Genomic DNA, 143,771 nt, shown 5'->3' with positions numbered 1-143,771 from the left:
TAACAGGAGTATTACAATGTTACAAACTGTCAAAGTGGACGCAAGCAGCCAAAATCACCAGATTCTCTGGTACCATTTTTTAACGATAACATTAGTTATTCTCCCTCATGTTAACTCACCTATGATTTAGACCTAGGAACACATAAAGACATCTCTGTATGTTCCTTGACTAAGACGGCCCAGGGTCCAAAACTAGGGGAAAATCAGTCGAGTCTGGGGAAATGTTGTGTCCTATCTCCAATGAGATGTTTTATTTTGTTCTATTTTCTATGCCACTTACAATTATGAAGTGGTATATTCACTACAGCACTATTTCAAAGGGCACATGCATGCTACCTGATTAGAGATTTTTTTTTTAAACAGTCATAAAAGGTATATGAGTAAGTGATGCATGTTTTCTTGTCACCACAAAACATGTGGTATTTTCAATCATGAGTCATGTTTGAAAATACCAGATTACTTTAAGGTGAAACGAGTCATAACTGAAATACTCCTTCTATAATGTCCTTTAAGAAATTAATACTACTGGTACGACATTGTATACACTGTTGATATGTTATATAATATTATATAGCATGTGTGGTCAATATCAACATATTCCCTTTACACAGTAAATGTAAAATGTTATTTTCATAAGTCATAGTATGAATGAGACAATATACAGTGGTGTAAAGTACTTAAAGTAAAAATACTTTAAAGTACTACGTTTTTGGGGGGTATCTGTACTTTACTATTCATTTTTTGACAACTTTTACTTTACTACATTCATAAAGAAAGTAATGCACTTTTTACTCCATACATTATCTCTGACAACCGTACTTGTTACATTTTGACAGGGAAATTGTCCAGTTCACACACTTATCAAAATAAAATCCCTGGTCATCCCTACTGCCTCTGATCTGGCAGACTAACTTAACACAAATGAGTGTTGTAGTGTGCCCTGGCTATCTGTAAATAAAAAAAATAAAAAAATATTGTGCTGTCTCGTTTGCATAATATACGGATTTGAAATTATTAATACTTTTACTTTTGATACTTAAGTACATTTCAGCAATTCCATTTAGATGTACTTTTGTATATTTAAAACTAAATACTTTTACACTTTTACTGAAGTAATATTTTACTGGGTGACTTTCACTTTTAGTTGAGTCATTTTCTATTAAGGTATCTTTACCTTTACTCAAAAGTCATACTTGAGTAGTTTTTCCACCAATGACAATATATTAGCTATTCAATGAGTGCTGTGAGTATATCAAATATAAAAAGAAAAGACCTAGATAAGTTAAAAGCAACATTGAAAGCATGAGCACAATGGTACACTGTGTCACATGCTTAGTGAAACAACAACCACCTTTCAACAAACCAATATGATTTCTGACAATGGTGCGAAGTTTTGACGAGAGAATGAGTGGGGGTGGGAGCCCAGAAACCCTCCTCAGATATGAGTGGGGGTGGGAGCCCAGAAACCCTCCTCAGATATACCGCTAAGGAGGGCTTCCCGGCTGGGGGGGGGGCATACTCATACAATGAGTGTTGGAAGCTTTGAATATAATGTAAACGATTATCATAGAAATCAAGGTTGTACTGAGTGACAGTAATGTCAGGGTGGACTGGAATACCACCTGTTACCACTGCTCATTGCTAGATATCCATTAAACAAAAACAATAGCTGTCCATTAAGATATAAAATACATAAACGTCATTGCTAACTGAATTCAGATAGGGACCAAAATCATGTCAATCAAACATATAGTTTCAAAGTAAATGCTCTAGTATATATTAGAGATTCACGGTGTTTGAAAATCCTCACATGAAGATACGCTAGAATCCCTCCCTGTTGGAAGTACAGATGTCTGGATTCAACCTACAGTGCAGACCTTCAGTACTTCCTCTGAAAAGAGGTAGAGGGATACACAGGGACATAAAAAGTAGTCCGGGTCACTCTTGGTCCTGTAAGGACATTACACGTCGACGAGAGGAAGCACTTCGCTTCTTCAGGATGAGCTTGAGCTGAAAACAGACGGGACAGGAATAGGTGAGCTGAGATTATATGAATGAAACAAAATGGCCATTTGCAGTCTGTCTGTCTGACCGCTCACCTGTTCCCCGTGGGGTCCACTCTGCAGCAGGTGTGCAGGCTGGTCGTTCTCCAGGTTGCGGATGCTGGGGTCGGCCCCTCTACTCAGCAGCAGCCTCAGCATCTCCTCCTGGTGTGGGCTGCCATGGAGACCAGCAGCCATGTGCAGTGCGGTATGACCATGGGCCTGCCGGTGAGGAGTTAAAGGGAATCATGAAGCTGTGAGTATTGACCAACACTAAGGCAATAATTAGATATGCACACACTGTCGATGAGTCTCCCTTTCTTTTCACTCTTTTCCTTTCACCTTTTCACACACTGCTGAATATGTTATACCTCTCCTTTCTCTTTTCATGGAGTCTCTCAGGACACAGGTCAGTTTCTCTACACCTTTGAAGAGCGGACAATCTCACAGCAGAACTGACCTTCATGTTGACAAAGTCCCTCATGTTGTCCAGGGGTGTTTTCAGCAGATGGCGAACCAGCTGGATGTTCCCCTCCTTCACAGCCAGGTGAAGAACAGTCTTGTTACTTTTGATTTCCTGGAAACAGAGGAAAACACTGTAGGAAGCCTTCAAAGTAAACCGCAATGTGGCGAAAGTGAGGAAAATATTCAAAACCCATCATAGATTTTTGCAGGTGTGAGATTGGGTAGACAAAAAGCTGACTAATAGCTCCAGATTTGATTTATTTTCTACCAAAATGAACCATGCCATTCCCTTGGGAGGGCGGAGGTATAGATGGTGTTTTCTACTTATTGAGTACTGGCACCTCTTGTAGAACACTGGCTCTAAAATACTAACTCTGGTACGTTACATTTAAGAGGGGATTCAGTACCTGGCTGGTCAGGGAGGCTCCGGTGTTAAGTAGCATCTGCAGCCAGGAGAGCTTCTCCTCTGCCAGGGCATGGAGGCTGGCATCACCCAGCCCGGTGGAGGAGAGGGAGGAGAGAGTCTTCAGGGTGCCACTGTGGGAGATGGCTGCACAGTGCAGAGGAGTCAGACCTGAGACAGGAGTGGGGAAAAAAGTTGATTCTATTGTTGTTACTTATTCTGTTGTCTTACTATATCATTTGTCAGATGTCTTCTGAGCAATGGTTGTGTTCGTCTCATTTAACATAAGCTGTTTGTTACCTTCAAAATTGCGAGCCTCCAGGTTCACTCCAGGCCCAATTGAGAGAATAACCTACAAATACAGATCCAAAGATTGAAAATGGTTATTCACATCATTCTGTTATTTATCTAGATTGAGCTCTAGCAGATGATAACTTTGGTTGAAGGCAGTGCTGCTTGTTTACCTGCATAACCCTGGGGAAGCCATAGGTGGCAGCAAGATGAAGTGCTGTTTGACCTTTGACATCACAGGCATTTATATCCGCCCCTAAAGACAACAGATCCTGGACGATTTCCGGATGGTTAGCAGTCACCGCCACCAGCAAAGCAGTCTGGGATACAGGAGAGGGGGGGGGGGGTGGTTAATGCTATTAAACTAAGACTCACCATGTGTGGCATCCACACATTTATTTTAGAGGAAGCATCTCATTTGGGTTGAACTCAATCCTGTGTTCTCTAAAGAAGAAGTGTCTTCTTGGTGCATACCTTCCCCTTGTGTTCCTTGGAGTCTAGCCTGCCCAGCTCAGCAAGCCTCTCTGCTGCAGCGAATGCATACTCCCTCAGGCCCTTGGCTGTATAGATATGCAGAATCCTGACAAGACAAGACAACGTGACAAATTGGTTTCAGGTGACACCTACAGTCGAAAATGTTATAAAGTCTCATGAGACATAAGACACTTTATTTTTATTTGCCAAGTTTCTCTTAACATTTGTCTACTTTCTCAAAATCAGGTCACAAGCTGATGACACACACACACACTTACGTGTCTCCGTCATCATCCTGCCAGGTGGTTCTGCTGTAGTCCATCCCTCTGAGGAACATCCTGGCTTCCTCCAGCTTAGTGACATCCATCTGGCCACTAAACACCTGCTGGACAGGTTCTGTGGGGCCCAGGGCCCCCGACGACCAGGAGAAGACAGCAGACTGCAGGGGCCCAGAAGGAACCAAACTAGACACAGCCTCGGTCACTGGACACTCCGTCTGTAAAGGAAAAATATTGGTATCATCATTAATGCTATAGCACATACTGTTCATGTACTTAATAGCACGTGAACAACAAGTAGTCAAAATAATGATGTAATGTCAAATTGCTTCTGTTCGAGAAACCAGTCCTCCTTACATAATGCTGAGGCATCCTGGTGTCTGGGTAGTCCTGCATCTGCTGTGTGTTGTAGCTGGAGACCATCTGAGAGCTGTAGGCAAGAGTATGGCTGTAGTCCATTGAGGAGGATGGGCTGGAGAAGTAATTGTTCCCCATAGGGGAGAATGGACCTTCCTGTATGGCCAAGACGGCTTGGTGCTCATCCATAGGACCCCATCTCTCATACCCCACTGCCATGTCTGAGTAGCTGCTGGCTACACCTGGGAGGGTCACAAGTTAACCCATCTGTCAATGTCAATCGAAAAGTATTTGAATAATTTGACAATGTATTTGACCCAGGTCTGGTTGGGTTGCAAAGGGCTTACATGGGTGCTTCAAGCAGTACTCACCTGTTGAGGTAGACTTCTCTGGTGTTGACACCTGTTGGGAGAGGACGGTGGCAGTGGGGACGCCGGTACTGGTTGTTGCCGTCGAGGAGGTTTCCCTCTTCCTCTTCTGCTCCAGGAGTTTCTTCACTGTGGGAAGAGTGTAACACAGCTTCTCCTTCGGTGCTGTGGAGACAAAGGTGATGTTGCAATGAATGATCTTTGGTGGATAGTCATGAAATCGACCATGACAATTGTTCTCTATTGGGGTGCTTTTATACAATGGTCTACTGTTCTTATCAGACATGTATTACTACAGAGCGACACCGCTAAGGCTGTTGGTATAATGTTATGACATAATATGAAGTTATGTGGTAATTTTGGATAACGCTTCATTCTTTAGTTTTTGGATTGAAAGGATTGGCAAAAAGAGGCCATTCTCCTCCAGCTCTGTGATTTCCCATGATTCATCTATGATATCATGTTTACTATTTTCCCCCATTACTTTCTGTTCCATTCAGCAGCCAGAGGAAAGAGAGAGAGTGGTGAAAAATATAGGTATCTGAGGTTTCCAGCTTGATATTGCTTGTGTGAGGCAAAGCAGGGTAGTTTTTCCTCGAAGTCATCACCCCGCACGTGAAAGACAAAGCGACATTTCCACTGAGGAGCATAAACAGGTAGAGAGAGAGCTCTGAGGAACCTATTCCGTTAGGAAAACAGGCTGTGAGGTCAGAACTAACAGACAGATTCAATAGAACCACTACCTTGTGGAGGCTTGCCACTACACATTTTCTGTGACTCTTTCCTGTCTATCTCCGTTACGCTGTCTGTGGTAAACCACAGCACCTTCCTGTCGCTGCTGTGTGTGACGAGAGCACGTTACAACCCAGAAGTGAAGAGTGAACATACAAATGTGGGCCATGTCTGCTCTACTGTGTGACTGGGCTGGCAGCCATAACATAGTGTCTGACTATTAGCATGATGATTCATAAATGTGGTCATGGAGTAGATTGTTTCTCGCAGACATCTCACATCACCTGTCTTTTTCTTGGAAGACAATCAGGCCATAGAAAGGGGGCTTTTTAGGGGGTGAGCCTGAGATTTTAGTCTAGATGCAATAACATATTTGAATGCTACAGGAGTCTCATCTATTTCCCAAAGGGGTTCGGTGAACATAGGAAGGAGTGATAAAAACACACTTTTGTTGTGCCATCAACACAGTTTTAGTGGAATGTCAAAATCGCTGACTTGAGAGCGAAAGTATAGTGAATGCCTGAGTGAGGGCTGTGTTGCATTTTCACTTTTCGTATCCCTCTCACAAAGAGGAAAGTTTGGTATCACTTGAAGCCACTCAAATGGATACAAAGGAGGAACTGCCTTTCTGTTCTGCCATTGTGGAAACTCCAGAAGTTATTAACATTCTGTTCCTTGTCTCTCACTTCTCTTGGGCCTGAGTTTTACTTGTCTCTCATTTTCTTCCCTCATTTATTTTCTCTTTCCTCAATTTACTGTCTTGCTGAGTAAGGAATAAAAGACAGACTACTGGCACTTGCATAACTAAAAATGAGATGGGAGATGCCAAGGAATTGTAGCTAAACTAAAATGACACATTACATCAATTACATGTGCAAATTTCATATCTTATAACAATGATTATAAACATTACTGTAAGAGACTCCTATTGTATTATATTATATAAAAAAATGCATTGCTACTACTGTCATAGGCCAAATAAGAATCAATTTGCCAAACTATGAGGTATTGGTAAAATGAAACTGAAAACGGTTGTGACCATCTCAAGACTTCATTCCTATGTATCTAATGAGTTCATCTTCATACAATACATCATCAGATACTGTAAAGTCAATCCCCCTGACGTCATTTCTCAACCTTCACCACAGTGTAGGAGGGATGAATACTAATAGAGGGGATGCCTCACAGGGGTGAGAAAGAAAGGGTGATCTACACACGGAAGGGCAGCGCTGTTCACTGGTGCATATTGTAGACAGCAGATGTGCCTCCCCAAAAATAATATAATGCAAATATTTGACTAGTAGTGCATCTTGGGGGATAGAATAACCCCCTACAGATACAGGATAGGCTACAGTCGGGTATTAACCCTTAAATACAGTCTACTGTCCATGCCCAAAGCCAGTATTTCTTTTAAAACACCCACAGAGAGGGAGAACTGTCCTCAATAGATGTTCTTTGTCACCAAGCAGGCAACAAAGGTCCCAGCTGTACTCTGTAATATCACCTACATAATGATGTAGTGCTCTATAAAGCATATTTCTACTTGAGTTTGGGTACAGAATTATGCACGTAGTACTCTACAAGTCCATTTCTACCGAGTTACAGTACATCATTAGGCAGACAAATAATTATATCAGTGCAAGAAAGTTCTTTACATCAGCCTATTGCACTAAACATCTTCAAATGTCGATTTTTACAATTGTCAAAGTTGGGACGTTAGTTAAACGATCCATGACAAGGAGACAGGGCTGCCTGGGATACCCTGTCTGAACGTTGTTGCGATGTAATATTTAAATCGCGGAAACCCCTGGCCATTTAGTCATGCGCGTGGGCGGCGGGGATTCCGAAGACCTTTCTGTTTACTGGCTCAATATGATACGGTGGTGCCGAGCAGAGAAAACGAATTGAACTTCCTCAATGACTGTGGCACCGTGTAGACTAATATATTGCATAGGATTGACTAGTATGCTACACTATGTCCGTCGCCGGCAGTGGCACTCTGAGCAAAATCAAGTTCATTATTGCGTGTGTAAAATAGCCTATCCAGATTCCCCCTTCACACCCACCGTTAAAAGGTGAACTGAGGTGTAGCGAACATGGGCGAGGGTTGAGAGGGTTTCCCCGCTGTCTGTTTTCAATACGCAAAAGTAGGCTATTGTTTTCATCATCGCCTGTATTGCTGACTTAACTTCTTAATATTAACGGTTTTAATAATCTCACATTAGTTTGATGCATTCAATTGTATGATATGATATAGGCCTGCCCACTTTATAACAACCCTCATTTACTTTGAATGTTAGTCCTGACTTGTAGGCTACTTGCCACTTATTAATCAAAACAATGATGTAACTTAGACAGTACGAATGGATGTTCAAATCTGAGCAGAAAGAGAATGTAAACAATAGCTTTTGATTGTCAATGTCACAACATCCGCTATATGATCACAATATTCGTATCTAGGCTTATTAGTAGCCTGCGAGACAATGTAGTATTCATCATCAACATAATAAACACTCACATTTCTGCCAGTGCATGTCAGAATCCCTTTTTCTTTGTAGCACCTTGTCAGCTCCTCTTGGTCCAAAATCTTTGGTGTCTCTTCTTCAGGGTTTGAATTCGCAGCGATTCCTGGTCCTGCTGTAAGTATCAGACTTGTATGATCTGACTCGTGTCTCTTCTGTCACAGGCTCGTTGTAAATCTTGCTACTATGTACACACATAACACGTTGCCGGTGACGCCATCTCCATTTCCAACGCCACGCCCACTATAGTCTGTTAACATTGGGTGCGCAAGAGCACCACGTCAAAGCGCAGCGCTACGCTCCACTTGCTCAGAGATGGAGGGGGGGGGGGGTGTAGACAGAGATAATATTTGTTATCTTAGACAACTAACTTTCCAGAATATTTTCTGAATTAGCAATGAATATGTTCTGATTCAAAGTGTGGGGATGATTTTGGCTACCAGGTTACCTTTGTTTGTATGTGTTTTGTGTGTGTGGGATTTTAGCATGTAAATCTTGGTGGGGCAAAAAGTGGTATGCATGCCAGTAAAGCCACTACACAACACAACACTAAATAATACATTAATTGCAGTATAACGATGACAAACTGTGATCACAAACGGCCTACATAAGGCTGTCCCAACACTAGACCCATCTTCCCACTGCTACACCTGGCTATGAGCGGAGTCTTGTTTGGCAGTGAAACAGTCCATTCAGCCTTATTTACTGCCTTAAAAAAACATAGATGATATGGCTGACTTGCTGAAACCTTAAAATTGTGGTTTCTAATGACAATTGAGATGTACAAACTATGAAAAAAGGGGGACGACAAGCGTCGGTAGCCATGAAGTGCTTTGAAAGGCTAGTCATGGCTCACATCAACAGCATCCTCCCGGACACCCTAGACCCGCTCCAATTTGCATACCGCACCAACAGATCCACCGATGACGCAATCTCAATCGTACTCCACACCGCCCTTTCTCACCTGGACAAAAGGAACACCTATCGACTACAGCTCAGCGTTCAACACCATAGTGCCCATTAAGCTCATCACTAAGCTAAGGACTCTGGGACTAAACACCTCACTCTGCAACTGGATCCTGGACTTCCTGACGGGCCACCCCTGAGTGGTAAGACTGCTAAAAACGCATCTGCCACACTGTTCCTTAACACTGGGGTCCCTCAGGGGTGTGTACTTAGTCCCCTTCTGTATTCCCTGTTCACCCACAACTGCATGGCCAAACACGACTCCAACACCATCATTACGTTTTCTGACAACAATGGTAGGCCTGATCACCGACAACGATGAAATAACCTATAGGGATCAGGCCAGAGACCTGACTGTGTGGTGCAAGGACAACAACCTCTCCCTCAATGTGAGCAAGACAAAGGAGCTGATCGTGGAATACAGGAAAAGGCGGGCCGAACAGGACCCCCATTAACATCGATGGGGCTATAGGGAAGCGGGTCGAGAGTTTCAAGTTCCTTGGTGTCCACATCACCAACGTACTATCATGGTCCAAACATACCAAGACAGTCGAGAAGAGGACACAACAAAACCTTTTCTCCCTCAGGAGACTGAAAAGATTTGGCATGGGTCCCCAGATCCTCAAAAGGTTCTACAGCTGCACCATCAAGAGCATCCTGACTGGTTGCATCACCGCCTGGTATGGCAACTGCTCTGCATCTGACATGTAAGGCGCTACAGAGGGTAGTGCGAACAGCCCAGTACATCACTATGGCCAAGCTTCCTGCCATCCAGGACCTATGTAATAGGCGGTGTCAGAGGAAAGCCCATAAAATTGTCAGACTCCAGTTTTCTCTGCTACCGCACGGCAAGCAGTACCGGAGCGTCTAGTCTAGGACCAAAAGGCCCCTCAACAGCTTATACTCCCAAGCCATTAGACTGCTGAACAATTCATAAAAATCGCCATCGGACAATTTACATTGAACCCCCCTTGTACACTGCTGCTATTCGCTGTTTGTTTGTTACCTATACATAGTCACTTCGCACCCAGCTACATGTACAGATTACCTCAACTAGCCTATACCCCTGCACACTGACTCGGTACCGGTGCCCCCTGTATATAGCATCGTTATTTTTATTCTTATGGTGTTACTTTTTAGTATTACCTTTTATTTTAGCCTACTTGGTAAATATTTTCTTCTTCTAGAACTGCACTGTTGGTTAAGAGCTTGTAAGTAAGCATTTCACGGTAAAGTCTGCACTTGTTGTATTCCTTGCATGTGGCAAATAAAGTTTGATTTGATTTGATAAGAGACAATCCGTAATTTCGATTAGAAATTAATGAGCAAACTAGGACAGTAGTCAGTATAACTATATTTTTAGCACTTTTGAAATGTACAGTGACAGAATTCAGAATATAGGCTGTACAGTGTTCTCCCTGTACACCACGTCAGAACTGTAAGATAAATAAAGGGGCATATAAGCAGACAATGGAAGGTCTTACAACATTCAATGATAACATTTCTCTAAAACAGCTTATAGGCTACATGTGCACCACCAAGTCAGAACAGTAGTAGTAAGAGGGGTAAATAGACCAAACTATTTGGGTGAGGCACATGGGCTTCTAACAGCTTACTACACAACATACACTTAGTATTACTTTCTTAGCTACAGTATACATATCTCCCTGGCATATTGCATCATTTATGCAGCGGCATACAATACATTTCTGGACTCAACTTGTTGTGCTGTGCTCAACAGGAAGGTGGCGCGGTGGTCCTTCATGTACAAATTTTGTCATCAAAGTCTGGCATTCTCTGAATTCATGGTGCTTTCAAGACAACTGTGAACTCAGAAAAAAACAAGGTTGATTCATGATGACGTCATTGATCTTAAGGTCGTAGCTCTAGAAAGAGGCCAGAGTTACAATTACGAGTTTTTGCAGTTTCAAGTTAACAGTTGTTTTGAGCACGGCACAAATTATGCTTCATTGACAGCATGGCCAATGTTGAATGTTTATCATTATAAACTTGGAAAAGAGCTCCTTAATCCCAGATTTGGGACCACATAGCCACTCCACTGAATAGCAGGCTAGTGATTGTTTTGCAATGATTGCAGTTAGCCACGGTCACTGATTCCTTCCAAACCACCATTTTGAAAGTGTTTATTTTATTTTTATTTCACCAGACAAGGCAGTTAAAACAAATCTTAATTACAGCAACGGCCTACATCAGCCAAACCCGGATGACGCTGGGCCAATTGAGCGCCGCCCATTGGGACTCCCAATCACAGCCGGTTGTGATACAGTCTGGATTCGAACCAGAGTGTCTGTAATGATGCCTTTAGCACTGAGATTCAGTGCCTTAGACCGCTGGACCACTCAGGAGTTGACATAATCAGTCCAATCAAAGCTACTGTACATACTGTATAATGTCATTTGACGTCATTTTGTCTGTGGCCAATGACCTTGAGCCTTCTTGGATGGGCATTTCTAACGTAACTCTAATGGCAGCATCCAAGGGGCTAGAATTTTCTGCTGGCTTCCCCCACCACAGAAAGCACTGAGCTAGGCTGAAACATCTGCATTTTGGAGCTGCCTTACTCAAGAAAACCAAAAAGAGACCATGTTTGTATGCGGCTTTCTTAACTCAATGATATACAGTGCCTTGCGAAAGTATTCGGCCCCCTTGAACTTTGTGACCTTTTGCCACATTTCAAGCTTCAAACATAAAGATATAAAACTGTATTTTTTTGTGAAGAATCAACAACAAGTGGGACACAATCATGAAGTGGAACGACATTTATTGGATATTTCAAACTTTTTTAACAAATCAAAAACGGAAAAATTGGGCGTGCAAAATTATTCAGTCCCTTTACTTTCAGTGCAGCAAACTCTCTCCAGAAGTTCAGTGAGGATCTCTGAATGATCCAATGTTGACCTAAATGACTTATGATGATAAATACAATCCACCTGTGTGTAATCAAGTCTCCGTAAAAATGCACCTGCACTGTGATAGTCTCACAGGTCCGTTAAAAGCGCAGAGAGCATCATGAAGAACAAGGAACACACCAGGCAGGTCCGAGATACTGTTGTGAAGAAGTTTAAAGCCGGGTTTGGATACAAAAAGATTCCCCAAGCTTTAAACATCCCAAGGAGCACTGTGCAAGCGATAATATTGAAATGGAAGGAGTATCAGACCACTGCAAATCTACTAAGACCTGGCCGTCCCTCTAAACTTTCAGCTCATACAAGGAGAAGACTGATCAGAGACGCAGCCAAGAGGCCCATGATCACTCTGGATGAACTGCAGAGATCTACATTTACATTTACATTTAAGGGGGGGGGGGGGTGAGAAGGATTGCTTTATCCTATCCTAGGTATTCCTTGAAGAGGTGGGGTTTCAGGTGTCTCCGGAAGGTAGTGATTGACTCCGCTGTCCTGGCGTCGTGAGGGAGTTTGTTCCACCATTGGGGGGCCAGAGCAGCGAACAGTTTTGACTGGGCTGAGCGGGAACTGTACTTCCTCAGTGGTAGGGAGGCGAGCAGGCCAGAGGTGGATGAACGCAGTGCCCTTGTTTGGGTGTAGGGCCTGATCAGAGCCTGGAGGTACTGCGGTGCCGTTCCCCTCACAGCTCCGTAGGCAAGCACCATGGTCTTGTAGAGGATGCGAGCTTCAACTGTAAGCCAGTGGAGAGAGCGGAGGAGCGGGGTGACGTGAGAGAACTTGGGAAGGTTGAACACCAGACGGGCTGCGGCGTTCTGGATGAGTTGTAGGGGTTTAATGGCACAGGCAGGGAGCCCAGCCAACAGCGAGTTGCAGTAATCCAGACGGGAGATGACAAGTGCCTGGATTAGGACCTGCGCCGCTTCCTGTGTGAGGCAGGGGCGTACTCTGCGGATGTTGTAGAGCATGAACCTACAGGAACGGGCCACCGCCTTGATGTTAGTTGAGAACGACAGGGTGTTGTCCAGGATCACGCCAAGGTTCTTAGCGCTCTGGGAGGAGGAAACAATGGAGTTGTCAACCGTGATGGCGAGATCATGGAACGGGCAGTCCTCCCCCGGGAGGAAGAGCAGCTCCGTCTTGCCGAGGTTCAGCTTGAGGTGGTGATCCGTCATCCACACTGATATGTCTGCCAGACATGCAGAGATGCGATTCGCCACCTGGTCATCAGAAGGGGGAAAGGAGAAGATTAATTGTGTGTCGTCTGCATAGCAATGATAGGAGAGACCATGTGAGGTTATGACAGAGCCAAGTGACTTGGTGTATAGCGAGAATAGGAGAGGGCCTAGAACAGAGCCCTGGGGGACACCAGTGGTGAGAGCGCGTGGCGAGGAGACAGATTCTCGCCACGCCACCTGGTAGGAGCGACCTGTCAGGTAGGACGCAATCCAAGCGTGGGCCGCACCGGAGATGCCCAACTCGGAGAGGGTGGAGAGGAGGATCTGATGGTTCACAGTGTCGAAGGCAGCCGATAGGTCTAGAAGGATGAGAGCAGAGGAGAGAGAGTTAGCTTTAGCAGTGCGGAGCGCCTCCGTGATACAGAGAAGAGCAGTCTCAGTTGAATGACTAGTCTTGAAACCTGACTGATTTGGATCAAGAAGGTCATTCTGAGAGAGATAGCGGGAGAGCTGGCCAAGGACGGCACGTTCAAGAGTTTTGGAGAGAAAAGAAAGAAGGGATACTGGTCTGTAGTTGTTGACATCGGAGGGATCGAGTATAGGTTTTTTCAGAAGGGGTGCAACTCTCGCTCTCTTGAAGACGGAAGGGACGTAGCCAGCGGTCAGGGATGAGTTGATGAGTTGATCTACAGCTGAGGTGGGAGACTCTGTCCATAGGACAACAATCAGTCGTATATTGCACAAATCTGGCCTTTATGGAAGAGTGGCAAGAAGAAAGCCATTTCTTAAAGATATCCATAAAAAGTGTTGTTTAAAGTTTGCCACAAGCCACCTGGGAGACACACCAAACATGTGGAAGAAGGTGCTCTGGTCAGATGAAACCAAAATTGAACTTTTTGGCAACAATGCAAAACGTTATGTTTGGCGTAAAAGCAACACAGCTCATCACCCTGAACACACCATACCCACTGTCAAACATGGTGGTGGCAGCATCATGGTTTGGGCCTGCTTTTCTTCAGCAGGGACAGGGAAGATGGTTAAAATTGATGGGAAGATGGATGGAGCCAAATACAGGACCATTCTGGCAGAAAACCTGATGGAGTCTGCAAAAGACCTGAGACTGGGGCGGAGATTTGTCTTCCAACAAGACAATGATCCAAAACATAAAGCAAAATCTACAATGGAATGGTTCAAAAATAAACATATCCAGGTGTTAGAATGGCCAAGTCAAAGTCCAGACCTGAATCCAATCGAGAATCTGTGGAAAGAACTGAAAACTGCTGTTCACAAATGCTCTCCATCCAACCTCACTGAGCTCGAGCTGTTTTGCAAGGAGGAATGGGAAAAAATGTCAGTCTCTCGATGTGCAAAACTGATAGAGACATACCCCAAGCGACTTACAGCTGTAATCGCAGCAAAAGGTGGTGCTACAAAGTATTAACTTAAGGGGGCTGAATAATTCTGAACGCCCAATTTTTCAGTTTTTGATTTGTTAATAAAGTTTGAAATATCCAATAAATGTTGTTCCACTTCATGATTGTGTCCCACTTGTTGTTGATTCTTCACAAAAAAATACAGTTTTATATCTTTATGTTTGAAGCCTGAAATGTGGCAAAAGGTCGCAAAGTTCAAGGGGGCCGAATACTTTCGCAAGGCACTGTATATATATTGTTTATATACATTGTTTGCAAATTGATATGTGACATGTATTAATGCCAAAATAACATGCAAAACAGGCAAGCCCTCTCTTTGGTTTGGGACCAAAGGAGAGGGGGGCAGAAAGAGAGGGAGAATAAGAAAGATATTTCCTTGATGTAGTAGGAATCTTCCTATATGCCATCATCACATACTACTGTATTATTTAGAAGCCTTTAGTTCCTCTCCACTGCAGCGGTTGGTATCTGCATGAGGAAATCTAACTGAACAGTCTCATTGGCTGCTTTGGTCTCAAACCAATGACAGGAGTGGAATCCAGCATCAAAGCATACACCCACTATTCCTTATCAAAGTGTTTAGCATCGACATGCATACTAGGAAAGACATGAATCTGGCTTGTCTTATTTTAGCACAAAGTGTTTATATTGACATGTTTAGCATTTCTCAGGCATGGTTAAGATCAAGTCCATTTGAACTCAGTTTATTGGGGAAAATAATTAAGTCAGTCATTTATTTGAACAATCTGCATATATTCTTTAATTTAATGGCAATTTATCCTAGATTGACAAAATCAAAGGGTTATTCAACCCAGACCCTTTAGCCTACTAGCAGCTCTTGTTAGCTTTTCAGGACAGGACAAAGCCTCCAGCATATGATTTAATCATGTTTTATACAGCTGATTCAGTGTTTCTTTGTCCTCATGGAAAGGCTAGGATGCCCTCTAGTGTCTTTTTGATACACTTTTATACACTCACCCCATCTTGTGTAATGCAAGCTCAACTACCACTTTCCTCTGTGTTAGGAGGGCTGAGGAGCAGTCTTGACAAGGACAGCCCATGGAGTCTTTTTAACTTCATGAATTGAATTGAAGTCTTAATTAAGACACATGATAAGTATCATTGGATGGTTTGAACTGTATGGTTTGGAAATAAGGTGGCATCTGTGTAGCCAATCCCAACTCAAACTTTTTAAAGAATGTACAACTTTTTATCAGCAAGTTACCTATGTTCACAATGGCAAATACACTTTTTTTTAAATTATTAACACCCACAACCTCCTGTGAATGATTATTTTATAGTTCACTAAATAGTCTGAAGGGAAAAGTTTCCAATCAAGCTGCTCCATTTCTGCACTACTGTAATGTCAGTCAGATGTGTATAACTGCTGTTTGTTGACAAGGTGGACACAATGATGAGTTATCATTGTTTGACTTATGAGAGTGTTACAGCAGGTGAAGGGCCTCAGTAAGTGTTACTGACTCATTCAACATGCTAATCCCTGATTCAGACAGAGGCAGTATCCACTGTAACAGAAACCTTCACTGGTAACACCTTCAGAGGATGGAGAATACAGTGGTTCCTGATGTATGAAAGTGTGTGTGGATGTGTGTATATGTGTGTTATTATCTGGGTCAGAGAATGACAGCTTTCCTCTGTACCAGTCCAGCTGCACTCTGACCCTCTTGGGTTTCTGTCTCACGGTTAGGCGATCAAGTCTGTGAACACGTGGCACCATTAGAGTGTTACATACCTATCCTTTCAAAACCACGCGCCCCAGGATCCTCTACACATGCCGAAGTCTCCCTTCCTCCAGCAAGACTATGTGATCACACCAACGAACAGTCCTGTATGGTGCCCAACCTCATCGTGGTATTCCTGAGTTAAAGCCCTCAGGGGCCAGGACCATTTTATAGTCATCAAATCTCTCTGGGTTGTCTGGAAGTTGCAGTATATCATTAGACAAGATTAGATATGAGTTTGCAGTGTTGGGGTCTAGAGTCACTGGAACTGAACAGAGACAACACAAACATACCATAATTAAATCAAATTGAGGTATGAACATAATCTCATTATTCATCATACATTTTATTCACTAAGCGTAGTTCTTGTTTTCTGTGTTGGAACATTTTAGTGCCGTTAAAGTTTTATCCCAATTGTATCTAATACTCACTGTATTGAATTCTTGCCTGCATCTTCTCCCAGACTCTATACTGCAGGTTACCCATGTGCTTTGCCACATCAATCAGTCCTCCTGAAACCCTCTCACGGTCTGGCAATGTGCACTGGGTTCTGGAAGGACAGACAGGAGTCAGTGGGGTTGGATACTGAACCACTGAGAAGAGAGAGACTGGAGGCAGATCACTTACCTTTTCAAAGTGGCACTGTAGTGCTGCAGAGAAACAAAATACATTTTATCCATCTCTTATTATACCAGGTATTTTGAGAACACTTTGTTACTTATAACAAAGGCCTGGGGAAGAATGCTCTCTATAAAGTTCAGTGGTCCTTACCTGTAGGAATGTTATGATTTTAGGCCCCAGCTCCTCTTCTATGGTTCTGATTGTGTCTGACAGTGATGATATCTCTCTGCTCATCTCCTCAATCTTCTGACTCTTCTGCTTCTCTTCCTCCCTTAGTGCAACTATCCTGACCTCCTCTTCCTCTTGTAGGTACAAAGGAAGCTTCTCAAACTCCTCCTTGATTTGCCTCTCTGTGTGCTGAGCCTGACTCTGGAGATAGCAAACAAGAATGTATCTGATAGTAACATCAGTCACCAGTCTATCATCCATAATTCCACAGGGTGGAAATGTGGCTGCGATCATATGACGTTAAACAGGTCAGTTTAACGTCATTGAAGACATTCAGCTTCTCCTGTAAGTGCTTCAGTGCAGGCTTAACCTCCTCCTGGAATTAAAAAACACAGAAGTTGGGTGTAAAACATTGAATTATCAAAGACATTCAATTGGGGTGGGCATTCTTTGTTTTGTGTTCTATGTTTTCTATTTCTGTGTGTTTGGCCTGGTGTGGATCTCAATCAGAGGCAGCTGTCTATCGTTGTCTCTGATTGAGAACCATACTGAGGTAGCCTTTCCCACCTTTGTTTTGTGGGTAGTTTTCTGTTTTTGTGTCTGCACCAGGTGAAACTGTTTCGTTCGTTCTCTTTGTTATTCAGTGTTCAGTTTTATTAAAAATCATGAGCACGTACCACGCTACATCTTGGTCTCATCCTTCAAACAGCCGTTACACCTAAAAACAGGCAATGTAGTGTGTCAGACATAAAAGGGAAACAGGGGAGGAGTAGGAGGAGGAGCAGTGAAACATTTATTCAAAAGTGAACTCCTAGCAAGCCCTAGTGAAAGACAGTAACTGATCATTGTAGAAGGTCCTGTAGATAAGTTTACATTAAGGTAAGATCATTCTGTTTGCGATATATTATTTTGTTTATTCTGGTGAACTCTTTTTTTTTTTACTTGGAGTGTTGCTTCCATAGCACTCCACTAAAAGACATACGTTGAAATGTTTGTCTCAATTCAGATCATTTGATTACGTTACATTTTAAATCTGTAAATTCATATTTTTTAATTGAATGTTTATTCTTTTCTTCAACTGCATTATAAAAAAATATAAATTCTGTGTAGCATATCCAACTCTTTTTTTTTTATATTAAACTTTTAATTAGCCAGTCCTATCTTCACAATTGCAAATACACCCACAACCATGTGACTCATTCTTATGTAGGTGACCTTTTCAAAGTACATTTTCCGTGGAAAATATTTTAGTTAAGGTGCTCTACTTCTGTTCCACTGAAATGGCAATCAGATGTGTGCAGTGTCAATGCGGATAGTATGCACCGTAAGCCTTCTGTTTATAGACAAGTTGGACAAGGGAACCAATGCAACAACCAACAATTCAGAGTAGTTTGTGTTCCCATGTGAAACCCATGCATCTCATATGGTGTGAATATTGATGTTTCAATAAACCAGATGTTTTGTGTGGTGACTTTAAATGTCTCTATAGGGATGTTGTGTTTGCAAATGCAGACACAAATGATGTTAATACTGTTCTGTTCAAGTAGATATTGTACGGTGGTAATCACAGAATGTCAGACAACGCAGCATTGCTGATGGTTCTCTTCTTTTGCATCTGTGGTAAGTGATGAACTTTCACACCTATACTCACACCCCTATCTGAATTGATGTTTGTGTGTGTGTAGGTGTGTGTAAGCGCACGCTTCTGACTGCACCCTTGCACACATACAAGGTGGTCCCACACAGGAAAATAAGACCACAAAGCAGTTTGGGTAAACAGAAACTAAACTGCTGCCTCTATTGGTGTTCTACATGTATGCTTCTCACCCTCAGACATTCCAGTGAAATAGGTAATATTGTTTTTACTAAAGCTATATCTGTACAGTATACACTAAGTAACTCAAACATCAGAAACACCTTCCTAATATTGAGTTGCACTGCCCCCTTTTGCCCTCAGAACAGTCTCAATTCGTCGGGTCATGGACTCTACAATGTGTCGAATAGCGTTCCACAGGAATGGGGACAAGAGATAGTCCCACCAAAAAAAATCTAAAGGAAGTTTGGTCTGCAGTGTCTGTCCTATATCTGAGAAATACATGACATGGCCAAAAGTATGTGGACAGCACTTCAAATTAGTGGATTCTGCTATTTCAGCTACACTTGCTGACAGGTGTATAAAATCGAGCCCACAGCCATGCAATCTCCATAGAGAAACATTAGCAGTAGAATGGCCCATACTGAAGAGCTCAGTGACTTTCGGAAAGGATGCCACCTTTCCAAAAAGTCAGTTTGTGAAATTTCTGGTGTGCTAGAGCTGCCCATGTCAACTGCAAGTACAGTTTTTTGTGAAGTGGAAACATCTAGGAGCAACAACGGCTCAGCCGCAAAGTAGTAGGCCACATAAGCTCACAGAATGTGACTGCCGAGTGCTGAAGTGCGTAGTGCGTACAAATTGTCTGTCATCGGTTGTAACACTAACTACCGTGTTCCAAACTGCCTCTGGAAGCAACGTCAGCACAAGAACTGTTCGTCGGGAGCTTAATGAAATGGGTTTCCATGGCTGAACAGTCACACACAAGCCTAATATCACTATGGCAATGCCAAGCGTCAGCTGGAGTGTTGTAAAGCTCGCCGCCATTGGACTCTGGAGCAGTGGCACATTCTCTGGAGTGATGAATCACGCATTCACCATCTGTCAGTCCGACAGATTAATCTAGGTTTGGCAGATGCCAGGAGAGCGCTACCTGCCTGAATATATATATATATATATATGTGTGCTAACTGTAAAGTTTGGTGGATGAGGAATAATGGTCTGGGGCTGTTAATCATGGTTCGGGCTAGGCCCCTTAGTTCCAGTGAAGGGATATCTTAACGCTTCAGCATACAATGACATTCTAGACGTGCTTCCAACTTTGTGGAAACAGTTTGGGGGATGGTCCTTTCCTGTTTTAGCATGACAATGCCAGCTCGCACAAAGCGAGGACCATACAAAAATGGTTTTTCAATTCCATCGAACACCTTTGGGATGAATTGAAATGCCAACTGCAAGCCTGGCCAAATCGCCCAACAGCAGTACCCGACCTCACTAACGCTCTTGTTGCTGAGTGGAAGCAAGTCCCCTCAATAATGTTCCAACATCTAGTGGAAAGCCTCACCAGAAGAGTGGAGGCTGTTATAGCAGCAGAGGGGTGGCCAACTCCATATTAATGCCCATGTTCAGGATCAGGATATATATACACTACCGTTCTTAAGTTTGGGTTCACTTAGCTTTTCCTTCAAAAACAAGGAATTTTCTATTTTTTTGTTCATTAAAATAACGTGAAATTGATCAGAAATACAGTGTAGACATTGTTAACGGCAGAGTTCTTCTGTCCATTTTTTATGGAATATCTACATCGGTGTACAGAGGTCCATTATCAGCAACCATCAGTCCTGTGTTCCAATGGCACGTTGTGTTAGCTAATCCAAGTTTATAATTTTAAAAGGCTAATTGATCATTATAAAATCCTTTTGCAATTATGTTAGCACAGCTGAAAACTGTTGTGCTGATTAAAGAATCAATACAACTGGCCTTCTTTAGACTAGTTGAGTATCTGGAGAATCAGCATTTGTGGGTTCTATAACCGGCTCAAAATGTCCAGAAACAAATAACGTTTTTTTTTAACTCTTCAGTCTATTCTTGTTCTGAGAAATGAAGCCTGTTCCATGCGAGAAATTGCCAAGAAACTGAAGATCTGGTACAACACTGTGTACTACTTACTTCACAGAACAGCGCAAACGGGCTCTAACCAGAGCATCTGGTCATCTACGCTGATTAAAATTTATTTAACAGGTGACATCAATAAGGGATCATAGGTTTCACCTGGTCAGTCTGTCATGGAAAGAGCAGGTGTTCTTAATGTTTTGTACACTCAGTGTATAATAGAATTACACTGACAATATCTTTTTCATTTTTCTCCTCAAGAAAAAGGTTTGACTGACCCAGGTACAAGTATGTATCATGATAAACACACCACCAGAACTGAGATACACAAATTCCAGATTTTTCACACAATGGGGACCAAAATAATAATATTTCCTGTCACTCTTCACTCATCCCACTCTTGTCCTCCATCCCCTCCTATCTATCTTCTCTATGATTCACCCTCCTCTACCAGATAACCCGTCCTGCTACAGGATTGAGCCTGGCACCATGGCTGGCATCATCATTGCAGACGTGATCCTGACCGTTGCCATTGTCATTGTCACGTACCACTGTGCCAGCCAACGCAGACGCCGAAAAGAGAGGGGTAAAGTGCCATGCAGGGTTATTTCATGAACATAATAATTCCCAACTGCTTCCATTGGATCAAGGGCCCCTGCCCTCTGCCCGCTATGAGCAATATTATATTTATGAAAGTTTAGCTTCCCCCTTTTCTTGTCTTGCTTCCCTTTTATCCTCCTCCTAGAATTAGAAGGAACAATGAACAGCTCTATATTATTCAAGTTAACCCAATAGACTCTAACATGTACTGTTAATTAAGTGCTTGGTAACTGTAAATCACTAAATATCACTAGTATTTTGTATGTAAGAGCATTTTTGAGAGCTCTAATGGTCTCTCTCTCTCTCTCTCTCTCTCTCTCTATAGCTGATAAAGTCTACATGAATGTCAGGGCAAACTGCAAAACATGAGAATCCTCAGCAAGCACCAGAATACATATTAAACATATTTGTATATACTGTGCAATCTTGTTTTACGTCATCTGTCAATACATTCTTGTGATTTGATTTGAAGTGTCTTTCACTGCCACCTCCTGGTGAAAACTCAAATCTACACCTTCAGATGTAAAAAAATCACACTGAAAGTTTGAATTATTTCAAATAAAAAGGTGAAACACATGCACAACTTTGTGTTGACCCAGTTAGTATAGAGATGTACAGGAGGCTCCTAGCCATGATAAGCCTGTGTAGAGTATTATGTCTGTGTGGTTTTTGATGGCTCTGTCCTGTCTATGTCTCTCAAAGAGGCCCACACACTACGCTTGTTTCTCACACACTTTGTATCTCTGAACCATCTGTCTGATCAGCGTCCTGTCTCTCTCACTCTCTTTTTCCTCGCTCACACTGTCTTTGATTATTCTTAATCAGATGAATCATTTTGTATATGTAGCTTGTTTTTAAATGATCAAATAAACAAACAATGTAATGCCAATATACTCAACCTTAAGCATGTAGAAACAGCAGTAGGAATCTGGGATTTTGTATTTTTTCAATTGTTTTAAGCACAATTTTGAAAACAGGGCCCGGTTTGTCAAAACACTACACACAATTAGCACAACCCAACACCAAAGTAGCACAACACTTCAGATAATTTGCAAAATGGAACACTTGTCAAAACTATACACGACTTCATAAAAATAATATTTTGTTACCATACGAAACACACACATTTCATATGACTTCAATCTTTTTGAACCAGTTACACACTGCTGTTGCTAACCTAAAACACTTTTAGCAAGTCTAATTGTCAGTGATTAGAGTGCTGTAAATTAAGTACACAGAGAAAGTGCAACTATACAAACACTACACAAGACCAATGCTGCAGACTGAGGAAAACATAATGTATTTCTCTCCATATACCCAAATCAGTCAACATGTCAACATGGAGAATCAAAACAAAACATGTCCCAGTTTTCATGCTACTACAGTAGTGTGCATAACACTGTTAGCTCAGCAAACAGACAAACGTAAAATACTGTGTCCAGTACAGGTTACAATTACAGTAAATAACAACAAACATTAAAAAATTCTGAAAAAAACTGACAATATTGTACAGAAAATACTACAGTAAATATATTATACATTATCTCATCGCTTAGCTGGATCTGGCCAGAGAATTTCATCAACATCACACGCAATATCGTCATTAGCAAGACAACGCGGGAAGAACTGTCTTGAATGTCGAATCCATCCTTGCACAGCTGCGGCGTTGACTTGGTCACAGGCGTCGTCCATGGCCTGAATGAGGGGTACCTGAGCCTGGGGCTGGAGATCGTAAACCTTCCTGGCCTGAATGAGGGGTACCTGAGCCTGGGGCTGGAGATCGTAAACCTTCCTGGCCTGAATGAGGGGTACCTGAGCCTGGGGCTGGAGATCATAAACCTTCATGGCCTGAATGAGGGGTACCTTAGCCTGGGGCTGGAGATCGTAAACCTTCCTGGCCTGAATGAGGGGTACCTGAGCCTGGGGCTGGAGATCGTAAACCTTCATGGCCTGAATGAGGGGTACCTGAGCCTGGGGCTGGAGATCGTAAACCTTCCTGGCCTGAATGAGGGGTACCTGAGCCTGGGGCTGGAGATCGTAAACCTTCCTGGCCTGAATGAGGGGTACCTGAGCCTGGGGCTGGAGATCATAAACCTTCATGGCCTGAATGAGGGGTACCTTAGCCTGGGGCTGGAGATCGTAAACCTTCCTGGCCTGAATGAGGGGTACCTGAGCCTGGGGCTGGAGATCGTAAACCTTCATGGCCTGAATGAGGGGTACCTGAGCCTGGGGCTGGAGATTGTAAACCTTCCTGGCCTGAATGAGGGGTACCTGAGCCTGGGGCTGGAGATCGTAAACCTTCATGGCCTGAATGAGGGGTACCTGAGCCTGGGGCTGGAGATCGTAAACCTTCCTGGCCTGAATGAGGGGTACCTGAGCCTGGGGCTGGAGATCATAAACCTTCATGGCCTGAATGAGGCGTACCTGAGCCTGGGGCTGGAGATCATAAACCTTCATGGCCTGAATGAGGGGTACCTGGGCCTGGGGCTGGAGATCGTAAACCTTCATGGCCTGAATGAGGGGTACCTGGGCCTGGGGCTGGAGATCGTAAACATTCCTGGCCTGAATGAGGGGTACCTGAGCCTGGGACTGGAGATCATAAACCTCCATGACCTGAATGAGGGGTACCTGAGCCTGGGGCTGGAGATCATAAACCTCCATGACCTGAATGAGGGGTACCTGAGCCTGGGGCTGCAGATCATAAACCTTCCTGGCCTGAATGAGGGGTACCTGAGCCTGGGGCTGGAGATCATAAACCTTCATGGCCTGAATGAGGGGTACCTGAGCCTGGGGCTGGAGATCATAAACCTTCCTGGCCTGAATGAGGGGTACCTGAGCCTGGGGCTGCAGATCATAAACCTTCCTGGCCTGAATGAGGGGTACCTGAGCCTGGGGCTGGAGATCATAAACCTTCATGGCCTGAATGAGGGGTACCTGAGCCTGGGGCTGGAGATCATAAACCTTCCTGGCCTGAATGAGGGGTACCTGGGCCTGGGGCTGGAGATCGTAAACCTTCCTGGCCTGAATGAGGGGTACCTGAGCCTGGGGCTGGAGATCATAAACCTTCCTGGCCTGAATGAGGGGTACCTGAGCCTGGGGCTGAAGATCATAAACCTTCCTGGCCTGAATGAGGGGTACCTGAGCCTGGGGCTGGAGATCGTAAACCTTCCTGGCCTGAATGAGGGGTACCTGAGCCTGGGGCTGGAGATCGTAAACCTTCCTGGCCTGAATGAGGGGTACCTGAGCCTGGGGCTGCAGATCATAAACCTTCCTGGCCTGAATGAGGGGTACCTGAGCCTGGGGCTGGAGATCATAAACCTTCATGGCCTGAATGAGGGGTACCTGAGCCTGGAGCTGGAGATCGTAAACCTTCCACCGCCATGCAGAGAACAACTCTTCGATAGGGTTTAGAAACAGAGAGTATGGTGGAAGGTATAGTACTGTCAACTGTGGATGGTGTTGAAACCAGTTCTGGACCAAAGCAGAGCAGTGGAATGACACGTTGTCCCAGATGACCATGTATTGCATCTGGTGCATTTCATTAAACTGCTGTGACGATGTGGTGCAATCGATCAAAAAATGTGAGAATGTGAGGTGTGTTGTAAGGGCCCATTTTGGCATGAATGAGGACATCCCCATGCTATGAAATGGCAGCGCAAAGGTTGATGTTACCCCCACGTTGCCCTGGGACATTGATTATAGCCCTGTGGCCGATGATATTTCTGCCTCTCCTTCTTGCTTTTGTGAGGTTGAACCCTGCCTCATCAATATATATGAATTCATGCAGGATTTCCACAGCATTCATCTGGAAAACTCCCTGAAATACAGTGAAAGACCAGATTGTGTAGTTGAGGAAAGGTCTAGTATACAGTCAATGTAAAAAAGGCATGTGTGCAGTATGCAACATCACAGTGCTAAAGTGAACAATACAAACCTCCACATACTCATGCCGCAGCCGTTTGACCCTCTCTGAATTCTGCTCAAAAGACACTCGATAAAGTTGTTTCATTTGAACCTGATGTCTCTTCAGGATGTGTGCCAGTGTTGACTGAGAGACCTGATGGACATTATTGACAATGGGATGGTCATCGATAATGTTGGCTTGTAGTTCTGAGCCTGATAGCATTATTGGCCAAAACCATGTTAATTATCTCTCTCTCTTGTTCTTGCGTGAATATGGGCCCCCTTCCTCTTTGTCGTTCCCGACCCTCAATCCTATGTAGAGAATAATACACAATTTACTGTACAATGTCACAGGAAGGGGTATCACAAGTGCTGATATGGTGCAGACAATAAGCAGCTGATTACTGTAACTGTACACAGATCTTTTACCTGTCGAAAAGTCCTTATGACAGATGCCACTGTATATTACATTTTCATTTAAGTCATTTAGCAGACGCTCTTATCCAGAGCGACTTACAAATTGGTGAATTCACCTTCTGACATCCAGTGGAACAGCCACTTTACAATAGTGCATCTAAATCATTTAAGGGGGGGGTGAGAAGGATTACTTTATCCTATCCTAGGTATTCCTTGAAGAGGTGGGGTTTCAGGTGTCTCCGGAAGGTGGTGATTGACTCCGCTGTCCTGGCGTCGTGAGGGTATATCTGCTAAGATTTGGCTGAACTCTCAGTCCAGCCTCCCTCAGCGTCAATCTGTGGTTCACATGGTCCACTAGTGTTGCACGAATGTCATTTGATAAGTTTGGTCCTCTTCTTCTTAGTGCACATTCTCCTCCTGCTTCAGGTCTTTCCTCAAACTTTGGCTCGGCCTCTTCCTCTACCTCCTTCTCCTCCTCTGTGTACGTCTTCTCTCACCCTCACTCTTCTTCTGACTCCTTCCATTTTGGTTGAAGGTAGGTGAACCTACCTGCTGCATTTTTATAGTGTTTAAACCTATTTGGTGTGTCTACACTTTAGCAGTCATGTGTTTGTGCACCTGATGGCTGTGTTTAACAGATTGGCTCATAGGTGTGGTAATTTGACAGTCAGTGCTTTGGAATTGCAAGGAAGTGACATCATGATATACTTCTGTGTCTGATGTATACAAGTGTGTTTAGTGTTTTGCAAATCACTGTGTGTAATGTCTTGCAAATAGTGTGAAGCTGACAATGTGCTTACAGTTGTTTTAACCTAGCCTTGTTTTTTGCTCCTTGAGTGTAAGGTTTTGCTAATTGTGGGAAAAGTTAAATGTTAGTGTGTAAGCAATCGTAAAAACTGTAATCATAAATTTAGATTTGAGAAGAAGCAACATGTTATATAGTGCATTCTGAAAGTATTCAGACCCCTTGACTTTTTCCACATTTTGTTACGTTACAGCCTTATTCTAAAATTGATTCAATTGTTTTTTACCCTCATCAATTTACACACAATACCCCATAATGACAAAGCAAAAACAGATTTTTAGAAATGTTTACAAATGTACTAAAAAATAAAAAAAGGTTTCAGATCCTTTACTCAGTACTTTGTTGAAGCACCTTTGGCAGTGATTACAGCCTTGAGTCTTCTTGAGAATGACGCTACAAGCTTGGCACACCTATATTTGTGAAGTTTCTCCCATTCCTCTCTGCAGATCTTCTCAAGCTCTGTCAGGTTGGATGGGGAGCATCGCTGCACAGCTATTTTCAGGTCTCTCCAGAGATGTTCGATCGGGTTCAGATATGGGCTCTGGCTGGGCCACTCAAAGATATTCAGAGACTTGTGCTTAGGGTCATTGTCCTGTTGGAAGGTGAACCTTCACCCCAGTCTGAGGTCCTAAGCGCTCTGGTTTTCATCAAGGTTCTCTATGTACTTTGCTCTGTTCCTTTTTGCATCGATCCTGACTAGTCTCCCAGTCCCTGCCGCTGAAAAACAACATCACAGCATGATGCTACCAGCACCATTCTTCACCGTAGGGATGGTGCCAGGTTTCCTCAATACGTGATTATTGGCAATCGTGGTTTCATCAGACCAGAGAATCTTGTTTCTCTGAGAGTCTTTAGGTGCCTTTTGGCAAACTCCAAGAGGGCTGTCATGTCCCTTTTACTGAGGAGTGGCTTCAGTCTGGCCACTCTACCATAAAGGCCTGATTGGTGGAGTGCTGCAGGGATGGTTTTCCTTCTGGAAGGTTCTCCCATCTCTACAGAGGAACTCTAGAGCTCTGTTAGTGAGCATGGGGTTCTTGGTAACCTCCCTGACCAAGGCCCTTCTTCCTTGATTGCTCTATTTGGCCAGGCTGTTATCTCTAGGAAGAGTCTTGGTGATTCCAAACTTCTTCCATTTAAGAATGATGGAGGCCACTGTGTTCTTGGGGACCTTCAATGCGACAGACATGTTTTGGTACCCTTCCCCAGATCTGTCTCGGCCCTCTACGGACAATTCCTTTGACCTCATGGCTTGGTTTTTGCTCTGACATGCACTGTCAACTGTGGGACCTTATGCAAACTTTCCAAATCGTGAATCATCAATTGAATTTACCACAGATGGACTCCAATCAAGTTGTAGAAACATGTCAGGGATGATCAATGTTGCTCCTGAGTGTTGCAGCGGTCTAAGGCACTGCATCTCAGAGCTAGAGGCATCACCACAAACCCTGGTTCGATTCCAGGCTGTATCACAACTGACCGTAATTGGGAGTCCCATTGGGTGGCGTACAATTGGCCCAGCGTCGTCCAGGTTAGGGTTTGGTCGGGGTAAGCCGTCATTGTAAATAATACATTTTTTTCTATACTGACTTGACAAATTAAATGAAGGTAAAAAAAAACAAATGGGAACAGGATGCACCAGAGCTCAATTTCAAGACTCATAGGAAAGGGTCTGAATCCTTATGTAAATAAGATATTACTGTTTTTTATTGTTAATAGATTTGCTAATATTTCTAAAATCCTGTTTTTGCTTTGATATTATGCACTAGTGTGTGTAGATTGCTGAGATTATTTTTTTTTAAATCCATTTTTTAATAAGGAACGTAACAAAATGTGGAAAAAGTAAAGGGGTCTGGAGACTCTCCGAATGCACTGCATGTGAATGAGTGTACATGGAATTTCCCTACATCCCTCACCCTAAAATAGCAATGTTGTTGCCTGAGAACCTTTTTGACCAGTGCCATAGAAATTGTTTTTATGAATGTCCAGTGTGTAGGCCTATATTAGTTTACCTACTCAACTCTGAGATGAAAGCACTTTGAACGTGAAGTGCCATGGTCAACCCACTGCCCCTGGTATGACAGTGTATGATGTTTGTCTCTGTGGTACTCTGAAATGTGAACTCTGAGTTGACTTTTGATTTCCATCCAATGTGTCTTTTATAGATAGGCTATCTTATGTCCCTAATGTAGGGAGGTACTTATTGTGCCGACACGGTAAGCTATCATTTCAGATGAACTTGTGGTTGAGAGAATCAGGCTTGGCTAGAGCTGCAGTCATGTGTTGGTAACCACAGCCTACAGAAAACCACAGGTCATGTTAGAAAGAAGAAAAAAACTGCCAATCTACAGGACGCTGAGCGGAAAAGGTCTAGTGTGGGCGCCATGGTAACAAGCAAGGCCTTTGTCAGAAACAAATAGCAGAGCTCACATCCCTCATCCACAATTAGCAGAAGTGGACGACACTGTCTGCTGAGATCTGGGTACTTGATCTGTCAGATAACACTGTAGGGTGACAAATAAATGTCAATATTTGTCTAAAATGTGTCTCTGTTTTCTACATTATGATTTGAACTGTTATTGTTTCACTGATAAATTCTGAAACGTGAAGGTCACAGAGTGTTCCGTTGACCCATCACAGTAGTGTATGAGGTGTATAGTGTGTCGAGACTCCTCCTGTTGATCGGCTAGGTCATTTCCTGAGCTGGTGTGAGTCTAACGACAAAAATTCAGAAGTAAAACCCCTCCCTGACTTCTCTGGTTTTGGCCTGACCTACCATTCAGGGAAGTGAGGTTCTGATTGTATTTTTAAGAAATGGGTTTAGACACACTCCTGCCTCACTGGCCCCCAGAAATGGCAAACTATACCAGCATTGTATGAAGACAATATTGGTATACATTACAATACAGTAACAGTAGCTGCTACTAATTTAACACTATATAGCCTCAACATGGTCAAAAAGATAATGTGGATATAATGACTGGTCAATCCTTGCATCCAAAGCAATGTCTATGAATTTGAGAATGGTTACATTTCTCCAGCCACATCCCTCAGCTTTTCCCTGAAACAGGGGCAGGGAGAACACGTTGTTATTGTTTCAACTGCTGATTGCTGCTTTAAGCATGAATCTAAATTAATAGAAGTATATTAAGAGGGTGAAAAAGTTCTATTGGGGGAGAAAAGTTTTTAATATTTGAGCCACTGACAATGTCTTGTGTTCTCAAAACGACATGTATGTTATCAATCTGTGTGAGCTGACGTGTGTTCAACACTCATGTGGACATGACATCACAGGGGCAGAAACAGAAACTCACTCACTGGCTTCCTTGTCAGTCTGCTCCCCCTTTGCTCTCTCACACACAGACACACAGTTACAGGACACACAGACCACTGTCTCTAGCACTCCTAAGGTTTACATATTACCTTGTCTGTTTTGCTGGCTCTACCACAGAGTCATTGGCGACAGATTACCTTGGACAAAGCACCAGGGACCCGAAGCCTTAGACCTCTCCTCTCCTCTAGTCTCCTTAGTAGGACCAGGCTGAAAATGGGCAAGGCCCTCTGTATCGTGGCTCCCCTGAAAGGATTATTTGGTAAGTAGCTCTACATGTGGTCATATTATCAACAAACTATCTGTTGATAAGTAACTGCATGCTAAGGTTACTGTTAGGGTTAGGTTAAGACTAAGGGTTAGGTTAAGACTAAGGGTTAGGTTAAGACTAAGGGTTAGGTTAAGACTAAGGATTAGGGTAAGACTAAGGGTTAGGTTAAGACTAAGGGTTAGGTTAAGACTAAGGGTTAGGTTAAGACTAAGGATTAGGGTAAGACTAAGGGTTAGGTTAAGACTAAGGGTTAGGTTAAGACTAAGGGTTAGGGTAAGAGGTACGTTTAAGGTTAGGATAAGGCTTATTAAGGTTAGTAAATAGTTAGATGACATGTTACTGATCAAGTGTTACCCTTAACCATTACGTTCTCAAGTAACTGAGTTTACCTGTTTTTACATTGTGATCATATTGATAATAGAGTTTCTCTACACAACATAATGTCAGAGGCTTTAGAGAGGCATCCCTAGTTGTAAATCATGGGATTAAGTGTATGGATAAAAGTCAACATTGTGTTGCCCTCTTCATTGACCTGCCAAAGGCTTTTAATATTGTTGATCACTCACTGCTAATTCAGAGGCTTTCCTCAATTTGGCCGAGACCAGGCTGCATGTAACTAGTTTAACACTTTCTTGATAGACAGAACTCAATGTATATCTGCTGATGGTGTTAAATCAGGCTTCCTGGATATTATGAAAGGTGTCCCGTAAGGGTCGATTCCGGGTCCTGTACTTTTTACAGTTTACATTAACAATATCTACTTGTCTGTAAAAAAAATTGTAACCTGCACTTGTATGCCGATGATACTGTTATGTATGCTATTGCCTCCACGGTTGACCAGGCTCTATCTGAACTACAGTCTGACCACACTTTATTGACCTGAAATTAGTACTGAATGCAGGCATAAACCCACCCACTTCTGAGCCTGGTCCATCCACTGGGGAGCCAGGCCCAGCCAATCAGAATTAGTTTTTTCCCCACAAAAGGGCTTTGTGGGTGGGCTTATGCACTTACAGGGCACAGACCAAAATACTCCTCAGTTTCATCAGCTGTCCGGGTGTCTGGTCTCAGATGATCCCGTTGGTGAAGAAGCCAAACGTGGAGGTCCTGGGCTGGTGTGGTTACACGTGGTCTTCAGTTTTGAGGCCAGTTGGACATACTGCCAAATTCTATAAAAGGATGTTAGAGGCGGCTTACGGTAGAGACATTAACATACAATTATCTGGCAACAGCTCTGGTGGACATTACTGCAGTCAGCATGCTAATTGCATTCTCCCTCAAACTTGAGGCATCTGTGACAAAACCGCACACTTTAGAGTGGCCTTTTATTATCTCCAGCACAAGTTGCACCTGTGTAATGATCATGTTGTGAACCAGCTTCTTCCACACCTGTCAGTTGGATCAATTATCTTGGATCGGAGAAATGCTCACTCACAGGGATGTAAACAAAATTTTGTACCAAATTTATGGAACATTTTTGGGATCTTCTATTTCAGCTCATGGAACATGGGACCAACACTTTACATGTTGCATATACATTTTTGTTCAGTATAGTTAACAAGCTGAGAATAAAAATAGGCTTCTTCTATAGAAATATGTCCTGCCTCTCGCTAAATAGTAGAAAGCAGATGATTCAGCCGACGTTGCTATCGGTCCGCGACTATGGCGACTATACGAAGGCAGCTGCCACTTCATTAAAGCCATTAGATGCAGTTTATCACAGTCTACTGCGCTTTATTACTGGCGACAATGTTTGTACAAATCACAGCTCTACTGGAAAGTTGGTTGGCCCTCTGATGTCACGTAGGTTGAAACATTGCTATGGTTTCATTTATAAAGCCCTTTGACAAAAAGTCCAACTGTACCAAACATACTTACTAAACTTTAAACATAGAAGTTACCACCCCCTGTCTCAGGGATGACTAACTCCTAATTCCTTTGGTCTCTACTGAGTGAGGTATATCAGCTTTTAGTTTTCTTGCATGTTATTTGTGGAACAATCTTCAGAATGTTCTTAATTAAATGTGAGGTTCTGGTGCCTCTAGGGCAATTCAGAAAGTTGATTGAGGACCTTATTACTGATTTTGTTTGATTTCTATAACTGTGTTTTTATTTCTGCTTGTGTTTTGTGTTTATATTTTGATGTGTGTATTTTCTGTAATTTATGTATTTCATGGCTCATCTGTAATTCATAGATCATTTAGTTTCAGTATGATTCTCTGATAAAATAGAGGTTAAGTAAATAAGTCAGTAGTAAATATTTTCTAAAGGACACAGGAGCACTTTTCTAAAGGACACATATCTGTTCGAATTCATTTCACTAAACAAATAAATATGATTGTTGAAATAGAGTCTATGTGTTGACTTTTTGAAGTGTTTGTTTGTGCGAGTTGGGGGTGAATTTGGGAGTGAATTTACAAGAAATGTACCCAAAAAGAAGAAGTGTCCTTTTTTCACCTTCATTGGAGTCATTCAAGAGATATTATATAGATGTAAACAGTACATGTTCTGTTATCTGCTTTTGTAAGTGAATTACCATTCCCTTCACTTATATTGCTATTTTCTTTCTTGATCCTTGATCTCTCTTTTCTTTCAGGTCCTGCTGAAGGAGAACAAGGTATTTGGCTGCTGTTAATACCACTATCGATTTTTGTAATAATTGAGAGCAGGTGCATAACTTTAACCACTCTTTATACTATTTCAACTCATCCTATATCCAAAAACTCTTGTGCCACAACCCATGTTTTGACTATGGTCAGTAATCAGAATGCTCTCTCTCTCCAGACTGTGGCCACTGCTATCTGATAGATATGGGGGCAGTGGTGGGAATTATTGCCTGTGACATCATCTTGACCCTCCTCATCGCTCTTGCCGTGTTCTGTTTTGCTACCATCCGGAAGAAGAGGAGTCAACAGGAATCCAGACTGGAGGGTGAGGGGTGTGTGTGTGTGTGTGTGTGTGTGTGTGTGTGTGTGTGTGTGTGTGTGTGTGTGTGTGTGTGTGTGTGTGTGTGTGTGTGTGTGTGTGTGTGTGTGTGTGTGTGTGTGTGTGTGTGTGTGTGTGTGTGTGTGTGGCTGTGTTTGTGTGTGTGTGTGTGACTGTGTGTGTGTGCTTGCTTGCATCCTCCATTAATCCCTAATCCCACTCTGTTTGTCACCTCTCCTCAGGAAAAGGGAAAACAATCACAGCATCAAAAAGGAAGACAGTAGAAATCACAGAGTCTCCCTACCAGGTACGGAGGCACTAACCATAGTAGAGCACAGTCCTCAAAGCATACAGAATATACATTCATATGGAGTAACTGTTTGTCTGGTGTGATCCACTTATGATTCCTTCCCTGTTGAATTGTTTTATTTTTGCCTTTACTGTTGTAGGAGCTGCATGGATTTCAGTCAGACGTGTACAGTGATCTGCAACAGTTTCAGAAATGAGACTACTTTTTTGGACAGACTGCATGTATCTTGCTGCCTGGTGCTTAAATCTGACAAGGACTGAACTTCGCACATCTGGGATTTATATTTATACTCATCTTCTTACTGTTATCTTTCAACTTTTGTGTGTCTGTCTAATTGTAAAATGAATAGAATAGCATTTGACACATTCAAGAGATATTGTATATATTTGACATAAATAGACATGTTAATGTTTGTTTAATAGGCTACCTTTTATAGTGTTGTTTTCTATGATTTACATGCAATTGTTGTTTCATTATATATCTGTTTTATTTGACTTAATTAAGTAATTTCTGTATATTAATGGGGTTATTTTATTCTATGTTTCATAAGTACATAATTTGTATATCGCCAGAAACAGTTCATGGAAGCCCCATTAATATTGCCCTCAGGATGTTGGTGGCACCTTAATTGGGGAGGACTGGAATGGTATCAAACACATGGTTTCTATGGGTTTGATGACATTCCATTCGCTCCTTTCCAGCCATTATTATGAGCCGTCCTCCCCTCAGCAGCCTCCACTGATATTGCCTATTATTAACATTAGTCATATGATCTGAAAAACTATTAGTCAACTGGGATGAAAAACTTCCCAGAGATATTTTAAATTGAGTTTCTGTCTGCTCCCTGTTAGTCATAAGCTGGAGTCCCTTACTCACTATCAACACCAGGGTTGTGGTTAATTCATAATAATGTGGTGGTGGGGGGGGGGGGTCTCTACATCCTCTTTGAAAATCATAAGAAATGAATATAAATATTAATAATTGCCTATGCTTGGAATGTGTTAGCTTGGCTGATGTGTGGATTTAGGTGTTAGGTGTCAACCATAATAGGATGTGTTTCTCAAAAAAATGTCAAAATATTTGTTTGTTTTTTAAGATTTAACAGCTCAGTGCTGTTTATTGTATTGGTTAGGTGGTTACATATCAAATACATTGTTCAATGTTTGTATTCACAACTAAATTATGTCTCCATACCGAAAATAAACATTAACAAAACATTTTGATGAATGAAAATCCTTTCCCCACATTTTTAGACCTACTTCAGATGTGTTGAATGAATTGCATCTTTCTAACACTGACATATTGAGGTAGGTTGTATAATCAAGTAGCATATCTAATCAAAACAAAGACACCACAGTTTTTTGCCCTTGCTGTAGGGTTGGTGAGTTGTAAACAATGGATCGTGTGTCATTTTGAAATTGATTGCGCTGCCACATTTGACTGAGCAGTCACTGGAACGGGAGTAAAGTTTCACTTAATAGATTAATAGACCAGGCTGGTCTCATAGACTAGACACCACATAGTAAACAAAAATCTGGGACGCTGAAATTAGTATGTTAAGTTTCTTATGGTTACAAAAGTATAACTCAAATGTCTAGCAACTTTAGTATTTTAGCTAATTAGCAACTTTGCTCCTACTTACTACCTTTTAGCTACTTTGCAACTATTTAACATGTTAGCTAACGTAAACTCACCCCATTCCGTACAAATGTGGCAAACAGAACATTCAAACGAGGCTACGAAGAAAACGAATAGGACTGTAGCGACTGTGTTGACTTCAAAATCGGGGGTGTGAACTCGGTTTCTATTCAAGCCTTGATCGACATGGTAATGGCTCTATAGTATTGGAGAAAAGTTGAAAAAACTGACCCTCCGTTACATCTTGAAATGTCATGTCGTAACGTACAGCACGCATAAAGCAACTATTTCTGTCTTACAATCTCTCTCCACCAGGTGTAGCACTTCTATTATCCATTCAAAACAAGAAATGGTCAGTAACGGGGGGATACCAAGTCATTTTTTTCGTCATCATTGCATGCGATCATCATTCTCAAAGCCGCTGTTTACTTCTAAGATCACTTTAGCACCGCCCTAAAATCCCGATTCAAATTTGACACAAACCTTAAAATAGTTATGTAATGACACATTATATAAACTCTTTATATTGATATATTTACATTTTAGAGGCGATAAGGGGATAAATTGGACAGATCGAGTGAAAAAAAGCTATTTTCCCACACAACATTCTCCTTCTCACTATCACGCATTAGCTTCGCTTCCCCACCTGCCATTTAAAAAAAAGACCTGACGCTTGAATTATGCAGAAATGGGCAGCTTTTAGGTCATGTAATTGATTCTGTTGGAAAGGGGAGAAATTGTGCTTTACAAAGGTATTGACATTACAGTTGATCTGGAAGTATTAAGTTTTTGGGGCGCTTATAATAAGGGCAATTGTACGGACCAAGGCAATGTACCAGTTTACGTGAGTTTACGTTAACCCTTCCCCTAACCCTAACCTTAACCCTTTAACCTAAATAATAACCCTAATCTTAACCAGTGGTGTAGTGCTATTTTGTTAGGTGAAGGAGCACAAAAATAACATGTTTTCATCAATCAAAGTTTGTACTGACAGATGTAGCCAATGGAATAGCCTATCATTTTAGAATATGCATAAAATGCATCCTCCAATTGCAACATCTGGCTATGCCCACACATTTTGTTTAAAGAACATGTTCTGTTTTTAATACCATTAAACAGGCTTAGGCTACCTAATTTCAAAATAGGCTATCATCAAAGTCAATCGTGAATGATAATTATTCATGTTTTACCAGTGAAAAGTCCAAACTGCTTCTCCGTGCCAATCATTTGATTGATCATAATCATTGCTGTTTCTAAGTGAATTAGAGACGATGGTGCTAACAAACTATTAGCCTTTCTTGTATTTTGTTTCAAAATATATATCCTGCCTAGCGACGAACTCTGTTGAGTTTTGACACATCATTTTTGGGGGACTATTCAGCTCAGGCTAACCATCCTAATATCTCATTAGAGATGAGGTGGTGTTTTTGATGTAACAGTAATGATAAAGGCCTACTATGCTATAGTATTATATTCTGTTCTGTAAAATGAAAATGAATAATTATGTGATCTAGACATTGATTCAGCATTGATCTAACTACTAAACGAGCACCATTTTGAGAAGTAATAATCTTCTATTTGTAATAATAAGAATAATAAGTGATGAAAATTATCATTAGGCGTAGGCAACAGATTTTGATGAGATGTCATTTTAAGCAATCGTAGCACCCTTCGTGGTGTTGACAGGACAGCGCCAGGATCACACAATTATGTTAATAAAGTTTAACCAACTTGTGGTGCTGGAGGATAGCTGAAGGGTAGCTCAGCCATTTGGCCAGTTCAGGAACAAACAACAATAATCCTTCAGTAGGCCTGTAGCCTAATAGGCCTGTGATTACTGTATGTGGTGTAATTATTTGTAGGCTATAGCCTAATGAAAATACAAATACATACAGTAGTGGTCACAAGTTGTTCTGGGTTCCACTGTTCAAGAGGGGGTCCTTGGAGTTTTATGAATATCGAGGCAGACACACGTGTGTGCACACGGAGACTATTGTTCGGCATCATTATCGACAACGCCAGTGAGAAGACAGGGAAGAAATCACCATTTACCTACCTCTAGGCTGTTAAACAGTACCCTTCAAAAGTCTGGACACACCTACAGTGCTCATTCAAGTGTTGTCGTTTTTTTTAAACTATTTTCTACATTCCAGAATAATAGTGAAGACATCAACGCTATGAATTAACACATATGGAATCATGTAGTAACAAAAAAAAGTGTTAAACAAATAAAAATATATGTTATATTTTAGATTCTTCAAAGAAGCCACCATTTGACTTGACTACAGCTTTGAACACTATTGGCATTCTCTCAACCAGCTTTATGGGGAATCCTTTTCCAACAGTCTTGAAGGAGTTCCCACATATTCTGAGCACTTGTTGGCTGCTTTTCCTTCACTCTGTGGTCCAACTCATCCCAAACCATCTCAATTGGGTTGAGGTCGGGTGATTGTGGAGGCCAGATCATCTGATGCAGCACTCCATCACCCTCCTTGGTCAAATAGCCTTTACACAGCCTGGAGGTGTGTTTTGAGTCATTGTCCTGTTGGAAAAAAAATGATAGTCCCACTAAGCGCAAACCAGATGGGATGCCGTATTGCTGCAGAATGCTGTGGTCGCCATGCTGGTTAAGTGTGCCTTAAATTCTAAATAAATCACTGCTAGTGTCACCAGCAAAGCACCCCCACACCATCACACGTCCTCCTCCACGCTTCACGATGGGAACCACACATGCAGGGAGCATCTGTTCACCTACTCTGTATCTCACAAAGACTTGGTGGTTGGAACCAAAAATCTAAAATTTGGACTCATCAGACCAAAGGACAGATTTCCACCGGTCTAATGTCCATTGCTCATGGTTCTGTGCCCAAGCAAGTCTCTTCTTATTATTGGTGTCCTATAGTAGTGGTTTCTTTGCAGAAATTAGACCATGAAGGCCTGATTCACTCTGTCTCCTCTGAACAGTTGATGTTGAGATGTGTATGTTACTTGAACTCTGTGAAGCATTTATTTGGGCTTCAATCTGAGGCTGGAAACTCTAATGAACTTGTCCTCTGCAGCAGAGGTAACTTTGGGTCTTACTTTCCTGTGGGGGTCCTCATGAGAGCCAGTTTCTTCACAGCCCTTGATGGTTCTTGCAACTGCACTTGAAGAAACTTAAAGTTCTTGAAATGTTCCATATTGACTGACCTTAATGTCTTAAAGTAATGATGGACTGTCTTTCTCATTGCTTATTTGCTCTGTTCTTGCCATAATATGGGCTTAGTCTTTTACCAAATAGGGCTATCTTCTGTATACCACCCCTACTTTGTCACATCACAATGGATTAGATCAAACACGTTAATTAAGAAGGAAAGAAATTCCACAATTTAACTTTTAACAAGGCATACCTGTTAATTGAAATGCATTCCAGGTGACTACCTCATGAAGCTGGTTGAGAGAATACCAAGAATGCCACCAAGGTAAGGTGACTACTTTGAAGAATCTCAAATAAAAAATATATTTAGATTTGTTTAGCTCTTTTTTTAGTTACAACATGATTCCATATGTGTTATTTCATAGTTTTGATATCTTCACTATTATTCTACAATGTAGAAAATAGTAAAAATAAAGAAAAACCCTTGAATGAGTAGGTGTGTTCAAACTTTTGACTGGTACTGTACATATTTATTTGGTTTGTCATGGAATTGTACTAGGAATTCAATCAAATGTATTTAGAATTGATCAGAAAACATTTTCCATAAATAATTTTACCAGGTCCATGTATTCTCAAATTGCAAAAAGTGAGGGAGCACCTCTCGTTTGCACTCCGGCAGCACTACACCCCTAACCTTAACCCTAACCCCTAGCCTAGCTTATGTTAGCCACCTAGCTAATGTTAGAGTTTAACTTTAGCCACAACAAATTGAAATTCATAACATATCATATGAAATAGATTATGGATAACTACAAATTAATGCATACCATACCAAACGTAATTTACTAATTTGAGCGTCCCGGATTTTCGTTTACTTTCTTACGTCTGCCCATGAGTCCAGGTTGCATAATCGGAGCTAACGCGGGTTGTGGAGGAGAGCTCGGCAGGAGCATGATTCGACATGGTTAGAGGTGATGGCTTGAGACTCGAGACTGACCCGTCCCCGCCTCCTCTTCTATCTTATCCTAGGTTGGGTCAGCCTCACAAACAAATTCCGAGACCTGCGTCCTCATAATAATAGACACCGATTGCCCGGCGCGCAGACTGACTTTCCTGGCTACTCTGTGAGAAAAGAGGACAAGGACACCTGGCGAGGTGGGTCTTCGGTGATCTATTGGTCATGATGATGTTGATGCTGATCGTTGCTTTCGTTCCTTCTGGTCACTCATATCAATTTTCACTCTCTGGTTGAATTTGACTTTGTAGGGCTTGTGCGGAGACATGTTAACAGTTGCGTTTGCATTGAGCGTCATCCTCACCGCTTTACCAGGTAACTGCATAATACAACTTATTGCACCTTAGTTACCGGCATTTTATTAAATGCCACTTCAGTAGCCTATGGCCTATGTTCTAAAATCATTCTGTTCTGTGCTTATACTTCTAAAGTTACCCAGGTGTCCTTGCATTGCGCACAGGTTATTTATATGGTATTGATCTGTGAGACAGACAGTCAGCAGCAGGCAGCACACGAGGACACCCTGCACACATTATTGGCTTCATCAGTAATGTTTGTGTTTTCTTCCAGGCTCTGGGGGTAGCAAGTGGACTGTGTCCTTCACCAGGAGAGAGATCTGTGTCTGGGCTGGGACCACTGTCACTCTCCCTTGTTGGTATGACTACCCATCAGGACACACTGTCAGGAGGGTGATGTGGTTCAGGGTCTCTGGCCGGAGGGAGTTTGCCCACCACTCTGACTCCAGCTTGGTTAGCATGTCTTATAGAGGAAGGACAAAGTATACAGGCAGCCATAAAAGCTGTGGGATCCAGATCACCAACGTGAACCTTGGCGATGCTGGACAGTACCACTTCAGGTTTGAGACAGACCACCCACAGGGACGATGGACCTCCCCGGACACCGTCTCACTCTTTGTCACAGGTCAGTCATCCATCCTGCATATCAAAACAGCTTTTGTAATTTTGGTTCATTTGATTAAATTTCTATAAGTCCCATGTTAATCTGTGCTTGAAATGTATTCATTGTAGCATGTTGTGGAGCATATCCATTGACATTTACCATGTTCACTGTGATACATGCTTCTCCGAGCCACAATTATTCCAGGACATACACATACAGTAACTGTCTCTAATACACACAGCTGTTGAGGCTATATCAACGCCTTACATCATAGCACAGAGGAATATAATGTTAGGTAAACAAATCAGAGTTATATTCGTTGAATGTTGTTCCATAATTCTCTCTGTCTGTGTTGCTCCCAGAGCTTCAGGTTCAGGTCCATCCTGCGAGGACAGCCAACATGTTTGGCCCAGGAGAGACAGTGTACCTGGGCTGTATGGCCAGAGGCTGTGCTGCAGAAGGGAGGAGTCTTGCTCTCTACAGGAACGGCATCAACCTGGGATCACCTGAGAAGTGGCTGACCATCTTCAACTTTGACAGCCAGCACGCTGGTACCTACACCTGTCGCCCAATCCCCCCACAGAATGTCCAATCTCCGCCGCTGGCCTTGGCTCTGGGACGTGAGTAGTGTTTATGTGTGATTGACGTTTGAATTTTCATGACCTTATAGTTTTCAGTTAGTATTTACTTTCTATCCCCCGTCTCTCCCTCTCGCTCTCTCTCTCCCCTCTCCATCTTCCCATTTCATTTTCTTCTTTTCATTATCTTCACCTCTTAAATCAAACCCTATTTTATTGGTCACATACACATGTTTAGTAAATGTTATTGCGGGAATAGCAAAAGGCTGGTGTTTCTAGCTCCAACAGCGTAGTAACTCTCTCTCCTTCGCTCTCCCCAACATCCCCTAGATGCTCCTCGTTCCACAGTGATTGAGGTGAGTCCCATGGGTGTGGTAGTGGAGGGGGTCTCTGTGACTATGACCTGCAACAGCAGTGGGGCTCCGGTGGTGGAGAGCTATGCCTGGTTTAAGGACAGGGAGAGTGGCAGCATTCCAGACAGCTTCAGACCCCAGCTCCACCTGAAGAGGGTGTCCCACACCGACCGGGGAGAGTACTTCTGTGTGGCACGCAACCCACTTGGTACAGAGAGGTCCAAACCTGTCCTGCTCAACGTCACATGTAAGGGCTGGCTGTTGGTATCTGTGCATGTCTATACATTATCAGTGCGTATTTAGTGTTTTTAGACAAACATTGATTGCGGTACGGTTTTGGAAGCAGTTGATACCATGGAATTGGAATTCTAGTTCTATGGTCAATACAACAATTAGTGTATAGCTAGTGAGTCTGATATGGTCATATTAAGTTATTGCCTTCTATAGGGAATAAAAGTATATTACTGTTGAAAAGATTGAACATCTATTCATCTTTCACATGACCAAGTGCCAAACTGCCAGTAGTTCATGACACTGTCTGTGAGGGTAGTCTTGGTCAATCATGATTGGGTAATATGTTTATTTTAGCAACTATAGGGGCATCATTCGTCACAAGGCCTACAACAGGAAGTTACAGTACACTTTCCACAATGTCCACAAGAGCATTTTGACTTCTTAAATTGTCACTGCATAACTCTACTTTTCATACCTGCAATTTATGTTACTACTCTGCTAAGCGAATACATCATAACAATAATGTATTGTTTTGTTGTCCAGACTCTCCAAAGAGCACCAAGGTGTTGGTTAGTCCAACAGGAGACATCAAGGAAGGCTACTCTGTCAACCTGACCTGCAGCAGCAAGGCCCACCCCCCAGTGGACCGCTATGCCTGGTTCAAGATCATGGGGGGTCAGACCTGGGCCAAAGGTTCAACACAGAACCTCTCCTTCTCCAGCGTCCGCTCACAGAACGGAGGACAGTACTACTGCACGGCCTGGAACCAACATGGACAGGGCAGCTCCTCTGTTTTCACCCTCGCCATTCTCTGTAAGTAAAACAACAAGATTTCTCTAAAATCACTGGAGCTGATATTGTTATGAAACGGTCAGGAAATCTGATAATGGTTCCTGACCGCACACTGTAAATTGATGAAAATACTGTGGTCATTTTGCAAGCTGTTCTATTCCAAGAGAGAGATATGGTGTACACTGAGTGTACAAAACATTAGGAACACCTTCCTTCAGAACAGACTCAATTTGTCGGGCCATGGACTCCCATAGGGATGCTGGCCTATGTTGACCTCAATGCTTCCCACAGTTGTGTCAAGTTGGCTGGATGTACTTTGGGTAGTGGACCATGCTTGATACACACAGGAAATTGTTGAGCGTGAATAATCCAGCAGTGCTGCAGTTCTTGACACACCCAAACTAGTGTGCCTGGCACCTTCTACCGTACCCTGTTCATAGGCACTTAAATATTTTGTCTTGACCATTCACCCTCTGAGTGGCACACATACACAATCCATGTGTCAATTGTCTCAAGCCTTAAAAATCCTTCTTTAACCTGCCTCCACCGCTTCATCTACACTGATTGAAGTGGATTTAACAGGTGACATCAATAAGGGATCATAGGATTCACCTGGTCAGTCTATGTCATGTTTTGTCCACTCAGTGTATGTCCAACCTCAGGAGTGTGTTAAGGTGACCAGGAGTGTGTGTGGAGCCAGTGTGCTGCTCAGGTTCCTCTGTATGCAAAATGACACCTAAACTCCTTTCTGCACTGTGGAGGAACCAATCAATCTACCTGTCTCTGTCAGTGTCTCTCTCTCTTTCTCTCTCGATCCCTCTCGTCCCTCTGTCTTGTAATTTCTCAAAAATCTTTCTATCTCTCTAAATATTTGTTTAACTTTCCTTGTTTTTCTCCCTCTCTCTCTCTCTCCTCCATCACCTTGACTCCCTGTTGGTCTACTCCCCCCTTTTCCCCTTCTCTTCTCTCTCTCTCATCTCTCTTTGCCCTTGGCTGCCTGTCGGTCTACTCCCCCCTTCCCTCCTTCTCCTCTCTCTCTCACCCCTCTCCCTGCCCTTGGCTGCCTGTCGGTCTACTCCCCCCTTCCCTCCTTCTCCTCTCTCTCTCACCCCTCTCCCTGCCCTTGGCTGCCTGTCTGTCTATCCTATTATCCTTTCTCTCTTTCACTCCCCCTCCATGCCACCATTTTTATCCTCTCCCCTATCCCTCTCTCTCTTTCTCTCTCTCTCTCTCTCTCTCTGCATGCCCCCCCCCCACACCTCTCCTCTTCTCCCCTCTCTCCCAGATGCCCCTAAGAACACGTCTGTGTTTGCGCAGCCCTCCAGTGTGATCGACGCGGGCCGTCCTCTGACTCTGACCTGCAGCAGCCAGGCCAACCCGGCGGTGGACAACTACACGTGGTTCAGGATCAATGCGGCTGACGCCTGGGTAACGCGATCGGGCCCAAGCTACACCTTCGCTGAGGTCAGCCCCGGGGAGAGCGGCCAGTACTACTGCGAGGCACGCAACCGTATCGGCGTCCACAGCTCGCCTGTCCTCACTGTCAGGGTCAGAGGTCAGTGGACTGGGCAGGAGGGAGGGAGGTTAGAGTAGGAGTTGGGGAGTCTGAACTCAGTGACCCAGATGGATTCTGCCTGTGTGTTTCTTATTTAATCACTACTGTAAATGTAATGTCTGTCTCACAGACATGTTTGGCAAGACACCCTGTCGAAATGTGTCACTGTATGCCCCTCAGTCTGCCCACTCACTATCCCAGAGTCTTTCTGCTTTCGATTCTCTGACCTGTGAGTCATATATGGATAAATTTCACTAACTGTAAAAGGGGAAGAAGAGCTGAACTTTGATATCAGATAACAGAACTCTAGAGATTTGATAATTGATTAATGGAGCTGACAAAAGCTGGATATTTTGCTCTGTCTGTCTTCCTGTCTATGTCTGTCAATCTTTCTGTCCCTATTTTCTTCTCATTCTTCTTGGCCATCTCTTTCCTCTCCTTCACTCTCACTGTCATTAACCCAAACATCCCCATTCTCCCCTCTATGATGGTGACTACTGTCAGATTTACTCAGACTGAACCAGTTGTTGCTCTCTGATTGGCAGGCAGACTGAAGGTTATCGCCCTGGCCTCAGCTGTGGGCGTGTCTGCTGGTCTCATCACTCTCACTGTGGCTGTCATGATCAGGTGACGCACTACACCTTTCAACACTAAGATGGTCTATGGAAGGCAGGGGAACCTCAGGAACATTGGCCCGAATCAGTGTTACTAGACACTTCATTTGATTGTGGAAATCAATATGTTGTATATATCTGCCTTCTTCACAGCAAAAACATGCACAGAGTAGACATGGAATATCCAGAGGAAAACAAGAAGGTACTTGACTCTTCCTCCTCCAAGCATTGGCATCAATATAGCCTAGCCATTATGTGATGAAATAATATATAGAATAATATTTAACAAAGAATTGTCATTGGTTGTATTTATATGGAATAACAGAGGCCATCGGTGACAGCTGACACCCTGTTCTACGAGTCAGTCCAGCAGACCCTTCAGTTGAGGACTGGCAAGATGTCCGACATCCCGGTAGGTTAAACAACGACTCCCACTCTGCACCACTAGAGGGAAGCACCATGTTCCACTTGTAATAATCAGGTCATGCCATTAGAATTCCTCATGATTGGATTCCCATCTTCTTTTGAAAGATCGAAGGTAACAATATGTACCTACACTTTAATGACACTGCTCCTAGCATGTAAATACATCAGGGGTAGTTACAACCCCATCATTCAGACACATTTTAAACCCAGGTTTGGGTTATCTCTATTGAAGTGACATCAACACTTCTTCAGTCCTCTCATAGGAATCCCCCTATTTTCTCTGTGTTTGATAGGAGGAGCCAGAGGAGGTGTATGAGAGGGCCCATCCCTCCATCGTACCCCTGAAGGATGCTCCACCCTGCACAGAGGCAGACAGCATCCTCAACTATATCACTGTGCATTACTCAAGGATCCCAAGGTAACCAACCATCCTCCATCTCTCACTTCCTCCGACCCTCTCCCCTTGATCTTCCTCTTTTCTCTTCTTCTTACACCCTCTCTCCCCGTTCTTCTCACCTTTCTCCTTCTCTCCGCTCCCTTATACACTCTCCTCCCTCTTTCTCCTCCTACCCTCTCCATTCCTGCTCATGCATCTCCTCTTAGTCTTATCCTTCTCTCTTCCTCTTTCTGACATACAGACCAGTGGCACATTGCATTACCTACAGTTGAAGTCAGAAGTTTACATACACCTAAGCCAAATACAATTAAACTCAGTTTTCACAATTCCTGACATTTAATCAGAGTATAAATTCCCTGTCTTAGGTCAGTAAGGATCACCACTTTATTTTAAGAATGTGAAATGTCAGAATAATAGTAGAGAAAAAATTTTATTTGAGGTTTCATCACATTCCCAGTGGGTCAGAAGTTTACAATCACTTAGTATTTTGTAGCATTGCCTTTAAATTGTTTAACTTGGGTCAAACGTTTTGGGTAGCCTTCCACAAGCTTCCCACAATAATTTGGGTGAATTTTGGCCCATTCCTCCTGACAGAGCTGGTGTAACTGAGTCAGGTTTTTAGGCCTCCTTGCTCACACACACTTTTTCAGTTCTGCCCACAAATTTTCTATAGGATTGAGGTCAGGGCTTTGTGATGACCACTCCAACACAATGACTTTGTTGTCCTTAAGCCATTTTGCCACAATTTTGGAAGTATTCTTGGGGTCATTGTCCATTTGGAAGACCCATTTGCGACCAAGCTTTAACTTCCTGACTGATGTCTTGAGATGTTGCTTCGATATAGCCACATCATTTTCCTACCTCATGATGCCATCTATTTTGTGAAGTGCACCAGTCCCTCCTGCAGCAAAGTAACCCCACAACATGATGCTACCACCCACATCATGCTTCACGGTTTAGATGGTGTTCTTCAGCTTGAAAGCCTCCCCCTTTTTCCTCCAAACATAACGATGGTCATTATGGCCAACAGTTCTATTTTTGTTTCACCAGACCAGGGGACAAAAAGTAAGATCTTTGTCCCCATGTGCAGTTGCAAACCGTAGTCTGGCTTTTTTAATGGCGGTTTTGGAGCAGTGGCTTCTTCCTTGCAGAGCGGCCTTTCAGGTTATGTCGATATTGGATTTGTTTTACTGTGGATATAGATACTTTTGTAACTGTTACCTCCAGCATCTTCACAAGGTTCTTTGCTGTTGTTCTGGGATTGATTTGCACTTTTTGAACCAAAGTACGTTCATCTCTAGGAGAGAGAACGCGTCTCCTTCCTGAGCGGTATGACGGCTGCGTGGTCCCATGGTGTTTATACTTTCGTGTTATTGTCTGTACAGGTGAACGTGGTACCTTTAGGCATTTGGAAATTGCTCCCAAGATTGAACCAGACTTGTGGAGGTCTACAATTTTTTTCTGGGGTCTTGGCTGATTTCCTTTGATATTCCCATGATGTCAAGCAAAGAGGCACTGAGTGGTGGGCCTTGAAATACATCCACAGGTACATCTCCAAATGACTCAAATTATGTTAATTAGCCTATCTGAAGCTTCGAAAGCCATGACATCATTTTCTGGAATTTTCCAAGCTGTTTAAAGGCACAGTCAACTTAGTGTATGTAAACTTCTGACTGACTGGAATTGTGATACTGTGAATTATAAGTGAAATAATCTGTCTGTTAACAATTAATGGATAAAGTACTTGTGTCATGCACAAAGTAGTTGTCCTAACTGACTTGCCAAAACTATAGTTTGTTAACAAGAAATTTGTGGAGTGGTTGAAAAACAAGTTTTAATGACTCCAACATAAGTGTGTGTAAACGTCTGACTTCAAATGTCTGTCCATTCCTCTTTTCTTCCCAGTCTGGACCAGATTCAAGTTACAAATGTACCACTGGATGGCGATAAAGAGCCAAAGGATGCTGCCAATGTTGTTTACACTGTCCTGGCCAGACCACACCAGTAGTGGTGCAGGTAAAGTAGGACATCTTTTGATGTCACTAATTTATCTCTGCTAATATATGAACATCAAGAGTTATATACACCTCACAATCGAATGAAATAATTTGCAACAAGTTCAAGTTTGACCATAGAGACAAACATATTCTAAATGTGAATTCAGTGACACACCTCCATTAACGTTGTTGTTCTTTTTCTCTCGCATATCTCCCAGATGAGAACTGTAGCTCCAAATGAGTGACATCGCCAGAAGGATCTCTACCATCGACCCCTGAACTGCTTCTGAGCTGGACTGCTCACTCTAAGCCAATTTACTGTTTATCTAATTTACTACAAAGTCTAATTTACTAGGAATAGTTCAAGTAGTTACTTGTAATTCATTTGGCATTATAAGTGGCATTATAACTCATTTATTAGCATTTAACGTTTTACTAGTAGTGGCCAGATAATGAAATATTCCGATATCAGAATCATCCTTAAAATGTATCTTTTTCACCCTCAGAAGGAAGTCATTTTGGACATTTTCTCTCTGGGTTCTCTCTATCTCCTCCATAAGATATAATTCAAATGTAACATACTTTAAAAATGAAGTTTGGTATGCATCATCACTCATGCTAGTCTTATGGAGAATGTGCGTAAATGTGTTACTGATCATATCTTATGTTTAGGGTATGGTTGGTATGTCCCAAATTGCTTGTTGAAATAGCTTTTTGTCAAATAAACATTTTTAAATGAAGAAAGAATTGCTAGATGTATTAAAGACATGCATCAGGTAGACACTTCCCCTGTTTATTCTGATCTATCATGCTGTGGATGTCAGTACTGAGTTATTGATTCATTATGGACATATGAACTGTGTACTACTTTTCATAACAGATGGACACGGAAATACTGCAGAGGTCAGAGGTCAGAGGACAAAGACAAGCACCAAACAAATTATTATTATTATCATCATCTCGTCAACATACTGAATGTCTCTAAATCACCAAATCTATTCCCTGCTTACATAGAAAAGTTACATGACCTTCCCTGTCAACCTTCAGTCTCAACTCCTGCATTCTGCTTGTGAAATTGTTATTATCACATCAGTCCATGGTATTTGCATGGTCATTTGCTGACCAGTCTCATTCTGTGGACATGCTCTGTAGATGAGTGAGTGATCCTGTTTCTTTCTATAACATTTCATGTGTTTCCTTTCATTCAGTTCATTTTTATGTTTTCCAATGCTAATGCAGAACAGGATTTCTATTAAGAAATTGAAGCATAGTTAAGTTTATTTCATGTCGGTGAGGATAAAAACAGAATGACTAGATTATGTAAATGTGTATCCCAGTTGTGCTGTTTTATTGACAGCAGGGTTGGAGTCAATTCCATTTTAATTCCAGTATATTCAGAAAGTACACCAATTCCAAATTTTCCTCATTGAAAAGCCTTGAAGATATTTGGAATTTGAATTTCAGTGTAGTTCTTGAATTTAAATGGAATTGACCCCAAACCTGATTGACAGAGACAGTTACACCTTCTTTAAATTAAAACAATGTTGATGCTGCCACCACCATGCTCCACCGTAGGGATGGTGCAAGGTTTTCCTCCAGTCTGTTTGATGATTGGCTTTGTTACTGTCTAATACTGTATAATTCCCTCAACCTGTGGTGTTGCAGTTTGATGCGGTGTGGCTCTTTGAAACAACCAGTGTGATTACTCTCAAGTTGCCAGGTGAGTAGAATATATATATTTTTGTTTGATACTCTATCATTCTGTGGATGCCAGTATTCAGTTATTAATAAATTAATTATATAAACTGCATATTGTATATGGCTCATTAGAGATGAGCAAGGAACTGATCAGAAGGGATATTTGATATTGGTCTAATGCTATTGTTGTTACCTTAATGGTGAAATATATATTCATCAAATGACTAACCTCAAAGGAAAGTAATATATTATTATCTAAGATTACAGAGTAACTCACTCTTTACATCAACAAATATACAGAAGTGACTGATAGCCAGTTTGTGCACCAGCATGTGTAGAGTATGATCTTTCAAATTAACATATCTGAAGGTAGGCCACACGTAGGAATGCTATATTATATTTTCCTACATTTAAAAAGGGCAAATGAGTACTGCACCTTTGAGTGTTGTAGATAAGTGTGATAACTGTTTTTTGTGGAAGTAATTGGAAGATGACATTCAACGATACAACACCATAGCTCCATGTGCCTTAACAAGTTGAGGGGAAGGTCATCTAAACCCTTAACCTGTTTACATTATGTGGAACACTGAGCTGATGAGCAAGCGCCAACCTTTTGAAGGTTAAACAACTGGGTTTTATATGTCGACTAGGTTGATGTCCCAGGGACAGTTAATGAAAACATAGGTCATGTGGTATGAAATATGGACACAGTGGTTAACATTGAGAGATGTATTAATCTCTCAATCTACAGATCCCTTGGTATGTGTGTGTATTTTTGATACTCACTCCCATTAATAGAAGTCTAACCTTTATTATGGATTATAGTATTACCATTATAATTGGATTGTACAACCCAGAATGAAGGGTTTGAAATTATGAAGTGTCTTGGGTTTTTTCTGTGTTGATTTCCATTACTTTAATAGGAGTATAGAATATTTTGATATAGAAGCTAAAATCTAAATGCTTACATTAAAATGTAATGATTATTGTCACACAAGTGATGAGGATGGAATGTAATGGACATTTAATGTTTGTGCTTTTCTTATAACTAATTTCTGTGTTCAATTCATGTGCTATTCTATAAACCAATACATGTGTTCAAGCAAGTGGTTGACTGTACAAATCCTCACTATCAGTAGCTGAAATGTGGCAGTACGCCCAGTCCTTGTTTTGAAAGATATCTCAGTTTCAAGGTCTAAGCTTCGAGAAAAGAAGCCTCGTGAGGTATTGGTCTGTCACGTGCTATGAACCAGTATTGGTCTGTCACATGAATGAAATAAAACAGTAATGATTAATTATGCTACATCATGCAAATATAACTTGTCTGCGTATAGCCATATATAAGACAACTGTTGGGACTGCCCAGGCAGAGCTCCTGATTGACATGTGTACTATGATGCATTGAGTTGGTTGGAACTTCTCCAGCACCCTGACAAATAAACTATGATTAATTTAAGATTGACTTTGAGTGTCCCTGTGTAAGAATTTCCAAGACATAACCATCTCTGTCTTATTTAACCATACAAAAACGTAACATATCATACTAATTTCGTATACTTGATTTACGTTTACTATGTTATGTCTAGTCTATGAGACCAGGCTTTTCTGAGGTCCTCAGAGACAGTAGTGCTTTTACTTGGGGTAATTTTATTGTGCTACTTTATCATCCTGATATCTTATTATTTGCACTATTTATTTTACTTCCATCAGTCTCTCTGGTTTTACTGTTGTTTTCTTGCCCTATTCAGTTTAATTTTACCATTTTATTTTGTCTAGATCATCTATCATATCTTTGTCATTTTTATATATGTACTTATTATTTTACTTTTGTTTTAAGAACTTTAAATGCATTAACTTGTGATCTATGAATAAAGTTTGATTTGATATAGATTTACGCCATACCGTAGGTCAAACATGTCTTTCTAACATGCAGAAATAAGGAATCATTAGGAGTCCTTCCTCTTACTCAAACACCAAGACAATATATCAAATTGCTTCGAAGAAGAAGAAGTCTGTCTCATGATAGCATGGTCAGCATAATGTTTATAACACATTTCTAATGTACAGTATTTAGCCAAAAACCTGTTTGCCTCCGCCAGTATAGCGGACATGAGCCGAAGAATGGTTGCTCATGGTCACATGAAGGAGTAGCCCCGCCTGCAACTTCAAAATCAATGTCTGGCCTCGGCCCAAGAGGGAATTTCCTCTTGGTATATTGGTAAGAGGTTGGTTTATTCTGCGGTAAACTCAGGGTTTGTATCTCTTCTGTCACATCAGGAAGCTGAAACTTGGCCGCGATTGGAACTTCCAGCAAGGCAATAACCCCATTGCCATTGTCAAAGCAGGGGGAAATTAAACATTGCTGCAGAACGGATGGCCTTCACTGGTTGTGGAATAGATGAAAAGTCTTCAATCAAACAGATTATGTAGCTCCACCCGATAGAAGAATGAAATAGAGAGAGAAACATACAACCCTTTATCTCCACCTTTTCCCTGCTCCATATATCTGCATAATGATAACAAAGCCCTTTCCCTGTAATTTTAACTAAACTCAGCAACTACGTTTATTTTCAGCAAACTTAACATGGGTAAATATTTGTATGATCAAAACAAGATTCAACAACTGAGACATAAACTGAACAAGTTCCACAGACATGTTACTAACAGAAATTTAATAATGTGTCCCAGAAAAAAGGGGGGATCAAAATCAAAAGTAACAGTATCTGGTGTGGCCACCAGCTGCATTAAGTACTGCAGTGCAAATCCTACTCTTGGTTTGCACCAGATTTGCCAGTTCTTGCTGTGAGATTTTACCCCACTCTTCTATTAAGGCACCTGCAAGTTCCCAGACATTTCTGGGGGGAATGGCCCTAGCCCTCACCCTCCGATCCAACAGGTCCCAGACGTGCTCAATGGGATTGAGATCCGGGCTCTTCGCTGGCCATGGCAGAACACTGACATTTCTGTCTTGCAGGAAATCACGCACAGAACGAGCAGTATGGCTGTTGGCATTGTCATGCTGGAGGGTCATGACAGGGTGAGCCTGCAGGAAGGGTACCACATGAGGGAGGAGGATGTCTTCCCTGTAACACACAGGGTTAAGATTGCCTGCAATGACAACAAGCTCAGTCTGATGGTGCTGTGACACACCGCCCCAGACCATGACGGACCCTCCACCTCGATCCCACTCCAGAGTACAGGGCTCGATGTAACGCTCATTCCTTCGACGATAAACGCGAATCCGACGATCACCCCTGGTGAGACAAAACTGTGACTTGTCAGTGTGTTCCTGGTGTAACTCGGGCAGTTGTTGTTGCCATCCTGTACCTGTCCTGCAGGTGTGATGTTTGGATGTACCGAGCCTGTGCAGGTGTTGCTACACGTGGTCTGCCACTGCGAGGACGATCAGCTGTCCGTCCTGTCTCCCCGTAGGGCTGTCTTAGGTGTCTCACAGTACGGACATTGCAATTTATTGCCCAGGCCACATCTGCAGTCCACATGCCTCCTTGCCGCATGCCTAAGGCACGTTCACACAGATGAGCACGGACCCTGGGCATCTTTCTTTTGGTGTTTTTCAGAGTCAGTAGAAAGGCCTGTTTAGTGTCCTAAGTTTTCATAACTGTGACCTTAATTGCCTTCCGTCTGTAAGCTGTTAGTGTCTTAACGACCGTTTCACAGGTGCATGCTCATTAATTGTTTATGGTTCATTGAACAAGCATGGGTAACAGTGTTTAAAGCCTTTACAATGAAGATCTGTGAAGTTATTTGGATTTTTACAAAGGTATGTTTCTTTTCTTGCTGAGTTTTGATATTATAGAGTATACTGTAGGCCTATTCCTGTCGTTCAGCCATCAAGCCATTCACTGCTCCACCAGGTGTGTGCGAAACTTTGATCTTGTACCTCCCTCCTCCACTGATACACATGGGCTGATGCTGAGAGTGGTTGTGGGAGTACCTATGATGTATAGAGCATTTGGACAAGAGTGAAGAAAAAGAGCAGTGCGTACCTAATTGATGGATTTTGTTTTGGGTAAAAAAAAACATTGTACAGTTTTAAAAAAACATTTAAGAACAAGAAAATCCAGAGGATGAAAAACACTTATTTCCAGTGTGGTCCTCCGTTAATTATATACTACTTTTCATTGAGCTATAAAACATGTACCACTGCAGCAGCTACACTGTAAACATAGAAGGTCTCAAAACACCATGATTGTGTAATGAAATCACAAAGTAATGCACCTAAGCTGAGATCTGGTTTTTGGAGGTTGTTTAAATGTAAACCCAATGTAAATGATTTAATGCTCCGAATGTGTTTTAAAACAGAAATGAAGTACTCCAAAAAACCCAAAGTGGTTCTTCACTGTACCCCGGGCGCCGATGACGTCAATGCAGCCCCCCGCACTTCTCTGATTGAGACACATTTCAGTTGAATGCATTCAGTTGTACAACTGACTAGGTACCCCCCTTTCCTCTTTTAAACGTAATACTGGTGTTTCTTTTAAGAGAAAATGTATACAAATGGTATATTTTGCTCTCATGCAACAGACATCAAGATTTACATGGTGCCAAATATCTGTCTCTAGTTCATTTACTGCTTGCTTGTAAAAAAAAGACCAATGCAACCTAGAATACTAAATCCTTTCTTTAAAGAAACTGGAGATTGGTTCTCCCTGTTACCGACATACAGGCACACAGACACTAATCATGGAATGGAATATCACCAATCCATCGTAAATACACTGTCAGTGTTACATCTCAGGTGAGTGTTCTAAAAAAACTATTCTGTTGCATAAAATAACCATTTGATGCAATAACAGTATAACATAATTGTGTAATTTCTGTTCTGACACAAGTCATGGATCATATCACCTCTACCTTACCTGACTATTGGTTAAATGCAGATTTTTTTGTCATACACAATACCCCATGTCAAAGCGGAATAATGTTTTTAGACTTTTTTTAATTAAGTGAAACGCTAGCCTAAATAAGTTTAGCAGTAAATATTTGCTTAACAAGTCACATAATAGAGCCCCACAGTGGAGGTGTCATAATACCCATAAAACCAAGCAGTCAAACAGGGAAATGGTTCCAATTGTCTTTCTACCATACATTTTTCCCAAAGGGGATTTTAGAAACACTTAAAATAAGGGCATTGTTTCATGTACGCTTACATGATGTTTTGATAACCATGTAAAACTCTCTAGGACAAGGTGACTTTTATCAATATATTCGGCTCTATTTACTCTCAGATTTGAAAATGCTAATTTGCCTCGATTCTAGTTTTTTATTTTTTTTTATTTTATTTAACCAGGAAGGGCTCATTGAGATTAAAATCTCATTTTCAAGAACGCCCTGGCCAAGATAGGCAGCACCAAGTCATTACAAAAACAATTACAGACAGACAACATGAAAAACTACAAGTAATCTAGTTAACACAGGCGAATATATTTATAAAAGTCACCTTGTCCTAGAGAGATTTACATGGTTATCAAAACGTCATGCCACAAAACGTCATGAAACACGGCCATTATTTTAGGTGTTTCTAAAAACCCCTATGGAAAACATGTATTGTGGAAAAAGGATTGGAACCATTTTCCTGTTTGACCACTAACTTTTATGGGTATTATGACTCATACTGTGGTACGATATAAGTTGCATGGACTCACTGTGTGCAAAAAGAGTTGAACATGACTTTTAATTGACTATCTCATCTCCCATCTCTTTACCCCAGACATTACCTTACAGATACAGAATTACCTTACAGATAATTCTCAGTCAAGCAGTGAATTTCAAACACAGATTCAACCACAAAGACCTGCACTACCATCTTATTTCCCCTGACCTTTACAGAGTGTTTTGCTAGGATAACACACGTAGTGTCACACCCTGACCATAGTGTGCTTTGTATGTTTCTATGTTTTGGTTGGTCAGGGTGTGATCTGAGTGGGCATTCTATGTTGGATGTCTTGTTTGTCTATTTCTATGTCTGGCCTGATATGGTTCTCAATCAGAGGCAGGTGTTAGTCATTGTCTCTGATTGGGAACCATATTTAGGTAGCCTGGGTTTCACTGTGTGTTTGTGGGTGATTGTTCCTGTCTCTGTGTCTGCACCAGATAGGATCGTTCGTTCGTATTTCATGTCTAGTTCCTTTTATTAAAGAACATGAATAACCACCACGCTGCATTTTGGTCCGCTTCTCCTTCACCAGAGGAAAACCCTTACACGTAGTGACATGTTCTGACCCTTGGAACATTCTTCTCAGGTGTTCCTCTGACTGGGATCCAGATCGTTTTCCCGGATTCAAACAATAACAACAGGAGCAACACAGACAAAGCCTGCTATTTTTTGCAAGAAGTTGTGAAACAGGCTCATGACACTAAACATAACTGAGAGAAACAGAATCTTAAAAACATGTGGGTTGTAAGACCACACAATGGAAGAAATTAAAGTGGGTCAATTCAAAAGTTGGGTCTGTCACATGGTTCGGTTTGAGGTTCTGACTGAAAATGTAACTAAAGGAATAGAAAGTTAAGGACTCATTTGCAGAGGAAATGAAAGTAAAAACAGAAGTGTGACAAACTAATATCACCAACCAAATCAATTGTAAAATAATTTGGAAATCTTTAAACATATTACCTTCAGTTCAAGGGCAAAGTGTTGAATGCTTTTGTGTTACTTGGCTTCCTGTCCCGTTTCTTTGTCCCCTCATTACTCATCAGGATGCAATACTGTGCATTTTCTGCACAGGCACTCCAATAAGAGAAGACAGGTTTGTGTCAGAACAGATACATTTGAGTCAAGTTCAAGACTTTTATCTAGTCTTGGGAACTTACACCTTTAGTGTAATGTATTGAAGGGTATACAGGCACTTACAAGACCAATACACGTTAGACAGCAGGGATTGAATCATGCGTCATATACCAATACAAGAAGTCTGTGTGAGCTTTAGGCGCATCCTGCTGCCAACAATAAACGATATGAAAAGAGAAAGAATGTGCTTAATGTTCAGAGCACATTGAAACAGGTGCAGATCAAATTGAAGCACTTGGGAGAAAAATGCCATTTGCAGACTTTCATTCCATAATCACTCACATGCCAAGTCTCACAAACCAACTCACTCTATCCTTCTGCTATAATAAAGGACCCAGGAGCATTGGTGTGCTTGTTCACACCCTACTGTACTGTGGATTGGTGTGGCATTCCAGTCCAGCACATTTTGAAGTATACTTGCTCACTTGTTTTTATACCTTATTATAATAAAGATAAATAAAAGGGCATGGTTTAGGCTAGCTGAAGTAGAGGGAGAGGATTAAGATTGTCAGGTGCATCATCTCATGGAATAGCTCCCAATCAGAACATGGAACAACAAAGTCCTGACATCCCCTAACAGGTAGTTAAAAATAACAACAACAAGTGAATTGGATTTATATAGCACCTTTCCACCAGGTGCTTGAAGCATTTTGGTCCTCGTGTTGGTAGAGCATGGCGCTTGCAACGCCAGGATAATGGGGTTGATTCCCAGGACCACCCATACAGTGCATTCGGAAAGTATTCAGAACCCCTGATTTTGTTAAGTTACAGCCTTATTCTAAAATTGATTAAGTCAGACTTAGGAGGCTTGCACATCACCCACCTCTTACGAGTATATTACTTGCTAATGTCCAGTCCCTAGATAACAAAGTTGACGAGATCAGGGCAAGGGTTGTTTTCCAGAGAGACATCAGGGATTGTAACATACTCTGTTTCACGGATACATGGCTCTATTGGGATATACTGTCGGAGTCGGTACCGCCACGTGGATTCTCAGTGCATCACGCAAACAAGAATAAACATCTCTCCGGGAAGAAGGGTGGGACAACTTCCGGTGAAACTGGAGGGCGCACAATTCAAATAAATAATCATACATATTATGGATTTTAAACATATAAGCATCTTATATCGGCTGAAAGCTTAAATTCTTGTTAATCTAACTACACTGTCCGATTTACAGTAATTATTACAGCGAAAACATGCCATGCAATTGTTTGAGGATGGCGCCCCACATCGAAATATTTACATTCATACATTCACATATAACGATTAAATATTCACTTCATTTTTGAAAATCTTCCTCTGATTTGTCATCCAAAGGGTCCCAGCTATAACATGTAGTGTTGTTTTGTTAGATAAAATCCTAAAGTCAGTTTAGTAGGCGCCATCGATTTGAGTAATCCACTTGTTCAACTTGCAGAGAAAGGAATCCGGAAATCTACCCCTAACTTTGTTTCAACAAGTAAACATACATTTCTATTTACTCCTCAGATACCCTCAAATGTAATCAAGCTATAATATTTCTTTTGGAAAGAAGTATGTTCAATAGGAAACCGATTTTAGCAGTTGCGTAATGTCTTCATGGTGCTCGCAAACACAAATTTTCAAGACTATGTCCTTCTACTAAAACTGATATTTCTTATTAGTTTTTGAAGTTACAAGCCTGAAACCTTGAACATAGACTGCTGACACCCTGTGAAAGCCATATGAATTACATCCAGGGAGCTAATTTTCAATATGATCTTTCTCTTGCATTTTTAAGAGGATGGTCACTCTCAGAAAAACATTCTGGTAGGTTTTTATTTGGATTTTCTCCTACCATATCTATTGTGTTATATTCTCCTACATTATTTTAACATTTCTACAAACTTCAAAGTGTTTTCTTTCCAATGATACCAATTATATGCCACCAGTCTTTGGATGTGCCCCGTAGAAGAGTATTCATAGTTACCAACAACCCTTCATGTGTTAAAGGATGAAGAGCCAGAAATTCTTCATATTTCTCTAGATAGATCAAAGGATCTTCATCATCCTCCCGTCCTCCAAAGTTGGGAAACTTGACCTTCACTGGTAGTTTGTATCTGTGAACAGCAACGCCACTCTCTTCCCGGCGTGGGCCTCCAGATCTATTCTCCGTTGCCACAGTAGGCTCCCTTCCTGTCATCGGCCACACCGTGTCTCTTCTCTGGAAAAACTCAGCATCTCTTCTTGCTGCAGACCTGGCATCTCTCCTTGTCCCAGACACTGAGAAATGGACAGACGTAGCTTCATCACACAATGAGCTGCCACTTTCGTACTAAGGTCCTTGAGTTTTGTCCAACTGTCTGTCTCTCCACGCCAAACAATCAACCATTGACTGCCTGATTTCTGTTATAGCAGCATCAAAGGCATTTTGTGCGTTGGCATTTAGGGTCAATATAATACCGGAGAACATCTTGCCTTACAGCATTGTAATGGAATGCCTGAATATCTCTTTGCACAGGCTACCCTGGGGCGGCAGGGTACAAATCTGTCGTTCTGCCCCTGAACAGGCAGTTAACCCACTGTTCCTAGGCTGTCATTGAAAATAAGAATTTGTTCTTAACTGACTTGCATAGTTAAATAAAGGTCAAATTTAAGCGTGAAGTCAAACAATTGTATTTATCATCTTCCTCGTCATCATTGTGGATCGGTTGCCTGAGGCTGAGGCTACCTCAGAATGGTCATGGCCAAGAGGTGGTTCATCAGTACTCCCTTCTTCATCCTGAGAATCTCCCACATTCAGTGCATCTAAAGTCACTGTACGATCGCTTGTTTAGTCACAAAGGGACCAGCTGTGAAATCTAAAAGAAGCCTGCTCAAGGGGAGAATCCTCCCTCTCATGATGGATATCAACAAGAGTTGTAGAAGCAGCCATGGATAAGCAATCCTAAAACCCCAATTATCCTATCAACTCACAGAAAATTATATCTCTCACTGTCCCTTCGTGGTTGCCATTTTCTGTCACAAACTTGCATAAACCACACAACCTGGTCAGAAATAAAGATTAGGTAACCTATTCAGTACAATTGTGTATTGATAGGAATAATATGGGTTTCTACATAAACAACACAAGCATAATACAATAATCAGTAATACATGAATAGACCTGCCAGAGCCAACAGTAACCATAAGAAAACCTTAGTCCTACCAGAACCTCCAGTTGATTCTTCCTTGAATGGAAGTCCAAATCCAAGTCCATAGAAAGATGTGTAATCCAAAGGAAAGAACTCTAAAAAATGCAACTAAAAGTAAATCCCAATGGAATCTGGATGCAAAGTCACAATCCAACTGAAAAAGGGTAAAGGTCCAAGTGAAAAGAATGTCTCTGAAATATTCAGTGTCTATTATACCAACAAACAGTTGTTTTGGTGAGAATAGAGGACTAATATCCCTCTGGCACACAGCAAAACAATGCCAGCACTCTCTCAAAATGGGCTTGCAGACAAATGGCACTTGTGGCGTGGCCACGCCTCTGACCTCATCCATACCTGCACCCTTCAATACCTACTGCTTTGTAGGCAACTATATTCCCAATACAGTGTGATACACTAGTCTTGGCCAAGTACATACAGCAATACATTATTTTCATAAATTCAGTTATTTCAAGGGCAGCATATTATGCTTTCATGTTGATAATGCATGTTACAACTGTATGACACCACACATACTGTACCTGTCTATGGCATTAAAATACATACAGTAAGTGTTAGTAGGGACACTTGTAAATTGGGATCGCATAGTCATTCTGGAGGAAATGCATCTCCCTGTAGCCTAACTGTTTGGTGTCTCATAATGACTGTTTTGTTTATCTCATGCTGCTATTTCTTTTGCATTATGCTGAAATTAGTTGGGATCAGATAAAGTCTTGATTAGATAATGACTTAGCTGTTTGTCTGCGTTATATGTCATAATGACAATAGAATGACTAGATAGGGTACTTTTTCTGAAGAAAAACTGTGCTGTTTATCATGATGACCTTTGTTTTTGTCATGATACTGTTTCTACTTTTGTCAGATCATTTACCAGCCATTGACTTATTGATAAATTAAAGCAGGGGTGTCAAACTCATTTTACCCAGGGGCCATAGTTGTTCTTCACCTCGGTTCGGAGGGCCACATTGCAGTTTCATGAAAAGTTACAGGGGAAAAATTCCTTTGGCCATCGTTTTTGCAATATCTTTCTAAAACTGTGGCTTTTGTTTTGTCATCAAAATAAGTTATATTTCCATCGTATTTGTTTTGCATTTTCTATGCTCCCCGACAGTCTATCTTTAATTGCAGTGATTGTTAACAGGCTAAGGTACTATTGTCATTTCTACACGGTTTATATCTGGTTCTAATAATTCTCTTAGCCTTTTTTCAAGATTGAAAAAATATAGTCAACATGACAGACCACATTAAATTGACACATTTAGGCCTTGTGTTTAACACGTTAATTACAGCATTAAGATGTTGAAAGCAGTCGTGATCAGATAGTCTGGATCAGATAACGACTTGGGTGGTAAGTCATCTGCTTAATTTGGTTTGTCATGATGACATAAGAAGAACTACAAAGGGTAATTTACCTGAATATTTACCCGTGTGCTTGATTAAGGTGTCCATCTAGCTTTATTGAAGTGTGGCCCTGCTTAACGTTTTAAAGTTTGAATGATGTTTCTATTGTAAACAGTTTGAGAAGTAGCACTCTAACGTATTATAATTAGTCCGAAATACACTACATGACCAAAAAAGTATGTGGACGCCTAATCGTCAAAAATCTCATTCCAAAATCGTGGGCATTAACATGGAATTGGTACCCCCTCTGCCCAACCTACCATTTCTTTGTGCACAGGGCCATTGTCATGCTGAAACAGGAAAGGGCCTTCCCCAAACTGTTTCCATAAAGTTGGATGCACAGAATCGTCTAAAATGTCATTGTAAGCTGTAGCGTTAAGATTTCCCTTCACTGGAACTAAGAGGCCTAGCCGAAATCATGAAAAACAGCCCCAGACCATGATTCCTAATCCACCAAACCTTACAGTTGGCACTATGCATTGGGGCAGGTAGCGTTCTCCTGGCATCCGCCAAGCCCAGATTTGTCCGTTAGACTGCCAGATGGTGAAGCGTGATTCATCACTCCAGAGGACCCGTTTCCACTGCTCCAGAGTCCAATGGCTCCGAGCTTTACACCACTCCGCCGACGCTTGGTATTGTACATGGCGATGTTAGGCTTGTGTGTGGCTGCTCGGCCATGGAAACACATTTCATGAAGTTCCCGGCGCACAGTTCTTGCACAGACGTTGCTTCCAGAGGCAGTTTGGAACTCGGTACTGAGTGTTGCAACCAAGGACATTTTCAGCACTCACCAGACCCGTTCTGTGAGCTCCTGTGGCCTACCACTTCGCAGCTGAGCCATTGTTTCTCCTAGACATTTCCACTTCACAATAACAGCACTTACAGTTGACCGGGGCTGAAAGTCACTGAGCTCTTCAGTAAGGCCATTCTGCTGTCAATGTTTGTCTATGGAGATTGCATGGCGGTGTGCTTGATTTTACACACCTGTCAGCAACGGGTGTGGCTAAAATAACCGAATCCACTAATTTAAAGGGGTGTCCATATACTTTTGTATATATAGTGTATGTGACTGTATTGACTCACTCTTGTCACAGTGTTGGAAGAAATGGAATTGAGCATTGGAAACACAAATAAATTAAGTCTACTTCTGGACTAAACAGCATGGTCAACTGAGTTTCCAAAGTGCGTATTCAGTCCAGGAGTATGCTCAATATGGGTCTGGATAAACTAGTTTTGCTCAAAACTTTGTAGGTCTAATGCTCTTCTTCAGCTTGTTTCTTCTTGTCTAACTCACAAACCCTCTGTGACCTTCTGGTTGTATCATACAATGATACACTCTCAACAACTTTGTTTCCACAGCACCTATCATCTGACTCTCATATCTCAGTTACCATGGCAACACATGACCTGCCATGACCACTTTTGAATACACTGTAACCCATACTCTATTCAAGGTAGAATGCCTGTGGGTAGAGTTTTGTTTGTTGCATGATGAAAGTGGATTCGGACTGTAGCTCGGAAACTGGCAAGGACATTCTTAATTATGCTAGAGTATATTTTATACCTTGACACACCTTCACTTTTAAAATAATGATATAAGCTGGTGTTCAAACCATAGACCGTATGGCTCATATTGTAAAGGACTGCTTCCATGTGCAGTCCAGATGATCTTATAGTTTTTCTCAATCGCATACAAGCAATTTTGGAATCTGTGTTGAAACAGCAATGTAGCTACACTGAGTGTACAAAACATTAAGAATACTTTCCTTATATTGAGTTGCACCCCCCACTCCCTTTTGCCCTCAGAACAGCCTCAATTCGTCATAGCGTGGACTCTAAAAGGTGTAGAAAGCATTCCACAAGTATGCTGGCCCATGTTGACTCCAATGCTTCCCACAGTTGTGTCAAGTTGTCTGGGTGTCCTTTGGGTGGTGGATCATTCTTGATTCACGCCTGGCACCTACTACCATACCCCAATCAAAGGCACTTGCATATTATGTCTGGCTCATTCACCCTCTGAATGGCACACATACACAATCCATGTCTCAAGGATTTCAAATTCTCATTTAACCTGTCTCCTCCCCTGATTGAAATGGATTTAACAAGTGACATCAATAAGGGATCATAGCTTTCAATTGGTCAGTCTATTTCATGGAAATGTTTTATTTAATTTGAACCTTCATTTAACTAGGCAAGTCAGTTAAGAACAAATTCTTATTTACAATGACAGTCTAGGAACAGTGTGTTAACTTCCTTGTTCAGGGGCAGAATTACATATGTTTACTTTGCCAGCTCGGGGATTTGAATTTGCGACATTTCAGTAACTAGTCCAACGACCTAACCACTAGGATACCTGCCGGCCGGAAAGAGCGGGTATTCCTAATGTTTTATACAGTCAGTGTAGTTTTGATGAATGTATTAATGTTTTGAGAAGGCAACTACATTTAAAAAATGCATTTACTGTTATTCAAAGGTCACAGAGTTTAGTATCTTGTGAAAAATACTGTTCCAAAAAATGCTTTTATGGGTTTGAGAAACACTGTACCAGACTTTTTGCAGTGTCTCATGCAATCCAGTAGATGGCGATGTATAAGTAGCTTTGAACCACTCAGGACATGGGCCTTACATCAAAAAAAGAAAAGTATTTGCAGTATTTACATTTGAGGAGCCTATCAGAGACTTGTTTTATTTTTGAGATCCAGCATCTATTAGTATAATGTAATGTAACATTGGACACAGTCATAGAAGGTAACTTTTAATTTGAATTACAAACATAGACACCATCTATTCATTTGGCAAGAGACATCTCAATTTAGACGTGACTCATTAAAAGCCAATTGGGGAGAAAACCCTCTTCAGGGACTGTAATTGTTTGAGTGGTATCTAGCAAACTAAAATAACATGCATTTTGTTTTGGTGGCAAACACTCTCAAACAAGACTATATCATCCGCTTATTGAAATCATTTTAACATTCTGTATTATTCAAAAACATTGCATTTATCATACAACATATTCTACTGCATAGACCAGTGCACTTTTCTACATTCAACTAAAAAGTTAATATAGGAATAATCAAGTTAAAGGTGTGTGAATAGTTATTGACATTATAATAGTTTATGGCTACCGGTACCTATTTTACAGTAAAGTATATGCATGAAAGATTATTAGGAGACAGTATGGCAATTCAAAACACACACCAACAGTCAAATCTACCACATCATTTCCACATACAGTTGGAGTCACTAAAGGTGAAAAACATTGCAATGAAATAAGTGAATCGACACACAGCATCTTTTGGTTATTTGTTTAAATACAAAGAACATGGGGGAAAAATCGTGTCCTGCTTTGTCTGTCTGTGTGGGCTTGTTGGTGGCGAGTTACAGTGTAAATATTGGGCAGAGCAGAAACAGGAGTAATGGGCAGAAGGGAGAACAGCAACACAGGTAAAAGCAGCACACCTCTGATCTCCAAAAAACAACCTCCATCAGACAAAAAACAGGCCAACTCCACCCATCAATTTTTATCTCTTGATTATCTCTTGAACCAGGAAGTCGATTTGACCTGCTGCCAGGTGGGCATTTGGTTCCTAGCACTCACTGGCCCGAGCTGTGGACAGAAAGAAAGATTACTTCATATCTGGAATCATTAAAAGGCATTCATTACCAAGCCATGTGAGATAACACAGACATACAGCTCTCCGTTGGGCAGCCATAATGATCATGTCCTCCATGTCCCCAGATCACAGGCAAAACAGTGACAGCCATGGCTATAGTTCTGGACTGGACAAGAGTTTTTGGACAGATTGAAAGCTTTTTGATGATAAGCACAATTAATATTAGCAGCACAGATGTGCAGTGCAGTTCAGCAGTGGGAAGGATGTGCCTCACCCAGCCTACATCAGCTGGTGAGCTACAGGGGAGCAAGCGATGAGTGTGGGCAGATAGGCAGACAAGCTCCGCTCCAGCTCCCCCTATACAAGTTTTTCAATGAATTGTAATATTTGTAGCTAATTTTTTAAGAAAATACCTGCAGTCAACTTGTGCAATACATTAGGAGATAAAGCAGATTGCGTTCTTCATTTTAGTTCTTCATATTATTTTACATTATGAAGCTTACTGTACTCCACCAGAACGGTTGAGCCAGTCACATGTTTGTTTGTAAATAGCACAACGGGAGAAAGTGGGAGCAGGTGAGTCCAGCTGTGTATTTGGTTTAACTTGCTAGTTAGCTAAGTAACTGGCTGGATTAACAAGGAGACGGGGCATCATATAGTCCTAGCTTTCTACTGTGTTTGAGAAGTCAAAGTGCTTAGGATGAGTTATCTATACAGCTGTCACTGCTATCTTGATTTCCTAGCATGTGTTCTCCTCTCTGTTCTCGGCAGCCTCAGTCTGCTCCTCTGCCCTTGTCCCGAGCAGAGCAGGCAGACAGGCTGTTGCCCTAACGACTCCACACACACAGTGTGTACACATACTGCTCTAGAGCAAGCGGCAAAACTGAATTAATTTGCACAATTTCTCTCGTTGACATTTTCTTGTAAACTCACCAAAAAGGACATTCGGTAGCTACTACCTATATAGGTATAATTTTATGAACTGGATTGCATGTCTTTGCAACTTTTCTTTATTTTTGCTTGCACTCATTAGCATATTTAGCATATCAGCCTCCATGGAAATTACTTTTACTTGTGAATTTTTTGTTGTTGTTGCCTTTTAATGGACCCTTGTTTACTAAGCCAGTAATACTGTAAATCCCGGGATGAGAGAAGGACGGTTTGACGATATGAAAATCTGGATACCGCTCAACCCTACAGGCAACTTTCTTGCTTCCCCATAGCTAGCCAGTCACCACCACTTCTAGTTAGCTACCCTTTGCCTGGTAAGAAACACAAGCTGCTTTACAAAATTAAAAACAATAGCAGAATTTAATTTAATAGTAAAACAACAGTCTAGCTAGGTTTTTCTATCCCTTGAGTATAGAAAAGTAGGCTGTCTTTGAATTTGTAGTCTCGCTCAACCCTCCCACTTTCCCCACTGCATTTCATAGCCAGGTTCTGTAACCAACGAAGCCAAATCTCCCTCTTTTCCTCAAGAGAAACGGCTTGATTCTAGCCCTTATCATTCAAAAGATATGACCCATAATCCCAGAGCTACGTTTTTTTCTTTCTGTCATGCATTGATGGACAATCTGGTGCGCATTCAGCAGGATGCAACATTTTGGAATGGTCAGATAGAAATATGCTATGTAGAGCCAACATGCTTCTGACATGTTGAATAAGGAATAATGTCGGCTGTATTCATGGAAGTTCTATCTGCAACGTCCGAGAACATTTTGCAACTGAACGTGGCACTGGTAACATTACAATTAGCATATATGCAGACATTTGGTGGCACAGAAAAAAAGGTAAAGGGATAGAAAACAATTTATTGACTAAATTCCTCTTGCCACTACACTATATTTGATTGGGTAAATTACTTAATTTTGAGTTAATGTGGACCCAGGGACTCACTTGAACACTTGGACAAGGCCTCGAGCACTGGGACTAGGACTTCAGCCATAGGGATTTGTGACTCGACCATTGGTGACTTAGACTTGGACTCGGAAGTGAGCACAGGGGACTCGAGGTTTAGTGTCTCGACTACATCACCAGACAAAACAGTCATTAGCTCCCGTTCAAAGTCATTAGCCCCAGTTCTACTTTTGGACACCAATGTAGCTGCGGCATCTGTGGAACACTGATAACAATGGCAATGACGTGACTGAGTGATGAAGGTGCAACCAATACTATTTTGTCAATACCGTGCAGCACCATCTGGTGAATGTGCTACTCTCTATCTCTTGCTACCTCTCTCTCTCGACCTCTCTCTCGCTGAGCTTGTATGTGTCTGTTTGTTTTGTATGTAATGTGTAATATCTATGTAGACTGAATTAGGAATTTACATGGCCAAATAATTATTATATATTCTTATATGCAGTACCAGTCAAAAGTTTGGACACACCTATGCATTCAAGGGTTTTCCTTTATTTTTGACTATTTTCTACATTGTAGAATAATAATGAAGACATCAAAACGATGAAATAACACATATGGAATCATGTAGTAACCAAAAAAGTGTTAAACAAATCAAAATATATTTATATTTGAGATTCTTCAAAGTAGCCACACTTTGCCTTGGTGACAGCTTTGCATGTTTGTAATTTTTCTGCTGTTGGGAAGAGAATAGGATGCTATGCAGAAAGATAGGACAAGCTTGTGCACATGGAAGTCAGTGATTTATGTTTAACATAGGTTAATGAGGCAATATAAATGTGATGTGATGAAAAGGCATTTAGACTCAAATTGGCCACTGTTTTCATAATTTTGACAATAACAAGACTAAATCCTTATTCAAATCACAAAATTGCGACTTAGTTATATTTTAGCTAAAAGGACTAAGACTAGATTAAATCTAAAAAAAGAGCGCCAAAATGAACACTGAGACAGAGGTGGCATGGAGGGAGTTAGTGAGTCATGGTGGAAAGAATCAGTCAGCCAGTGTTTGGGTCTCTGTGCCACCTGTGTGATAGCAGGACTGGCATACAGCACAGCCAATGCCTGCTGACAGTGTTATCTATGCCAAGGCCTGGCAATAGGCAACTAACACTGAAACAGATGGAGAGCGTAATAACAAGATAACGCCCAAACCCACCCGTTGCTCCAACATGGCAGCAGATTTCTAATTATTTTTTTCTGAAGAGGATATTTTGTAATGATCACTCAAACATGCCAGTCAGTTATATATGTTAATTATATTCCTAGCAAAGACAATGCATCCAGGTGGCTAGGAATCATCCAGTGTACAGTGTGGGCCAATCAGAAAGGGGGTTGAGAGGTCAGGGGAACAGACCTTGGTCGTTGAGTGGCTGGGCAGCGTTGCTTCCTGACCTCCTCCTGCAGAGAGAGAACCAGCGTGTCAACTCACACTACATTCCATTATACATTACGACACCTAGCTACATAACACACACACATACACCTACCTGAACGTACAGTTTTACACAAAGTGTGTGCCCTGATCTGGACTGAACTGAGCATGCACTGATATGATAGATCATTTACCTTTTGTCCTGGTTGAACTTGCATCTGCAGTGTCCGCCTGTTATAAGAAGAAATGGTCACAAGTCAATCTGTGTACAATGTTAATGTGAGCATGTGTAAATACATGCTCTGACTGCGTCACTGTGTGTGAGTATGTGTGTGTGTTTATGTGATGGAGTCTTACTGAAGAGGATGGTGATGCCAATCAGACACAGAACTGCTGCCAGGATCAACCCCCAACACGTAGCCTGTGATAATCTGAACAGAGAGAGAGAGAGCAGGAGAGAGTGCAGGTGAGAGAGTGCAGGAGAGAGAAGAATGGGAGAGAGAGAGTGCAGGAGAGAGAGAGAGAGCAGGAGAGAGAAGAATGGGAGAGAGAGAGTGCAGGTGAGAGAGAGCAGGAGAGAGAAGAATGGGAGAGAGAGTGAAAGGGAAAAAGCATTAATCATACACAGTACGCCAGGAATGTTGAGAGTTGTTGAGTGTTCTAAAAGATGTATCTCTCTGCTCACCAAAGGTAAATGGATCCTCCACCTCCACTGTAGGGACAAAAATATGACAAAGGTCAGTTTATACAGCATCTAGACACCTTCGAAAATAATACAAACAACTGGAACGCACCCAACCTCAAATGGGCAAATAGCGAATGGCCTACTTTAATTTGTGAATCAATGATTTATCTGGAGACCATATTATTGCATGTCAAAAGATTTAGAGTAATAAAACTATGGAACGCTATTATGATAAACAATTGTCAGTTACATACTTTCTTTCTGCTCCTCTGCGAACACAAGGGACGCAACTGCTAACAGAAGAGACACAATGGTAAGCACACAGCATAATGCATTGACAACATGGCATCCCAAAAATGTCCCAAACAAGTCAGCTTTCCATCTCTGTGACAAGTGCACTCTCTAGTGGTCTCTCAACTGCTTTCACCTTGAATAGCACTGGAGAAGGTCAATGAATCTATCCTTTCTCTATTTAGTTCTAGATTGGTATACTATTCATATCCATAACCATATGTATTTCATAAAATTACAAAAACATATTCTCTCTCTCACTCAAAACATATAGTAGTATCTACTGTGCTGAATACTGAGCCAGAGTTGTGAGTGAAGACTGGGCAAAACTAGATGAACAGAGATGGTAGCTTTGAGGATACCTAAGCAGGAAGTGGTATTAATAGCTGTGTATGATTGGTCTTTAAGACCTGCCACTCACATGTCAATAAAAGCAAAGCAGAGATATTCGCCATCTTCAAACTCTCTTTCACCTGGGGAAGACAGAACATAAACAATTGCATTACAATATGATCATATTATAATATTACACTGACTTTATATGATAAAGTAGCTGAGCATTATGACTGTAGTGCACCCTAGCAAATTGGCACTCATCCTCCCTGCCCTTTTCACACCCACATAAGCAAGAGCTCTGCTACACAAAATGAAAAAAAATGTACTCGCTTGATTGTCTGATCAAGGCTCCACTTGTTAGAATTAAATTACCCCTGTCCCACTACCTATTTGATTTGATTAGACCCTTTCAAACCTGGGAAGCTAATGGCAGCTCAAATAGTGCCCAAAACTGGCGCACACCAGTTCCAATGTCAACAGAGACCTGACACAAAGTTTAGCTTTCCCTGGAGTCCCATATCTGATTTAGATTTGTACAAAATGGCTTCTGAGCAGCATAACCCATGTGATCTTGAATGTTATCCAGAGTGCTTTGCTTCATCTCATGCCAAACCTTCAAACCCAATTATGTTTCAGCTTTTCCTTGTTCAATATATATTTTGGGATATAATGTCTTTATAATCATATAACTGTCAAATGCCATAAAGGAGTAGAAAATCCACATGGGAGAAAATGCTGGATCATTGAGCATGACTCCAGCGCCAAAACAGAAAGTAACTAGATCCCAGTGATTTTCCATCACACCTTATGGATAAAAGACAGAGAGAGGATATCACCTCACCCATCAGCAACCACACACTAGCAACAACCCAGCAGAGCAGAGCTCCAGGGGTTTGGCCTTCTCCGATCATACTCTGCCTAACATGTTTCTGAAAGGGCTGGCTACTGATTTGGACAGGAATGGAGTCTCGAGGAGATTTGGTAGCTAAATGTCACAACTGTCTTACGCTCCCCTTTGGTTTCTGCTCATGGTAAGGCTACATTTAGTTTCCGTCATGTGTTGTACGCCACCAGCCACATACTGGACAAGCACCAGATACAATCTTCAAGGAGTCAGACTCCCATTACTCTTCTCACTATATCCACTATATCCAGGTTCCAGGGTTTAAGAGGGTACACTACACTACTAGACCATGTGTGTTGTGGTTTTTCACTATGAGCTAAAAGGGGTTTAAGAGTGTAATAGGTCTACACTTTGCCATTGCATAGCGAGTAGTAAATGTTACATTATGTGAGTACCATAAATTACTATGTTTTTGGACACTTGGTATTTTCCTGCCTTGGTAGTATAATGAAAAAACGACTACGGTACTACATTTTTCATTGTATTACCATGGTACATTTTTGTAAGGGCAGCTCCTATAACAAAACTACAGCTCCGATAACAATACCACAGCTCCTATAACAACAACACCTATTCTATAACAACACTACAGCTTCTATAATGACACTACAGCTCATATAACAAAACTACAGCTCCGATAACAACACTACAGCTCCTATAACAAAACTACAGCTCCGATAACAACACTACAGCTCCTATAACAATACTACAGCTCCTATAACACTACCTATCCTATAACAACACTACAGCTTCTATAACAACACTACAGCTCCTATAACAATACTACAGCTCCTATAACACTAACTATCCTATAACAACACTACAGCTTCTATAACAACCCTACAGCTCCTATAACAATACTACAGGTCCTATAACACTACCTATCCTATAACAACACTACAGCTTCTATAACAACACTACAGCTCCTATAACAATACTACAGCTCCTATAACACTACCTATCCTATAACAACACTACAGCTTCTATAACAACACTACAGCTCCTATAACAAAACTACAGCTCCGATAACAACACTACAGCTCCTATAACAACACTACCTATCCTATGACAACACTACAGCTTCTATAACAACACTACAGCTCCTATAACAACACTACAGCTCCTATAATAACAGTACAACTTCTATAACAACACTACAGCTTCTACAACAACACTACAGCTCCCATAACAACACTACAGCTTCTACAACAACACTACAGCTCCCATAACAACACCACAGCTTCTACAACAACACTACAGATCCTATAACAACACCACAGCTTCTACAACAACACTACAGCTCCCATAACAACACCACAGCTTTTACAACAACACTACAGCTTCTACAACAACACCAGAGCTTCTACAACAACACTACAGATCCTATAACAACACCACAGCTTCTACAACAACACTACAGCTCCCATAACAACACCACAGCTTCTACAACAATACTACAGATCCTATAACAACACCACAGCTTCTACAACAACACTACAGCTCCCATAACAACACTACAGCTTCTACAAGTACACTACAGCTTCTACAACAACACTACAGCTCCCATAACAACACCACAGCTTTTACAACAACACACAGTTAAAACAGAGCGCCTCCCTCCATCTTATAGCAGTGTATACTACTATTTGGCATTTGGCAGTGACCAGAGGAAAAAAACCTCCCTGGTTTATTTTCGAGCGCACCCTCCCTCTACCTAGCAATGTTGGCGAAGGAGAGAGAACGCAACAAGCAGGAAGCCCTCCAAAAGTCAGCCGTGGATGGTTTACGATCCAATTCAGGGAGAGAGAGGTAGACTCTCCCGGGGTTCTTTCTTTCCGCTTATTCAAGTTGGGAATCATATTGCAGAGTAAATGTTAGCAAAAGGTGGAGGTGTGGCCGATCTTGTGACATTCATGTATCAATGTTTAGGGTTGTTGGTTGTCTGTTCAAGACAGTGCTAGGCAGCGCTGCGGATCGTGCTTAGCCATCCCCTCAGTTCCCCACCAGGCAGATTCACGCTGGAGACCAGGCCTGGTCATAATGGGATTAGTGTTCTAACATGGGTCACGCTGGCCTCCCTGCCACTGAATGCCTGAAGCAAAGGAAGAATCGGCCGTTTGTGTTGTAACAGTACGACTCGGTTCACCCCTCTCTCTTCGCCTTGCACTGCCCTCTTCCGCGCCTACTCATTCATTTATTAATTCACTCAATACTTTTTTCATAATTTCCACCTTTATGATCAGATCCTACATTTTATCCAACTTAACTCACAAACCTGCTCATTGACAATAGGGTCTTGCCTAAACTTACGATGAGTACACACCCACACCAGTACCATTCACATCTGTGCTTACTCCCTTATTCACATCCACTTCCTTTCTCTTTTCCTAACTCCCTGTCATTCCATCAGCCATCTCAGTCAGTCACGACTCACCCATTCCTCTATAGCGGGTCCAGATCCCTCCATCTGCAATATCATTAAGAATCCCAGGAGATATATTCCAGAATGCTGGCCAGTCTGTCACATTGGTACAGTGCAGACCCCTGAATTCACAGTTAATTCGGAGGAAGCCCAGAAGCCTATCTGAGGGCTTCAAAGAGCCTGTGGTCATGTTTCTTCAAAGGGGTAAAAGGAGTTAATGACGCAGCTACTCATAGGCTCCTGGCCATGCCTGAAAACCATTCATTTATGAGGTAAACATATTACCATGTGGTAGTTGTCACTGTAATGGTAGATCACTGGAAGCCTTAGAATGAGATTCTCCCAATTGTAATGTGTGGTTTAATAACAAATGATTCAGAAGGTCATCCTAGGACTAACTACATTTATTAGGAGTAAGAATAATCACATAAGGGGGAAATTACTTGTGTGAAGTTACTTGTAAAGGTACTTGTGAAATTGATCAAATCTAGAATGGTTTGGTTTTCTTAGTGTTTGTAAAGTCTCTTATATTACTCTGTTCTCCCTCTATTTACTCTACCTACCAATATGAGGAGGGCTGGAGATCAAGTGTCTGCGGCCCCCACTACAGAGAGGCAGAGAGACATAATGCCAGTTGGGTAAAGTTTTGAGTAACAGCAGTGTCCACTGCCATATGACTAATCTAAGAGTTCCATGAGGCTTCGGAACAGGTAAGTGTGTCTTTCCATATCACACAATATGGTCTCCCGAGTGGTGCAGCGGTCTAAGGTCACTGCATCTCATTGCTAGGGGCATCATTACAGACCCTGGTTCGATTCCAGGCTGTATCACAACCGGCTGTGATTGGGAGTCCCATAGGGTGGCGCACAATTGGCCCAGCGTCGTCTGGTGTAGGGTTTGGCCGGGGAAGGCTGTAATTTTAAATAAGAATTTGTTGTTAACTGACTTGCCTAGTAAAAATAATAATATTGCCTGCTAACATGAATTTCTTTTAACTAGGGAAATTGTGTCACTTCTATTGCGTTCTGTGCAAGCAGAGTCAGGGTATATGCAGCAGTTTGGGTTGCCTGGCTCGTTGAGAACTGTGTGAAGACCATTTCTTCCTAACAAAGACAGCCAACTTCGCCAAATGTGGGATTATTTAACAAAAGCACATTTGCGAAAAAAGTACAATCATTGCACGAATGTACCTAACCATAAACATCAATGCCTTTCTTAAAATCAATACACAGAAGTATATATTTTTTTAAACCTGCATATTTAGTTCAAATAAATTCATGTTAGCAGGTAATATTAAACTAGGGAAATTGTGTCACTTCTCTTGCATTCATTGCACGCAGAGTCAGGGTATATGCAACAGTTTGGGCCGCTTGGCTCTTGCGAACTAATTTGCCAGAATTTTACGTGATTATGACATAACATTTGAAGGTTGTGCAATGTAACAGGAATATTTAGACTTATGGATGCCACCCGTTAGATAAAATACGGAACAGTTCCGTACTTCACTGAAAGAATAAACGTTTTGTTTTCGAAATTATAGTTTCCGGATTTTACCATATTAATGACCTAAGACTTCTATTTCTGTGTGTTACTATATTATAATTAAATCTATGATTTGATAGAGCAGTCTTACTCAGTGGTGGTAGGCAGCAGCAGGCTCGTAAGCATTCATTCAAACAGCACTTTACTGCGTTTGCCAGCAGCTCTTCACAATTCTTCAAGCATTGTGCTGTTTATGACTTCAAGCCTATCAACTCCCGAGATTAGGCTGGCAATACTAAAGTATCTATTAGAAGGTATATGAAATACAAATGGTATAGAGAGAAACCGTCCTATAATAACTACAACCTAAAACTTCTTACCTGGGAATATTGAAGACTCATGTTAATTATTTCTTATTTGTTATTTATTTGAGACTAAATCGATTTTATTGATGTATTATATTAAGTTAAAATAAAAGTGTTAATTGTTCATTCAGTATTGTTGTAATTGTCATTATTACAAATATATATATAACAATGGGCCGATTAATCGGTATCGGCTTTTGTTGGTCCTCCAATAATCGGTATCAGCGTTGAAAAATCATAATCGGCCGACCTCTAATTGAAGCCACTTCCTTGTTGCTAGTGTTTGATGAAGGAGTAGCTGCTGGAGCAAAGCAGGGCAATGTGTTCCTCTAGCTGCTCAATGGAGAGGGGGACGTGGCATACTAGAGCCATGACTCATCCCTCCTACCCACAGCCACAAAGTTAGCAATAGCAGCAACAGCAGCTTCACTGTTTAAAGTAGTCATACGGCCCTCTCTTCAAGGGAAAGACTTTGGTGTTGCTTTGCTGTCATTCTGAGGCAGGGAGGCCTTGAAATAAGCTAGTCATATATCTGAAGTAAAGAGTGATGTTGTTGCTATGGTGAATGTGTGATGAACCCTAATTATCTGAATCTGAGTCAAATGAGCCTTAAACTGAGGAAATATAGAACCATGGCTTGCCTATCTTCTCTTGTGATTTGTAATGTCTCACAGAATAAATGGGAGTCAAACTCTGTAATCACACTGAATCTCTCATTTTTAATGAGGCAGTCTCTCGAAGGGCCTGACTTTTGAACGCTGCTCGTCCATATTTAAGGTCTAGACAAACATTGTATATGATTAGAGCCGGCAGTAGGCGACCCACTGAAGGCGGTAGAATACATTTAGCCTTCAGTGTGCGATAAGATGTATATGTCAGTTATATGTCCGTCTGTCAGTATCAATCACCTTAGCAACAGCACTGTGCTGGAGAAACCACAGTGAATAAAGATCAGTCCAGGATAACAGCTCTATCAGGCTTATCAGCTGAGCTGTTTGCACTGTACCAGAATCCCAGATCCCTGTTATCACAGATCCATAAGCATAGCATACAGGAGACTTGGGACATGCAGTTTTTGTATCAGACTTGAAATAGAACAGCAATTTCATAATGACATGTCTGTCTACTGATCAATCATCCATACCATTTCAAAATGTCTATTAGCCTACAAATGTCACACTAGTGAACAGAACATAACTGCTGTACTGTGTTGGCCTGGTTACGCATCACCATAGTTGCAGGAGCCATGCTGAAAAGGACAATGTGAAAATAAAATATCCAAGCCTGCAAGCCTACGGTTTGGGTTAGCACAATAGCGTGTGAAGGGTACCACCAAGATGTTGAATAGAAATGGTAATTCAAATGTAATTCCCCACACACCACGGCATGTGCACTGATGCATTTTCCATTACAGAAGGCCAGCACACCAACTAGTCTACCAGTCCCAAACTTATCATCTTGCAACATTAATTTAACAAAATATTAATTATTCTGATCTAGTAAAAAAAAAATCAATAGGCTAATGGGAGAGGATATGTAAACTTATTATCCCATCATTAGGCCTGACCACCCCTCCACCCATCAAAGCACAGCTGGACCACAGCTGGATGATGAGCACAACAGACATTAACAATCTGGCTCTAGAAAAATGTATTGAATACAATAAAGGAAGGACCACATGTTATGTTGTTTTCCATGAGCGTAATGCCAGATAAAATTACTGAATCTCAGCGGATTTAACTGGGTCCTCCCTCTTTTATAAAACTGTCTGGACACCAGAGCTAAACAGAATAGAAAGGGGAAGAAAAGTTGCCGATGGCCGAAAAGTTGCTTTAGGTCTATAGGTTGTTGTTAGGATATTACAAACAACATACAGACCACTGTTATAGAACAGCGTGAGTAACGAACTGAATTCATAAAAGCAGGTTTTTACAAATACGTCTGCGTGACGAAGAAACAGTATTTATAATACTTGGACATGGCTCTGGCTCATATGCGCTTGTTCTGTCTGTCTCGCATAGGCCTATACTATAGGCTACAAACTGAAAGCACATTACATGCAAGTTCGATCTTTGTTCTATAAACACAATTAATAGCCTAATAAAGATTGTACACTTTGGAGTATTTTAGTTAGGCTACTCAACGTTTCCCCAAATCTGAGAAACTCTTATCAGGAAATATAATGATATGACTATAAAGAAAAGTATATGCCTATAAAGGAATTAAAGTTATTTTAAGGTCTTACTATAGATAGGCTACTACTACTGGAAAATAAAGAGTGATAAGTTTGTCTTGGTCAAATATGCGCAAATGAAACATTTTAGAAATTACTTAGACAAGATTAGCCTATTGTTTTCTTTAAGGATGATGTAATGAATATAATAAATAACGGTTAACATACTTTTGATGAAACTACAGCTGAGCATTCACTCGAACTCTAATTGTTAGAAAATGAAAACTTACCTCCGACATGCGTTAAACCCAAATGGAGATGTGTGTAGGGGGAAAACCAGGAAATGTCGGGCATGTAGCGACACACAATAGACGAACGTACTCTTAAATCAGACAGACGCCAACACCCTTTTTCACTGACGCTCAACAGGTTTGCTCAGCTTGAAAATAGGCTGAGTTTAAATTGAAGTTGCATGCGTTGGATAGGAGGAGGATTTTATTCTTTGTTTGTCATTGGTTGCTTTCAATGACCTGTTGTTGCTATAACAAATCATTAGCCTATATCATTAGCCTATATAAAAACGGTGATATGGCAGATACCAAATCGAACATTATCACATCAATATATTCAAAATAGTTGTGTACAGTACCTGCTTTGGTTACATATTGTATCTTGAGAGCATGCACAGTGCACATCTCTGAACACAAACAGTAAACAACATGTTGTTTATTTCTAACAATGGTGTTCCATGGTATTTATTTGGCTTTTCATTAATAAGAATTTACACAAACAATTGAAGGCTAATCGTTTTAGCTCAATACAACTCTGTTTGACCATAATGCCTAGAGCCTATAGCTAAATGAAATGTATTTCAGTTGTTCATTCATACATCTCACTACCACCGTAAAACACCTTAAAATAAACCCATTTCTTTTTGCCAATAAAGAAACAAAACAGTAAATAGATGCATTGTGGTCCACCCTCCATCCGCTTTCACATCCATTCAGGTGTCATTACATTGTCATGGACAGAGCCCTGCCCCATTCCCACCCCCGAATCTTCATCATTAGAACAACAGCAACCAGTTAGTCAGATTCCATCAGAGATGCTTAGAGTTCACTTGTGTCATCTTCAGATTTTCTTGAGTTGTTGGAGAAAGAAAATAAAAAATGGAGATTGGAACAAGATAAAAAAAAATACACACACAGTACAACAGTACAATGTAACAATATATGAAATGGCATTTCTTATACAGTATAAATGAGTTGTGAAGCATCTATGTAGGCCTAGTAAAGGGTTTATAAACATATGGATAGAACATAGGCTCTTACTTGTTCTTTCTAGTGCATTTGGGATCTGAAGAGAGAATTATGAGATGTTACTACAAACACTGACAGAGTCTGGGTCTATCCTCTTGAGTTCCATTCATAATGTAAGAACGTATTAGTAATTGGACTATGTGTACTTACTAAGTAGGACAAACAATCCACCTGCTACAAGCAAGCCTGCAATGATCAGGCCTCCAATTCGTAGTCTCTCATAGTCTGGGAAAGTCAACATTCAACAGCTCAGGGTCACACAGGTGCAATGATTCATCCAATGACAGAAGCATATTTCTGATGTCATTTCATATCCAATAAGAATATGGTCACTTACATACCACTATGTTCATTTTGTTTGGAGGTGGTGATTTATCAGTTCCATTTGAACGAGAGTAGTGGAATGAGCTACTTACTGTAAACAAATGGATCTGCAGAGTGGGGGAGGAGAGAAAGGGAGAACAGATAATGAACCTCAAGCAAATAAAACACATGCTGCTCTGACTGGCTGCACAGTGTGTGACTGGTTTAAGTGGCAGTGATCAAATCTGCTGAAAATAGTTAGTTCTCATTTACAGTCACATAAAAACAAAACCTCATGAAAAACAGAGTCTAACAAAGGGCAAGTTTTGATCAACCCGTCAGACAACTAGAGACAACACTAAATCACATTTTTCTTACTTGCTTCAATTTCCACGAAGAATGCACAGAGAACTAGGAGAGAAAAAGAAAACATTTTTTTAAACATTTGGCATTTGGTGGATGGATCTATGTTAATATGGGGCGGCAGAGTAGCCTAGTGGCTAGAGCGTTGGGCTAGTAACCGGAAGGTTGCGAGTTCAAACCCCCGAGCTGACAAGGTACAAATCTGTCGTTCTGCCCCTGAACAGGCAGTTAACCCACTGTTCCCAGGCCGTCATTGAAAATAAGAATTTGTTCTTAACTGACTTGCCTGGTTAAATAAAGGTAAAATTTAAAAAAAAAATGTAGTTTTGATCATGTCAAGGTCAACCGTCATTTCTTGGAAGGACACAAAAGGTCAATGTCAAGTGCAATAAAACAATCCTTCTAAGGCTAAGCAGAACTTGACAGTTGTTTCACTGATTTGTAGTGCCTACTGTAGCTTTCCATACTAATGTCCATAAAATCTTTAATAATATTTAGTTATTTTGACGAATTCATCTGTTGCATTACCCCATACATCTTTATCGTGAAAATGTCTGATTTACCTGCCAGCATAACCAGAACTGAGAATTGGCTCATCTTGTACACAACCTGACTGGGAGCAAAAGGAGAAAAGGCATCTGTTATAACAGCATAACATCTCACAAGTCTAGGTCCAAGAGGCTTCTAAACAGCTTCTACCCACAGGCCATAAGACTCCTGACCATCTAATCAAATGGCTACCCAAACTATTTGCATTGCCCCCTTGCTTTACACTGCTGCTCCTCTCTGTTATTATTGGGCCAATAGTCACTTTAATAAAACAGTTTCTTAAAACTGCATTGTTGGTTAGAGACTTGTAAGTAAGCATTTCACTGTTGTATTCGGCTCATTTGACAAATAATATTTGATTTGATTTGACATACCAGTAACCATTGTGGCCATTCCTAGAATTTAACACCATCTTGAATGAACCCTTGTTATTTCTAGCTGAAGAGGGATTATACTGTTTGATTATACTCGTATGATCAATAATGAACTAATATCATTAAAACCATTGTGTCTATGTTGCCCTCCTGCACAGTCCCATCCTTGTTCCCAAACACAGTGAGGATGAAGGGGTAAAATGTCCTTGTGGTGCGAGACAGACACCGAGACGCAGCAGGAGGGCATTGCGGGTGTTTGGAAAGAAAACATCAGAGGGAGGAAATGTGGGGTGGACGCCACAGGCCTCAGGACCCCCTTGGCTCGACCTTGGTCACTCACTGGGGTTTACACTGCAATGTTTTGGAAATATAGAAATAAGACACCCATCTCCTTCATTCTGGTAAAAACGAGTTTGTTTAACAATGGACAATTCCACCATTTGAAGACCGAGTCAAATCTAGTAATCCAACTTCTCCTACCAGAGTTTTTAGAATGAGTTTTCTACTTTTCTAATACCCCAACTCCAACTCACGATGTTGGGAATGAATCCTAAATTTAAATAATAGTATGTGTATAGTTCACATCAGATACATTATGGGTGACATTGTGAACTACAAATAGTTATTTATCAATTTTTTGGAGCATTCATATACTGAAACATAACACATACATTTGAATTTATAGAGGGAAACAGAAAATTTCCCATCTTATTCTAATATTATATTCCAATATGCCCAGAATGCCATTTTCCCTGTTGCAGACTAATAGAAGTGAAGGTCACCATGCTGATCAGCATGTCTTCACTCAAGGTCAAGGATACCTATCCATATATTTACTACCTGACAAGTGCCTTTCATAGGGAACACACCAACCTAGCTCATATAACAACACAGATGGTTGTAAAACAGGGCCTGGGAAAGCCAGTGAAAACCCTTCTTACCTGAGAACGAGGTCTGTCTTGGCAAGGGGTCTGGGGATGTCTGCTGTGTAGCTCAGGTCGTCCTGCTGACTTCACACACCTAGTCTTTTCTCTTTCCTTTTACCTTGAGGAATAGCCCCTCCTTTTTGTTGTCACCTAAAACACACTATAGGACGATGAGATCCCGTGTTAGAGCGTGTGTGGTGCGTCCAGGTGCACTGTTGTGACCCAAACACAGGCCTGTGCCCTTCTGTTCAGGGTTAAAAACACTGGGTGGGACGAGGTATTGAGTTGCAATACCAAGACCTACTGAGCTCTCATACTGATCACTACTTTATTGAATGTCTTTCGGTGGATTCGCTTTATGGTCAGTTATATTAAACTTTGTGCATGTCCTATTGATAAGCAGAATGAATACTAGAGAAGCATACGGTTTGAGCTGGAGAGAAATGGATTTGGGGCGTTCTTGAAATGTTTGAATGCCTTACAATAAATCTCCATCATTACGCAACAGTGAGATACATTAATCCAGGAAGTTTCCTTCCAGGCCAGTAACCATCCTGTCAGCCAAGAACCTTTCAATGTCATTCTGAGACATTCTAAGAGGACATTCTAAGATGTCATTCTAACGAAGACAATCTAAGAGGACACAGAGAGACACTATGCACAGTACAGAATCTTAGCTTTGGCTGAAGTAGGAGTGAGAAAAATCGAAATATTTTTGTAGTCTCTTTGATAAATGGATGTGTTAAAAAAATGTATTATGGGTACTACAAAAGGCCAACACACAACACAGCATTAACAGGAGTAGCCATTAGCCAGAATGTATTGAATCAATACAATCTAATAGGTTCCCTAGAATAGAGATGCACTACATAATGTGTGGACACCTGCTTGTCAAACATCTCATTCCAAAATCATGGCCATTAATATGGAGTTGGTCACCCCTTAGCTGTAGGCACGTCACGATACCAACATTTTACAAACGATAAGATACCAGACCAAGTATCACAATGCCACTCGGGCTCCTGAGTGGCGCAGCGGTCTAAGGCACTACATCTCAGTGCTAGAAGCTTAACTACAGACACACTGGTTGGAATCCACGCTGTATCACAACTGTCTGTGATTGGGAGTCCCGTAGGGCAGTGTAGGCCGTCACTGTAAATAAGAATTTGTTCTTAACTGACTTGCCTAGTTAAAGGTTAAATAAAAAATAAAACATATATATATATATGTATATATATATAAATACCACGGTGGAAAAAAAATCTGTGGCCAAGCATCCTTTTTTGTCCCGTTCCCTGGACGCTTGTTCACATTTTCTAAACGTTGTCCAAGAACCAGTCACTGAAATTCACACCTCTACTCAATACAAAACATTGAATTTAACTTCACACTTTCTAGTGTATAATAGAATACTGCATAGAATGGCTGATTTGCTCATATTCACAAAGACCTACCTGTGGTTTGGCAGGAGGAATGGGAGGAAGGAATAAACATGCATAATGATCTTGTCACGTTCTGACCATAGTTCTTTTGTATTTTCTTTGTTTTATTGTGGTCAGGGCGTGAGTTGGGTGGGCAGTCTATGTTTTCTGTTTCTATGTGGGGTTTCTTGTTTGGCCTGATATGGTTCTCAATCAGAGGCAGGTGTTAGTCATTGTCTCTGATTGGGAACCATATTTGGGTAGCCTGTTTTCTGTTGGGGTTTGTGGGTGGTTGTTTTCAGTCTTTGTGTGTCTGCACCAGATAAAACTGTTTCGGTTGTCACTTTTGTTGTTTTGTAATATGAAGTGTTCAGTTTTTGATTATTATTAAATTAAGATGAACACTAACCACGCTGCGCTTTGGTCCTCTCCTTCTTCCACCCAAGACAGCCGCTACAGATCTGCATGTCACTGAGTCAGTAAGGTGAAAACACTACATGAAACATTATTGCCTCTTCAGTTAACAGACACTCACACTCTCCCTCCCTTCCTCACACACTCTGTCTCCCTCAATCTCATAAACACACACACATACACATCACTCTCTCCCACAGACACACACACACACATCACTCTCTCCCACAGACACACACACACACACACATCACTCTCTCCCACAGACACACACACACACACATCACTCTCTCCCACAGACACACACATAGAATGCAGCATTCAGACACCTTCATTATTCTACATTTTGTTACATTACAGCCATATTCTAACATTTAAATTCCCCTCATCAATCTACACACAATACTCCATAATAACATAGCAAAACCTGGTATTTTTTGTGTGCAAATGTATTACAAATAAATAACTGAAATACCATATTTACATAAGTATTCAGACCCTTTACTCAGTACTTTGTTAAAGCACCTTTGGCAGCGATGACCTCCTTGAGTCTTCTTGGGTATGACATTATAAGCTTGGCACACCTTTATTTGGGGGGTTTCTCACATTCTTCTCGGCAGATCTTCTCAAGGTCTGTCAGGTTGGATGGGGAGCGTCGCTGCACAGCTATATTCAGGTCTCTCCAGAGATGTTCAAGTCTCTGGCTGGGCCACTCAAGGACATTCAGTGACTTGTCCCGAAGTCACTCCTGCATTGTCATCGCTTTGTGCTTAGGGTCGTTGTCCTATTGGAAAGTGAACCCTCGCCCCAGTCCGAGGAGCAGGTTTTCATCAAGGATCTCTCTGTACTTTGCTCCATTTGTCTTTCCCTAGATCTTAACTAGTCTCCCAGTCCCTGCCACTGAAAAACATCCCCACAGCATGATGCTGCCATCTCCATGCTTCACTGTAGGGATGGTATTGGCCAGGGGATGAGCGGTGCCTGGTTTCCTCCAGACGTGGCAGTTAGTATTCAGGCCAAAGTGTTCAATCTTGGTTACATCAGACCAGAGAATCTAGTTTCTCATGGTCTGAGAGTCCTTTAGGTTCCTTTTGGTAAACTCCAAGCAGGCTGTCATGTGTATTTTACTGAGGAGTAGCTTCTGTGTGGCCACCCTACCATAAAGGCCTGATTGGTGGAGTGCTTCAGAGATGATTTTCCTTCTGGAAGGTTCTCCCATCTCCACAGAGGAACTCTGGAGCTCTGTCAGAGTGACCATTGGTTCTTGGTAACCTCCCTGACCAAGGCCCTTCTTCCTCAATTGCTCAGTTTGGCCAGGCGGCCAGCTCTAGGAAGAATCTTGGTGATTCCAAACTTCTTCCATTTAAGAATGATGGAGGCCACTGTGTTCTTGGGGACCTTCAATGCTGCAGAAATGTTTTTGGTAACCTTCCTCAGATCTGTGCCTCAACACAATCCTGTCTCGGAGTTCGAGGGACAATTCCTTCCGCCTCATGGCTTGGTTTTTGCTTTGACATGCACTGTCAACTATGGGACCTTTATATAGACAGGTGCCTTTCCAAATCATGTCCAATCAATTGAATTTACCACAGGTGAATTCTAATCAAGTTGTAGAAACATCTCAAGGATGATTAATGGAAACAGGATGTACAGTATCTGAGCTCAATTTCGAGTCTCGTAACAAAGAGTCTGAATACTTGTGTAAATAAGGTATTTCTGTATTTTTATTTTGTATAAACATGTGGTATTGTGTGTAGATTGCTGAGGAACATGTTTATTTAATCCATTTTAGAATAAGGCTGTAATGTAACAACATGTGGGAAAAGTGAAGGGGTCTGAATACATTCAGAATGCACTGTAGGCACACTGCTCTCAACGTTTAAAATGTTAGGCAACAAACATAATTGAAATAGCACCAGAAAGAAATAGATTTTTGTATATAGTTTAGGCTTCCAGTTGGACCTACTGTATATGAACCCTACCCTTTGAAGCACATCTCATGAGTAGCAGACCCATTTCCTTTCTTCCTGTGCCAATCAAATATGCCTGAACCTGTCAAGTTACCAGGCCGTTAGCTAGCTAGGTAACGTTCCCAACAATGTTGTTTGTTGTCAAGCTAATAATTAGCGACCCAAGATTAGTTTGTTAAATTATATTTGAAAAAAGACAAGCTGTTTTCTTTGCTGTAAAGCTGCAAGCATGCCTGTCGCGTGCTCCATTTCCCCTCTCTGACACTTATAGGCTGTATGACAGTGAACTGGTCTGTGCCCTTGGTTATAACAGGCGATTAAATGATACAATGTATTAACATTGCTTGCTTTGTCCGCAGCTCCAATGTAACACATCTAACAGAACACTCATCAGGGTCTGGGTCTGCATCCCCGCTGATATGCGCATGAAAATTATATGGATATTATTGGACCTACACATACAAGAGACTTGTGGCTGTTCCTTAAATTCAACTGAATTTATAAACAAAACTGACTTTATAAAAATGTTATAACAGGTGCCAGCAGGTTTTTATAGCGGAAGGTCAGTTGTATCATATGAAACAGTACTATAGTATTGAAAAATATTGGTATTATGATAAGTATCATGACATTTTGGTACTATAATATTACCATGGTACCACTATACCGTGCAACACGACTTTGCTGTTATAACAGCCTCCACTCTTCTGGGAAGGCTTTCCACTAGATGCTGGAACATTGCTGTGGGTACTTGCTTCCATTCAGCCACAAGAGCATTAGTGAGGTTGGGCACTGATGTTTGGCGACTAGGCCTGGCTCGCAGTCGGAGTTCCAATTCATCCCAAAGGTGTTTGATAGAGTTGAGGTCAGGGCTCTGTGCAGGCCAGTCAAGTTCTTCCACATCGATCTCGACAAACCATTATTGTATGGGCCTCGCTTTGTGCACAGGGGCATTGTCATGGTGAAACAGGAAAGGGCCTTCCCCAAACTGCCGCAAAGTTGGAAGCACAGAATCATCTAGAATGTCATTGTATGCTGTAGTGTTACGATTTCCCTTCACTGCAACAAAGGGGCCTAGCAGGAACCATGAAAACAGCCCCAGACCGTTATTTCTCCTCCACCAAACTTTACAGTTGGCACTATGCATTGGGGCAGGTAGCGTTCTCCTGGCATCCGCCAAGCCCAGATTCGTCTGTTGGACTGCCAGATGGTGAAGCGTGATTATTCACTCGCGAGAACGTGTTTACACTGCTCCAGAGTCCAAAGGCGGCAAGCTTTACACCACTCCAACTGACATTTGGCGATGCGCATGGTGATTTTAGGCTAGTGTGCGGCTGCTCGGCCATGGAAACTCATTTCAAGAAGCTCCCGAAGAAGTTATTGTGCTGATATTGCTTTGAGAGGCAGTTTTGAACTTGGTAGTTAGTGCCGCAACCAAGGCCAGACGAGTTTTACAAGATTCAGCACTTGGCGGTCACGTTCTGTGAGCTTGTGTGACCTACCACTTCGAGGCTGAGCCGTTGTTGGTCCTAGACGTTTCCATTTCGCAATAACAGCACTAATAGTTGACCGCGGCAGCTCTAGCAGGGCAGAAATTTGACTAACTGACTTGTGGTAAAGGTGGCATCCTATGACGGTGCCACGCTAAAAGTCACTGACAAACCCAACTTTTATTACTGATGATAAGTGAACAACTAACAGTAAGACCATTCTACTGCCAATGTTTGTTTATGGAGGTTTTATACACCTGTGGCTGAAATAGCCAAATCCACAAATTTGTAGGGGTGTCCAGGGGGGTGTAGGGGTGTACTTTAGTATATACAGGTATAGTGCATCTTGTCGAAATGGCTCTATTGTTATAAATAAATGATAACTGTATAGATAATCACATACAGATCTACAAGTGGAGATAAAAAAACTGTCCCTCCCAAGCCAGTTTTGGAGTGAAGAGAAGCATGACAACCGTCAGATTGAGATCATGCTCACCTCACAGAGAGGGAGGGGCCTTGAATACAATATAATCCTTTGGAATATTCCACCTCTATTCCCAACTCACAGAGACAGCTATCATAGCTCAGAGATCAGAACTCATGTCTGTCTGTCTGTCTGTCTGTCTGTCTGTCTGTCTGTCTGTCTGTCTGTCTGTCTGTCTGTCTGTCTGTCTGTCTGTCTGTCTGAAAACAAATACAATTCAAATGTATTTGTCACATGCTTTGTAAAAAAACGGGTCTGTCTTCCTGCCTGTCTGTGTGATCATGTGCTTCTCATTTGGAGTAGTGTGGAAAGTAAATGAAAACACAAAGCCTTGAAAAAGGCTAACACAGTGAACTGAACAACAGAGTCAAGAACCTAAGGCTCACACCATTATGTTGGCTCCTCAGAGGGGACACATGACTGAACCTCTGCACATTATTGGCATGGTGACGTGCTGCTATCTGGGACTATTTATATCCCTGCGGCATCTGTGGAGAATATGTATCCAGTTCTTCACGAGTGATAATACAATAATGTGAGTGACTATATCCTAGTTAGAGGGACCATCAGTGACATATGAAGACCTGACATGAGAAAGAGGGGGTTACCACCATGAAGGACTGATAAAACTGTGAGATAAAGTCCATTCTGTGGTGTCCAGGTTTGTGTGTGTATTGGGGCCAACATATGTGTGTTCCATTGTTGTACTTAACAGGTACAACTGCATTCCATGAAACCAGAATAGTTTTAAGACATTTATTACTGATGATAAGTGAACAACAAACCCAACTTTTCCACAATGTTCAAAACTGACCATATAGCAGAGAGGAGGAAAAAGCTGTAGAACACAAACACATCTATCACTAATTGATTGGAAGACTGCATACCTACATACCCAGTGGTGTAAAATACTTTAAAGAACTACCTATGTAGTTTTTGGGGGTATCTGTAATTCACTTGACTATTTATGCATATATTTTTGCAATTTATACTTTTACTTCACTTACATTCCTAAAGAAAATCATGTACTTTTTACTCCATACATTTTCCTTGACACCCAAAAGTACTTTTACTTTTGATACTTAAGTACATTTTAGAGATTACATTGACTTTTGATACTTAAGTATATTTAAAACCAAATCATTTTAGTCTTTTCCTCAAGTAGGATTTTACAGGGTGACTCACATTTACTTGAGTCCTCTTCTATTATGGTATCTTGACTTTCTCTAAAGTATGACATTTGGGTACTTTTTACACCACTGTGCATACCTTAGCTACAAAGTCTACAGAACCAGTGGCCACAGGGAAAGGATTGTTGTATGCTCACACAAGAGACAGTCAGGGTGGGCTATCCAAAGGTTAAAGAGTAAAGTAAACACGCAGGTACAACACAAACATAAGACATTCCCTCCACAAAAACCCTTCTCTCTTCTTAGCACAACAACCCTGAAACAGGTTCAGTCTTTTAAAAAAAGTATTCAGACAGTGACACATGTGTTGTTGTTTTGGCTCTGTACTCCAGCATGTTGGATTTGAAATTATACTATGACTATGAGGGTGAACCGTTTAGAAAAGTGCATAGTTCAATTCATCCCAAAGGTGTTTGATAGAGTTGAGGTCAGGGCTTCCCCATAGTTCCCCATTTTAAGGGACATTATAGTAGTATTAAAGTTATTTACCATTCATTTCTATTGGGCACAAAATCATCTGAAACACAACCAAAACAAGCAGCAAAAGCATCTAACAAATTTGTAGAGTCACACGCTTGATGTAGTCATTACGTGCTGTGAATATGGGACCAAATACTTAACTTTCTACTACTTTAATACACATAAATGTGGATTTGTCCAAATGGGGGGACTATGTACAAAAAGTGTTGACATTTCTAAAGAGTTCACCTGATATGGATACACTCAAATTAAAGCTGACAGTCTGGACTTTAACCTCATAGTCATTGTATCATTTAAAATCCAAAGTGCTGGAGTTCATACCCAAAACAACAACAACAATTTTCATTGTCCCAATACATTTGGAGATCACTGTATTCATATATGTCTGCATCATCACTGACACAACTATGGTGCATAGCTTAGACTTAAATAAAAGTGTGGTATGTAGGCATTTATGCCTGCACTGACACAAGCACACTCGTGCTGGCACACTCAAAATGTACACTACTCTTACTTGTTAGGAGGCATATTTGTCACTAAACAAACCATCTAAGGGTCTTTGAGCATTTGACCATATCCTCTGACAAGCCACTCTGAAGATGGGGAGCATGCATAAAAATATAAATACATCACAAAGAATGTATGTAATTCTAAACAAATTAGCAATGCATATTGTGGGATCTGGAGTGATGTGAGTTGTGTCTGTGTCAGAGTCATACCAGATCATAGCAGGCCAGCTGAGTCAACATCGCACCACCTCTACTGATCCTCCACTGGAACACTTTAGACAGCTACTCAGACGTCCTGCTCTCTGTTGTTTATGCAGTGAAAACAGGTGTTAGCTGGCTGCCAGCATAACGGTAAAACAATTAATGGAGCTATAAAACGCAGTATAAAAAAGGAACATAAACTTCAGTATTCCGGAGTAGAGGAAAAGTCAGAGATGCACAATTATAGTACATTATTAAAGCGCTTTAAGTAGTATCCCAGCATCATTGAACTTCAGTTTCTGTACTGTCATGGCTGCTCTCTGCTGGACAAATAGTAGAACTGCGGCTGAACTTAACGAAGGCAAAAAAAAACGAGAATATGATATATGGTCTTTGGTAAGAAGTTTTCAAAATGCAACATTTAGTTTAACTTCCTACGTTAACTAAAAACACAGGAATCTGATGCTAGTATCAGATACTGCATACTGCTAGATAAGCAAATAATAAAAACAAAATAGAAATTACAATAACAATGTTGCATATGCTAAAACCCCCCACAAAGTGTCACCTTAAGAAGTTGAATAAGTAAATCCAACATTATTGAAAGGTGTGTGTTTAATCCTTTGTCACCATTGTGGTGATGTCATCCTCACGGTCTTTTCCCCCTGTTGACACAAACACAAGAAAAGAGACGAGAACCATATGAACATCGCAGGGCAGGGCATCATTCTCTGGTCCATCCTCTGTTAGGGCTGAAGGAGAGAGGTACTTACTGAAACAGAGCTGGAACCTCTCAGATCTCCTGAGCACAGTGTATGACAGACCAATGACGATGAGGATACCAAAGAAACCACCAATGACGCAGCCAATGAGGGTGGCAAAGTAACTGCCGTCCTCTGAAAATGTATCCGAAGAGGATAGACAGACAGACAAACAGGATAGAGAGACAGACCGACAGGATATGCAGACAGACAAACAGGATAGAGAGACAGACCGACAGGATATGCAGACAGACAAACAGGATAGAGAGACAGACCGACAGGATATGCAGACAGACAGACAGACAAACAGGATAGAGAGACAGACCGACAGGATATGCAGACAGACAGACAGACGGACAAACAGGATAGAGAGACAGACCGACAGGATATGCAGACAGACAGACAGACAGACAGACAGACAGACAGACGGACAAACAGGATAGAGAGACAGACCGACAGGATATGCAGACAGACAGAGAGACGGACAAACAGGATAGAGAGACAGACCGACAGGATATGCAGACAGACAGACAAACAGGATAGAGAGACAGACCAACAGGATATGCAGACAGACAGACAGACAAACAGGATAGAGAGACAGACCAACAGGATATGCAGACAGACAGACAGACAAACAGGATAGAGAGACAGACCGACAGGATATGCAGACAGACAGACAGACAGACAGACGGACAAACAGGATAGAGAGACAGACCGACAGGATATGCAGACAGACAGAGAGACGGACAAACAGGATAGAGAGACAGACCGACAGGATATGCAGACAGACAGACAAACAGACGGACAAAAAGGATAGAGAGACAGACCGACAGGATATGCAGACAGACAGACAGACAGACGGACAAACAGGATAGAGAGACAGACCGACAGGATATGCAGACAGACAGACAGACAGACAGACGGACAAACAGGATAGAGAGACAGACCGACAGGATATGCAGACAGACAGACAAACAGGATAGAGAGACAGACCGACAGGACATGCAGACAGACAGACAAACAGGATAGAGAGACAGACCGACAGGATATGCAGACAGACAGACAAACAGGATAGAGAGACAGACCGACAGGATATGCAGACAGACAGACAGACAAACAGGATAGAGAGACAGACCGACAGGATATGCAGACAGACGGATAAACAGGATAGAGAGACAGACCGACAGGATATGCAGACAGACAGACAGACGGACAAACAGGATAGAGAGACAGACCGACAGGATATGCAGACAGACGGACAAACAGGATAGAGAGACAGACAAACAGGATATGCAGACAGATGGACAAACAGGATAGAGAGACAGACAAACAGGATATGCAGACAGACAGACAGGATATGCAGACAGACAGACAAACAGGATAGAGAAACAGACAGACAGGATATGCAGACAGACAGACAGACAGACAGACAGACAGACAGACAGACAGGATAGAGAGACAGACAGACAGGATATGCAGACAGACAGACAAACAGGATAGAGAGACAGACAGGATATGCAGACAGACAGACAGACAAAGAAATTAGGGTTAGCTAATGATGACAATGTCCAATACCATGCCCAGGGAAGGTGTATTCGAGAGGTGTATTTACCGTACACCCCGAGGTATCCATCCACTAGTGGTCGCTCTGAGCTCTGACATACCACACGTGTGTTGTTGTCAGAGCGGGACGTCCCACTGATAAGCCATATTGCAAAGAGCTCCTTACCTGTGTTATCACAGTACCCTTTTATTGACTGAGAGGGAGAGGGAGAGGGAGAGAGAGAGAGAGAGAGAGAGAGGGAGAGGGGGAGAGAGAGAGAGATTATATCTTATCTCATCTGGTGATGCATAAAGACTCCAATTAGCAAGTAATAAAGAGGCAATGAAAGTAATTGTTTTGCACTCCAACAGGCCTGCTGAATTGACCTACTGTATGGATTTCTCAGTGGTTTCAGCTGTACCAATGGTCATGCTAATTAGGTCACCTGCGTCATCCAGGCCTGTACAGAGCAAATACATGTAACCTGGATGGTTGGTATAATATAAGCTAAGGCTGTGCCACTCACCTGGGCAGCAAGGTACTCAGTGTGGTCTCCTGGGCAGATAAGGGTTCTGTTTCCATGGCTACCATAGAGGGTGAAGTTGAGTTGTCTAGGAGGAGGGGACACACCACACTGGAAGGCAGCAGGCTTGCCAACAGTCACTGTTATGTTATTTGGTAGCGTAGTGTAGTTTTTCTGGGCTGGAGGATGGATGATGAGGGGGAATGAGGAAGAGATGGGTACAGTGAATGAGAGAAATGGGAGGGGAGAAGTGACAGCAAGGAGAGAAGCGCAACATAATCAGTCATAGCCTGTGACACAGCCTAGTCCTCATTTGCCCAGGAGGCAAAGCGCACTACTTCTCTTCTTTTTTTCTCTTTTTTTTCACCTTTATTTAACCAGGTAGGCAAGTTGAGAACAAGTTCTCATTTACAATTGCGACCTGGCCAAGATAAAGCAAAGCAGTTTGACACATACAACGACACAGAGTTATACATGGAGTAAAACAAACATACAGTCAATAATACAGTATCAACATGTCTATATACAATGTGAGCAAATGAGGTGAGATAAGGGAGGTAAAGGCCAAAAAAAGGCCATGGTGGCAAAGTAAATACAATATAGCAAGTAAAACACTGGAATGGTAGATTTGCAGTGGAAGAATGTGCAAAGTAGAACTAAAAATAATGGGGTGCAAAGGAGCAAAATAAATAAATACAATTAAATACAGTAGGGAAAGAGGTAGTTGTTTGGGCTAAAATATAGGTGGGCTATGTACAGGTACAGTAATCTCTTGAAAAGGGTTGTTTGACTGTTTGACTATTCCAATGTGAATTGGTCTGAGATTGTATTTTCCTAATATGAGGGACATCAGTGAAACCAAGGCACCACTACAAATATTGCTGTCTGTCTACATTCTCAACCTGTATTGTAATATCATAACACAATTATCTAGGTCTGGATGGCTGCTCTTGAGCCCAACCAATATTGGCTAAAATAAACACAATATGATAGCGTTATAGTAGCTACCTTTACATGTATGATTGGCAAGACAGAACCAAAGGTCAACCAAGTCAGTCCTACCTGAGCATTGAAGATGAAGCAGAGCCAACAGGAACACAGACAGACCAAGCCCTGGTCCCGTCATCCCACATACAGACATTATTCTTCTCTTCATCAACAAAACAACTTTCTACCAACCCCTCCAAGACATTCGCTTCAGTGGACATTCATGTCCTGAGACTCTAGCTGCTGCCAATGATTCCAGCCTGAAAACACAGAGAGAGAGAGGACATACAACTCTCCTTGAGCTACGACCTAAACAAATGAGCAAACAACATTATCTATGATGAAGGAACTCCCTGGACTGATTTGCAAGAAAGATGCCTGGGAAAGAAAATAATGTGAACAGGTTGAGCAGGGCTGAGCCCCATTTATCACAGGAAGTGATGAGGTTCTTTCACGTCCTCCTCCAGGTGATCCTGCCAATCCTTTCTCTCTCTCTCTGTGTGTGTCTCTCTCTCATTCCTTCTCAGAGTACATCCGTGATTTGAGTAAAGACATTTCACTTCCAAAGCAGACGCCCAATATTGTCAGTTTTTCCCAAGGGAAAAAGAGATGTTGTCTCTCTATACCACACAGTATAAAGTTCATATTCAAGTAACGCTAAAGCCTTTAGGTTAAAAAGCTGTTATGTAATTTAGGTACCCTTTAGGTTTACAATCAACAGATGTATTTGCATGGCCAGTGGACATAAGTCTATAACACATTTGGGTCTTGTCAGGATTTGGCCAGGGTTGTTCCGGGTTTTGGTCAGTAGATGCCCCCATTGTGCTTTTTGTCCTTATGTTTTTCCCTTGATCCCCATTAATTATTTGCACCTGTGCCTCGTTTCCTCTAATTGTATTTAAACCCTTAGTTTCCCTCAGTTCTGTGCTCTGTGTTTGTATGTTAGCACCCTGCCCTAGTGTTCTGTGTACTCTTGTCGATTCTGGGTGACGCTCTTGTGGTATTCTGTTTTTTGTTTATTTTTTGTGAGTTTCTTTTGAGGCCTTTTTGTGCTTTTCCTACCACCTTTTGGATTTGCCATTTTTTGTATTTAAGGATTTTTTCTTTATTAAATACACCGTCTTAAGTACTGCTGTGTCTGCCTCATCTTCTGGGTTCTGCTGACTATTCGTGGCTCAGTTGGTTAAGTGACTGTTTCTCTCTCCGGAGACCCAGGTTCGAAACCGGGTCCTGACAGGTCTGGGAAAATATACATGCTAATGTGGTTGCCTGACAGGGGTCATTCTGGGCAGTCATGAGTTATCCAATGATTTAATGATAAGTTAGATCACATTGACTGTAGAACTGATCATATAGTGAGCCATTTATAGTATCACCTTTCAGGATGTCTGAATAGTTCCGTTCCTGTAAACCAGGAATATTTAGATTCCATAAAACCAGTTTCACAAATGTTTCCAGATACAAGGTGTTATGTGTTACGGAAATGAAAGGCTTTTTACTGAGGCTTTAAACTTTAAAAAGGCTTCTGGATGTTTGTAATTTCCACTTGATTTTCCATTACGGAAAATGTATCAACCCCTACAAAAATGTACATTAATTATAGTCCACATAATAATTCACATTTCCTGTTGCTGCAGGATTATTTTCCTTCTGTAGCCAACTGTCTCAAATTAAGATCCTATATCTGTAGATGGCATTTGACATACTTCATCCAGTTTGTTAAATTAAATCTTTATTTCAATACAATATTCAATAGAACAATTTACATTTACAGAAGGAACAGAGTTTAAATCAGTAACAATAACATCCTTACTAAGAATTTCATAATTTAATCACAGAAAATATATATACATTCACATCTGTTGAAGTCATCTGCATAGAGACTTCAAACAATATAAAATGAGGAAATGAAAGCATAAAGACCGTCAAATAAGCTTGATAAACGACATCACAATAAACTACAGCAAATTGAGTCATGATGATCAACAGACAATACAGAGTTTTTCTAGTGTTGCTGTGTAGCTAATTCTCTACCAATAAGGTAGTTGTGGTTCTCAGCAGGTAATAGGCTCTTAACTGACAACACACAGCTGAGTATGATCTCTGTAGTGTAGTGCATCATCTTGTGATGAATATGTTATATGACTTGGTGTTGCTAACCGTAATTCCTTAGTAACTTATGAAGCAGAAATGGTTAATAAGAACATCATTCTGGTTGTTATTGCACATTTGTGATTGAAATCCATGGATCACTTACAAATAAACATCCACTTTCAAAAAATCTGTTACTAATATTTACAATAAAGCCAAACAAATCAAACTGATTTAACTATGAATATCGCATACGTTCTAATTTCTAATCTATACATGTTATAGAAATATCCTTTACATTTCACCTGTTTACTTGTCCCTAAATTCATGTCCCCACCAAAAACAAAACTAAGAAACGTGTCATTACAGGGCGTAACAGTCACTCTGAACTGCAATCTGTGATACAAACAAAGGATAGAGAGACAACTCAAGAGCTGAATATCTGACACCAATGTTTTATTTGTTACAAACATTTTAGGTATCATGGAATTTCAGCTACATGTTGTCTATGTTAAAATCTTTTCAGTAACTTTGGCATTATTTGTTCAAGGGAATCATATAAAGGAGAAATTTCATGGCAAAACTATCCAGAATGTTATTTAACATCTGCTTGAGCATTACATTTTGATACACAGGCTTGTTGTGTATCATAAGTTTGTTGCACCTGAAAAGAGTCAAACTGTAAGGAAACCCTGAATACAAAAATGAACCCTTTGATGACATACACATGATCCCCATGACAGTACAACCTGCACATTGGCTGGCAGAGTGGTGCTTTTCTATGACTTTGTCATGCAAGTCCCATAAGTCTTTCTCATTTCACCATAAACATGTTGATAATTCTTTGGTCAAGCTACCACTTCAAGGCTTTCCTCAGGTAATCTAGTTGAATTTACCTATACATCCAATTTCTGCACAAGGTTCCCCTAAAGGATGGGTTTTTTGGACAGGTGAAGTGCAGTAAGTCTGAATGGATAATATTTTGGTGATTTCTGATCCCTTAAAGGTCAGTGCTCCCATGTACGCGCCATTTTGTGCACTCCTGGTGAATTGTGATACGTCTGTGAAGATAAGACAGGAAAAGAAGATTATACTTCCACCTGTGTGTGTGTGTGTGTGTGTGTGTGCATGCGTACATGTGGGTATGTCTATGTACTGTACTCACCCTCATGGCTGAGGAGATCCAGGGTAGGAAGCGGGACACTCTGGTGTAGACGCCAGGCTTCTTGGCCATGGCACAGCCTGTTCCCCAGCTCACCACCCCCAGCAGGCGGTAGCGGCTGGCCTTGGACAGGGAGTCCTCAGCCACAAACGGGCCCCCGCTGTCCCCCTGAGATAAAAAAAAAGTGAACCACTCACATACAGTACATTATGGGGCAGCAGCGTAGCCTAGTGGTTAGAGTGTTGGACTAGTAACTGAAAGGTTGCAAGTTCAAATCCCTGAGCTGACAAGGTACAAATCTGTCTTTCTGACAAGGCAGTTAACCCACTGCTCCTAGGCTGTCATTGAAAATAGAAATCTTTTCTTAACTGACTTGCCTAGTTAAATAAAAGTAAAATAACAAATTATAAAATCAGTCTCACTTGGGTGAATGGATTATATAAATATCAGCAATTTCTCATGTAGAATCTGGATAGAGAGCAACGGCATACAGCCTTGCTCATATCTGGCTCATTCAGATGTCAATAATTTACATGTTTGTAAGTGGAAGACAGAATATGGATGGAAGGTGTAATTTTTTGTTCAAGTTTATTCATTGACTGCCAGAGCAGGGAAATTAGATGTCACTATAGCTGGTTACCTGACAGGCATCGGTACCACCCTTCTCAAAGCCAGCACAGAACATGCTGGTGGTGATCTGGTTGTCATAGTAATCAGGGGCATTACAGACAGCGTCGTTGATGATCGGCACGTTAGCCTCCTGAAGAACGTCAGCAAGAGTCCCTAAGAGAGAGAGAGAGCGAGAGATATAGAGAGAACGAGAGAGAGGGATAGAAAAAGAGAGAGAGAGAAAGCGCGAGGGACAGAGAGAAAGCGCGAGAGAGAGCTATTAATCACTTCATACACATTAATGATGGCGTGATCCGACAACCATATCTGACCAAAAGATTGTCGATTCCTGGTCAATAGTGCTTGGCACATCTACACACTATGACACTGTCCCTGTTTACATATTCAAAGGTCATGCAGAAAGAGAGAGGAGGGAGAGAAAGAAAGATATAGGGAGAGGCTGTCTTGTCCAATGACAACAATGATACAGCTACTCTGTCTCTCTATGGTTCCAGATGATGTTTTAAACCCAGCTCCTACAGTATCTGGCTCTGGGACCAGATGATGCTTTAAGTCCATATCCTACAGTATCTGGCTCTGGGACCAGATGATGCTTTAAGTCCATATCCTACAGTATCTGGCTCTGGGACCAGATGATGTTTTAAGTCCATATCCTACAGTATCTGGCTCTGGGACCAGATGATGCTTTAAGTCCATATCCTACAGTATCTGGCTCTGGGACCAGATGATGCTTTAAGTCCATATCCTACAGTATCTGGGTCTGGGACCAGATGATGTTTTAAGTCCATATACTACAGTATCTGGCTCTGGGACCAGATGATGCTTTAAGTCCATATCCTACAGTATCTGGCTCTGGGACCAGATGATGCTTTAAGTCCATATCCTACAGTATCTGGCTCTGGGACCAGATGATGCTTTAAGTCCATATCCTACAGTATCTGGCTCTGGGACCAGATGATGCTTTAAGTCCATATCCTACAGTATCTGGCTCTGGGACCAGATGATGCTTTAAGTCCATATCCTACAGTATCTGGCTCTGGGACCAGATGATGCTTTAAGTCCATATCCTACAGTATCTGGCTCTGGGACCAGATGATGCTTCAAGCCCCTATCCTACAGTATCTGACTCTGGGACCAGATGATGCTTCAAGCCCCTATCCTACAGTATCTGGCTCTGGGACCAGATGATGCTTTAAGTCCATATCCTACCGTATCTGGCTCTGGGACCAGATCTACGTTTAAGGATGTAGAAGCCAACACAGTCACTTACCATAGTAACCTACATTTCCCCAGCCTGTCACTGTCCCCATCTGGCCGTCAATCAGGCGCTGGCCGTAGTGGGGTAAGCACACCGGCTGGATGTAGTCTACAGAAAACAGAAGGTGAAGAGGAGGGAGGGAGAGATGAGATTGAATTGAATTTAAATGTATACTTGCACAAAAATGGTTAAGATAGTTTACTTGCTGGCTTGTGTGTTGTAATCACTACGGACAATGTTAATCTTGTCGGCTGATGTTGTGTGTTCTTAATTTCCCCACCAGCGTGATATTTTATCATTAGAATAGCTGCCATTCTGAGTCCAACCACTAGACGTCAGACAGGGCCCAATATGTCTGTCCTTGATAAACAACAGGAAGTTCACTGCGTTGGGGTTTGTGAAACGCTGTCCTAGTTAGTTTTCACTCTCACATTATAACAATGTAATGTTTTTCTATGTACTTACAGCGATTCCAGGAAAGCAAAAATGACAGTGAAACAGAGGGCAAACTATTCTATCCAAATCTGATATCATTGTCTTTTGTCCAGGCGACTGCAGGCAGGCAGCAAAGAGGGCCTTTGTTTGGTAGTCTGACTGGAAACCTGAACCCTGAGGAAGGGAATTACCATAGTGACTCGTCCCTCATCTCTATTTCGCTTTATCACTTCTCTCTCATCCCCTTCTCTCTATCTCTCTCTCTCTCTCTCTCTCCCTCTTCTACCTCTAAGCACATGGGGGCTTTGTCTGATGTGCCTTGAAAAAGAACAACAAATCATCACAGTATAATACAAATATAACAATATGGGCCCGGATGTGTTTACCTGTGAAGTGCAGAGGCTGGGCCAGAGCCAGGACAGCGATGTCTCTGCTGTTGTCGTCTATGTTGGGGTCTACGAAGGGCAGGTAGCTGCTGTGGTACACCACAGTCTTTACCTCAAGAACTCTAACATTCTTATGGGTGAGCTTGTTGTAGATGGAGCCCAGTAACACCCTCCATCGAGACACCTGTCGGTTCCTCCTGAGGACAAACAGAATCCATGAGAAGAAGTGTGTGTGTGTGTGTGTGTGTGTGTGTGTGTGTGTGTGTGTGTGTGTGTGTGTGTGTGTGTGTGTGTGTGTGTGTGTGTGTGTGTGTGTGTGTGTGTGTGTGTGTGTGTGTGTGTGTGTGTGTGTGTGTGTGTGTGTGTGTGTGCGTGCGTGCGTGTGTGTGTGTGAGAGAGAGAGAGAGAGTGAAAGAGAGTGAAGTAGAAAAAGATTCAGGGCTTACTCTGGGAAGCAGTGGGCTGCGCTGACGATCCAGCGGTCTGAGATGATGGAGCCTCCACACTGGTGCACCCCGTCATACTGCAAACTGACCTGCCACGGCCAGCTACCCTGCCTAGCATCTACACCACCCACTATACGGTCCTCTGTCAGACTACGCCTGCCACAGTCTAGACAGACAGACAGAGAGGGGAGGGAGGGATAGGGAGGAGATATGGATGGGGATGGAGAAGGAGGAGACAGAGAGAGATAGGGAGAGAGAAGTAAAGAGATAAATAAGAGAGGGAGAGGTACAGGAGAGAAAGAGAGATAGGGAGGAGTAAAGAGAGAGGTAACATGGGGGATGCAGGAGAGAGAGAGTTAAGCTATCCTGTACAACTCTCAGGTTGCTTCTCATCACTTTGTGTAAAAAGAGTATCACGGGACCAAACCAAACCTCTCAGCTGAACCTACCTTGACAAAGCAGACTTAGAACCTGGCCAGTTTCACAGTCACTGAAAAACAACAACAACAGTTAGACACAGCAGCCTGGAACCCTACATTCCTGCCCTTCTCTACTTTTCAACCAGATGCTGCTTTAATAAACACTGCCGTAAGGTAATCGTCTAGGAGATTTAAGAGTGTTAAAATAATGTCTTACCATGGATATAGAGACTCTTTGATCTTCTTGCCATAGGTCAGCTCCTTCTCATTGACACAGAAGAACTCCTCACGGTCGTTACTGCCTTCAGGGATACTGGACACGGAGTAATTCACCACGCTGGAGGGGACATAAGGCATGCATCTCTTTATTACAGAGACTTCTTCTTCTCACTGACGGATCAGTTGAACGATCCCTGGCCTAAACCCAATGAAGTTACTTAGAGGGGCAGTATGTATAACTTTTTGTACGACCCAATCAAATCCACATGGCAATGTGAGGTAAAGATCTGTCATTCTCATTGAAAGAAAGTCTGAGAAGCGGTAGATCCATTTTGTATTTTATTTTTATGCTTCCTGTCCTTAAGTTTAGATTTCGCCTCTTTTTATTTTCAGTTTTGTACACCAGCTGAAAATAAAACAAAAAACAATTTTGAAAATATATTTCACAGCTGTTTAGATTCTCTAAACTATACATTGCTTGCTTTGTGGCCATAAACTGAAATTAGGCAAACCATTAGAATTTTAGCAACCAGGCAAGGGTGGAGCAATTTCTGTGCAGCCTTCTTGCATGGCATAGGGGTATCAGCCCCCTGCACCTCTCTGATTCAGATGGGTTGGGTTAAATGCGGAAGACACATTTCTGTTGAGTGTTTTCAGTTGTACAACTGACTAGGTACTGCTTCCCTTTCCTTTTATCATGCTGTAGATAGTGACTCCCACTTTTGTGTTTAATCTAAAGCCTTTCGTATCACAATCCATCTCCTCACCTGACAAAGCCCATCTCCTCACAGCTGATGTTGGCCAGGAGCTGGTTGGCCTCTGAGGAACAGAGGTGTCTCCACCGTCGCTCGGCCGGGTCAAACACCCGGAGACGTAGGTCCGAGCTTGGATTGGAGTTCACCTGGACTGGGTTGGAGCAATGAAATACTGGATCAAACAAACCGTTCTATCGATTCAGATACGATATGAGGTTAGCTTTGGTGGAGTGGTTTCCCTCTCACTTACCATCATATAATCCTGTGTCTTCTTCTCTGATACAAAATGTTACTAGGATTTGAAAAACAAACAAACAAAAGTCAACAGCATGTAATATAAAACTGTAAAGTGCATACACACTCTGTTGATGAAACCGCAAACCTCACAGAGACTGCAAACAAATCCACTGACTGCAATCAAACAATGTTGGTAATATCTGTACCAAAGATGGGAGGATGAATTAAGATCGTTCACTCAGGCCGTTTACCAATGAAAAAATGGGTCAGTTACTGTCTACTTCAGGGGGTGGCTCTCCCATAGACACCAATGTGATAGCAACTGGTTCTGGTGTACTTAGTTCATTGACTTCCATTCAAACAGAAACAAATGAGGGAGTGGGATGTTTCGCTTCCTCTTCCGTCTCTGTCTGTACTATGGAAAAACTAAAACTACATTGCCCATAAAGCACTGCTCATAGCCAAAAGGTACACATCACTACTATGTGAGAGCAGAAGCAGAGATATCTCACCTACAGCCCAGACAGCAGCTCCAATCCCCCCCAGTAGCACCACGGTCAGACACACGCCTGCCACGCGATATGGGGTCAGGAAGGTCACCCCCGCGCTTCCTGTAAAAGACAACACACACAACAAAAATAACACACACCACAAAAACATAACATTACGTTCAACATCACACTGAAGGTAGTCTGGCCCAGGAGTGTGAAGGTGAACGACAAGGCAGTGGAATGACAAGCCACACTTGCTGTCTCTGCAGGGCTCCCCTCTCTTCACTGGGATTCTCTGACCCTATTAAGGTTGCTGAGTCATTGGCTTGCTCGCACTTTCCCATTCCGGCGCTTTCCCATTCCTAGCCACCACGCTTCTACATCTGCATTGCTTGCTCTCTGGGGTTTTAGGCTGGGTTTCTGTATAAGCAATTTGTGACAACTGCTGATGTAAAAATGGCTTTATAAATACATGTGATTGATTGATTGACATTTACTCCTGATGTGCTGACTCTTGCACTCTCTATAACCACTGTGATTATTATTTGACCTTGCTGGTCATGTATGAACATTTGAACATCTTGAAGAAGTGAAAGTGTTTTAATCAGGTAAAAAGGTAATCAGGTAAAAAGGAAGAGAGAGTGTCTTAATAACACACTGGCAAATTGGCACATTGAAAAAGTACAAATGAATAGGATCAATAGTCCAAAGTCTGCTCCATTTCCATAGAGCTAAAACAAACTGCAAGCTTGATTTCAGTGCCATCTCAAGCCCCAACAAATTGTCACTGTGTCCCTAGCTAGATCACAAGGTTGGGCAAAATGAGAAGTCATTTCATTACATTAAATTGCTGATAATGATGAAAGATCTATGAACTGACCAGTCACTAACTGTTACAAGTTTGGTTGAACCAAAACAAAGCCACACTTGATCAAGCACCGTTTGCAACTTAAGTCGTGTGAGACACACACACACACACACACACACACACACACACACACACACACACACACACACACACACACACACACACACACACACACACAGGTGGCATGCGTAAATCTTCTGTGTTTGCAGACAGGAATCTGAGGTGCAGAGAGTGGAGTTCTGGAGTGATCATTAACCTTTCAGGCTTGCCAGCCAGCTTCAGCCTGTGTGGAGACATGCCACACACCAGACCAAACCAGCAGAGCAGACCAGCAGAGACACTGACTGCAAGGCATGATAAGTTCCTGACTCAGCGCAAACAAACCAACTGTCTGTTTGTGGATCCAACTCATGTCTAACACACGTCTATAAGAATGCTCTGTAGGTAATACACAGGTCTACAAGTCTGTTCTTACTGTGTAAGTATACACAAGTCTTTATGTATGCTATAGGGCCAAGACGTTTTACTGATCTGGTCGTGTGACCCTAGCTATGTGGGCAACAAACCAGTCTGATGGACACTTAAGAACATCCTCCTAAATACACACATCAATACATGCCCGATAGCGAAGACATTATTCAACCATTCAACACCAACAACACAAACAGTTGTACCATATTTGAAATTTTTACATTTTAATAATTTAGCAGACACTCTTATCCAGAGCGACTTACAGGAGCAATTAGGGTTAAATGCCTTGCTCAATGGCACAGACAGATGTTTTACTTAGTCGACTCAGGGATCCGAACTAGCGACCTTTTGGTTACCAAAGCTCTTAACCGCTAGGCTACCTGCCACCCACTACCTGGATCACCAAAGCTGCTTGTACAGACACAGCCTGCTGGATGAGCATGTCTCTTATCAACAACATAACACTGTTTCCCGTTGTATCTTATACAAGGAAAACGAGCATCAACCTGATACTCTGCCAATTAAAAGAGAGGAAAATCAACATTGCAAACAAAGGAGGGAGACTGGAATTCAGTGAGAAAACACTGGGGGTTCTGTAAGGCCATGGGGTCTGCCGTCTATACTCAATACCTCAGGATATGGGCACAGTTTACAGGCAGCTGATGACTCTTCAGAGTGATGGGGAAATCCTCCACTTTTTTCTCCCTTACTCACCGCTGTCAATCAGTGTGGACCATGCATCAACAATGAGATACATGGGTTTTTATTGAGAGAGCGTTAAAATAAAAACATCAAGTACGGTTGCTCTTAAGATGAAAAAATGAATTTGGCTTTTGTATACAGTATGGTTTTCATTTTTTTAACCTTTATTTAATTAGTCAATTAAAAAGTCAATTAAGAACAAACTCATATTTACAATGACGGTTTACCAGAAGGCAAAAGGACACCTGCAGGGAGGGGACTGGGATTAAAAATGTATATAAACCCAGCAAAAAAGAAACGTCTCTTTATCAGGACCCTGTCTTTTAAAGAAAATTCATAGAAACCCAAACAACTTCACAGATCTTCAATGTAAATGGTTTAAACACTGTTTCCCATGCTTGTAAAATGAACCATAAACAATTAATGAACATGCACCTGTGGAACACTAACAGACACTGTCATGTTCTGACCTTACCTCTTTTGTTATGTCTTTGTTTTAGTATGGTCAGGGCGTAAGTTAGATGGGTTGTCTATGTTAGTTTTTCTATGATTTGCTATTTCTGTGTTTGGCCTGGTATGGTTCTCAATCAAGGGCAGCTGTCAATCGTTGTCCCTCATTGAGAACCATATTTAGGTAGCCTGTTTTCTATTGTGTTTCGTGGGTGATTATTTTCTGTTTTCTGTTGTGTGTCTGCACCAGCCAGAACTGTTTTCGGTTGTTTCTCTTTGTTATTTTTGTTATTTCCGTGTTCATTCTAATAAATATGGACACATACCATGCTGCACCTTGGTCCTCACCTTCTTCCACCAACAACGGCCGTTACAGACAGTAACAGCTTACAGACGGTAGGCAATTAAGGTCACAGTTATGAAAACTTAGAACACTAAAGAGGCCTTTCTACTGACTCTGAAAAATACCAAAAGAAAGATGCCCAGGGTCCCTGCTCGAGTGAACGTGCCTTAGGCATGCTGCAAGGAGGCATGAGGACTGAAGATGTGGCCAGGGCAATAAATTGCAATGTCTGTACTGTGAGACACCTAAGACAGCGCTACAGGGAGACAGAACGGACAGCTGATCGTCCTCACAGTGGCAGACCAAGTGTAACAACACCTGCATAGGATCGGTACATCCGAACATTGCACCTGCGGGACAGGTACAGGATGGCAACTGACCGAGTTACACCAGGAACGCACAATCCCTCTATCAGTGCTCAGACTGTCCGCAATAGGCTGAGAAAGGCTGGACAGAGGGCTTGCAGGCCTGTTGTAAGGCATCACCGGTGAGGACAACGTCGCCTATGGGCACAAACCCACCGTCGCTGGCCCAGACAGAACTGGAAAAAAGTGCTCTCCACTGACGAGTCGCGGTTTTGTCTCACCAGGGGTGATGGTCGGATTCGCGTTTATCGTCAAAGGAATGGGCGTTACACTAATGCCTGTACTCGGGAGCGGGATTGATTTGGAGGTGGAGGGTCCGTCATGGTCTGGGGCGGTGTGTCACAGCATCATCGTGCTGAGCTTGTTGTCATTGCAGGCAATCTTAACGCTGTGTGTTACAGGGAAGACCTCTTCCTCCCTCATGTGGTACCCTTCCTGCAGGCTCATTCTGACATGATCCTCCAGCATGACAATGCCACCAGCCATACTGCTCGTTCTGTGCGTGATTTCAAGCAAGACAGAAATGTCAGTGTTCTGCCATGGCCAGCGAAGAGCCTGGATCTCAATCCCATTGAGCACGTCTAGGACTTGTTGGATTGGAGGGTGAGGGCTAGGGCCATTCCCCACATAAATGTCCGAGAACTTGCAGATGCCTTGGTGGAAGAGTGGAGGAACATCTCACAGCAAGAACTGGAAAATCTGGTGCAGTCCATGAGGAGGATATGCACTGCTGTACTTAAAACCTCTCTGGGTTATGTGGGACGGTAGCGTCCCACATCGTCAACAGCCAGTGAAAGTGCAGGGCGCAAATTCAAAACAACAAAAATCTCATAATTAAAATTCTTCAAGCATACAAGTATTTTAAACTAATTTAAAGATAGAATTCTCGTTAATCCAGCCACAGTGTCTGATTTCAAAAATGCTTTGCAGCGAAAGCAACACAAATGATTATGTTAGGTCACCACCAACTCACAGAAAAACACAGCCATTTTTTCAGCCAAAGAGAGGACTCACAAAAAGCACAAGTAGAGGTAAAATTAATCACTAACCTTTGATGATCTTCATCAGATGACACTCATAGGACTTCATGTTACACAATGCATGTATGTTTTGTTCGATAAAGTACATATTTATATAATTACATTTACATTGGCGCGTTACGTTTAGTAGTTCCAAAACATGCGGTGATTGTGCAGAGAGCCACATCTATTTACAGAAATACTCATTATAAATGTTGATGAAAATACAACAATACAAATACATGAAATTAGAGATATACTTCTCCATTCTCCATTCTCCAATTGTAATAGCGCCCCCTAATGCATAACTGGTTAACCTGTTGATGCTCTGGGGGCGCTATTTCATTTTTGGATGAAAAACGTTCCCGTTTTAAACAAGATATTTTGTCACAAAAAGATGCTCGACTATGCATATAATTGATAGCATTCGAAAGAAAACACTCTGACGTGTCCAGAACTACCAAGATATTTTCTGTGCGTGCCCTAGAACGTGAGCTTCAGGCAAAACCAAGATGAGACGGCATACAGGAAATGAGCAGGATTTTTGAGGCTCTGTTTTCCATTGTCTCCTTATATGGCTGTGAATGCGAGAGGAATGAGCCTGCCCTTTCTGTCGTTTCCCCAAGGTGTCTGCAGCATTGTGACGTATTTGTAGGCAGATCATTGGAAGATTGACCATAAGAGACCACATTTACCAGGTGTCCGCCCGGTGTCCTGCGCCGAAATTGGTGCGCAAAAGTCACCTGCCAGTATTTTTCCATGGGATACAGAGAGGAAAGCAAGCTTCCACGAACTGCATATCAATGAAGAGATATGTGAAAAAACTCCTTGAGGATTGATTCCAAACAACGTTTGCCATGTTTCGGTCGATATTATGTAGTTAATTTGGAAAAAGTTTTACGTTGTAGGTGACTGAATTTTCGGTTCGTTTCGGTAGCCAGACGCAATGTAGAAAACGGAACGATTTCTCCTACACACAGACGCTTTCAGGAAAAACTGCGCATTTGGTATGTAACTGAGAGTCTCCTCATTGAAAACATCAGAAGCTCTTCAAAGGTAAATGATTTTATTTATTTGGTTATCTGGTTTTTGTGAAAATGTTGCATGCTATATGCTACTCAAAATGCTATGCTAGCTTTGCATACTCTTACACAAATTAGTCAATTTCTATGGTTCATAAGCATATTTTGAAAATCTGAGATGACAGTGTTGTTAAGAAAAGGCTAAGCTTGAGAGCAGACGCATTATTTTCATTTTATTTGCGATTTTCAGAAATCGTTAACGTTGCGTTATGCTAATGAGCCTGAGGCTTTAGTCACAAACCCGGATCCGGGATGGGGAGTTTCAAGAAGTTAACCAGTTATGCATTAGGGGGCGCTATTACAATTTTTGGATGAAAAACGTTCCCGTTTTAAACAAGATATTTTGTCACGAAAAGATGCTCGACTATACATATAATTGACAGCTTTGGAAAGAGGACACTCTGACGTTTCCAAAACTGCAAAGATATTGTCTGTGAGTGCCACAGAACTGATGTTACAGGCGAAACCCAGATAAAAATCCAACCAGGAAGTGCTGCATTTTTTGAAACCACCTCATGCCAATGACTCCTTATATGGCTGTGAATAAGCTACGAATGAGCTTACATTTTCCACGTATTCCCCAAGGTGTCTACAGCATTGTGATGTCTTTTTACGCATTTCCATTGAAGAATAGCCGTAAGGGAGCATATTTAGCAAGTGGTCACATGGTGTCTCCAGCAGAAAATCTTGAGTAAAATACTGAGGTAGCCATTTTTCCAATCGCTTCTTATGAGAAACCAATTGCCTCGACGGATATATTATCGAATATATATGTTAAAAACACCTTGAGGATGGATCCTAAACAACGTTTGCCGTGTTTCTGTTGATATTATGGAGTTAATTTTGAAAAAAGTTTGGCGTTGTAATGGTAGCATTTTCCGGTCGATTTCTCAGCCAAGCATGATGAACAAACGGGAGGTATTTCGCCTACAAAAATAATATTTTTGGAAAAAAGGAACATTTGCTATCTAACTGGGAGTCTCCTGAGTGAAAGCATCCGAAGTTCTTCAAAGGTAAATTATTTAATTTGGTTGATTTTCCTATTTTTGTGAAAATGTTGCCTGCTGCCAGCAGAGCCTAGCATAGCATTATGCCATGATAAACTTACACAAATGCTTGTCTAGCATTGGCTGTAACGCATATTTTGAAAATCTGAGATGAGAGTGTTGTTAACAAAAGGCTAAGCTTGTGTTTGAATATATTTATTTAATTTCATTTGCGATTTTCATGAATAGGAAAAGTTACTAGGGGTATTTATGTCTGCTGCGTTATGCTAATTCGTTTGAGGCTATGATTACGATCCCATCGCAAGCAACCGCTGTGTCAGATTTCAAAAAAACTTTACGGAAAAAGCAAACCATGCAATAATCTGAGTACAGCGTTCAGACAACAAAGCAGCCAAAAAGATATCCGCCATATTGGGTGGTCGACATTAGTCAGAAATAGCATTATAAATATTCACTTACCTTTGAAGATCTTCATCAGAATGCACTCCCAGGAATCGCAGTTCCACAATAACTGTGTGTTTTGTTCGATAATGTCCATCATTTATGTTCAAATTAGAGGTTGACCGATTAATCGGAATGGCTGATTAATTAGGGCCGATTTCAAGTTTTCATAACAATCGGAAATCGGTATTTTTGGGCGCCGATTTGCCGATAAAAAAAAAAAATACATATATATATATAGCTTTATTTAACTAGGCAAGTTAGTTAAAACCTCTTAGAACTAGGGAGAATTGTCATCAACTACACTAAAATTAGCATAGCGCAACGGTCAAAAAATATTACTAGACAGTATTCATATTCATGAAATCACAAGTGAAATATAGTGAAACACAGCTTAGCCTTTTGTTAATCACCCTGTCATCTCTGATTTTGAAATTATGCTTTACAGCCAAAGCAAGACAAGTGTTTGTCTAAGTTTATCGATAGCCTAGCATAGCATTATGTCCAGCTAGCAGCAGGAAGCTTGGTCACGAAAATCAGAAAAGCAATCAAATTAAATCGTTAACCTTTGATGAGCTTCGGATGTTTTCACTCAAGAGACTCCCAGTTAGACAGCAAATGTTCCTTTTGTTCCATAAAGATTATTTTTATAGCCGAAATACCTCCGTTTCTTGTCCACGTTTTGTTGAGAAATCCACCGGAAAATGCGGTCACGACAACGCCAAAAAAAACTCCAAATTAGATCCATAATATCGACAGAAACATGGCAAACGTTTTTTATAATCCATCCTCAAGGTGTTTTTCAAATATCTATTCAATGATATATCAACCGGGACAATTGGCTTTTCAGTAGGAGCGAAAGGAACAATGGCCGCCTTTGTCTATTATGCACAAATCACTCTGAGAGTCACCACCTGACCACTGACGCAATGTTGTCGTTCACGCTCATTTTTCAAAATAAAAGCCTGAAACTATGTCTAGTGGCTGTAGACACATTAGGGAAGCCATAGAAAAGGAATCTGGTTGATATCCCTTTCAATGGGCAATAGGGATGCATAGAAAGACAGTGGTTTCAAAATAAGGGTCACTTCCTGATTGTATTTTTCTCAGGCTTTCGCCAGCAATATCAGTTCTGTTATACTCACAGACAATATTTTTACAGTTTTGGAAACTTTAGAGTGTTTTCTATCCTAAGCTGTCAATTATGTGCATATTCTAGCATCTCTCTATTTCGGCCCCACTTCACAGTAGAATCCTCAAACAAAGTTCTAAAGACTCTTGACATCTAGTGGAAGCCTTAGGAAGTGCAACATAACCAATATCCCACTGTATCTACAATAGGGGCTGAGTTATAAAAAAACTACAAGCCTCAGATTTCCCACTTCTTGGTTGGATTTATCTCAGGTCTTCGCCTGCCATATGAGTTCTGTTATACTCACAGACAACATTCAAACAGTTTTAGAAACTTCAGAGTGTTTTCTATCCAATACTACTAATAACATGCATATATTAGCATCTGGGACAGAGTAGCAGGCAGTTTACTTTGGGAACCTTATTCATCCAAGCTACCCAATACTGCCCCTCCTGTCACCAAGAAGTTAATGCAGATAGTGGCCACACAAGATACTCACTGTTACTTTTGATGTTGACCCCCCCCCCCCTTTGTTCAGGGACACATTGTTCCATTTCTGTTAGTCACATGTCTGTGGAACTTGTTCAGTTTATGTCTCAGTTGTTGAATCTTGCTGGGTTCATACAAATATTTACACATGTTACGTTTGCTGAAAATAAACGCAGTTGACAGTGAGAGGACATTCTTTTTTTGCTGAGTATATATAAATATAGGACAAAACACACATCACGACAAGAGAGACAACACAACACTACATAAAGAGATAACTAAGACAACAACATAGCAAGGCAGCAACATATGACAAAACAGCATGGTAGCAACACATGACAACAACATGGTAGCAACACAACATGGTACAAACATTATTGGGCACAGACAACAGCACAAATGGCAAGAAGGTAGAGACAACAATACATCACGCAAAGCAGCCACAACTGTCAGTAAGAGTGTCCATGATTGAGTCTTTGAAAGAAGAGATTAAGATAAAACTGTCCAGTTTGAGTGTTTGTTGCAGCTCGTCCCAGTCATTAGCTGCCGCAAACTGAAAAGACAAGCAACCCAGGAATGTGTGTGCTTTGGGGACCTTTAACAGAATGTGACTGGCAGAACGGGTGTTGTATGTGGAGTGTGTGGGCTGCAGTAGATATCTCAGAAAGGGGGAAGTGAGGCCTATAAATCAGCATAAACCAGTGGATCTTGCGACGGGTACACAGAGATGACCAGTTTACAGAGGATGATAGAGTGCAGTGATGTGTCCTATAAGAAGCATTGGTGGCAAAATCTGATGGCCGAGTGGTAAAGAACATCTAGAAGCTCGAGAGCACCCTTACCTGCCGATCTATAAATGATGTCTCCGTAATCTAGCATGGGTAGGATGGTCATCTGAATCAGGGTTAGTTTGGCAGCTGGGGTGAAAGAGGAGCGATTACGATAGAGGAAACCAAGTCTAGATTTAACTTTAGCCTGCAGCTTTGATATGTGCTGAGGGAAGGACAGTGTACCGTCTAGCCATACTCCCAACTACTTGTATGAGGTGACTACCTCAAGCTCTAAACCCTCAGAGGTAGTAATCACGCCTGTAGGGAGAGTGGCATTCTTCTCACCAAACCACATGACCTTTGTTTTGGAGGTGTTCAGAACAAGGTTAAGGGTAGTTGGAAGGCTTGTTGGAAACTAAGATAACTTTGTTGTAGAGTATTTAACAGAAAATCCAGGGAGGAGCCAGCTGGGTATAACCTCTTGAAACTCCCCATCCCGGATCCGGGATCGTGACTAAAGCCTCAGGCTCATTAGCATAACGCAACGTTAACGATTTCTGAAAATCGCAAATAAAATGAAAATAATGCGCAAACTCTGGGGGCGCTATATCATTTTTGGATAAAAAGACGTGCCCGTTTTAAGCGCAATATTTTGTCACAAAAAGATGCTCGACTATGCATATAATTGGTAGCTTTGGAAAGAAAATACTCTGACGTGTTCAGAACTGCAAAGGTATTCTCTGTGCGTGCCCTAGAACGTGAGCTACAGGCAAAACCAAGATGAGACGGCATCCAGGAAATGAGCAGGATTTTTGAGGCTCCGTTTTCCATTGTCTCCTTATATGGCTGTGAATGCGAGAGGAGTGATTCTGCCCTTTCTGTCGTTTCCCCAAGGTGTGTGCAGCATTGTGACGTATTTGTAGGCATATCATTGGAAGATTGACCATAAGAGACCACATTTACCAGGTGTCCGCCCGGTGTCCTGCGCTGAAATTGGTGTGCAAAAGTCAGCTGCAAGTATTTTTCCATGGAATTCAGAGAAGAAAGCAGGCTTCCACGAACGATATATCAATGAAGAGATATGTGAAAAAACACCTTGAGGATTGATTCCAAACAACGTTTGCCATGTTTCGGTCGATATTATGGAGTTAATTTGGAAAAAGTTTGACGTTGTAGGTGACTGAATTTTCGGTTCGTTTCGGTAGCCAAATGTGATGTACAAAACGGAGCGATTTCTCCTACACAAAGACGCTTTCAGGAAACACTGCACATTTGCTATGTAACTGAGAGTCTCCTCATTGAAAACATCCGAAGCTCTTCAAAGGTAAATGATTTTATTTATTTGGTTATCTGGTTTTTGTGAAAATGTTGCGTGCTAAATGCTACTCAAAATGCTAAGCTAGCTTAGCATACTCTTACACAAATTAGTGAATTGCTATGGTTCAAAAGCATATTTTGAAAATCTGAGATGACAGTGTTGTTAAGAAAAGGCTAAGCTTGAGAGTAGGCGCATTATTTTCATTTTATTTGCGATTTTCAGAAATCGTTAACGTTGCGTTATGCTAATGAGCCTGAGGCTTTAGTCACGATCCCGGATCCGGGATGGGGAGGAGCCAGCTGGGTATAAGATTGTATCATCTGCATATACTGTAAATGGATGAGAGAGCTTCCTACTGCCTGTACTATGTTGTTGATGTAAACTGAGAAGGGTGTGGGGCCTAGGATCGAGCCTTGTGATACTCCCTTGGTGAAAGGCAGTGACTGAGACAGCAGATTTTCTGACTTTATACACTGCACTCTTTGAGAGAGGTAGTTAGCAGACCAGGCCAAAGATTCCTCAGAGACACCAATAAAACACACAGTTGATCTGCATAACATACAGTGAAGCTATGTTAGTGTGATGACTGTACATTATATAATAAAATTGACTCTTTTGGTGCAGTCACCTATGGCAACCGCAGAGAACCCTGACTCAGCACATGTTATAGGCTGCTGATTCAAGGGCTTTTCCAGATATCAGTCTGGAGCCATGATACACTGGCTCATGGGTGTGCTGGCTTTTGTTCCAACCCAGCACTAACGTGCATGAAGACCATGATTAGTTGATTGTTTGAAACAGGTATGGTCTAGAGAGCAAAACCATTCATACCCAGTCGCATTGCAGAACCCTGCACTACATATTTAAATTAGAACATTCCTTCTCTGTACAAAAGCGATTCTCAACCTTGTTGATTTTGAGGAGACATTCTACTGATAACAAACACTTTCCATGACTACAAAACCCATCCCAAACCCATCCACCTATGTCCTGTGAGGCCGTATCAGTAGATAAATGTGTTATTGTTCCTGCGCATGACTCTCAGTAATGACAGGGGTGAGGAAGGGACCACAGATCCTATTGACATAACTTTATCTCAGGCCAGTCTCCCTTCCAGTATTCCAGCTGCTGGTTCCAATAAAGCCCCACATTTCCTAAACCCACTCCAGTGGATTCTGGAGTCACAGGCCTGGAGCTGGAGAACAAGCCCTGCTATTGTTTTAGCCTCTACCTGAGTACAATCTGTGTGTGGGAAATACACATATCCTTTGCTGAAGGGAGATACATAATGTGAAAGGCCTAGTTCATTCCCTTGTGTCTCTCTCAGGAAGATGGTATTCTGCCTCATTTCACAATAGAAAGACAATTTCATAAAGTTACATATGTTTCTGAACTGTGACTAAAATGTCTCACACATCAATCAATGAGTCATGGAATGCCACAAATCAGCAACTAAACCACAGATAGAGACCACAGTGTTGTACACCTGAGCCCACATCTCAACCCAGACCAAAACAAAACACAACAATCACCAGTCATGCTGTAACTGTTTCAGCTACACTGTACAGGATCCACTCAGAAGGAAACTGAGATGTTGTTCATTGGATGGTGACTCGGGTTTGACAATGGCTTTACAGTGAAACATAGAATCTGTCAGAGTGTCCTGGTGAGCATCTCTCTGACAGATTCTATGTTTCAATGTAAAGCAATGCTAGAACCCACTGGATTTAGTAAACATTGTTAAATGATTGATAATGGTGAAGGATAATGTTCTCCATTCAGAAATAACTCTAGACTCAACAATTAGATAATAAAAGAGGTTCCTTGTGTTATAGATAATAATAAATATAGAATCAAAGATGCATGGATAAAGTATCTATCTAGTTTCTAAAGGGTTCTTTGGCTGTCCCCATTGGAAAACCCTTTTAGGTTCCAGGTAGAACCCTTTTTGTTTCCAGGTAGAACACTTTTGGGTTCCATGTAGAACCCTCTGGGGAAAGGTTACTACATAGAACCCATAGGGTTCTACCTGGAACCAAAAAGTGATCTTCAAAGGGTTACCCTATGGGCACAGCAAAATAAATATTTTAAGTTCTAGATAGCACCTTTTTTTCTAAGAGTGTGTGTCCTTTTATAAAAGCGAAATTATTTGAAAGATCTTCGGCAAAAACAGACTGTATGAAAAAAAATATATATTTAAAAGGTTCCTAATCTAGATCACAGACTCGACACCACAAAAGGTAGCTTACCCCATCAAACAGCAAGCAGTGGCCAGTTCTATTAATCTTTAACGCTGATGTCTGATGTCAAATATAGAGGGAAAATATGTGGCAAGACAATGTCTGGATGTGTGTGGAACACTCACCGTTCTTTTTCTCAGTCATGTTTTCTCGCTCAAAAGTAGAAAATGAAAAGAGGTAGCTGAAGTTCAGAGTGGCCCTGCTTCACAGCTCCTGTGATGGTCAATTTGCCACCCAATCTTATTCCCAGCCTATAGAAATAGATAGCACGGAACATGAACGTTAATAAACGTTTTGACTGGAGAGAGGTGGGTTAAACAAGTTAAATAAACCAAAGGGCAAAGTGAGTTGTTTTTAGCAGATTTGACTAATAGTCCAGGCTGAAGGGGAAATTGACATTTTTCTATGGAATAAATGTGTAATAAACATGTCTCTACTGATGAGTGGTAGCTATATTGTAATTTACCACAGAATGAGGATATGCTGTTTCTCCCCAGTGTGCATACTAGCTAGCTACCAATAGGCCTACCATCCAGCATAGAATGATTAGGCCTACCATCCAGCATAGAATGATTAGGCCTACCATCCAGCATAGAATGATTAGGCCTACCATCCAGCATAGAATGATTAGGCCTACCATCCAGCATAGAATGATTAGGCCTACCATCCAGCATAGAATGATTAGGCCTACCATCCAGTATAGAATGATTAGGCCTACCATCCAGCATAGAATGATTAGGCCTACCATCCAGTATAGAATGATTAGGCCTACCATCCAGCATAGCATGATTAGGCCTACATACCTTTCATATCGACAAACTCATAACAATCACCCTTAGACGTGAACACTGGACAGAATGTAACTGTTACTTTTCCATATGTATTTTCATGATCAAAAACAACTCACATACTTTAAAATGACAGAGTAACGTTAGTAGGTTACTCAAAATCCATACCATTCTCAGAGTACTAACCTCTCTTTTGCAACAGGTGTATGACTGCTTGTCAAGTCAAGCGTGAAAAAATGAAGTTACAATCTCGGCGATTACTCTCGAGGCTCGCTGTTCCCTCCGGGGTAGCAGTATGAATAGGCTGTAAACTCCACCATGGATATTCCCAATACTTCGACAAGTGGTTGTATGCCTACAAAAGAGTACGAAAAGAAAACGTTCCTCACTTTCTCCCCTTCTGCAAAAGAAAACAGTTCTCCGTTCAAAACTGAGAATAAAATATAATTTCCGATAGATAAAACGTGTAGCTACCAAGGTATTTACACAGTTGTTTTTCCGGTAAAAACAAGACAGCTCAGCAGTTCGACTTGTTCTGCGCTCATTGCCTTTTAGAAACGGTCAAGGTAGCACACAGGTGACGTCATGAGATATCGGTCAAATGGCACCTGCAGAGCAGAGCACAGAGTTAAAGCCCTTTTGTTTTTAATGACCATGGTTAGTCAAGTGTAACTGTTAACAACCCCTTCAATTGATTTACCGTTTCCTAGTTTCACATGTATGTGTTAAGTTTAGCTAATGTTCGAGGCGAAGGACCAAAGTGCATTGAAATTGAGGCATGGGTAGGCCAGTCCGAGGCTTACACCATGCCACAGGAGCTTAATGGACAGTGCAGGACAGTGAAACATTAATGTCTAAACAATAGGGTGTAAACATGGGGCTGGGATAAGACTGGAACTAGACAGGTCTGTAGGCATAGATCTGCATATAATGGATGCTCATTGTGTCTAAATAGACAGGATAGACAGGATCAAAAACAAGCTCTGGCTTGTTTAGAGACAGTGACATTATAAGCCAGCAACAGTGCCTTAACTTTTTGTTGCAGGCTTATAATGGCACTGCTTTTCTACACGTCTATTGTTGTTTCTCAATATCCTTGACCAGTTCCTAGTTAGGAAAAAGAGAAGTGAGTGACAGACAGAAAGACAGACACTGTCGAGGTCTTCGCTGCTAATGTAAAGAAGGACAGTGAGTAAGGGAGTGGGGGAGCGTCAGAGATGTCTTTGGGAGTGTTCCAGACTGGCTGGATGAGGCTGCTCTCACTTATCCTGCAAGGTAAGACTGATCATATGCATCATTATCATACGCAGCACACTTTTAGCATGGTATGTGAATAGACATACCAAGTATTGTATTGTAAATTATATTCATTCATTCCTTGTATCCCAGGCTGCTGTGTGGGTGTCCTCTGTAGTGACTGGGCTGTGCGTGTCCCCTCCGCTCCCCTGTGTGCCGTGGCCGGCTCGTCTGTGGTCCTCCCCTGCTCCTACGGCTACCCTCAGCCCTACCAGGTGCTGTCTGAGATGTGGTGCCGGGACCAGAGCCGCTGCATCACCCCCAGGTACGTGTACCATAGCCAGGGCATCTTCCCTGAGCCAGCCTCCCAGGGCAGAGTGGAGTACCTGGGGAAGGAAGGAACCAGGAACTGCTCCCTGAGGATCTCTGATCTGAGGAGGTCTGATAGCGGGACATACGTCTTCTATTTTATCACCAACCACCCAGTGGAGAAGCCTCCTGGACAGCCTGGAGTAACCCTGCTAGTGGCAGGTAAGAGCACAGTGCTTATTATATGTTTTTTTGACACATATTTTGTGTAAATATGCCTTGTGGTCAATGATTAAATGTAGATAGCAACTGACCAGTGGCGAGTTAATAAAGTCGCATTGAGTTAATAAAGCCTCATACAAACATGGTCTCTTTTTTGCTTTCTTGAGTAAAGCAGCTCCAAAATGCAGGTGTTTCAGCCTAGCTGAGTGCTTTCTGTGGTGGTGGGGCAGGCAGCGTAAAATACAGAGCATAGGGGTTAGTAATGTTCTCTTGGCTCAGTGTTCTGTCACTCATGGGGACACTATGTCACAACAAAATCTACAGGGGAGAGCTCGAAAATTCATGCCCCCTGGGTGCTGCCACAGATTTACATTCGAAGTGCTCATCCAAGAAGGCTCAAGGTCATTGCCCACAGTTTTACGTCAAATCACGTTATATCTACCGATGCTTTTGATTGGACTGATCATGTCAACATAATACTTTCGAAATCTTAGCTAGCAAGCTAGATAAGCAGTCTTCATCATGAATCAAGTTGACAATCTACTGGCAAATCCTTTTCAATCCTTATCATATGAAGATCCTGTTAAGGCCCGGGACAATACTGCCCCCTTTGGATGAATTGCGTGCCCATAGTAAACTGAAAAAAATCTGTCCAAAATTGCTAATATATGCATATAATAATAATAATTGAATAGAAAACACCAAGATTTACATGCTGAAATCGCCACTGGAACCAAAAATCTAAAATGTTGATTCATCAGACCAAAGGACAGATTTCCACAAGTCTAATATCCATTGCTCGTGTTTCTTGGCCCAAGCAAGTCTCTTCTTATTATTGGTGTCTTTTAGTAGTGATTTCTTTGCAGAAATTTGATCATGAAGGCCTGATTCACAGTCTCCTCTGAACAGTTGATGTTGAGATGTGTCTGTTACATGAACTCTGTGAAGCATTTATTTGGGCTGGAATTTCTGAGGTTGGTAACTCTAATGAACTTATCCTCTGCAGAAGAGGTAACTCTGTAGCTAAGAAAGTAATACAACGTGTATGTTTTGCAGTAAGCTGTTAGTAGCCCATGTACCTCACCCTAATAATTTGGTCCCTTTCCCCTCATAACTTAGCCACTTGTTCTGACTTGGTGGTGCACCAATAGGCTGTTTTTAAGAAATGTCATCATTGAATATTGTAAGAGCTTTCATTGTCTACGTATATGCCCCTTTATTTATCCTTCGGTTCTGACTTGGTGTACAGGGAGAATACTGTAAGAACGGCCCGTGTTCTGAATTCTGTCTCTGTACATTTCAAAAGTGCTGAACAAAGAGTTATATTGACTACGTCCATCTTAGCTCGCTCATTAATGTCTTAATCGAAATTACGGATGGCCTCTTATCCGCTCATCGTTCCCTTATGCCATAGTTTGTACATCTCAATTGTCAGTAGAAACCACATTTGTTTAAGCAAGTCAGCCATATCAGCTGTTTTTTTAAGGCAGTAAATGAGGCTGAATTAATCGTATTGCGGCCTCTGGTAAGGATTCACTCCATGGTGATGAGGAGAAAGATCTGCTGTTGGGACAGCTTTATGTATGCCCCAACAGTTTGTGGGCACCGTTTGTCACTATTAGAGTGCAATTAATGTATTGTTTAGTGTTGTCTTGTGTTTAAAAAAAATGTTACGTTACTGTAATGCAGGGATGCTGTAATGCATCGTTACATGTTCAAAACACAAACATTTAATATCAGCATTCAAGGTTGTTTCCTGTACATACAGTACCAGTCAAAAGTTTGGACACAACTACTCATTCAAGGGTTTTTATTTATTTTTACTATTTTATACATTGTATAATAATAGTGATGACATCAAAACTATGAAATAACACATATGGTATCATGTAGTAACATAAAAAGTGTTTAACAAATCAAAATATATTTTAGATTCTTCAAAGTAGCCACCTTTTGTCTTGATGATGGCTGTGCAGATGGCATTCTCTTAACCAGCTTCACCTGGAATGCTTTTCCAACAGTCTTGAAGGAGTTCGCACATATGCTGAGCATTTGTTGGCTGCTTTTCCTTCACTCTGCTGTCCAACTCATCCCAAACCATCTCAATTGTGTTGAGGTCAGGTGATTGTGGAGGCCAGGTCATCTGATGCAGAACTCCATCACTATCCTTGGCCAAATAGTTCTTACACAGCCTGGAAGTGTGTTGGGCCATTGTCCTGTTAAAAAACAAATGATAGTCCCACTAAGTGCAAACCAGATGTGATGGAGTATTGCTGCAGAATGCTGTGGTAGCCATGCTGGTTAAGTGTGCCTTGAATTCTAAATAAATCACTGACAGACTCACCAGCAAAGCACCCCCACACCATCACACCTCCTCCTCCATGCTTCAAGGTGGGAACCACACATGCAGAGATCATCCTTTCAACTACTCTGCGTCTCACAAAGACACGGTAGCTGGAACCAAAAATCTAAAATGTTGATTCATCAGACCAAAGGACAGATTTCCACCAGTCGAATATCCATTGCTCGTGTTTCTTGGCCCAAGCAAGTCTCTTCTTATTATTGGTGTCTTTTAGTAGTGATTTCTTTGCAGACATTTGACCATGAAGGCCTGATTCACACAGTCTCCTCTGAACAGTTGATGTTGAGATGTGTCTGTTACTTGAACTCTGTGAAGCATTTATTTGGGCTGGAATTTCTGAGGTTGGTAACTCTAATGAACTTATCCTCTGCAGAAGAGGTAACTCTGGGTCTTCCTTTCCTGTGGTGGTCCTCATGAGAGCTAGTTTCATCATAGCGCTTGATGGTTTTTGCGACTGCACTTGAAGAAACTTTCAAAGTTCTTCAAATGTTCCGGATTGACTGACCTTCATGTCTTAAAGTAATGATGGACTGTCATTTCTCTTTGCTTATTTGAGCTGTTCTTGCCATAATATGGACTTGGTCTTTTACCAAATAGGGCTATCTTCTGTAAACCACCCCTACCTTGTCACAACACAACTGATTGGCTCAAACACATTAAGAAGGAAAGAAATCCCACAAATGAACTTTTAACAATGCACACCCATTAATAGAAATGCATTCCAGGTGACTACCTTTTGAAGCTGGTTGAGAGAATGCCAAGAGTGTGCAAAGCTGTCATCAAGGCTGGTTACTTTGAATAATCTCAAATCTAAAAAATATTTGATTTGTTTAACATGATTCCATATGTGTTATTTCATAGATTTGATGTATTCACTATAATTCTACAATGTAGAAAATAGTAACCATAAAAACCCTTGAATGAATCGGTGTGTCCAAACGTTTGACTGGTACTGTACATTTAGTGTGTAACTATTTGACTCATGAGAATAGGAGAGCAGTCTGCACAGAGATCAGGTCTGACCACAAGCCTCAGAGGTTCCAATGAAATGGATGTCACCATAATGTCTGAGTCACTCTGAGGAGAGGAGCCATTGCTTCCTTGTTTCAGTATGATCACATGATTCAGAGAGACTCTCATAGTGTTCTTACAGTTCCTCACAAAGTTTGTTAATTTCTTAATATTTACTAATTTTCTCATTAACTTACTGAAAGTCTTTCTGAGTAATAATGACAATGCTATTGATATCTGTATGTACAGTACCAGCTGTTGACAACAACAGTGAGAGCTCGCTTGTAACTAAGAAGTTATTGTACTTTAAAACCTGGTGGTATAGTTGCATGCCCTACGACCACAAAGACTGTATGCAAAAATTGCGGAATTGTAGCAGGAAGCCACATGGTCTTGACTGTCGGTATGGAATCGTCCTTTGGGTGACCACCCCACCGCCTCTGACTCATAATAATGCCCAGACAGCCACCACTACAAACACAACAACATATGGATATACATTTCAGTGTATTTCCATTTAAAACAGGAATAGACAAATAATCTGATGTGCCCTGTCCTGTTATCTGTCTGCTATGTCTTATTGGGCTCCCAAGTGGCGCAGCGGTCTAAGGCACTGCATCTTAGTGCAAGAGGCATTACTACAGTCCCTGGTTTGAATCCAGGCTGAATCATATCCAGCTGTGATTGGGAGTTCCATAGGGAGGCACACAATTGGCCCAGCGTTGGCTGGGTTTGGCCGGGGTAGCCCGTCATTGTAAATAAGAATTTGTTCATTACTGTCTTGCCTGGTTTAATAAATAAGAAAATTGCTTACACATCTCTTGTCTACTTTCAGATAATTCCAGTGAAGTAGCAGTGTCCCTCAGTCCCACTGGTGATGTTGTTGAGGGCAGCTCAGTGACGTTATTCTGCTGTAGTACTACCCACACTCCAGTGGAGGGCTACACCTGGTACCAGACTGGAGGCTCCACGGCTGGTGATAAGAGACAGATGATGACCATCACCAATGTCAGCACAACAGACAGTGGAAACTACTACTGTGAGGCCCTGACCACTAATAGACCAATCTACTCCTCAGCGTTGTCTATTAATGTCCAGTGTAAGTACTTTGAAATCACAATCACAGATAATGAATGAATCAGTAACAATGTTTGACATGAGTTTTTTTGGGACGCTCTTTGACAGGTTAGTATGTACCAGACATCTCTCATTGTTACACAAATATAGGAAACTATACTGTAAAATACATTTTTTTAACCTTTCTCTGCCTTCAGATGCTCCAAAGAACACATCAGTGTCAGTCAATCCTTTTGGGGAGGTAGTGATGGGCAGCTCTGTGACTCTGTCCTGCAGCAGTGATGCCAACCCTGCAGTAGAGCGCTACACCTGGCTTCAGAGGACAGAATCCCAAGCTTCACTGAGAGGGTCAGGGCAGAGTTACAGCATCACTAACATCAGCCTTGAGGACAGTGGGCAGTACTGCTGTGTAGCGATGAACAAGCATGGATCACAGAGCTATACTGTAACCATGACTGTGGGGAAAGGTAGGTACAAGGGGATGCATTGAACATATACATTATTTGTAGTCTAGTCTGTAATAAAACATCACGATTATGCCACCTGTTATTGTACATTTTCCATTGAAACAAATGACACTATGTACATGAGTGTGAAGCTATCCATGGCCTATAGAGCTTACAGTAGTTTATTCTCTGCAGTAAATGGCCAGTCCTCCATATTGTGGAGCTTGGTGGTGCCAGTGGGGATCCCCATCACTCTGACACTGATCATCATTATAACAGTGGCTTGCATTAGGAGGTGAGTGATAGAGTTACAAATACAGTGATCTAATCTATAATCTCTGTATGTATTTGGTTTGCGCTGTATATATTTCTACAACTCCTGTACCTTTGAATGTTTTCTTTTCATTTGATATCTACAGTATAACTTTATATTGTCTATTAACTGTATTGTAGTCTTCCATCTGATGCGTTTAGTGGAAACAGAAAACATTATCAACCAAAACAGAGAATCTCCAGTAGAAAATAAAGACAATATACCAAGTTTATTAAATGATACGTCCGACCAATAACAACTTTCCCCTACAGGAAAACTGTCCCAGCATCAAGTCAACAAGGTTACAGTCTTACAGAGACCACCATCCAGCAGCCATTACCATAATACTACATAAAGGATGACCATAACAAATGAGACACTTAAGTTAACTGGAACTGAAAGGGAACTGAATTAACTCTGGTGGGAGATGTTGTGCCCAGTTTACTGCCACACAGTGGCACTGTTGTGTAGCTGTGTCCAGCTGTATTCTTTAATAACATGTACAGTAATATCTGTAGAATGTACTGTGCACCTCATTTCAGCTCTCTACTGTAGAAAATAAGTAATTTCACTGTAATAGGCCTACTGTAATTTACTTATTTTATGATGGTGAGTTGTTGAGGACTGGATGACCAAAAGTGAAACGACAACCAGAGATTAGTTTCAACATGTGTAAATATATATTTAAATTGAATTACAATTATATAAAAATGGATCATATATAACATAACCAATGCCATGCTACACCACCCCAGGCTGAGCTCTGCCTATTTTAATTTTAATTTTAAATGTAACCTTTACTTACCTAGGCAAGTCAGTTAAGAACAAATTCTTATTTATAATGATGGCCTACCCCGGCCAAACCCCAACGACGCTGGGCCAATTGTGCGCCGCCCTATGGGACTCCCAATCACAGACGGATGTGAAACAGCCTAGATTTGAACCTGGGACTGTAGTGACACCTTTTGCACTGAGATGCAGTGCCTTAGACCACTGTATTATATACAAGTTCTTCAAGTTTGAGTTGAGTGGCAAAATAAATAAGTCAACAACAGGTTGCAAGTTCAAAAATAATAATTATCCTCCATTAGTGAATAGAAACGGAATTACTGAGACTCTCTCAGCCTGGTCAAAAAGGAGGTCATAACAGTACATAATTAATAAAAGCAACAAACCTGTCAAGTTCTGACCCTAGTTCTTGTGTTATTTCTTTGTTTTTAGTTGGTCAGGACATGAGTTGGGTGGGTATTCTATGTTTTGTGTTTCTAGGTTGGGTTTCTGTTTCGGCCTAGTATGGTTCTCAATCAGAGGTCAGGTGTCGTTAGTTGTCTCTTATTGAAAATCATACTTTGGTAGCCTGGGTTCCACTGTTGGTTTGTGGCTGTTTGTTTCCGTGTCTGTCACCACACGGTACTGTTATCGTTCATGTTCACATTTATTGTTTTGTATTTCTTAGTGTTAAGTTTATGTTTTAAAATAAACGATATGGACACTTCCCACGCTTCACGCATCCTTCTCGAGGGCTCAGACGAAGAGGAGGAACGCCCTTGCAAAACCAAACAACCAAAAATACAGGTTTTGGTGCAGTCGAGGGAAGATCTAACAAAATATTACTTCAACTTCAATTCAAGATAAATAAACAATATTCTCTCAAACTTAGTCAGATAGTTACAAACTAAACCCGTCACATGGCCACTTCCCTCTTACCAGCACCTTCCCCCAGGCGGCTGCACCTCAAACAAAAAAATTAACTGTCGTCAAATGAAATTTTGGGATCAATCATTAAATTTTAACAAGATAGAAGCATGCACAAACAAAGGATGCTCATCGTCACACCTGAGACACATACTGTACATTACAAGTACAATACAAGACATTTACAGTGCCTTCGGAAAGTATTTAGACCCCTTGTCTTTTTCACATTTTGTTAGGTTACAGCCTTATTCTAAAATGGATCAATGGATCATTTTTTTCCTCATCAATCTACACACAATATACCCTAATGACAAAGAAAAAAACGTTTTTTAGATTTTTTTTTGCAAATTTCTAAAAAATAAGAACTGGAATATTACATTTACGTAAGTATTCAGACCCTTTACTCAGTCCTTTGTTGAAGCACCTTTGGCAGCAATTACAGCCGACTCTTCTTGGGTATTACTCTACAACTTGGCACCTGTATTTCGGGAGTTTCTCCCATTCTCTGTAGATCCTCTCAAGCTCTGTCAGGTTGGATGGGGAGCGTCAGCTATTTTCAGGTCTCTTCAGAGATGTTCCCGAAGCCACTCCTGCATTGTCTTGGCTGTGTGCTTAGGGCCATTGTCCTATTGGAAGGTGAACCTTCACCCCAGTCTGAGGTTCTGAGCGCTCTGGAGCAGGTTTTCATCAAGGATCTCTCTGTACTTTGCTCTGTTCATCTTTACCTCAATCCTGTGTGGTGGTGAATTTCTTTACTATCAAATGAGGAGAGACAAAGGTATCACACAAGTCAGAGTTATACTTAAACTAAATCTTTAATCACTTACTAATAAGGGAGCAGGTCAATACAATGCACACATATAAAGTGAATTGATTGAGTGCTCTACGATAATGATGGCTGGTCGACGATTCACGCTGTTAGGGTTCGTTCCTTTCATCCTTGTCAATCATTGGCTCATTGGTGAAATTTGCATTATGACAATATCTTGAATTAAATCATTCTAAAACCTTAATTAATGCAATTGCAGACAGTAGTTGACAATCAGGAACATAGCATTCATGTTTCCGAGTAAGTTCCACTTCAAACAAAAGGTCTCAAGTTGTTTTGTTAAACCGTAAGTCTAGCCCTGGTGATGTCACTACCCATGTCATTACCTTTTTACTCCTGAGACCAAAACCATGCCTACAAAGCTATATAAACAATGGCTTTGAGTGTTAACTAAAAACCTAGTAGTAAACATCCACTCTCCAAAGTTGATTTATAGTGGAATGTCTGACTAGTCTTATCTCCTTCACTCCCCTTCAGAGTTCTGTCTCAGTCACACATTTGTTTTTATAATATGCAGAGAGAGAGAACTAGAAAACAACTGTGGAACAATTCTAAACCTCTATAATGAATATACAGTGGGGAGAACAAGTATTTGATACACTGCCGATTTTGCAGGTTTTCCTACTTACGAAGCATGTAGAGGTCTGTAATTGTTATCATAGGTACACTTCAACTGTGAGAAACGGAATCTAAAACAAATCCAGAAAATCACATTGTATGATTTTTAAGTAATTCATTTGCATTTTATTGCATGACATAAGTATTTGATACATCAGAAAAGCAGAACTTAAAATTTGGTACAGAAACCTTTGTTTGCAATTACAGAGATCATATGTTTCCTGTAGATCTTGACCAGGTTTGCACACACTGCAGCAGGGATTTTGGCCCACTCCTCCATACAGACCTTCTCCAGATCCTTTAGGTTTCGGGGCTGTCACTGGGCAATACGGACTTTCAGCTCCCTCCAAAGATTTTCTATTAGGTTCAGGTCTGGAGACTGGCTAGGCCACTCCAGGACCTTGAGATGCTTCTTACGGAGCCACTCCTTAGTTGCCCTGGCTTTGTGTTTCGGGTCGTTGTCATGCTGGAAGACCCACCACGGCCCATCTTCAATGCTCTTACTGAGGGAAGGAGGTTGTTGGCCAAGATCTCGCGATACATGGCCCCATCCATCCTCCCCTCAAGACGGTGCAGTCGTCCTGTCCCCTTTGCAGAAAAGGAATCCCCAAAGAATGATGTTTCCACCTCCATGCTTCACGGTTAGGATGGTGTTCTTGGGGTTGTACTCATCCTTCTTCTTCCTCCAAACACAGCGAGTGGAGTTTAGACCAAAAAGCTCTATTTCTGTCACATCAGACCACATGACCTTCTCCCATTCCTCCTCTGGATCAACCAGATGGTCATTGGCAAACTTCAGACTGGCCTGGACATACGCTGGCTTTAGCAGGGGAACCTTGCGTGCGCTGCAGGATTTTAATCCATGACGGCGTAGTGTGTTACTAATGGTTTTCTTTGAGACTGTGGTCCCAGCTCTCTTCAGGTCATTGACCAGGTCCTGCCATGTCGTTCTGGGCTGATCCCTCACCTTCCTCATGATCACTGATGCCCCACGAGGTGAGATCTTGCATGGAGCCCCACACCGAGGGTGATTGACCGTCATCTTGAACTTCTTCCATTTTCTAATAATTGCACCAACAGTTGTTGCCTTCTCACCAAGCTGCTTGTCTATTGTCCTGTAGACCATCCCAGCCTTGTGCAGGTCTACAATTTTACCCCTGATGTCCTTACACAGCTCTCTGGTCTTGGCCATTGTGGAGAGGTTGGAGTCTGTTTGATTGAGTGTGTGGACAGGTGTCTTTTATACAGGTAACGAGTTCAAACAGGTGCAGTTAATAATACAGGTAATGAGGGGAGAACAGGAGGGCTTCTTAAAGATTGGTTGGTGGTGCCAGTGGGGATCCCCATCGCTCTGACACTGATCATCATTATAACAGTGGCTTGCATTAGGAGGTGAGTGATAAAGTTACAATATGTTTAAGAGTTAAAATTAAAGTGATGTAATCTGTAATCTCTTTGTTTTACGAGAGGCGTAGCTGTCTTAAGTACTGCATAGCAGGTGCAGTTAGGTCACAGTTATGAAGACTTAGGACACTAAAGAGGCCTTTCTACTGACTCTGAAAAGCACCAAAAGAAACATGCCCAGGGTCCCTGCTCATCTGCGTGAATGTGGATTAAGGAATGCTGCAAGGAGACATTTGGACTGCAGATGTGGCCTGGGCAATCAATTGCAATCAATTGCAATGTCCGTACTGTGAGATGCCTAAAACAGTGTGACAGGGAGACAGGACGGACAGCTGATCATCCTCGCAGTGGAAGACCATGTGTAACAACACCTGCACAGGATCGGTACACACCTGCGGGACAGGTACAGGATGGCAACAACAACTGTTACACCAGGAACGCACAATTCCTCCATCAGTGCTCAGATTGTCCACAATAGGCTGAGAGAGCTTGTAGGCCTGTTGTAAGGCAGGTCCTCACCAGACATCACTGGCAACAACGTAGCCTATGGGCACAAACCCATCGTCGCTGGACCAGACAGGACTGACACAAAGTGCTCTTCACTGGCGAGTCATGGGTTGGTCTCACCAGAGGTTATGGTTGGATTCGCGTTACACCGAGGCCTGAGCTTTACACCGAGGCCTGTACTCTGGAGCGGGATCGATTTGGAGGTGGAGGGTCCGTCATGGTCTGGGGCGGTGTGTCACAGCATCATTGGACTGAGCTTGTCATTGCATGCAATCTCAACACTGTGCGTTACAGGGAAGACATCCTCCTCCCTCATGTGGTACCCTTCCTGCAGACTCATCCTGACATGACTCTCCAGCATGACAATGCCACCAGCCATACTGCTCGTTCTGTGCGTGATTTCCTGCAAGACAGGAATGTCAGTGTTCTGCCATGGCCAGCGAAGAGCCCGGATCTCAATCCCATTGAGCACGTCTGGGACCTGTTGGATCGGAGGGTGAGGGCCAGGGCCATTCCCCCTAGAAATGTCCGGGAACTTGCAGGTGCCTTGGTGGAAGAGTAGGGTAACATCTCACAGCAAGAACTGCCAAATCTGGTGCAGTCCATGAGGAGGAGAGCACTGCAGTACTTAACGCAGCTAGTAGCCACACCAGATACTGACGGTTACTTTTGATTTTGAACCCCCCTTTGTTCAGGGACACATTATTCAATTTCTGTTAGTGACATGTCTGTGGAACTTGTTCAGTTTGTATCTCAGTTGTTGAATCTTGTTATGTTCATACAAATATTTACACATGTTAAGTTTGCTGAAAATAAATGCTGTTGACAGTGAGAGGACGTTTCTTTTTTTGCTGAGTTTATCTGTAGCATGTACTCGGTAGCTCTGCCCATCACATATTATACACAGGTTCTTCAAGTTGGGGTTGAGTGTCAAAATAAAATCAACAACAGGTTGCAAGTTATTTCTTTCATCTCCTCCATTAGTGAATACAAACTGAATTACCGAGACCCTTTCTCAGCCAAGTCAAAAAGGAGGCCATAACAGTACATATTTAATAAAACAAACTAACTAAACAACCAAAAATACAAGATCTGGTTAGGTCAAGGGAATATCTTACAAAACTTAAATTCAAGATAAATCAACAATATTTTCTCAAACTTTGTCAGACAGTTACAAACTAAACCAGCCACATGGCCACTTCCCTCTTACCTGCACCTTCCCCTGGGTGTCAGTCAGCCAATGAAATTTCGGGATCAATCAATCACAAGCAATGGAAGCTCACCGAGACACATGCATTACAAGTACAGTACAATACATATACATCTATTGCTATAATTACCCATTAATTGCATACTTTGCATATGTTAACATGTGTTAACAATGCTGCTTAGTTTATTCAACATTATGAAATGATATGTTCAGGCTTCAGGTTTGGCAACAGTGGAGTAGATAACAGAATGGTCCACCTCTAATCTTTCTTCTGACCTGCAAAAAGCAAATAGAGTTGTTGTATGAGTATATTCACACATTTCAAATAAACAGACTTCCAGAAATAGGTTACATTGAAAAGGACTGAACTGATTGTGAGTGCACTCTTACCTGGCAGTAGGACTGGGGAGGGGGAACTGGATGCTGGCATACTGTAGGTTGTCTGTCACCTTGGCCTGTTTGGTTTTCATCTTGGAGTAAACAACATCATCCTCATGGAGTCCTGAGAGTTGGGCCCTGTCGATGGAGCTGCAGAACTGCTGGAAGTCAAAGGTAGCGTAATGAGGGTCAGGAGGGTTCTGCAGAGCTGGTGGCTCGACCACAGAGTACAGAGAACTGTCTTGGGGGTGGGTGTGAGAGGGAGGCAGTTGAATGTTGGCATAGAGGGCATTTTCCCGTTCCTCCGTTCTAGCTTCCTGTGTTGCTGGGTCATTACTGGTCCTTCTACTGAATAAGACTGGGTTTTGATCATCCTAAAAGATGGAATTAGTCAAAAACAATACAAAATGTTTGATATGTTGACTGCTCACTGTAGCTTCATCCATTGGTTAAACTAAGTAACATGTTACCAGGAAAAAATGAAAGCTTGCGCTTGAACATTGTTCAAATACCATGAACCTCCAGATAACATTGTTGCACTGACATGCTATTGGTATGTTGAATTGGAGTGTATATGCTGTGTTCCATTGACCTTTTTGTCCACAGCAGTCTTTTGACATAATTTGAATGGGCTCTTCCTGTCAAAAAAAAAAAACTTCTTTGGGGAACAAATCGGTATCACAAGGCCATCATACTCTACATTATGTTATTGAATTGAGTAAACAATGTTTCAGAGACTTACCACATCCATAGGAACACAAGAAATATGATCACCATGAAAACTGTGGCCGCGGAACTGATGTAAACTGGCATTTGGACAGTATTTGTATCTGAAAATGACACAGGATACATGAACGCAAAAAAAATCAAGTCAAGGGAATTCCCACTTGAAGTGTATTGGTTCAGGACATTTCACTGGACAGTAGAAACATAACATTTGCTTCCATACTGACCCTGCAGGATCAGAGACAGAACAGTAGAGTTGTGAGCCCCTTCTTTGTTCCTGGCCCCACAGAAGTACTGTCCACTGTCAGAGGAGGTTAGAGAAGTCAATCTCAACACCTCTCCTGAGCCTGTCTGTGAGGTGTTTGTTCCATCCTTCTTAAACCAGGTGTAGTTCTCTACTGTTGGGTTAGCATGACTGCTGCAGGTCAGGTTCACAGAGCTTCCCTCTAACGCTGGACCAGAGGGACTTACTGACACCAAGGTGTTCCTTGGGGCATCTAAAGCAAGCATAGATATTCAAACGTTGATACAGTTGAAGTCAGAAGTTTACATACACATTAGCAAAATACATTAAAACTCAGTTTTTCACAATTCTTGACATTAAATCCTAGTAAAAATTCCCTGTCTTAGGTCAGTTAGGATCACCACTTTATTTTAAGAATATGAAATGTCAGAATAATAGGAGAGAGAATTATTTATTTCAGCTTTTATTTCTTTCATCACATTCCCAGTGGGTCAGAAGTTTACATACACTCAAATAGTATTTGGCAGCATTGCCTTTAAATTGATTAAATTGGGTCTGTAACGAGTTTCTTCTAACTCCTCCTCTGATGAAGAGGTGGAACAAGGATCGGACCAAAATGCAGCGTGGTTAGTTAGATACATCTTTAATGAAGATGAAAAACAAACAATACAAAACAACAAACGTGGAAAACCGAAACAGCCCTATCTGGTGCAACAAACACAGAGACAGGAACAATCACCCACAAACACACAGTGAAACCCAGTGAAACCCAGGCTACCTAAATATGGTTCCCAATCAGAGACAATGACTAACACCTGCCTCTGATTGAGAACCATATCAGGCCAGACATAGAAATAGACAAACAAGACATCCAACATAGAATGCCCACTCAGATCACACCCTGACCAACCAAAACATAGAAACATACAAATAAACTATGGTCAGGGTGTGACAGGGTCAAACGTTTCGGGTAGCCCTCCCACAATAAATTGGGTGAATTTTGGCCCATTTCCCCTGACAGAGCTGGTGTAACTGAGTCAGATGTGTAGGTCTCCTTGCTCACACACGCTTTTTCAGTTCTGCCCACAAATTTTCTATGGGATTAAGGTCAGAGCACTGTGATGGCCACTCCAATACCTTGACTTTGATGTCCTTCAGCCATTTTGCCACAACTTTGGAAGTATGCTTGGGGTCATTGTCCATTTGGAAGACCCATTTGCGACCAAGCTTTAACTTCCTGACTGATGTTTTGAGTTGTTGCTTCAATATATCTACATAATTTTCCTTCATCATGATGCCAACTATTTTGTGAAGTGCATCAGTCCCTCCTGCAGCAAGGCAACCCCACAAAATGATGCTGCCAACCCCGTGCTTCCAGTTGGGATGGTGTTCTTCAGCTTGCAAGCCTCCCCCTTTTTCGTCCAAACATAACGATGGTCATTATGGCCAAACAGCTCTATTTTTGTTTCATCAGACCAGAGGACATTTCTCCAAAAAGTATGATCTTTGTCCCCATGTGCAGTTGCAAACTGTAGTCTGGCTTTTTATGGCAGTTTTGAAGCAGTGTTTTTTTCCTTGCTGAGTGGCCTTTCAGGTTATGTCGATATAGGACTCGTTTTACTGTGGATATAGATAGTTTTGTACCTGTTTCCTCCAGCATCTTCACAAGGTCCTTTGCTGTTGTTCTGGGAATGATTTGCACGTTTTACACCAAAGTACGTTAATCTCTAGGAGACAGAACGCGTCTCCTTCCTGAGCGGTATGACGGCTGCATGGTCCCATGGTGTTTATACTTGCTTATTATTGTTTGTATAGATGAATGTGGTACCTTCAGGCATTTGTAAATTTCTACCAACGATGAACCAGACTTGTGGAGGGCTACATTTTTTTCTGAGGTCTTGGCTGATTTCTTGTGATTTTCCCATGAAGTCAAGCAACTGAGTTTGAAGGTAGGCCTTGAAATTCGTCCACAGGTACACCTCCAATTGACTCAAATGATGTAAAATTAGATTATATAAGAAGCTTCCAAAGCCATGACATAATATTCTGGAATTTTACAAGCTGTTTAAAGGCACAGTCAACTTAGTGTATGTAAACTTCTGACCCACTGGATTTGTGATACAGTGAATTATAAGTGAAATATTCTGTCTGTAAACAATTGTTGGAAATAGTACTTGTGTCATGCACAAAGTAGATGTCCTAACTGACTTGCCAAAACTCTAGTTTGTTAACAAGTGTCACGACTTCCGCCGTAGTCGCTCCCTCTCCTGGTTCGGGCGGAGTTCGGCAGTCGACGTCACCGGCCTTCTAGCCATCGCCGATCCACCTTTCATTTTCCATTGGGATTGTCTTGTCTTCCCTCACACCTGGTTTCATTCCATCAATTACATGTTTTGTATTTAACCCTCTGTTTCTCCCATGTCCTTGTCCGGAATTGTTTATTGTAAGTGCTTGTGTACGTTATGTCTGGTGTGTGTCGGGTTATGTACCCATTTATTGATGGTTCTGTTTTCTGGTGGGTTTTTAATATTAAGAATGGTATAAAGAAAATACTGTTACTCGGAAAGTGTAGACATTCTATGAAGTTTACATCCAAATGTTGTATAAAATATACGATTTTAAGAATGATTGTATTTTGTTAATCTAGCACAGGCGTTCCGCTAGTGGAACCCCTCGACAACATTCCGCTGAAAAGGCAGCGCGCAAAATTCAAAAATATTTTTTTGAAATATGTAACTTTCACACATTAACAAGTCCAATACAGCAAACGAAAGATAAACATCTTGTTAACCTACCCATCGTGTCCGATTTCAAAAATGCTTTACAGCGAAAGCACAACATATGATTATGTTAGGTCATAGCCAAGTCAAAAAGCACAGCCATGTTTCCAGCCAAAGATAGGAATCAAAAAAAGCAGAAATATAGATTAACTTCTTGAAACTCCCCATCCCGGATCCGGGATCGTGACTAAGCCTCAGGCTCATTAGCATAACGCAACGTTAACGATTTCTGAAAATCGCAAATAAAATTAAAATAATGCGTTTGCTCTCAAGCTTAGCCTTTTCTTAACAACACTGTCATCTCAGATTTTCAAAATATGCTTTTGAACCATAGAAATGGACTAATTTGTGTAAGAGTATGCAAAGCTAGCATAGCATTTTGTGTAGCATGTAGCACGCAACATTTTCACAAAAGCCAGATAACCAAATAAATAAAATCATTTACCTTTGAAGAGCTTCTGATGTTTTCAATGAGGAGACTCCCAGCCACATACCAGATGCGCAGTGTTTCCTGAAAGCGTCTGTGTGTAGGAGAAATCGTTCCGTTTTCTACATTGCGCCTGGCTACCGAAACGAACCGAAAATGCAGTCACCTACAACGTGAAACTTTTTCCGGATTAACTACATAATATCGACCGAAACATGGCAAACGTTGTTTGGAATCAATCCTCAAGGTGTTTTTTCACATATCTCTTCATTGACATGCAGTTCGTGGAAGCTTGCTTCCCTCTCTGTGTCCCATGGAAAAATACTGGCAGGTGACTTTTGCGCACCAATTTCGGCGCAGGACACCGGGCGGACACGTGGTAAATGGGTCTCTTATGGTCAATCTTCCAATGATCTGCCTACAAATACGTCACAATGCTGCAGACACCTTGGGGAAACGACAGAAAGGGCAGACTCATTCCTCTTGCGTTCACAGCCATATAAGGAGATCATGAAAGACAGAGCCTCAAAAATCCTTGTCATTTCCTGGATGCCATCTCATCTTGGTTTTGCCTGAAGCTCACGTTAAAGGGCACGCACAGAGAAGATATTTGTATTTCTGGACACGTCAGAGTGTTTTCTTTCGAACAGTAGCAATTATATGCATAGTCGAGCATCTTTTTGTGACAAAATATCTTGTTTAAAACGGGAACGTTTTTCTTCCAAAAATGAAATAGCGCCACCATAGATGTAAGAGGTTAAATGAATCACTAACCTTTGATGATCTTCATCAGATGACACTCATAGGACATCATCTTACACAATACATGTATGTTTTGTTCGATAATGTGCATATTTATATATATATATATATTTCTAAGGGACTTGTTTGCAGTTCCTACCGCTTCCACTGGATGTCACCAGTCTTTAGAAATTGAGGTTATTCCTTTGTGTAATGAAGAAGTGTCACGTCATGTGTACTGTTTGATAGAGGCGCAAGACCAGAAAGCATGATTGAGTTTGTTGTCTTCCTGTATTAAACACAGACCATCTCATCTTCAATTTGATCAAATTATTTACATTTAAAAATACCTAAAGTTGTATTACAAAAGTAACTTGAAATGTTTTGGCAAAGTTTACAGGTAACTTTTGAGATATTTTGTAGTGAAGTTGGTCAAGTTGGAACCAGTGTTTTTCTGGATCAAACGCGCCAAATAAATGGATCTTTTGGATATATATGGGTGGAATTAATCGAACAAAAGGACCATTTGTGATGTTAATTGGACATATTGGAGTGCCAACAAAAGAATCTTGTCAAAGGTAAGGCATGATTTATATTTTATTTCTGCGTTTTGTGTCGCACCTGCAGGGTTGAAATATGCTTCTCTCATTGTTTACTGTTGTGCTATCATCAGATAATAGCATCTTATTATTTTGCCGAAAAGCCTTTTTGAAATCTGACATGTTGGCTGGATTCACGAGTGTAGCTTTAATTTGGTATCTTACATGTGTGATTTAATGAAAGTTTGATTTTTATAGTATTTTATTTGAATTTGGCGCTCTGTATTTTCCCTGGCTATTGGCCAGGTGGGACACTGCCGTTGGATTTGTTTCACATTTTTGGTTACTACATGATTCCATATGTGTTATTTCATCTTTCTGATGTCTTCACTATTATTCTACAATGTAGAAAATTGTAAAAATAAAGAAAAACCCTGGAACTTTTGACTGGTACTGTATATATTGTTGTGACATGACTTTCATTCATGTGATGATAGTTAACTAACTATGTTTAATTGTCACGCACTTCTTGGCTGCTTTTCCTTCACTCTGCGTTCCGACTCATCCCAACCATCTCAATTTGGTTGAAGTTGGGGGATTGTGGAGGCCAGGTCATTTGATGCAGCACTCCATCACTCTCCTTCTTGGTCAAATAGCCCTTAAACAGCCTGGAGAAGTGTTGGGACATTGTCCTGTTGAAAAACAAATAATAGTCCCCCACTAAGCCCAATCCAGATGTGATGGTGTATCGATGTAGAATGCTGTGGTAGCCATGATGGTTAAGTGTGCCTTGAATTCTAAATAAGTCACAGACAGTGTCACCATCAAAGCACCCCCACACCATAACACCTCCTCCTCCATGCTTTACGGTGGGAAATACACATGCAGAGATCATCCTTTCACCCACACCGCATCTCACAAAGACACGGCGGTTGGAACCAAAAATCTCAAATTTGGACTCGAGACCAAAGGACACATTTCCACCGGTCTAATGTCCATTGCTCATGTTTCTTGTACAAGCAAGTCACTTCTTCTTATTGGTGTTCTTTAGTAGTGGTATCTTTGCAGCAATTCGACCATGAAGGCCTGATTCACACAGTCTCCTCTGAACAGTTGATGTTGAGATGTGTCTGTTACTTGAACTCTGTGAAGCATTTATTTGGGCTGCAATTTATGAGGCTGGTAACTCTAATGAACTTATCCTCTGCAGCAGAGGTATCTCTGGGTCTTCCTTTCCTGTGGCGGTCCTCATGAGAGCCAGTTTCATCATAGAGCTTGATGGTTTTTGCGACTGCACTTGAAGAAACCTTATAATTCAAATACATTCCAGGTGATTACCTCATGAAGCTGGTTGAGAGAATGCCAAGAGTGCAACGCTGTCATCAAGGCAAAGGGTGGCTATTTGAAGAATCTCAAATATAACATTTATTTTGATTTGTTTAACACTTTTGTAATGGCTTTCCTCTGTTGAAGGAGGAGCGGACCAAATTGCTGCGTGGTATTTTTGAGACATGTTTAATGAAGAATGAAAGAACAGGAACAATACAAAAAAACAACAAACGGAACATGAAAACCTAAACAGTCCTATCTGGTGAAGACACAGAGACGCGAACAATCACCCACGAAACACTCAAAGAATATGGCTGCCTAAATATGGTTCCCAATCAGAGACAACGATAATCACCTGACTCTGATTGAGAACCGCCTCAGGCAGCCATAGACTACGCTAGACACCCCACAAAACCCCAAGACAAAAACACACCACAATAACCCATGTCACACCCTGGCCTGACCAAATAAATGAAGATAAATATAATATATTTCGACCAGGGCATGACAGAACCCCCCCCCCCCCTAAGGTGCGGACTCCCAGACGCACATCAAAACAATAGGGAGGGTCCAGGTGGGCGTCTGTCCATGGTGGCGGCTCCGGCGCGGGACGTGGACCCCACTCTATAAATGTCTTAGTCCCCCCTCCTCGCGTCCCAGGATAGTCCACCCTCGCCGCCGACCATGGCCTAGTAGTCCTCACCCAGAACCCCACTGGACTGAGGGGCAGCTCGGAACTGAGGGTCAGCTTGGGACTGAGGGGCAGCTCGGGACAGAGGCAGCTCGGGACTGAGGGGCAGCTCGGGACTGAGGGGCAGCTCAGGATTGAGGGGCAGCTCGGGACTGAGGGGCAGCTCGGGACTGAGGGGCAGCTCGGGACTGAGAGACAGCTCAGCACTGAGGGGAAGCCCGGGACTGAGAGGAAGCCCAGCACTGAGAGGAAGCCCAGCACTGAGAGGAAGCCCAGCACTGAGAGAAAGCTCAGCCAGGTAGTTGAATCCGGCAGATCCTGGCTGGCTGGCAGTTCTGGCAGATCCTGGCTGACTTGCAGATCTGGAAGAGTCTGGTTGACTGGCGGATCTGGAAGAGTCTGGTTGACTGGCAGATCTGGAAGAGTCTGGTTGACTGGCAGATCTGGAAGAGTCTGGTTGACTGGCAGATCTGGAAGAGTCTGGTTGACTGGCAGATCTGGAAGCATCTGGCTGACTGGCAGATCTGGAAGAGTCTGGCTGACTGACGGATCTGGCTGCTCCATGCTGACTGACGGCTCTGGTTGTTCCATGTAGACTGACAGCTCTGGTGGCTTCTTGCAGACTGGCAGCTCTGGCTGCTCCATGCAGACTGACAGCTCCATGCAGACTGACAGCTCCTTGCAGACTGACAGCTCTGGCTGCTCCATGCAGACTGGCAGCTCCTTGCAGACTGACAGCTCTGGCTGCTCCATGCAGACTGACATCTCTGGCTGCTCCATGCAGACTGACATTTCTGGCTGCTCCATGCAGACTGACAGCTCTGGCTGCTCCATGCAGACTGACAGCTCTGGCTGCTCCATGCAGACTGGCAGCTCCTTGCAGACTAACAGCTCTGGCTGCTCCATGCAGACTGACATCTCTGGCTGCTCCATGCAGACTGACATCTCTGGCTGCTCCATGCAGACTGACATCTCTGGCTGCTCCATGCAGACTGACAGCTCTGGCTGAACCATGCAGACTGGCGGCTCGGGCTGTTCCATGAAGACTAACAGCTCTGGCTGCTCTATGCAGACTGACAGCTCTGGCTGCTCCATGCAGACTGACAGCTCGGGCTGTGCTAAACAGGCGGGAGACTCCAGCAGCGCTGTAGAGGAGGAAGGCTCGGGCAGCGCTGAACAGGCGGGAGACTCCGGCAGCGCAGGAGAGGAGAAAGGCTCCGGTAGCTCTGGAGAGGCGAGGCGCACTGTAGGCCTGATGCGTGGTGCTGGCACTGGTGGTACTGGGCCGAGGACACGCACAGGAAGCCTGGTGCGGGGAGCTGCCACCGGAGGGCTGGTGTGTGGAGGTGGCACAGGATGGGCTAGACCGTGAAGGCGTACTGGAGATCTTGAGAGCAGTGTTGGCACAGGACGTGCAAGGCTAGGGATGTGCACAGGAGGCCTGGTGCGTGAGGCTGGCACCAACTTCACCAGCCGACTAACACGCACCTCAGGACGAGTATGGAGCTCTGACCCAGGTGCCATCAAATCCCTTACACGTTCCGTCGGGCGAATTCCATGCAAAAATCACCAACACAGCAACTCCCTCATTTCTCTCTCCTCCAATTTCCCCATTAACTCCTTCACAGTCTTTGCTTCGCTCACTTCCAACACCGGCTCTGGTTCTAGTCTCCACCTTTGCTCCTCACGATAAACAGGGAGAGTTGGCTCAGGTCTGACTCCTGACTCTGCCACACTCTCCCTGAGCCCCCCCCCCCCCCCAAGAAAGTTTTGGGGCTGACTCTCGGGCTTCCTAGCCAACCGTGTTCCCTCGTATCGCCGGCTCCTCTCTCCGGCTGCCTCTGCTCTCCTAAGTGCCTCCACCTGTTCCCATGGGAGGCGATCTCTTCCAGCCAGTATCTCCACCCAAGTGTAACAACCCTTGCCTTCCAAAATGTCTTCCCATGTCCATTCCTCCTTTCGCTGCTCCTGCTGCCGCTGCTTGTCACCACGCCGCTTGGTCCTGTTGTGGTGGGTGATTCTGTAACGGCTTTCCTCTGTTGAAGGAGGAGCGGACCAAAATGCAGTGTGGTATTTTTGAGACATGTTTAATGGAGAATGAAAAAACACAAACAATACAAAAAAACAACAAACGGAACGTGAAAACCTAAACAGTCCTATCTGGTGAAGACACAGAGACAGGAACAATCACTCACAAAACAATCAAAGAATATGGCTGCCTAAATATGGTTCCCAATCAGAGACAACGATAATCACCTGACTCTGATTGAGAACCGCCTCAGGCAGCCATAGACTACACTAGACACCCCACAAAACCCCAAGACAAAAACACACCACAATAACCCATGTCACACCCTGGCCTGACCAAATAAATGAAGATAAATATAATATATTTCGACCAGGGCGTGACAACTTTTTTCATTACTGCATGATTCCATATGTGTTATTTCATAGTTGTGATGTCTTCACTATTAGTCTGCAATGCAGAAAATATTACAAATAAAACCCTTGAATGAGTAGGTGTTCTAAACCTTTTGACCTGTAGTGTAATTAATTTAATCGGGTAACAATTAAACATAGTTAGGTTATTAGAATCAATAACAGTCTTCAGATTAATGAAAGTAAAGTCACGAGACTCTTACCACACATTATTTTGCCTCTATATTTCACAAAACCAAAACACTGAACTTTCATCTATATTAATGGTTCCAGTAAATAAAGTGGATCAGAATAATTTCATTGGTGCTCTCAGAACAGTTTTGAATTAAGTTAGTAGCCTACAGTTCACTGTTATATCCTCTCACCATGCCCTACCATCATGTACGTCAACCTCAGACTGCTTAACTTCCCCTAAAAGTTACCACAATCTAAACACACAGCCAGGCTCAGCAAATAGAGACTGCAGTTCATCATGGCAAATTCAAATTTCTTATCTAACACATTCACATTCAGACCAAACTGACAAAGACTGTTATGCAAGAGCACTATTTCCTTAACATCATTCTTTCATAATTCCCTGCTATTATTTTTACACAGTAATGCAATGAGATATGTGCCCTTCCAAGACAGACGCAGCACCTCGCTCGTGAAGACTTTTGAACGCAGATAGCTGCTCCATTATGATAGAATGATATGATCTGCTCACGTTAAGTATATCAGATATTCACTCACATTTGACATCAAGAGACATTGGAGCAGAGTTGAGATTCTCTTGACCTTGAACAGCACATCGGTATCTGCCAGAATCCTCACTGCTGGCCAGGAACTCTGTGTTGGATACTGAGTGTTCATCCCTGGACCAAACAATAGTGGGATGGTCACTTGGTGTACAGGTTGTGACACACGTTAGTGTCACCCTCTCTCCCGCTCTCACAGTTGCAGGCTGTACTTTGGCTGTCAGCCCTGGTTGAGAGGAGAAAGGAACAGAGTGATCACTGAATGTTTTTTGAAGTGTTATCAGAGTCTGATTTTCTTCTGGTATCAAAATTACCTGTCAAACTTAGTGAAACCCATGTTTTGCTGCTCCATGCATTTGTTTCGCCACCTTTATTAACCGTCTCAAATCTGAAGTGGTATTGTGTTGCGTCACTACTAATTAGGTTATTAATTTTCAAAGTGCAGTTGTTGTCTTTGTTTCCAAGGTATTCTACACGTCCTCTGTATTCCTGGGCCAGAAAGAGATCATTGTTCTTCCTTTGACTCGAGAAATACCAGAAGCTATTGGTAATAGTCTGATCTGAGGGGTAGGCATAACTGCATGCAAACACCACTGATGACCCTCTTAAGGCACATGGAGCTGTATCGTTAAAGGTCACCTTCCAATTACTCCCAGAAACACCTTTAAAAAACAACAACAACAAATCAAAAAACAGTTAGTTGTCACACATATCTACAACACTAATGCAAACACATACAGTGCCAATTTGCCATTTACATGTAGTTAAAATAACATGTAATAAATTGTCGCTTTCGGATGAGAACTTCGTAACTCCATTTTTGCCAACTTTCATTTTTGTACATATATTGAAAGCAGTAACTCCCCTCAATGTACTCTGAACATTTCATAACTCTAGGACCAAGAAAATATATTCAAATAGCTCCTGAATTTTCATAATTGTATGTTAATTTATGGGAAAACATGGTCATATTTTCCATCTCCTGAAAAATTCCTGTTTTGGAGATGAGGTTATCAGACAGTGATGATATGCCATTTAGCAGATCCTTTTATCCAAAGTGACATCCAGTTAAACCATCAACCCTGGCGGTGGAAGCGCCATGCTTTACCAACTGAGCCCCGTGTCCCCTACCACATGCTGGTGCACAAACAGACTATCATTCACTTCTGTATTTCTGTGAATTAATTGAGGGAGTTACTCTTTATTCTCAGATAAAGTCCTTTGAGGTTAATCATTTGCTAAAAATGCATCTCACCATCAAGGCAACAAAACAATGACATTAGAAGAACAATATAACATATCCCCTCTGACCTCTGCAGTAGGTCCCTGTTAATCTCTTATGAGCCATACACAGGAGTAGAAAGTTTATAAATCAGTACTGACATCCACAGCATGATAGAGCATCAAAGCAAAAATATATTCTACTCACCTAGCAACGTGAGAGTAATCACCAGCATCACACTGATCATTTTCAAGAGCCACATCGCATCAAACTGAAACACTTTGATACAAAATAGCACAGAATTGAATTACTTAATTACTTAATACTTAATAAGTCAATCATCAAACCGGCTCAAACAGTGTTTTCACTGAAAGCAGGTGTAACACTTGTCTTTGTCTCTGAAGAGTTCTCTCACAACTTGGATACAGCTCTAAATCATCGAGTCATTCTGTCTTTAAATTCTCACAACACATAGATTGAACATCACTACGCACCAATGTTGCACCAGTTAAAGGAAAGAAAACACATGAAACTCTACAGAGAGAAACAACACTACTCACCCTCCTGCAGAACATGTCCAGAGAGAATGACCAGCAAATAACCATGCAAATAAATACCATGGAGAGATGTGATAATAACTATGTCGCAAGCAGAATGTAGACGATTGGGTTGAGAATTACTTGTCTCGTTGTGGCCTTTTGGTGCTATTTTCCTTCCTGTTATCTTACACTTTTTATATTGCAGTATACTTAAGGGGGTACAGTAACATAGAAATATTATTATAATTTTTTCCCCTAACCTGGACAACACTGGGCCAATTGTGCACTGCCATATGGGACTCCCGGACACGGCCGGTTGGGATATGGCCGTGTCCGGGAGAGGGTCTGTTGTGATGCCTCTAGCACTAAGATGCAGTGCCTTAGACCGCTGCGTCAATCAAGAGCCACGAAATATACACTGAAGAAAAATATAAACGCAACTTGTAACAATTTCAAAGATATTACTGAGTTATACAGTGAGGGGAAAAAGTATTTGATCCCCTGCTGATTTTGTACGTTTGCCCACTGACAAAGAAATGCTCTGTCTATAATTTGAATGGTAGGTTTATTTGAACAGTGAGCGACAGAATAACAGAAGAAAAATAGGAAAAAAACGCATGTTATAATGTTATAAATCAATGTTATAAATTGATTTGCATTTTAATGGGGGAAATATGTATTTGACCCCCTCTTAATCAGAAAGATTTCTGGCTCCCAGGTGTCTTTTATACAGGTAACGAGCTGAGATTAGGAGCACACTGCTGAGATTAGGAGCACACTCTTAAAGGGAGTGCTCCTAATCTTAGTTTGTTACCTGTATAAAAGACACCTGTCCACAGAAGCAATCAATCAATCAGATTCCAAACTCTCCACCATGGCCAAGACCAAAGAGCTCTCCAAGGATGTCAGGGACAAGATTGTAGACCTACACAAGGCTGGAATGGGCTACAAGACCATCGCCAAGCAGCTTGGTGAGAAGGGGACAACAGTTGGTGTGACTATTCGCAAATGGAAGAAACACAAAAGAACTGTCAATCTCCCTCGGCCTGGGGCTCCATGCAAGATCTCACCTCGTGGAGTTGCAATGATCATGAGAACAGTGAGGAATCAGCCCAGAACTACACGGGAGGATCTTGTCAATGATCTCAAGGCAGCTGGGACCATAGTCACCAAGAAAACAATTGGTAACACACTACGCCGTAAAGGACTGAAATCCTGCAGCGCCCGCAAGGTCCCCCTGCTCAAGAAAGCACATATACATGCCCGTCTGAAGTTTGCCAATGAACATCTGAATGATTCAGAGGACAACTGGGTGAATGTGTTGTGGTCAGATGAGACGAAAAGGAAGTTCTTTGCAATCAACTCAACTCACTGTGTTTGGAGGAGGAGGAATGCTGCCTATGACCCCAAGAGCACCATCCCCACTATCAAACATGGAGGTGGAAACATGTTTTGGGGGTGTTTTTCTGCTAAGGGGACAGGACAACTTCACCGCATCAAAGGGAAGATGGACGGGGCCATGTTCCGTCAAATCTTGGGTGAGAACCTCCTTCCCTCAGCCAGGGCATTGAAAATGGGTCGTGGATGGGTATTCCAGCATGACAATGACCCAAAACACACGGCCAAGGCAACAAAGGAGTGGCTCAAGAAGAAGCACATTAAGGTCCTGGAGTGGCCTTAATTAAGCCAGTCTCCAGGCCTTAATCCCATAGGAAATCTGTGGAGGGAGCTGAAGGTTCGAGTTGCCAAACGTCAGCCTCAAAACCTTAATGACTTGGAGAAGATCTGCAAAGAGGCGTGGGACAAAATCCCTCCTGAGATGTGTGCAAACCTGGTGGCCAACTACAAGAAACTTCTGACCTCTGTGATTGCAAGGGTTTTGCCACCAAGTACTAAGGCATGTTTTGCAGAGGGGTCAAATACTTATTTCCCTCATTAAAATGCAAATCAATTTAGAACATTTTTGACATGTGTTTTTCTGGATTGTTTTCTTGTTATTCTGTCTCTCACTGTTCAAACAAATCTACCATTAATATTATAGACTGATCATTTCTTTGTCAGTGGGCAAACGTATAAAAACAGCAGGGGATCAAATACTTTTTTTCCCTCACTGTAGTTCATATAAGGAAATCAGTCAATCTAATACATTTATTAGGCCATAATCAATGGATTACACATGACGGAATACAGATGAGATTTTTTAATTATTAGGATTGCCATTAGCCAACACCAATGGCGACAGGGAGTCTTACTGGGGTCTGACATAATAAAAAAGACATTACAGTCAAAAGACTAGAATTTACATACATTTTAAAAATATTATAATGTAGTGTGTGTGTACTGTATATCTATCAGTTACACTTACACAACAAGTAGGTCACATGGGGAGCGTTGTGCAATGAGGTGTTGCGCTATTTGTTTCCTCTGACACATTGTTGCGGCTGGCTTCTGGGTTGGATGCACGCTGTGTTAAGAAGCAGTGCGGATTGGTTGGGTTGTGTTTCGGAGGACGCGTGGCTTTCGACCTTCGTTTCTCCCGAGCCTGTATGGGAGTTGTTGTCACGAAGTACCAAGGTGGGTGGAATCAGGCGCAGAGAGCAGTAATACAGTAATGGACAGTTTATTCTCCGATGTACAAAAGACGACGGTCAACCCAACACACAGGGTGAATGATCCAACACATGATCATAAAATGACCGGAGAATAAAAACCACAAGTACTCCACCAAATGACATGAAGACAAAACAATCCCGCACAAAACAAGGGCGGGACAACCTACTACATATACAGACACTAATTAACTAAAATACACACACACACTAAAATACCTCATCCATAGGAACACAAGAAGTATGATCACCATGAAAACTGCAGCCACGGAACTGATGTAAACTGGCATTTGAACAGTATTTGTTTCTGAAAATGACACATTACATTCAAGTCAAGGAAATTCCCACTTGAAGTGTATTGGTTCAGGACAACAGGACAGTAGAAACATAACATTTGATTCCATACTGACCCTGCAGAATCAGAGACAGAACAGTAGAGTTGTGAGCCCCTTCTTTGTTCCTGGCCCCACAGAAGTACTGTCCACTGTCAGAGGAGGTTAGAGAAGTCAATCTCAACACCTCTCCTGAGCCTGTCTGTGAGGTGTCTGTTCCATCCTTCTTAAACCAGGTGTAGTTCTCCACTGTTGGGTTAGCATGACTGCTGCAGGTCAGGTTCACAGAGCTTCCCTCTAACACTGGACCAGAGGGACTTACTGACACCAAGGTGTTCCTTGGGGCATCTAAAGCAAGCAGAAATTATAAAAAGGTCATATCTGCTGTATATTTGGTAATGATTTTTCCAAACAGTCCTTCCCAACACGGTTGTGTTAATTTCATCTATATTCTACTGTAGCATAAAACCGTTCCTTTGCAGTATCTTGGAGATTACACTGTCTCTTGCTCAACAACATAATATTTTAACAACCTGCTTCCCTTTTAAGCAAGCACAAACACATTTGGACAAAAAACGAACATCCCCGCAAGCAGACTTAACCTATACAGAACATTAAGAACCATGAAGGATGAGTTGAGGGCTCCATCTTTGTTCTGTGCCTCCCAGTAATACCTCCCTGAGTTAGCAGGAGCGACCTCCTCTAGTATCAAATGAGTCCCTGACTGGATAGGGCTGCTCTCATTGACACTGTACCAGGTGTAGCTCACTGCTGGGTTAGCATGGCTGCTACAGGTCAGATTCACAAACCTGCCCTCTCCTACTGGACCAGAGGGACTGACTGACACAGAAGTGTCCTAATGAGGGTCTGAAAGTGACAACAAATTATACATTGGGGAAAAGAATGTTCTTCCGCAGACTTTGTATTCAAAGGTCCTATTGACACAACAGTCTTGTTGTCCTACAGCTCATACATCCTGACGGTGGAGGCTGCTGAGGGGAAGACGACTCATAATAATGCCCAGAATGGTGTGAATGTTGTATAGACTTCCATTCACTCCATTCCAGACATTATTATGGACATCCCCTCAGCAGCCTCCAGCAGCCTCCACTGAATTCTGACGGTAAATTAAACTGCCAATACCCACACTGAACACCAAAGCCCCATATAATACCCACCACTGCGAACTGTATGCTCTTGTTGTCTGGCCCTCGCTTCATACTCGCCGCCAAACCCACTGGCTCCAGGTCATCTACAAGATCCAGCTAGGTAAAGTCCCCCCTTATCTCAGCTCGCTGGTCACCATAGCAGCACCCACCTGTAGCACGCGCTCCAGCAGGTATATCTCTCTGGTCACCCCCAAAACCAATTCTTCCTTTGGCCGCCTCTCCTTCCAGTTCTCTGCTGCCAATGACTGCAACAAACTACAAAAATCTCTGAAACTGGAAACACTTATCTCCCTCACTAGTT

At 41.9% G+C, this 143,771-nt stretch overlaps 9 protein-coding genes across 18 annotated transcripts; 5 read left to right on the top strand and 4 right to left on the bottom strand.

Moving 5' to 3' along the window:
- Positions 1 to 933: 933 nt before the first annotated feature.
- LOC135520466 (NF-kappa-B inhibitor delta-like) lies at positions 934 to 8,070 on the bottom strand. The gene is made up of 11 exons (XM_064946051.1): positions 7,929 to 8,070; positions 4,682 to 4,843; positions 4,311 to 4,552; positions 3,954 to 4,171; positions 3,676 to 3,781; positions 3,375 to 3,521; positions 3,211 to 3,262; positions 2,915 to 3,081; positions 2,503 to 2,619; positions 2,100 to 2,264; positions 934 to 2,010 (listed from the first exon to the last, which is right to left on the bottom strand). The coding sequence occupies exons 1-11, from the start codon at positions 7,942 to 7,944 to the stop codon at positions 1,939 to 1,941; spliced, it is 1,464 nt and encodes a 487-aa protein (XP_064802123.1). The 5' UTR covers positions 7,945 to 8,070; the 3' UTR covers positions 934 to 1,938.
- Positions 8,071 to 17,770: 9,700 nt separating this feature from the next.
- Positions 17,771 to 22,156, top strand: hcst (hematopoietic cell signal transducer). Of its 2 annotated transcripts, none has more exons than XM_064946050.1 (5): positions 17,771 to 17,843; positions 18,512 to 18,584; positions 20,929 to 20,949; positions 21,122 to 21,253; positions 21,593 to 22,156. In XM_064946050.1, the coding sequence occupies exons 2-5, from the start codon at positions 18,536 to 18,538 to the stop codon at positions 21,634 to 21,636; spliced, it is 246 nt and encodes an 81-aa protein (XP_064802122.1). In that variant the 5' UTR covers positions 17,771 to 17,843; positions 18,512 to 18,535; the 3' UTR covers positions 21,637 to 22,156. The 2 variants fall into 2 exon arrangements, with proteins under 2 accessions (XP_064802122.1, XP_064802121.1); XM_064946049.1 differs by having other exon boundaries at positions 20,929 to 20,955.
- Positions 22,157 to 29,720: 7,564 nt separating this feature from the next.
- Positions 29,721 to 34,447, top strand: tyrobp (transmembrane immune signaling adaptor TYROBP). The gene is made up of 5 exons (XM_064947225.1): positions 29,721 to 29,982; positions 32,588 to 32,608; positions 32,776 to 32,922; positions 33,159 to 33,223; positions 33,366 to 34,447. The coding sequence occupies exons 1-5, from the start codon at positions 29,937 to 29,939 to the stop codon at positions 33,420 to 33,422; spliced, it is 336 nt and encodes a 111-aa protein (XP_064803297.1). The 5' UTR covers positions 29,721 to 29,936; the 3' UTR covers positions 33,423 to 34,447.
- Positions 34,448 to 39,281: 4,834 nt separating this feature from the next.
- Positions 39,282 to 41,901, top strand: LOC135521233 (B-cell receptor CD22-like). Its single transcript, XM_064947158.1, has 5 exons — positions 39,282 to 39,330; positions 39,586 to 39,936; positions 40,278 to 40,535; positions 40,824 to 41,093; positions 41,624 to 41,901. Exons 1-5 carry the CDS (start codon positions 39,282 to 39,284, stop codon positions 41,899 to 41,901), a joined length of 1,206 nt encoding a protein of 401 aa, XP_064803230.1.
- Positions 41,902 to 42,965: 1,064 nt separating this feature from the next.
- On the top strand, positions 42,966 to 47,556 carry LOC135521305 (vascular cell adhesion protein 1-like). The gene is made up of 7 exons (XM_064947224.1): positions 42,966 to 43,427; positions 43,973 to 44,054; positions 44,195 to 44,243; positions 44,367 to 44,453; positions 44,761 to 44,885; positions 46,770 to 46,880; positions 47,080 to 47,556. Exons 1-6 carry the CDS (start codon positions 43,049 to 43,051, stop codon positions 46,870 to 46,872), a joined length of 825 nt encoding a protein of 274 aa, XP_064803296.1. The 5' UTR covers positions 42,966 to 43,048; the 3' UTR covers positions 46,873 to 46,880; positions 47,080 to 47,556.
- Positions 47,557 to 62,686: 15,130 nt separating this feature from the next.
- LOC135520464 (uncharacterized) lies at positions 62,687 to 91,686 on the bottom strand. 9 transcript variants are annotated; one of them, XR_010452384.1, is made up of 20 exons: positions 91,391 to 91,686; positions 90,332 to 90,507; positions 89,875 to 90,019; positions 88,275 to 88,397; positions 88,132 to 88,166; positions 87,511 to 87,602; positions 79,358 to 79,502; positions 78,057 to 78,106; positions 77,509 to 77,541; positions 77,244 to 77,258; positions 76,978 to 77,052; positions 76,840 to 76,864; positions 75,799 to 76,648; positions 68,248 to 68,299; positions 67,790 to 67,828; positions 67,536 to 67,562; positions 67,208 to 67,281; positions 67,045 to 67,081; positions 66,833 to 66,876; positions 62,687 to 63,551 (listed from the first exon to the last, which is right to left on the bottom strand). XR_010452384.1 is itself a non-coding variant. In XM_064946047.1 (6 exons), the coding sequence occupies exons 1-6, from the start codon at positions 91,482 to 91,484 to the stop codon at positions 87,534 to 87,536; spliced, it is 642 nt and encodes a 213-aa protein (XP_064802119.1). In that variant the 5' UTR covers positions 91,485 to 91,686; the 3' UTR covers positions 85,864 to 87,533. The 9 variants fall into 9 exon arrangements, 2 of the variants coding, with proteins under 2 accessions (XP_064802119.1, XP_064802120.1); XR_010452383.1 differs by having other exon boundaries at positions 67,790 to 67,825; XR_010452385.1 differs by having other exon boundaries at positions 67,790 to 67,825; positions 78,057 to 78,102.
- A 1,341-nt stretch (positions 91,687 to 93,027) lies between these two features.
- LOC135520463 (serine protease hepsin-like) lies at positions 93,028 to 113,935 on the bottom strand. Its single transcript, XM_064946046.1, has 14 exons — positions 113,804 to 113,935; positions 113,516 to 113,684; positions 112,667 to 112,792; positions 99,866 to 99,964; positions 99,367 to 99,408; positions 99,129 to 99,267; positions 98,360 to 98,479; positions 98,173 to 98,213; positions 97,724 to 97,889; positions 97,278 to 97,474; positions 96,469 to 96,564; positions 95,209 to 95,351; positions 94,572 to 94,736; positions 93,028 to 94,467 (listed from the first exon to the last, which is right to left on the bottom strand). The coding sequence occupies exons 3-14, from the start codon at positions 112,683 to 112,685 to the stop codon at positions 94,414 to 94,416; spliced, it is 1,281 nt and encodes a 426-aa protein (XP_064802118.1). The 5' UTR covers positions 112,686 to 112,792; positions 113,516 to 113,684; positions 113,804 to 113,935; the 3' UTR covers positions 93,028 to 94,413.
- Positions 113,936 to 114,463: 528 nt separating this feature from the next.
- On the top strand, positions 114,464 to 121,800 carry LOC135520461 (sialoadhesin-like). The gene is made up of 6 exons (XM_064946045.1): positions 114,464 to 114,604; positions 114,719 to 115,096; positions 119,305 to 119,568; positions 119,744 to 120,013; positions 120,188 to 120,287; positions 120,578 to 121,800. Exons 1-6 carry the CDS (start codon positions 114,547 to 114,549, stop codon positions 120,648 to 120,650), a joined length of 1,143 nt encoding a protein of 380 aa, XP_064802117.1. The 5' UTR covers positions 114,464 to 114,546; the 3' UTR covers positions 120,651 to 121,800.
- A 4,424-nt stretch (positions 121,801 to 126,224) lies between these two features.
- LOC135519732 (B-cell receptor CD22-like) lies at positions 126,225 to 137,936 on the bottom strand. The gene is made up of 7 exons (XM_064944963.1): positions 137,914 to 137,936; positions 137,595 to 137,716; positions 127,900 to 128,169; positions 127,689 to 127,776; positions 127,539 to 127,584; positions 126,959 to 127,320; positions 126,225 to 126,844 (listed from the first exon to the last, which is right to left on the bottom strand). The coding sequence occupies exons 1-7, from the start codon at positions 137,934 to 137,936 to the stop codon at positions 126,778 to 126,780; spliced, it is 978 nt and encodes a 325-aa protein (XP_064801035.1). The 3' UTR covers positions 126,225 to 126,777.
- Positions 137,937 to 143,771: the final 5,835 nt, after the last annotated feature.

This window comes from Oncorhynchus masou, chromosome 29 (genome assembly GCF_036934945.1).
Source record: "Oncorhynchus masou masou isolate Uvic2021 chromosome 29, UVic_Omas_1.1, whole genome shotgun sequence".
Lineage (NCBI taxonomy): Eukaryota > Metazoa > Chordata > Actinopteri > Salmoniformes > Salmonidae > Oncorhynchus > Oncorhynchus masou.
This window is presented reverse-complemented; position numbering and strand designations above follow the sequence as displayed.

Coding starts and splice junctions, on each gene's coding strand:
- LOC135519732 (XM_064944963.1), bottom strand. CDS start 137,936: ATGGGTTTCACTAAGTTTGACAG. Junction 137,717..137,913: donor GGTTTCACTAAGTTTGACAG/GTAATTTTGATA, acceptor TGTTTGGTCCAG/GGATGAACACTCAGTATCCA. Junction 128,170..137,594: donor AATGTCTCTTGATGTCAAAT/GTGAGTGAATAT, acceptor TGCTTGCTTTAG/ATGCCCCAAGGAACACCTTG.
- LOC135521305 (XM_064947224.1), top strand. CDS start 43,049: ATGCCACCATTTTTATCCTCTCCCCTATCCCTCTCTCTCTTTCTCTCT. Junction 43,428..43,972: donor CCTCACTGTCAGGGTCAGAG/GTCAGTGGACTG, acceptor TCTGATTGGCAG/GCAGACTGAAGGTTATCGCC. Junction 44,244..44,366: donor ATCCAGAGGAAAACAAGAAG/GTACTTGACTCT, acceptor ATGGAATAACAG/AGGCCATCGGTGACAGCTGA.
- LOC135520463 (XM_064946046.1), bottom strand. Junction 99,409..99,865: donor AGCTGCTGTCTGGGCTGTAG/GTGAGATATCTC, acceptor TTCAAATCCTAG/TAACATTTTGTATCAGAGAA. Junction 97,890..98,172: donor TCTAAGTCTGCTTTGTCAAG/GTAGGTTCAGCT, acceptor CTGTCTGTCTAG/ACTGTGGCAGGCGTAGTCTG.
- LOC135520464 (XM_064946047.1), bottom strand. CDS start 91,484: ATGAAGAGAAGAATAATGTCTGTATGTGGGATGACGGGACCAGGGCTT. Junction 88,398..89,874: donor TGGATACCTCGGGGTGTACG/GTAAATACACCT, acceptor ATACATTTTCAG/AGGACGGCAGTTACTTTGCC. Junction 87,603..88,131: donor AGGATGACATCACCACAATG/GTGACAAAGGAT, acceptor CATAAACAACAG/AGAGCAGGACGTCTGAGTAG.
- hcst (XM_064946049.1), top strand. CDS start 18,536: ATGTCAGACAACGCAGCATTGCTGATGGTTCTCTTCTTTTGCATCTGT. Junction 18,585..20,928: donor TCTCTTCTTTTGCATCTGTG/GTAAGTGATGAA, acceptor TTTCTCCTCAAG/AAAAAGGTTTGACTGACCCA. Junction 20,956..21,121: donor TTTGACTGACCCAGGTACAA/GTATGTATCATG, acceptor CTCCTCTACCAG/ATAACCCGTCCTGCTACAGG.
- tyrobp (XM_064947225.1), top strand. CDS start 29,937: ATGGGCAAGGCCCTCTGTATCGTGGCTCCCCTGAAAGGATTATTTG. Junction 29,983..32,587: donor TCCCCTGAAAGGATTATTTG/GTAAGTAGCTCT, acceptor CTTTTCTTTCAG/GTCCTGCTGAAGGAGAACAA. Junction 32,609..32,775: donor TCCTGCTGAAGGAGAACAAG/GTATTTGGCTGC, acceptor CTCTCTCTCCAG/ACTGTGGCCACTGCTATCTG.
- LOC135521233 (XM_064947158.1), top strand. CDS start 39,282: ATGTTAACAGTTGCGTTTGCATTGAGCGTCATCCTCACCGCTTTACCA. Junction 39,331..39,585: donor CATCCTCACCGCTTTACCAG/GTAACTGCATAA, acceptor GTTTTCTTCCAG/GCTCTGGGGGTAGCAAGTGG. Junction 40,536..40,823: donor GCTGGCCTTGGCTCTGGGAC/GTGAGTAGTGTT, acceptor AACATCCCCTAG/ATGCTCCTCGTTCCACAGTG.
- LOC135520461 (XM_064946045.1), top strand. CDS start 114,547: ATGTCTTTGGGAGTGTTCCAGACTGGCTGGATGAGGCTGCTCTCACTT. Junction 114,605..114,718: donor GCTCTCACTTATCCTGCAAG/GTAAGACTGATC, acceptor CTTGTATCCCAG/GCTGCTGTGTGGGTGTCCTC. Junction 115,097..119,304: donor AGTAACCCTGCTAGTGGCAG/GTAAGAGCACAG, acceptor GTCTACTTTCAG/ATAATTCCAGTGAAGTAGCA.
- LOC135520466 (XM_064946051.1), bottom strand. Junction 4,172..4,310: donor CCAGGATGCCTCAGCATTAT/GTAAGGAGGACT, acceptor TTTCCTTTACAG/ACGGAGTGTCCAGTGACCGA. Junction 2,620..2,914: donor GAGCCTCCCTGACCAGCCAG/GTACTGAATCCC, acceptor CTCTGTTTCCAG/GAAATCAAAAGTAACAAGAC.